General features: G+C 41.3%; 2 protein-coding genes and 1 non-coding gene across 7 annotated transcripts; 2 read left to right on the top strand and 1 right to left on the bottom strand.

Annotated features, from left to right (window-relative positions):
- The first annotated feature begins 4171 nt into the window (after positions 1 to 4171).
- On the top strand, positions 4172 to 54651 carry kif20a (kinesin family member 20A). 4 transcript variants are annotated; one of them, XM_072263606.1, is made up of 18 exons: positions 4172 to 4192; positions 20476 to 20734; positions 24652 to 24771; positions 27000 to 27138; positions 27431 to 27615; positions 35405 to 35516; positions 36029 to 36223; positions 37158 to 37269; positions 37781 to 37849; positions 39070 to 39213; positions 39963 to 40128; positions 42634 to 42807; positions 43700 to 43839; positions 44653 to 44806; positions 46795 to 46993; positions 49671 to 49762; positions 50155 to 50292; positions 53398 to 54651. In XM_072263606.1, the coding sequence occupies exons 2-18, from the start codon at positions 20486 to 20488 to the stop codon at positions 53716 to 53718; spliced, it is 2709 nt and encodes a 902-aa protein (XP_072119707.1). In that variant the 5' UTR covers positions 4172 to 4192; positions 20476 to 20485; the 3' UTR covers positions 53719 to 54651. The 4 variants fall into 4 exon arrangements, with proteins under 4 accessions (XP_072119707.1, XP_072119705.1, XP_072119706.1 ...); XM_072263604.1 differs by lacking the exon at positions 4172 to 4192 and adding an exon at positions 11007 to 11101; XM_072263605.1 differs by lacking the exon at positions 4172 to 4192 and adding an exon at positions 11494 to 11514.
- Positions 4354 to 4426, top strand: trnaa-agc (transfer RNA alanine (anticodon AGC)). Its single transcript has one exon. It is a non-coding gene; the product is annotated as a tRNA-Ala (tRNA).
- Positions 54267 to 89600, bottom strand: cdc23 (CDC23 (cell division cycle 23, yeast, homolog)). Of its 2 annotated transcripts, none has more exons than XM_072263609.1 (16): positions 89489 to 89600; positions 86394 to 86466; positions 84595 to 84732; positions 80719 to 80761; positions 78220 to 78325; positions 75443 to 75575; positions 74610 to 74787; positions 71122 to 71219; positions 69877 to 69958; positions 66400 to 66553; positions 58850 to 58969; positions 57444 to 57519; positions 56881 to 56942; positions 56585 to 56663; positions 55707 to 55826; positions 54267 to 55365 (listed from the first exon to the last, which is right to left on the bottom strand). In XM_072263609.1, exons 1-16 carry the CDS (start codon positions 89590 to 89592, stop codon positions 55198 to 55200), a joined length of 1734 nt encoding a protein of 577 aa, XP_072119710.1. In that variant the 5' UTR covers positions 89593 to 89600; the 3' UTR covers positions 54267 to 55197. The 2 variants fall into 2 exon arrangements, with proteins under 2 accessions (XP_072119710.1, XP_072119711.1); XM_072263610.1 differs by lacking the exon at positions 89489 to 89600 and adding an exon at positions 89145 to 89236 and having other exon boundaries at positions 84595 to 84728.
- Between the last annotated feature and the right edge of the window lie 32296 nt (positions 89601 to 121896).

Below are 121896 nucleotides of genomic sequence, written 5' to 3'. Positions count from 1 at the left end.
TACATTTTCAGACATCCCACCTCTCCCGGAAGTTCCGGGAGTCTCCCGCATAATGATAGTGGCTCCCTATCACCCACAAATTATATACAATATCCTGGAAATAGATTTTTTTGAGAGCGAGTAGGGGGGGTGGGGGAGAGAGAGAGAGAGAGAGAGAGAGAGAGAGAGAAAGAGGCAGAGACAGAGAGAGCGAGCGACAGACATAGCGAGAGATTGACAGAGAGAGCATCCTGATTGGTCTCTGTTTGTACTAAGTAGACCTATTAGTTTTCTCTGTGGGCGGGCTTTACAGTCGACCTCTCTCTCTCTTTCATTGTCCATCAGTTCCATTTAGTGTCCTGCAGCACCATGGCAGAGTGTCCCAAAAAAAGAAAATATAAAATGTACTTCACCCCAGACTACACTAAAGTGTACCCCTGCCTAATAGGGGTCAAAAAATAATGACAGTGTTGTTCGCTGCACTGTTTGCAACAGTGACTTTTCTATTGCCCGTGGTGAGTTAAGTGACTGTAAAAGACATGTTGAGGTGAGTTTAACAGGTGTCATTCGTTCATTTGCATAGCTAACGGTATATAAACTAGCTGGCTAGCTGCTAAGGAGCTACTCTGTTGATGTCCTATGTGATGAGGCCAAACTCCTGCTTTCTTAATTACTTCATCGTAACCCCTTTTCATGCTCTCTCTTTTCTATAATGTATTCCTAAACTCTGTATTTCCAAAATCTGGAAAAATCCAAAATCCGGAACATGTCTGGTCCCGAGCATTCCGGATAGAAGAATCTTGATTGTATAAGTACATATTTTAATGTCACATTTTCCACATATACCCAACTTGGTTTACAGATTAGACAAAATCACTAAACAAAGTATTACATAAGACAATATAATAAGGATACACCTTATGCTTTTAAACGCAAACAACAGGAATTCTGCAGATGCTGGAAATTCAAGCAACACACATCAAAGTTGCTGGTGAACGCAGCAGGCCAGGCAGCATCTGTAGGAAGAGGTACAGTCGACGTTTCAGGCCGAGGACGTTTCAGGACGAAGGGTCTCGGCCTGAAACGTCGACTGCACCTCTTCCTACAGATGCTGCTTGGCCTGCTGCGTTCACCAGCAACTTTGATGTGTGTCACCTTATGCTTTTACTTCTTTTAGGGACCACAACATATTAGGGAGGCTAAGTGCAGGGAAGGCTGCTCAAGTATTTCACAGTTCTTTTCAGCAGAAAACCAAAGTCTGACAGAGAAGGTCACTATTCACTAGAGTTGAGCTGTACATTACATCTTTCATCATTGAGCATAACCTGCCATTCCAGGTGTGTAAACACACAGGCAAGCTATTCAGGAAAATGTTTCCTGCTTCAGAAATAGCAAAAAACTATGCCTGCTCATCACCTAAGACAGCAGCAATTGTGAACATGGCACTGGAACCTGAATGTTCTGAGGATCTGTACAAGTTCATCCAGACAGAAAGAAGGCCATACAGTATTTTGGCTGATGAAAGCAACGGTATCGTGTGTGAGAAGGAATGTGCCATTTTAGCCAGGTACTATAATGAAACACAGGGTAAGTTAACAGTTGGATTTGTAGACATGCCAAAGCTGAAAACATATTCAACTGCATTGCATCATCCATGCATGACAAAGGCCTTGAATGGTCTAATTGTGTAGGATTTAGCAGTGACAACTGCAATGTGATGATTGGCAAAAACAACACTTGTCTTATCAAGATTAAAAGTACAGGCCCCTCATATTCACAGCGTTGGCTGTCCAAGTCACCTGGTCAACATTTGTGCCAAAACTGCTGCTAAGGAGCTCTGAATGTCACCTGAAGAACTGCTCATTGGCATCTGCTACTACTTTGAGAAAAGTCCCAAACGAAGAGAAGACCTAAAACAGTTTCAAGAGTTCTGCAATGTTGTCCAGCAGGGAGTACAAAAGCATTGTCCTACACGCTGGCTTTCTTTAGAAAAAGGTTTGGACCATCTGCTCCACCAATGGCCAGCCTTTATTTCATATTTTGAGTCAAAGAGTGAGAATCAGAAGTCATCTCAGAATCAGAATAGGCTGAAAGACCCCCAAATGAAAATATACACATGCTTTCTCCATAATGTCACACAATGTTTTGACAAATTCAATTTGATTTTTCAAAACAAGGCACCTATCCTCTTCAAGTTGGATCGGAGTGTGGAAGAGCTCCTGCCTCACATAGCAAGTAGACTTATTGAGCCACAGGTATTGAGAGTACAGAACATTCAGGAGATAGATGTGAGCAACCATGAAATTCACCGCGCAGATGAAGAGCTTTTTACTGGGTATCTGGCAAGGAGGCAGTGCTAAGCGAGGAAGCACAAGCGATCCCCCCCTTACAAGACAAAGCAGTTCTTCAAAGATGCCAGAGCATTCTTTGTCAGGAGTTTTCAAAAAATCTTGGAGAAGTTCCCAATGAGAGACCGAATCTTGAAAAATCTGTCAGTGGTCAATACAGAGAAACAAGATGAGGTGAATCCAGAGCAGATTTTGACTTTGGCAGAGCGATTTCCAAATGTGATCAAGGCAGATGCAAGAGAACAGCTCCACTTGGAAGTCCTGGATTATGTCTCAACTAACCTTGAAGGACTGGTGCCAAACTACAAAAGTTTGCCAGTTGATGAGTTCTGGGGGAAGCTATCCAAAGTAAAATCTGTGAGCACAGGGCAGTTGAGATTCAAAGAGCTCTGCCAGTTGATGAAGCCACTTTTGGTGCTGCCAAATTCTAATTGTGATGTAGAAAGGGCATTCAGCATGGTGCGTCACATTAAGACAGAATTCAGAGGTCAGCTGTCTCACAAAACACTTAGGAATCTGATGTCTTGCAAAATTAACACATTCATTGACACAGACGGCTATGAGGTTGAGACTTCCGGCAAAATGCTCAAATCTGCCAAGCAAGCCTCATCACAGTACTGTACAAGGAAAGTTTTCAAAAGGAATAAAAAAGCTATTTGCATTAGCATTTAGCTATTAGCATTGAGACTGCTAACAAAATACTCAACAAGGAGTATATGTGTGTGTGTGTGTGTGTGTGTACATAGTTTCAATATGTGATCAAATAAATTGTTGTGTTCTTTCATAATCAAATGTCCTGTATTCATACACCCTTGGAGGTCGACCGGAGAGGGGGGATATGGGGTTGCGGGGGGCGGGGGTGGTGGTGCTACCTCCCTGAAATGAATTTTTGCAGGGTGGGATGTCTGCATTTTCATGCCTGCCATTACATACACCGGCATTGTATTAATTCCGTGGTTTATTAACTCCCGAGCTGCCATAATAAAATTCAAAGCTGCTGCCACAAATCTCTGGCATTGCACAGATACTGAGGGAGGGAGAAAATGCAGGACCAGACAAAGAGATCTAGAGCATAGTATAGATTGCACGCTCCAACAGAGAGCCACATCGACGAGACAGCTGGTATCATGCTGTAATTCTAAAGGGAAACGCCGCGTGAAATCCGATTTTTGATACTGAAAGGCAGCGAGTTTACTCCAAACATCTAACCTCATAAGTTTCAATGGACAAAATATTTCTGGTTGTGACCAAAGATCCCAGGCAAAAAAAAACTTTCTTCGGATACTGCAGCATCTATGGAAAAAAATACAGTCGTCGGTACCTTTTTCCATAGATGCTGCCTGGCCTGCGGAGTTCCTCCAGCATTTTGTGTGTGTTGCTCGGATTTCCAGCATCTGGAAATTTTTCTCTTGTTTCTACGGGCACTACCTGACATTAAGAGATTCCAACATTTTATAGTTGTATTTCAGATTTGCAATATCTGCAGATTTAAAAAAATGTTCATTCATTATTCTGCGTTTCAATATACTTCGAACATAGAAAACCTACAGCACAATATGGGCCCTTCGGCCCACAATGCTGTGCTGAACATGTACTTACATTAGAAGTTACCTAGGTTCACCCATAGCCCTCTATTTTTCTCATTGCAGATTTATTGAGTGCCATTCTTCTGGGGCAGAGAGAAATGTACATCCTGTCCTACGTAAATATGGTTGTATTTTGAGTGAACGTTGGTGACTTGAGCAAGGGTTAGGAATAATATTTATTTATACATACACCAGAAAGGAAGTGGGCGTGCACACACACCGTGCGCCGGGAGTACGATACAGAATTTTATTATGGGAGATACAGTCTCCGTTCCTAGTGTAAGTGCCTCCACCTTCTGCATCCTAATGTACCGCTGCCCGACGACTGAATGACGATAAGATAAACCCATCAAAATGACCTTCAGGACACACCGTTCTCATTTGAATTGAAATTGGATGACGCTCTTCCAAAGGACGTGACGGAGATAACTATTCCGTGCGGGGAATTAGCTCAAATGGTAGAGCGCTCGCTTAGCATGCGAGAGGTAGCGGGATCGATGCCCGCATTCTCCAATGTTTTCTTTTACAGCGCTTTTCTTTTGTTATCGAAATATCATAGAAAGTGCTGCAGTCAACTTTTTTCCAAGTGTTCTTATACTATCGAAATAACATAAAAGTGCGTTTTTTAACTGAAACATATTTATACATGATTTTTTTTTTCTGTATATTAAATAGATTGCAGTTTTATTGTAGGCACTAGCATCTATGTGCAGTTTAAGGATTCACCTGACGTTTCAGATCATTTTGCAGCACCAACAGTATTTTGGTTGGTGGGAAAATACATAAGCAGTGTGCTTTTAAAATCTTCATGTGCCTTGCGCGTTACTCTCCACATCGAACGATCCTTCGCAGCGTCAATGATATCTCGCACACTTAGATCTGTTAGTTCTTTCACAGTGTCCATATATTTTCTTCTTTGCCTTCCTCTTCCGCGTTTCCCAGGCATACGGCCTTGTAATGTAAAGCATTCTATTTCTCCCTTTCCGATGACATGGCCCAGGAATTTAAGTTTCCTCTCATTTAATGTTCTCATTAAAGATCTTTTTGTATGGGCACGTTGGAGTACTGTCTCATTAGTTACCCTAGCTCTATATGATATTTCCAGCATTCTTCTAAGAAACCACATTTTTGTGGCTTCTAAGTTTCTTTGGAGTTCTGGTGTCATAGTACATGTTTCAGAAGCATATGGCAAGATTGACCAGATGTAACATTTTAGTAGCCTAAGCCTTGTCATAGAAATGTGTCTGTTGGTAAAAATGAGTTTCATATTTTGGAAATTGGTTTTGGCAATGGCAATTCTTCTTTTTATTTTTATTATTAGCATCTTGTGATATAAAACTTCCAAGGTAATTAAAGCTGGTCTTTTGTTCAATCTCAAACAACAGGAATTCTGTAGATGCTGGAAATCCAAGCAACACACATCAAAGTTGCTGGTGAACGCAGCAGGCCAGGCAGCATCTCTAGGAAGAGGTGCAGTCGACGTTTCAGGCCGAGACCAAGGGTCTCGGCCTGAAACGTCGACTGCACCTCTTCCTAGAGATGCTGCCTGGCCTGCTGCGTTCACCAGCAACTTTGATGTGTGTTGCTTTTGTTCAATCTCTTGGTTACCGATGTACAATTGGCAGTTGGGAGTATCCTGCTGTTTTGATATTACCATACACTTGGTTTTTTTACAGTTGATGGTTAGACCACAATCTGCACTTGTTTGTACTACTTTGTCTAGGAGGATTTGTAGGTCTTCTGCAGCACTTGCTGTTAGGGTGGTATCGTCTGCATATCTTATATTGTTGATGTTAACACCTCAAATTTTTATCCCATCTAGGTCTTCTATTTCTCTGAGAATCAGCTCACTAAAGATACTAAATAATTCCGGTGAGGCAACGCATCCCTGTCTAACTCCTCTTTGAATTTTAGTCCAACTGCTTATATTATCATCAATTTTTACCGCTGCCATTTGATTCCAATATAAATTTTGAAGCAGTTGTTGGTCCTTTCCGTCAATGTTTAGTTTAGTGAGAATTTGAAATAATGTTTCATGTTGCACTTTGTCGAATGCTTTAGTGAAATCAGTAAAACATAAAAAGACATCATTTTGATATTCAATTGCCCTTGGGCAATTGTCCTGGGTGGGAAAAGCTATATAATCGCTATTTGCATTTCCTGATATTTAGTCATGACCCAGTCACCCCATACACCCCACTTTTTAAATAATGGGAAAGGAAACTGTAAAGGTTTATCGGAGACCTGTTGCTTAGTTTATGTAAGACGAAGATGTACAGCTTTTTAGATATTAAAGGAATCAAATAATTTGGGATAAGTGCAGGTATAGAAGGTATTGCATCAGTGCAGACATGAGAAGCTGAATGGCCTACTGTTTCTAATTTTGAAGTCGTGATAATATTTATTGCAAACAAGAGAAAATCTGTAGGTGCTGGAAGAGCTGATTGTGGACTTCAGGAAGGGTAAGACGAAGGAACACATACCAATCCTCATAGAGGGTTCAGAAGTGGAGAGAATGACCAGTTTCAAGTTCTTGGGTGTCAAGATCTGAGGACCTAACCAGCTATAAAGAAGGCAAGTCAGTGACTATATTTCATTAGGAGTTTGAGGAGATTTGCTATGTCAACAAATACACTCAAAAAACTTCTATAGATGACCCGTGGAGAGCATTCTGACAGGCTGCATCACTGTCTGGTATGTGGGGTGGGTGGGGGGGTGCTACGGCACAAGACCGAAAGAAGCTGCAGAGGGTCAAAAAATTTAATCGGCTCCATCTTGGGTACTAAGTACCCAGGACATCTTCACGGAGCGGTGTCTCAGAAAGGCAGCATCCATGATTAAGGACCTCCAGCACCCAGGGAATGCCCTTTGCTCACTGTTACCATCAGGTAGGAGATACAGAAGCCTGAAGGCACACACTCATTGATTCAGGAACAACTTCTTTGCTTCTGCCATCTGATTCCTAAATGGACATTGAACCTGTGAACACCACCTCACTTTTTAAATATATACTATTTCTGTTTTTGCACGATTTTCAATCAATTCAATATACGTCTACTACAATTTATTTATTTATCTTCTATATTATGTATTGCATTGAACTGCTGCTGCTAAGTTAACAAATTTCACGACAAATGCTGGAGATAATAAATCTGATTCTGAAATCTGAGCAACACAAAAAATGCTGGAGGAACTCAGCGGGTCAGGCAGCATCTATGGAAAAGAGTACCCTCAGCGTTTTGGGCTGAGACCTTTTGGCAGGATTTTATTTATTGAGTACTTTTCTTCAGAAATGTATAGAGTTTGTTGGGGTAAGGTTTGATGAACGTATATATTTTACCATCTATAGTTACTTTGTGGCCTTTCAGTGATACAGACAGTGCATATTTATGATTGATCTATTTAAGTCAAGTGTTGGCAGATGAGAAACCAGAAAACAAAAAAAAACTGATCAAAACGTTTGAGCAGATGTGGTCTTCAAATACTTGACACCTCATAAACATACTGAAACGATGTGATTTGTGAAAACAAATGGTTTTGTGCTGTTCTAATTGTACTGACTTGAAACAATGGAAACACAAGACGCTGCAGGTGTTGGGATCTGAAACAATACACAGAAAGCTGGAGGAACAGTCTGAAATGTTCGTTTCCGCCACAGATGCTGCCTGACCCACTGAGATCCTAGAGTTTTTTATCTGTGTCTCAAAGCAATGTAAGAATGCGAAGAGTCATTAACCCTTCCTGTCTTCTCAGGGCTACCTGCCCAACTGAATATCTCTAGAATTTTCTGTTTCAATTTTAAGTGACCATCCATTAGTCAAGTCAAGTCAAGTCACTTCTTATTGTCATTTCGACCATAACTGCTGGTACAGTACACAGTAAAAATGAGACCACATTTTTCAGGACCATGGTGCTACATGAACAATACAAAAACTACACTGAACTACGTAAAACAACACAAAACTACACTAGACTACAGACCTACCCAGGACTGCATAAAGTGCACAAAACAGTGCAGGCATTACAATAAATAATAAACAAGACAATAGGCACAGCAGAGGGCAGTAGGTTGGTGTCAGTCCAGGCTCTGGGTATTGAGGAGTCTGATGGCTTGGGGGAAGAAACTGTTACATAGTCTGGTTGTGAGAGCCCGAATACTTCGGTGCCTTTTGCCAGATGGCAGGAGGGAGAAGAGTTTGTATGAGGGGTGTGTGGGGTCCTTCATAATGCTGTTTGCTTTACGGATGCAGCGTGTGGTGTAAATGTTTGTAATGGCGGGAAGAGAGACCCCAGTGATCTTCTCAGCTGACCTCACTATCCGCTGCAGGGTCTTATGATCCAAGATGGTGCAATTTCCAAACCAGGCAGTGATGCAACTGCTCAGGATGCTCTCAATACAACCTCTGTAGAATGTGGTGAGAATGAGGGGAGGGAGATGGACTTTTCTCAGCCTTCGCAGAAAGTAGAGACGCTGCTGGGCTTTCTTTGCTATGGAGCTGGTGTTGAGGGACCAGGTGAGATTCTCTGCCAGGTGAACACCAAGAAATTTGGTGCTCTTAACAATCTCTACGGAGGAGTCGATGTTCAGCGGAGAGTGGTTGCTCCGTGTCCTCCTGAAGTCAACAACCATCTCTTTTGTTTTGTTCACATTCAGAGACAGGTTGTTGACTCTGCACCAGTCCGTTAGCTGCTGCACCTCCTCTCTGTATGCTGACTCATCATTCTTGCTGATGAGACCCACTACGGTCGTGTCATTGGCGAACTTGACGATGTGGTTCGAGCTGTGTGTTGCAGCACAGTCGTGGGTCAGCAGAGTGAACTGAGCACACAGCCCTGGCGGGCCCCTGTGCTCAGTATGATGGTGTTGGAGATGCTGCTTCCGACCCGGACTGACTGAGGTCTCCCAGTCAGGAAGTCTAGGATCCATTTGCAGAGGGAGGTGTTCAGGCCCAGTAGGCTCAGCATTCCAATCTGTTTCTGAGGAATGAGTTATTCTCAACTACAGAAAAGCCCAAAGAGTTAAACATTCAAGAATCAGAATCCAGCTTATTATCATTGACATGTCATTGTTTTGTGGCAGCAGTACGGGGCAAGATGTAAAAAAATTACTATAAGTTACAATAAAACAGTGCAAAAGTGGAATAATGAAGTAGTTTCCATGGATCATTCAGATAATTAATGGCTGAAGGAACGAAGCTGTTCCTAAAACATTGAGTGTGGATTTTAAGGCTTTTGTATATCTTCCCCAACAGTAGTACTGTAATGAGAAGAAGGTCGTGTCCCAGATGGTAGTGGTTCTTAATGATGGATGCTGACACCTCGAGGCACTGCCTTTTGAAGGCGTTCTGATGGTGGTTGTAACTGTGATGGAACTGGCCGAGTTCGCAGCCTCTCTTGATCCAGTGCATTGGCATCTCCACGCTAGGTGGTGATGCAATCAGTCAGTATGCTCTCCACTGTACCTCTGCAGAAATTTGCTAGAGTATTCAGTGACGTACCAAATCTTCTGAAAGACCTATTGAAGTAGAACCTCTGGTGTGGCACCTTAGTGATTGCATCGGTTTGTTGGGCTCGGGATAAATCCTCTGAGACATTGATGCCCAGCAACCTGAAGCTGCTCACCCTTTGCACTGCTGACCCTCACAGAGGACTGGGGTGTGTCCTACAGACTTCCCCTTCCTGAAGTTCACAATCAATTCTTTGGTCTTGCTGACAATGAGTGCAATTTGTGGTTGTGACACCACTCACTAGCTGATCTAACTCACTCTTGTCATCATTTGCAATTCTGCCAACAATGGTGACATAACAGAGAAATTTATAGGAGAGCATTTAAGCTGTGCCTAGCCACAGATATGAGTGTAGAGTTTGAAGAGCAATGGGTTAAGCATGCATCCTTTAGGTGTGCCTGAGTTGAATGTCAGTGAAGAGGTGTTGTTACTGCTCAGAAAATCAAAGGGTCCAAAAATTTAAGGCACAAATATTTATTTTTGGAATAGAGTCTGTCATGAGCACAAATCTCTGAGGAATCTTTTTGTCTTTGTTTCAAAAGTATATATTTTTTTGTTCATTCTAAACTGTTTTAAAATTCTGAGTCAATAGATTTTATTACTAAATGATGGAAAAACAAACACAATTTCTCTATTTCCAGGCAGGATTGATAAAAACCTAATTCAAATCAGTTTAGAATTCTAACACTCTTTTAATTCTTTATACTGTCATCAAGATAGAAAATGCTAGAAAAACAATGGAGGACAGGTAGCATCTATATGGATGGCATGCCAGGCAAAGTCTTTCACTATCTTTCAGAGAAATACAGCGAGGATAGAAACAGTTAACATACCAGGCAGATGATCTTAATAAGTTAGAAATGATAGACGTTTTATATTTGGAGATAAGAGGAAAAGGCAGAGAGCTCAATTCTGGTTGTCAGACTATAGGAAAACTGTGATTACAGGGGAGAAGTTAAGGAGATTCCCCGGGTGTTGCCTGGATTGCAGCTTTTCAGATATGAAGAGAGACTGGAAACAAAAACTAAGAGGAACATAGATAGGGTAAGTACCTTTGCTACAGGGAAAAGTTTCTAATTATGATCAGAAAACATTGATTTGAGGTAAGAAGTAGGAGGAGATTCAGAGTCAGAGTGTTTGAAATTTAGAACATACTGTCTGAGGGGAGTGAAGGCAACCATACTCAAAGCATTAAAAATATTTAATTGTGCATTTGAAACACTAGGGCACAGAAGGCTACGGGCCCATTGCAGGAAAATTACATTATTATAGATCCGTCACGGACATAGTAAACCCAATGGTCTGTTCCGGCTCCATAACACTCTGAGTCGGTTTGACTGTAATATTTAACTGCCTGAATGATCCACTTCTACGAAGCATTTAGGATATTTAAATTGCGGCAGATAAATGCAAATTGTTGCTGAATCCACGTGCTGGCAAGCTTTTAAATGAGAGGAGCGACTTCCGGTCGCCGTCATGAAAAGCAGTGCCACTCACTTTCGAAAAGGCACATCGCGACAGTGCGCATGCCTTAGAGTGAGGTCACCGGAAGTGATCGCGATTGGACGGTTTCAGGAGCGGCGCGGTGTTTGAAAAAGGAGAGTCGTTAGAGAGTAGCTCGGGTCGGGTCTTGCGGGCTGGACGAGTGAGGCCTTGTGATCCGGAGAGACTGCGGCTTCAGGTGAGGCTCGGCTCGGGTCCTGAGGTGGTTTGGACGGTTTAACTGGTCGGATTGCATCCTCCGTCCTCCGCTGCCTTCCCTGAGTGCGCGGGGTATGTTATCCGAGTGGGATGGGTGGGGCCCCGGCAATGAAGCGAATGCCTATCGGTACCAGGGTTCAGTGTGTGTGGGGGTGATTGTCCGATCATCACTCCTATCGGTAAAGACGCAAGGAGTCATTGCTCAGAAGGCTGTGCAGTTTGCACTAACAATCTCCTTTCAAGAATCAGGTTTATTATCACAGGCGTGTATCGTCAAGTTTGTTGTTATGCGGCCAGCAGTATAATACAAAACATGAAATTACTTTAGTTACAGCATAAACAAGTAGTGCAAAAGGCGAGTGAGGAGGACCACTCATAAATCTGATGTCGGAGGTGAGCACGGCTGCTCATTGTGTGGGCTGCTCATCTCTCCGGGGTGTTGTATTCATCATTTGTCACTGGTTTTCTCGGCGCTCGGGGTTGGCGGCGATCCATTGGCTCACCTGGTCCATGGTAGCTCTCATAACAATTACTAATTGCTCTGTTATTTTCACATGTACGCAGATTGCGGGGGAAAAAAACACGTGTTTGCATACTATGCAGACGGATCATTCCGTATCTAGAGGTAGTAAAGAAAGGAGGGTGGACCAGCGGAATGCAGGGTGTAGAGTTACAGAGAAATGGCAGGTAGATGAATGAAGTGCAAGGTTCCTAACGAAATAGATTGACGAGTTCGTCTTTGTGCTATGAGTTTTATGCCAGCAATCCTATTCCCATGTAATCTGTTCTCTTGCTTTGCCATCGGTTCCACCCTGGTTCTCCTATCACTCAACTGTACTGGAGTAATTTACATCAACCGATTATCCTCGTACCTACTATGTCTTTAGGTTTGGGGGGTGGGGAAAGAAAGGATCGGGGCAACCTACATGGTCCTAGGGAGTTTGTCCAAACACCATGCAAACAACATTAATGTCGTATAACAGGCAGATGCAACCCAGTCGTATTACAGGGGTTTTTCAATGTTTTCTTCTGGGATGTATATTAGGGATGTGTATCGTAACATGTTTATAACATAATTATTTTTCTTTGGTGATCTGCCTCCTTGAACTTTATATTATCTTCTGAAGTGTTTGTTGGCTGTTTCACTTCTGAAAATTCTGTTTGCATGCTTGTTTCATTACTGGAGGGTTTCCTCGACCAGTAACCAGATGGCTTGTACAGCAGTTGATATGGAAGCAATTTGACAGAGGCCACCGCAAGGGAGGGAGGAAACAAGCTATAATAGAACCCACTAAATGTGCCATTCTGCCTGGAGGGAATGCTTTCATTCAGGGGAAAAATAAAAGTGTTGACTTTTTTGGAGCATGTTTATGAATAGATTTTAATTGAGTGGATGATTGTGCCTGCCTGAAATTTCCTGATGTGCATCTTAGCAGTGAGTTTTCTAATATTTTAAAATGACTCTTAAATGGAACAAGAAAAAAATCATTGTGCATGGCAACCTAATGGAATTTTGGAATCCAAAAGATGCTTTTACAAAAAAGCCTGTACTCTAATTGTTAGCTAGTTTACTAGATAGCTCTGTTCTGTTATGTTTTTACAGCATTTCTTGAATTTATGAGGCTCAATTTGTATGTGTGATTATTTTATTTATTTATTTTTTTTAAATTTTCAAATTCCTGAATCCATCCTGGTCCATGTATCAGGGATGGTTAGGCAATTTTTCTGTGTGGGTTTAAATGATGCTTAGCTAAAATTTAGCTTTGGCTTGTATGTGGTTCTGACTATCTGATTTTGTTTGGAGTTTGGCATTTTCATGCTGTTGTGTGGAGAAGTGGAATCTAACAGCAACTATTTAGATTAGATTAGATTCAACTTTATTGTCATTATGCTGAGTACGGATACAAAGCCAATGAAATGCAGTTAGCATCTAACCAGAAATGCAAAGAATAGTGTTATTTACAAATAACTATGAATAAAAATTGCTACAGCACCAATATAAAAGTACTGAGACAGTACAATATGGGTGCAATACTGCTTAGCGCTGTGATGTGAGGTTCAGCAGGGTCACAGCCTCAGGGAAGAAGCTCTTCCTGTGCCTGCTGGTGTGGGAGCAGAGGCTCCTGTAGTGCCTACTGGATGGGAGGAGAGTAAAAAGTCCATGGTTAAGGTGAGATGCATCCTTGATAATGCTTTTCGCCCTGCCCAGGCAGCATTTATAGTAGGTGTTCTCAATGGTGGGCAATTGGGTGCCGATAATTTGCTGGGCAGTTTTCACCACCCGCAGGAGTGCTCTGCGGTCTGATACAGGACAATTGCCATACCACACTGAGATGTAGTTGGTGAGTATGCTCTAAATGGTACAGCGGTAAAAGTCTGTCAGTATCCTGGGACAGAGGTGAACTTTCTGCATGCTCTGCAGGAAATAAAGGTGCTGTTGCACCACTTTGATCAGGATGGAGGAGTTCAGGGGCCAGGTGAGATCCTTGGAAATGTGGACACCAAGGAATTTGAAGCTTGATACACACTCCACTACAGCTCCGTTGATGTAGATGGGGAAGTGAGTGTGGCTCCTAGCATGCCTGAAGTCCACAATGATCTCCTTGGTCTTCTGGGTGTTAAGGGCCAGATTATTGTCGGCACACTATGCAGCCAGGTGCTGGACCTCGTCCCTGTAGGCCGTCTCGTCATCCCCTCTGATCAGGCCAACCACCGTGATGCCATCTGCGAACTTGATTATGGAGTTAGAACCATGTACAGGAACGCAGTCATAGATGAAAAGGGAGTACAGAAGAGGGCTGAGCCCACAGCCTTGAGGCACGAGAATTTGAAGCAAAATGCAGTTTTTTTTTGTTTTTTTTTTTGGAGTAAGTGATGTTCTCTTGTATCTCCAAAAATCCTTTGCTTTGATATAGAGGTCCCGTTCTCTATGAGCTGATGAGATTAATTTTGTTTCAGCTATTTTAAACAAATTCGCAAAGTAATTAAATGGATTACTTTTATGGGTTTATTCAGGCCCCAGATTTAGCTTCAGTGCTTCAAAGTATGGATGGGGGAAAATGGGGATCCTTTTATTCTTATTTCTTGGAATGAAGGTGTTTGATAAGCATGAAGAGCCACCCAATAAGATGCAATACTGTAAGTGTTTGTAAAATTGTACAGGCTACGTTGTGCCGAGAGCAGGATTATTCATCCACATCCACTTCTGGCACTATCCATCGTAACAGCAGATGCTAAGGGGAGGCCTAACTGAGTTGTTGGGTAGATCTATTCACCTTGGTGGAGAAGTCAGAGCCCAGTCACGTAGATATAAAGTAATGGTCCAAAGATTAGAGATGTTCTGGAAACAAATTCATCTGGAGGGGTTCTGGAATTTGCTGGTAAAGACAGCTCTTGAAAGAATTTGAATTGTTTGTATGCTTACGTTTTAATTGGGTAACACTGGCGAGACTAGTCCTGATTGTCCATCCCTAACTGCCTTTGTAATTTGGTGACTTGCACTTGAACATCTGGTGAAGGTACTCCCATGATACTCTGGGAGGTGGTTCTAAGATTTAGTCTCAGCAAAAAATGAAGATATTTCCAAGGCAGTTTGGTGTAAAGGAACCTGCAAGTGTTTTCATTCATGCCTACAGCCTTTGACCTTGGTGGTAAGCATATGAGTTTGGGTTACGTTAGAGGTGCCTGCATGGATAACTAGTGCATTTTACAGATGGTGGACATTCCTAGTACTGTGCTGTGACCATGTAAGGAATGAATGTTTCACATGCCAAGCAAGTGGGCTGCTTTGTTTGGGACAGTGCCGAGTTTTTGGAGCTGCATTAATTCAGGCAGCGAAGAGAATTCCATCAGGCTCCTGAGATGTGGTTGATGGGATAAATGGCTACTATAAATTGACTTTAATGTGTGATTGAGTGACGGAATTGTTTGGGGAGTGGAAAGGTTGTGGGTTGCATGATACTCGCCCTCTGACTTGCTTGGCTCATCCTGCGGATTTTCTGCTCAGTGTAAACTTCAGAAGCAGAGATGTGACCTGCAGGTTTACAGCTGAAGTGTTTGAAAGTGGAATAAGGCTGGAGACAAGGCACAGTGGGTCATTTGTATTACAAGATTTCTAACTCAATTATATTGTCATTTATATCTTGCCTCCAATTGCCACTCTATTGCCTATCAATCTCAAATGTTTCAGATTTCCAGTGCTTTTTTTAAAAAAAAAATTAATTGGAGTTTGTTTACCACATATACAGACTCTTTGGCCCATTATTTTCATATTATTAATCCATGATCCCATTTGCCTGCATTCAGACCACAGCCCTGTACTCCTAAATTTGGTTGAACTGATACCAGTTGCTCCTGTCAGGTTGTAGGTTCAAGAAACTTCTGTAATCCTGAAGGACTGCTGTCTGTTAGGTGTGCCACATTGTCCAATCTGATTAATTGGCAGAGCAGAAAGAACGCATATAAATGGAGCAGTTAATGAAGACATTGAGTTCTGTGTTCATTAGTTTTCTGCCGGAACCGATTTAATTCAAACTGTTTAGCTGAAGTCATGTTTCTGTCAAATATCTGGTCTTGTTTTGTCCCAGAAACATTATATCTACTTCCCCTGTGCTCACATCCTGCTTGACCTTGGGTTTGCTGAAAAATTTTGGAGCCTTTCAGTGCCCAGGTCTGAGTTTGAGTAATAGAGAGAGATTGCATGGAAATGGGTACTTTAACCATGCACAGACGCTAATCTTTCATTAATCCCTCTTTTCTCCATTTCCCTGCGCAATCTACTACTCGACTTCGTCTCAAAACAGGGGTTCTCAACCTTTTTTGTGCTGTGCACACCTACCATTAACTGAGGGGGGGATGTGTCCCCCAGGTTGGGAACCCCTACCCTAGAGGTAATTCACAATGGCCAACTAATTTGTTAATCCACTCGTGCTCCAGTTATTGGCTTTTTAACCCCAGTGTTTACATTCAAATGTTTCAACGCAATGCAAAGAGTAACTGGCACAAAGCTTTCTATATAAATGCTAAGACTTGGGGAAAATCAATAATAGCAAGCCTAAAATGAACAGAACTCAACACTTTAAGAGACAATGGTGATATAGCTAATTAAGAGATTCGTTTGGTTTTGAGTTTTCTGTAAGTTGCCATATTTTAATATTTTAATTTTATTTCACTTAGGTATTCTAACTTTATGTTAAAGATTGTCATTTGAGAATGTAATTTTTTTTTGTGGTAACATTCCCAAAATTCCAGTTGAAATAATTGTCTACCAGGATGCTTTCTTAGTGCTTGTGCAACTTTCACTGCTTTGGGTAGGTCACCAGCTAAAATTTAATGATAATCCTTTCCTGAGCTGGGGAAGGGGGAATTAAGGCAAAGATTTAAATGGTCAAAATGATTTGTGTAACCGCAGCAGCAGTGGTGTTTGAAGCCCTGGTGAATAGAATCCATTTATGCTCTCTGCATAGTAGCAAGTAACTGCTTCCTCTTGATTTTGAAGAACATAATCTGTGATAGGAGTGTTTACTCAAAATCATTATGTACCATCTTGAAGTTATTTAGAGCCCTCTGTTTACGTTTGGTTTGTAAGCTGATTGGGCTAGTTATAAAATGATCAGTGTCTGGCTTAACTCCAAAGCCTGTTTGGATGTGAAGTCCTGTATTCAGTGTTTGCTAACTAGGAGCATTTTTAGTATTTTGAAATTAATCATCAGTTAAAGAGGGAACTTCTGTGGCCCACTTAAACTCAATAAGTCAGTTAGAAAGCTGGCAAAGAATGCATACTCAGTTATAAGAGTTGTTATTTTTTTCATTCTTGCTGAGAATTATAAGTTTTGACTTTTTTTTACAGATATTGTGAATTATTCTGCTGACCTCAGTAATCCTCAGTAAAAGCAGTTTTTGTGTGATTTAATGACATGGGTTTCAACTGAGTTCAGTTTGAAATGATGAAGACCATATGTGACATTGAATAAATGGGTTTTGATATAAGTGCTGAAACCTTTAAGTTTACAGAATATTTTCAGTTCAGGGTGGAAGTCGAGAGCTAAATTTTGTTCTTTCATGTACACAAGGAAACCACTGATTATGTCTAGTAACACTGAGTGGTGTGCAACACTAACTTGACAGAACTTGCACAAATTTCTACTTTCATACAAGCCCTTCAAGAATACTGAAGTAATGTCGTGGCTGGAGAGTTGAGGCCTGCTTCTGTGATGGTTAACCCTGCCGAAGTCATGGCCAGGAAGTCTGAGCTAGCTGCTTTCTCCTTGCTGCTAGTATTTGCTCAAAAACTGCATGAATGCTGACATTAGGTGTGGCCAGAATTCCTCTTCTTTTTGTTGTTGGCAGTTGTTTTTGTGCCTTTTTTAGATGCACATTTAAATATGAAATCTTGAGCTCTGATTGGTTGCTTGTCCTGTTGAGCCACATGAGAAATTATTCAGCAACGTTTTCAGAGAGCCTCTAAAATTGCAGCAATTGAGGGAAATTATTTAGAATTATATACTTGCTATTGTTTTTTTTTATTCTGACCTTTTGATTCTATTCCTGAGTTTGTAATTTTCTATAATTGGAGTTTGAAAGTTGTTCTTCAATCCAACACGTTATACAAATGTTGGTGCCAGTAAACTGTAGTGGGTGTAATTTTGTGATCTATCTAAGAGCGAACTCTTGTGTTTACATGGCTTTATTTAAAGCAGGCACACTTTTGTCCTTTTTCTCAATTTCAATGCTTTTTTTTTGCCTGAAGGTAATCTCCACCTGTTCCACACAGACCTGAAGAGCTTGCGTTTTATTATAAATTCCCAGGTTCCTGATGCAGTTGGACTGAATCTGAGCTTCTAATGATGCTCAGTGATTTAAATGCCCATTTCTTTAGTTCCTCTCATCCCAAGCTGAAATATAGTCTCGTGACTGAGTTTGCACATTAACATTACTGAGAATAAAGGAGTTCTTTTAGTCTTACCCCTCAACAAGCAATGACAAGTACAGTAGCTTATGGTATTCATCTTCACAGCTAAGGGCAATGCTGTTCTGTTTCATGCCATGCTTGTCCATATATTGTATGTGCTCCATACTGTTTCCTTGCCTGGAATAAATAATGCATAACATGGATAATTCTAAAGCTTTATTCAAAAATCTTGTGCACAATGAATCAAACTTTTTTTTTTTTTTTTTTTTTTGAAAAATCCCAGTAGCTTTACCCATTTCAATGCATTGTAGACCCACTTGTCTTTTCACTGCTGAAGGGCCAGCTCTGACAAAGATACAGAATAGCAAAACTTTTGTACTGTATATTCAAAGTTAACAAACTCTGCTGGTGGTGTAGTGGCAGCTGCACCGGACTTCAGGTGGTCCCAGGTTCAAATTCAGCTGACTCCTTGCACAAGTACAGGTGTCCCCCGCTTTTTGAACGTTTGCTTTATGAAACCTCACTGTTATGAAAGACCTACAATAGTACCCTGTTTTTGCTTTCAGAAGGTGTTTTCACTGTTACGAAAAAAAAGTTCAGCGCATGATAAAAAAAATCAGTGTGCGATAAAAGGCAGCGCACGCGCCCTGAGCAGCCGCTCTCCCCTGGATTAGGAACAGCATTCTCGCCGGCATTGCTTAAAATGTGCCTGTGAGCAGTCCTTTGCAAGATGAGTTCTATGGTGTCGGAAAAGCCTAAAAGTAAGGGTGTTACACTTAGCGTAAAACTAGACATAATTAAGCGTTTCGATCTTGGTGAACGAAGCAAGGACAAAAGTGGAAGCTGAAGTCCAACTTGTGGAAGCTGATGAAGATGATGTTGAAGAGGTTTTGGCATCCCATGACCAGGAACTGATAGATGAAGAGCTGATGCAGTTGGAAGAGGAAAGGATAACAATCAAAACCGAATGAGTAATGATAAAGTATGACTTTAATTTTGAAAGGGTATGTAGGTTTAGGGGATATTTGCAAGATGGTTTGAGTCCTTACAAAGAACTGTATGATAGAAAAATGTGCGAGGCTCAGCGGTCAAGCAAGCTTTCCACATCAGCCACAGCAGACGACAAACCTTGACCTTCGACATCGAGGCGGGCAGTCATAGGAGAAGATGAGCTGTCTGCTCTAATGGAAACGGACGACGATGACACCCCATTGTCCCACCACACCAACACCCAGGTCGTGGACAGATACCGTACTGATTCGCAGAGAATGCAGCAGTAGCCGGGGAGGCACACAGTACATCTTTAAGAAAAAAGCCGAAATAAACATGTTAATTAATTAGGTGCCACCCCACACGTAAATGTCGGCCCAGATCAGAGATGACGCAGTTGGAAATCGGCACTGATCTGGGCCGACAATTATGTGTCGGGCGGCACCTAATTAATTAGCATATTTATTTTGGCTTTTTTCTTGAAGATGTGCTGTGTGCCTCCCGGCTACCGCTGCACCCCTGCGTGCTTCGCGGCAATGTATCAGTTGGTCGCCCGGAGGGTGGGGGCCACTGCACCACCCCAACCTGCGACGACTCGGTCTAACACACCATCATCAGAGTGCCTGGCGCTGAACCAATTCCGGTAAGTGATACTACGCTGTACATACATTATTTCTACTTTATATTGGCTGTGTATTTTTACGTGTTATTTGGTATGATTTGGCAGCTTCATAGCTTAAAGGTTACTGGAGAGCGCTTGCGCCGTGTTTTTGTCAACAGCGTTTGCGTGAGATTTTCTGCCGACAGCACTTGTATGAGATTTTCACTACAGAGAACAGTTCAGTAATGATTGGAAAAATATTTCTACTTTATATAGGCTGTGTATTTATCATATCATTCCTGCTTTTACTATATGTTACTGTTATTTTAGGTTTTATGTTATTTGGCATGATTTGGTAGGTTATTTTTGGGTCTGCGAACACACACACAATTTTCCCATATAAGTGGTAATTGCTGCTTCGCTTTATGACGTTTCGGTGTACGAACTGTTTCATAGGAACTCCATACCTTCGGATGGCGGGGGAAACCTGTATCACCATGCTGGGTTAAGTGTCGAGCTTGCAACTCGGCCTTGCAAAACAGGCAAATGCTAAAGTAATGGCAAAGTTGCTGCCAGATGTATCAAATGAGGTGCGGGAGGAACTTTATGCAAAGTTACTGCAAAAAGCTTGTAGTTTTTTTTGTATTTGAGACTAGTAGCTTTAAGATTTGGTTGGTTAAAGCTGTATGAATTGTTACCTACCCAAAGCATAAATCCTTTGTAACCCTTTTCTTCTTGGGTTCTGTTTGTCATGAGTGATGTAGAACTACTTGGCTTTGCACTCGTTGTGCTTTCTAAACTAGTAAGAAATGTATGAATCTTGGAATTTTTACTAAATGATTTGTATTTACAGGAGCAACTGAATGAAAATGGCAACAGGTATAATTTCTCCAAATGTGTACTCTGATGAAGAGGAGGCAGCCATTTGGGAATCAACTGCCCTGAACAGTGGTGATGTGAAAAAGCAGCTATTACCAGACTTCTCTGTCATCTCACCAACCAGCAATGTGCTAAGTTCTGATTCGGTACAGGCCTCTGCAGAAGACAGAATTAAGATCTGCCTCCGGGTTAGACCCTTCACAGAAGCTGAGCTTGAAAAAGGAGAGTCACAGGTCAGTAACAGATTACAAGATTTTTTTCAGTTTATATTTTTTCTTTTCAATTGGACATTGAATTTCATTTTATTGATTAGATGTTAAAATGATTATCCATCATTCTGTTGGGTTAGATGCAAGGGTTTTTATTTGTTTATTGAGATACAATGTGGAATGGGTCCCTCTGACCTTTCAATCCCTGTTCAATAGTTCCCTGATTTAATCCGAGCCTAATCATGGGTTAATTCACAATAACTAATTAGTCTACCAATTAACAGGAATTCTGCAGATGCTGGAAATTCAAGCAACACACATCAAAGTTGCTGGTGAACGCAGCAGGCCAGGCAGCATCTCCAGGAAGAGGTGCAGTCGACGTGAAGGGTCTCGGCCTGAAACGTCGACTGCATCTCTTCCTAGAGATGCTGCCTGGCCTGCTGCGTTCACCAGCAACTTTGTGTGTTACTAGTCTACCAATTAGTAGGTTTTTGGGCTGTGGGAAGAAACCAGAGCACCTGGAGGAAACCCATACTGTCACAGGGAATTAAACCCTGGTTGGTGGTACTATGAGCATAGTTTTAACCACTGCGCTACTGGGCCATCTGAAATCTGCTGGGTACTTTGAAGACGTCTTGCTTCGTTCTACTTGGTGCCCTCTCAACCACCATCATTTAAATCTGCTATGGTTGTTATAATTTGTTATTCTTCTCTTTGGACAGTTTTTTTTATCCACCACAGTGATGGTGAGCAAGAAAGCTTGACAGTACTAGTTGCATACTGAGGAACAGCAATTCAGTCTGGCTTATTGAAGAAACATTGCTTGGGAAGTCGGAGTACAGAGTATCTATATATGAAATACCTCACTAGTTCTGTTGAAGAAGAACAAAATTAAGTTGGACACTTTAGCAAGGAGGAGTTAGTTATGGGAGAAATTAACTGTTGGATCTCCAGGTGAGGCTAGAAGGATTCACTTGTCTATTATGGTCACAGGCCAGCAATCAGGATAGAAGATTCAGACTGAGGTCTTTCAAAATTGTAAATGTGCAGTGAGGTTGTTGAGACCCTCCTAGTCAGGAGGGTTTGGAATGTCTCAAGGAATCTCAGCTGGTAGGCAATGGCTGAGAGGAATCCATCTCTGAGAGGTGTGTGGTGATCATGATGTAGATTGTTGTGCATAGGAATAGTTTCAAGTAGGAATTTATTGACAGCCATCCCACAAAGAATGTGGTTTGCCTGTGGAGATTGTAGTTAAACAGGAGATTTGAGGGAAGAGTCAGCACCTTAACCTACGCATGCATGTTTCACGTAATCAGAAAACACAAGGAAATTTGCAGAAAAGCAATACATGGGAATAAGGTAGCTGCAGATGTGTGTTTGCAGTGAGAGTGAATGTTAACAAAAGAGAATGCCTTTGGCAATCCAATGCACATGAAGGGCATTCTTCAGAAATAGGAAATTTGCTGCACTAACTGTTTGGATTTGGAAAGTAATAGCTGGGAATATGACTTGTGCTGAGAGTCAACAGACAAAGTAGGAGATGTATCATTGTGAAACACCAGATGAAATATTAATTACAGGAGAATCTGCTGGAAGTCATTACAAGGTTGTGGATCAGATCTGCAAAAAAAAGCTCGTATGGCTTGTAGTGAAGAGTTTATCCTCAAAGTTCAAAGTAAAGTTAATTATTAGTACATGCATGTCACCACATACAACTGAGGTTCTTTTCCTGTGGGCATACTTGGCAAATCTATAGAACAGTAACTGTAAACGGGATCTGTAAACTAAATGTGCAAGTGACACCCAGGAATTTAAAGTTACTGACCCTCTCCACCTCTGATCCTCTGATTACTGGCTCATGGACTTCTAGTTTCTCTCTCCTGAAGTCTAGATAGATACTTCATCAATCCCAAAGGAAATTAGTGTCACAGTAGCAAAACGAGTGCGTTGCTTGAAATTCCAGCATCTGCAGATTTCCTCGTGTTGACGAGCAACTATAGGCCAGTTAGCTTAACATCTGTAGTTGGGAAAATGCTCGATGCTGTCGTTAGGGAAGAAATAGCGAAACATTTAGAAAGGAGTGGTTCCATTAGACAGACGCAGCAAGGATTCAGAATGGGCAGGTCCTGTTTGACAAACTTACTGGCGTTCTTTGAGGACATAGTGCAGTGGATAGAGGGGAACAGGTGAATGTCGTATACTTGGATTTCCAGAAGGTGTTCGATAAGGTGCTGCACAAGAGACTTACAAATAAGATACGGATGCATGGAGTCGGAGGAAGTGTATTGGCATGGATAGTGGATTGGTTAACCAATAGAAGGCAGAGAGTTGGTATAAATGGGTGTTTCTCCGGTTGGCAATCAGTGGTGAGTGGGGTGCCGCAGGGGTCAGTGCTGGGCCCACAGCTGTTTACCATTTACATTGATGATTTGGAAGAGGGGACTGAGTGTAGCGTAGCAAAAATTGCTGATGACACTAAACTGAGTGGAAACGCAAATTGTACGGAGGATGTGGAGAGTCTGCAGAGGGATATAGATAGGTTAAGTGAGTGGGCCAAGGTCTGGCAGATGGAATACAACATTGGTAAATGTGAGATCATCCACTTTGGAAGGAATAATAGAAGAGCAGATTATTATTTAAATAGTGAAAGATTGCAGCATGCAGAAGAGGGACTTGGGAGTACTTGTTCATGAATCACAAGAAGTTGGCTTGCAGGTACAACAGGTTATTGAGAAGGTGAATGGAATGTTAGCCTTCGTTGCTGGAGGGATTGGATTCAAGAGCAGGGAGGTCATGCTGCAACTATACAGGGTGCTGGTGAGGCTGCACCTGGAGTACTGTGTGCATTTCTGGTCTCCATACTTGAAGGATATACTGGCTTTGGAGGCAGTGCAGAGGAGGTTCACCAAGTTGATTCCAGGGATGAAGGGGTTAATCTATGAGGAGAGATTAAGTCATCTGGGACTTCTGGAGTTCAGAAGAATGAGAGGGGATCTTGTAGAAACATACAAAATTTTGAAAGGGATAGATAAGATAGAAGTAGGAAAGTTGTTTCCATTGGTAGGTAAGACTAGAACTAGGAGACATTACCTCAAGATTCAGGGGAGAAGATTTAGGGTGAAGATGAGGAGAAACTGTTTTTCCCAAAGAGTGGTGAATCTGTGGAATTCTCTGCCCAGGGAAGCAGTTCTTCACTAAATATATTTAAGATACAGTTAGACAGATTTTTACATAGTAGGGGAATTAAGGGTTATGGGGAAAAGGCAGGTAGATGGAGCTGAGTTTATGGACAGTTCAGCCATGATCTTATTGAATGGTGGGGCAGGCTTGATGGGCCAGATGGCCTATTCCTGCTCCTATTTCTTATGTTCTTATATGCAAGTATTAGAAGAGAAGTAAGATGCCTCCAACAGTCTGCTTTCAGTTCCTTGGTCTTATTGACATTGAGTAATTGACAGAATAATTAAGTGAATGTTGACAAAATGTATAACTGTAGAAAAGTAGGAATAGTGTTAAAGGAGATGCAACATAGTATATACAAGTGTATGTATATCTTTTACTGAGTGTGCCAGGTGATATTGTGATATGACCAAAGTTGTAGCAAACATTGGTGTTTAGTAGTTACTACCTTCAATAAGAGATTCTATAAGTCCCGTCTTTGACCATGCAAGGAACAACACAAGAACTTTCATGTGCTCTGCTTGTGAATGTATTGGCTACCTCTTTTTGCAAAAGTACTTAAAGGTATTTAAATTAAAATTTGTTTCATCTGTATGCACACTTGGCATTTTATAGAATCTAATGTCACCACAATGTTAAACCACATAAGCAAAGATTGTTATTTCAAAGGAGCCCATTTGGAACTGAGTTAATTTTTCCTTTCTATCTTGTTTTAATACTTGAACAGTTTGTCACTCGTAGGCTTTCTGAATTTTCCACAGGGCTGTGTTGTCATTGAGAATTCTGAAACGCTTGTACTACGTGCTCCAAAGGATTCGTTTGCTATGAGGAGCTGTGAGCGAGGAATTGGGCAGGCCGTGCACAAATTTACCTTCTCCCAGGTTTGAACTAAAATTAGCTTTATTTAATGGATCAGGTTAAACTGATCAGAAGTGAGATATCCGCTATCAGTGCTTTCATGACTTTACTGGAATTGATTTGTTTGGCTTTTTATTTCCTCATTCTTGCTGTCCTGTTTGGTGCACAGTCACCTCATTTAACTAGAAAGGACAATGAAAGGAAAAATAACAAACCTACCTGCTAGACTAGTAAGAAAATAGAATGACCTTGTACAGCATGTTAATTTGTTGCATATTATGGTTGTATGTTTTGGTTGGTATGCTGACCTTGTTAGAGAATCTCAAGTTCACAGAACATTTTGTATCTGCCTTACTATTGTTAAGGAACAGAATAGGGTCCTCTAATGCACCTCCTTTTGTTTCTGTCCACTACTATTGGAAAAATATGCTGCGGTTTCCTTCAGTGATTCCCACTGACTGCAGCTAATTTGTGAACTTTGAATGCCATGTTGTCTGTATTGTTCTGATTTCAAAACATTCAATTATAATTAATATTTTTTTCAATTTCCTGAGTAAGCACAAGAAGATATGAGCAGTAGCAGGCTACTTGTTCTGTCGGACCTGTCCTCTCACTCAATTTAATCCTGGCTCCTCTGCCCCTGTCCTCGACTCTTTTGTGTTACTGTCACATCGCCCAGCGTTTGCTGTGCTTTCAAAAATGAACCGTCCACTACCATGTCTTGCAGTTATGCTCCTGCATTTGAGACTCTGCTACCTTGTAATCTACTTCGTTGTTGCCATCTGACAATCTTACACATTGCAAAAGATTGCAAATGTTGTTTTTAAATTATGTGCTTGGTGTTATCTCAAGCATATAACTTTCACTCTTCCCAATTCACCATTATGTGCCTTGCCGTATTGATGTGGGCCATCATGGTCTTATCCATGACTGTGGTTGTTCATGGTAAATTTTTCTATAAAAGTGGTTTGTCATTGCTGCCTTCTGGGCAGTGGCTTTATAAGTTTGGTGACTCCAGCCATTACCAATATTCAGATATTGTCTGGCATTAGTGATTGTGTAACCAGGACTTGTGATATGCACCAGCTGTTCATACAATCAGCCACCACCTGCTCTCTTGGCTTTACATGACTCTAGTCGGGGGGCTAAGCAGGTGCTACACCTTGCCCAAGAGTAACCTGCATCCTAGCGGAAGGAAGGAGTGCCTTCTACCTCCTTTGGTAGAGAAGTATCTCCACTCTGCCACCCATCCTAACTGATATGATTGAACAAATTATTCATTTAGGAAGCATAAGGATTGTCAAATGGAAGTAGTCTGGCTCCTCCAAGTTTGTTTTCTGCTTTCCTGATAGCTATATTACAAGGATAGTAGAATTGATTTAACATAGCTGAGTCAATGTTATGAGTTGAGGTAAGACTTATTTCTCTCCTTCGGTTATGATGAGGATCTTGGATCTGAAATATTAACTGTTCTTTTCACAGATGTAGCCTGCTGCTGAATTTTTCCAGAATTTTTTGTTTTTATTTGATTTCCACCACCTACCATTTTGTTTTGATTTTGATTTATTGCTCAAGTTGCCTGGGACTTCTCTCTAAATTAGGTGTGAAATTGTGTTTTCAAGGTCGAGCAGGTAGGTGTACCTTTGTTATGTCAATGGCATGGTCTATGCTGAATGTTTGATCCAGCTTTATTCTTGTTTCGATGTAGCAGTTTGGTGCTATAGAGTAGCTTTCTAAGTTACCTTAGAATCTAAGAATCCACCATGCTGGAATCACACACAAGCTAAAGCTGATGAGCATCAGGTTCCCTTGCATTCTGAATGACATGTAGTAGCTTGCTATTGTTTTTAATGATAGCCTGAAAGCTTCATACTCATTGTTATTGATTCCTCTAGTTATATTTTTATTTCATGTTCTTAATTATATTGAAGTTCCTAACTGCTATGATGAAATTCAAATTTATTCTGATGTTTGATTGTTAGTTCAATGACTATTCAGTTGCTGTTCATAATCTAATCTAATATTGCTCATAACTTAAATACTTTGAAAATGCTTTTTACTTAGGGCAGGGTGGATAGAAATTGATGTTTTATGGACATATTAAATCAGATTGTTGCAGGATAGTCAAATAATAAAATAGCAACATATGGTATTAAGAAAAAAGGCAACCATTATCAATTCCTTGTAAGTAAAAGCTTGCAGTCCTAATTAACAGAAACAAAACGGATGCATTTTGGGTTTATCTCTTCAGATATTTGGTCCTGATACAAGCCAGAAGTTGTTCTTTGATGTTGTCATGAAGAATCTAGTAAAAGAATCCCTGGAGGGGCAGAATTGCTTAATTTATACCTATGGTGTATCAAACTCTGGAAAAACCTACACCATTCAAGGTAAAATAAGTAGTCTGTTTTGCTGTAAATGGAATTGCATTGAACTTGCATGCAAGGGTTCTGCATATTTTGCAAGAGTGAATGTCAGGAATACGGAGGTGATGGTAATGGCAGTTAATTCCAATGTTTAAAATTACTTTAGATACTTGAAATACGTAAAATGATGGGGGTTTAATGCAGGCAGCGGATTAGCATAGATGGGCACTGGTTGGTATGGACAGGCAGGGATGAACGGGCTTGTTTCTGTGCTGTATGTTTCTATAATTCTGTGATTTGGATCCTCTATTTGTAGGCACCAGGCAAGACAATGGGATCTTGCCACGGTCACTGGCAGTAATTTTCAACAGCATACAAGGTAAACTGTATCCTAGGATGGACCTAAAGCCTAGCCTCTGCAACGATGTAATCAAACTGGATGACAAGATGGTGAGGCAAGAGGAGTTGAAAAAACTTTCTTTACTGGGCATTGTTCGAGAGGTCAGTTTTGAATTTTTACTACATCTGTAGTTAGTGCTTAAGGCAATGTCTTTTAGTTGCTCCATTTGCTAGGCCATTCCTGAGTTCAATAAGCATTTTGTGCTGAAAATGCTTGGTCTTTCATGGTGCTTTTCAAAATATGATGCCATGATGCATGCTGGATTTGTACTTGCTGTGCATCTTATTTTTGTAATCCACCTCATTTCCTATCACTTATGCAATTTAGGGCAGGATACAGGTGTAAATTTGTGATTTTAAATTTGTTGACCTGCATTGAACATTATTTCTATCATGTATTTGAAGCTTCTCGTATAGAATAATAGATGCTATAAAAATTAAATGGTGGTTCTGTCTGACCAACAGGTGAACGGCAATTCCAATCCCACTCTGAACCCATATTCCTTTATTTCCTCCCTTTGAGTATTTATCTAAAATAATTAATGTTTGGAAAGTATTCAAAGAAACCGGATATGTAAGTACTTGGATAGGTGGGGATGGATTGGAGATGATCATCATGGCTTTGTGCATGGTAGAGCATGTCTAACTAATCTTGCAGTTTTTTTTTTTTGAGAAAGTTACCAGAAAGTTGATAAAGGTGAAGCAGTGGATATTGTCTACATGGACTCTAGCAAGGCATTTCTTCCACAAGGTCCCAGATGGGAGGCTGGTCAAGAAGGTTCAGTCAGTTGGCATTCAGAATGAGGTAGTAAATTGGATTCATTGGAGAAGCCAGAGAGTGGTAGTAGATGGTTGCCTCTCTGACTCGAGGCCTTTGAGTAGTGGTGTGCCACAGGGATTGGTTAAAGGCATCCATTAGTCTTACGAGACCATGGATCTGCACCTGGAAAGTCTTCACTCTCCAGAGCGCAGGCCTGGGCAAGGTTGTATGGAAGACCAGCAGTTGTGCATGTTGCAAGTCTCCCCTCTCCACAACGCCAATGTTGTCCAAGGGAAGGGCATTAGGACCCATACAGCTCAGCACCAGTGTCGTCGCAGAGCAAAGTGTGATTAAGTGCCTTGCTCAAGGACACAACACGTTGCCTCGGCTGGGGCTCGAACTCACGACTTTCAGGTCGTTAGTCCAATGCCTTAACCACTTGGCCATGTGCCCACACACTGGATTGGTTATTATTCATCATTTTCATCAACTACATAATGTACTGGGTGGGCACAGGAGTACATTCAGCCAGAGACTCATTTCACTGAGATGCAACACAGAGCGTCATTGGAAGTCATTCCTGCCTGTGGCCATCAAACTTTACAACCCCTCCCTTGGAGGGTCAGACACCCTGAGCCAATAGGCTGGTCCTGGACTTATTTCATAATTTACTGGCATAATTTACATATTACTATTTAACTATTTATGGTTTTATTACTATTTATTATTTATGGTGCAACTGTAACGAAAAGCAATTTCCCCCAGGATCAATAAAGTATGACTATGACTATTCAAACTGTTGATGTAAGAGTAAACCAGATCAGATTTGTGGATGACACTAAGATTGGGGGTGGAGTGGACAGTGAGATTGGCTATTAAAGCTTGAAGCAGGATCTGGACTAGCTGGGGGAAAATGAGCTTAAAAAGTGGCAGATGGAATTTAATACAGATAAGTGTGAGGTCCACTTTGGGAGGACAAACAAAGATTGGACTTAAACACTGAATAGTAGAGCACTAAAGAGTGGAGAATTGACAAAGCGATCTGGGAATACAGATCCATAATTCCTTGAAAATGGTGTCAAAGGTTGATGGGGTTGTAAGGAAAGTTTTTGTCATATTGGCCTTCATAAATCAAAGTACTGAGTACAGGAGATGGAATGTTGTGATGAAGTTGTATAAGATGTTGAGGTCTAATTTGGAGTATTGTGTGTAGTTCTGGTCGCCTCCCTACAGGAAGGATGTCAATAAAATTGAAAGAGTGCAGAGAAAATTTACAAGGACTTGAGGACCTGAGCTATAGGGAAAAGGATGAATAAGTTAGGACTGTATTCTCTAAAGTGTAAGAGAATGAGGGGAGATTTGACAGAAGAATACAAAATTATTAGGGGTAAAGGTAGGATAAATGCAAGCAGGCATTTTCCACTGAGTTTGGGTGAGATGAGAACTAGAGGTCGTGGGTGTTAAGGGTGATGGGTGAAATGTTTAAGGGGAACATGAGAGATTCTTCACTCAAGGTGGTGAGTGTGTGGGTCGAGCTGCCAGCGGTAGTGGTGGATGCAGGTTTGATATCAACATTTGAGAGATTTTGGTAGGTAAATGGACGGGAGGGGTATGTTGGGCTATGGTTCGCATGCATGTCAATGAGACTAGTTAGATTAATATTTTAGCATAGACAAGATGTGCTGATGGGTCTGTTTCTGTGTTGTAGTGTTCTATGATCTATGTTGAGGTTTCTATTGTAGCTAGAGGTCTATTGGAATAAATAAAACGTGAAATAAATTGCAAGAATAGATGTTACATTGGGATCTTATTAATTGTGATTATTTATAGATCTATAGACCAGTGAAGATTGATAGTGGGGGAATCTAAGAAATTGCAGGTGTAATTGCAGCATTTACTTTATTATTGCTATTACTGAAGGTTGGTGTTTGCCCTTTTGTGAAGGAAACCCTCTATATAAAATTAGCTTTTATAAAACACCCAGCATTCAGTATATTATTGCGCAAGTAAAATATATGGAATGGCGGCAATAATATTGTATGCCTTGAAGATGGTTTTGAACATTCTAAAGCACTGATTCCCAATCTTTTTTAGCCTTATGCCCTCCTAAAACACTTTCATACTTGTGCCTCTTGGGCACAATATGCTTTCTAGGGCCCCCATAGTGTAAAAAGTATCTACCATATGCTAACATGAGAAAAATGCGTTTAAATTTTTATTTGTCTTCTAAATCTACCTTGCACAGTAGTTATGCACTGTATAGCAGCTTAGATATCAATATGATTTTTAGCAAGAGTTGAAATATCTGGTTCTAGTTGTGACAGCAAAGGGTGTGTAACAAGGTCTAGCCCACTTCTGGTTTTTTTTTTTGTGTGTGTGTGGTTCATTGCATTAAAGCCTCTTTTAACAAGGTAGGAGGATGGAAATGCAATGAAAAGCAGTTTGGCACTTCTCCAAAGACCAGGAAAGTTCACTTGACAGTGTAATGACAAAAGCTGGCATTTTTGAAGAGTGGTTTTTTTTTTTTTTTTTTTTTTGCTTCATTCTGAATTTTGATAATTTCTTGCAAGCTCTGTTCCTGTTCTTCCACCTCGCAAAGAAATGGGTTAATTACACAGTCCGGAATTTCCAGATCGTTCAAATCCCTGAATCGATTCTGAAAATCCTTCTTGAGTGACTGCAGGTGTAAGCAGTACTCTTGCCAATCACTGTCAGTGATTTTTTTTTTTTTTTCTCCATGCAGGGAAGCTGGGAACCCAATGTTTTGCTTTGTTTCCAATTTTCTGATAAAAGTGCACTTTTTGCCTGGTTTAAACTGAAATTCTTGCCTTGGAGTTTCATATCTAAAAATGTTCAATCTGTCATACAGATTAGCTCATCTCCACGTATAAGTTCAGTCTTGTTTCCCAAGTTGTCAACTTTGAGCAAAAGTTCAACCAGTGTCAAACAGATCAAAGAAACGTTTTAAGCAGCAGCCATTTGATAGTCAACTCACTTCAGTGTAAAGAAGCAAGCATTCAAATTCCATCATTATCTTGGCATAACTGGTGAAATATTCTTACCAGAGTCATGTTTGAAAAAATTTGCTGTCTGAGGTTTCTGGCTGTGAGATGTTGACGATGAATTACACAATAGGTTGCAAACAGACTCGGAATTTCTTTTTTCATAAATGCCACTAAACCAGACCTGTTATATATGGACAACACACATCAAAGTTGCTGGTGAACGCAGCAGGCCAGGCAGCACCTGTAGGAAGAGGTGCAGTCGACGTTTCAGGCCGAGACCCTTTGTCAGGACTAACTGAAGGAAGAGTGAGTAAGGGATATGAAAGTTGGAGGGGGAGATCCAAAATGATAGGAGAAGACGGGATGGGAGGGATGGAGCCAAGAGCTGGACAGGTGATTGGCAAAAGGGGATACAAGAGGATCATGGGACAGGGGGTCTGGGAAGAAAGACAAGGGGGGGGGGTACCCAGAGGATGGGCAAGAGGTATATTCAGAGGGACAGAAGGAGAAAAAGGAGAGTGAGAGAAAGAATGTGTGCATAAAAATAAGTAACAGATGGGGTACGAGGGGGAGGTGGGGCCTAGCGGAAGTTAGAGAAGTCGATGTTCATGCCATCAGGTTGGAGGCTACCCAGACAGAATAGAAGGTGTTGTTCCTCCAACCTGAGTGTGGCTTCATCTTTACAGTAGAGGAGGCCGTGGATAGACATGTCAGAATGGGAATGGGATGTGGAATTAAAATGTGTGGCCACTGGGAGATCCTGCTTTCTCTGGCAGACAGAGCGTAGATGTTCAGCAAAGCGGTCTCCCAGTCTGCGTCGGGTCTCGCCAATGTATAAAAGGCCACATCGGGAGCACCGGACGCAGTATATCACCCCAGTCGACTCACAGGTGAAGTGTTGCCTCACCTGGAAGGACTGTTTGGGGCCCTGAATGGTGGTAAGGGAGGAAGTGTAAGGGCATGTGTAGCACTTGTTCTGTTTACACGGATAAGTGCCAGGAGGGAGATCAGTGGGGAGGGATGGGGGGGACGAATGGACAAGGGAGTTGTGTAGGGAGCGATCCCTGCGGAATGCAGAGGGGTGGGGGAGGGAAAGACGTGCTTAGTGGTGGGATCCCGTTGGAGGTGGTGGAAGTTACGGAGAATAATATGTTGGACCCGGAGGCTGGTGGGGTGGTAGGTGAGGACCAGGGGAACCGTATTCCTACTGGGGTGGCGGGAGGATGGAGTGAGAGCAGATGTACGTGAAATGGGGGAGATGCGTTTAAGAGCAGAGTTGATAGTGGAGGAAGGGGAGCCCCTTTCTTTAAAAAATGAAGACATCTCCCTCGTCCTAGAATGAAAAGCCTCATCCTGAGAGCAGATACGGCAGAGACGGAGGAATTGCGAGAAGGGGATGGCATTTTTGCAAGAGACAGGGTGAGAAGAGGAATAGTCCAGATAGCTGTGAGTGTCAGTAGGCTTATAGTAGACATCAGTGGATAAGCTGTCTCCAGAGATCCCACCACTAAGCACATCTTTCCCTCCCCCACCCCCCCTGCATTCCGCAGGGATCGCTCCCTACACAACTCCCTTGTCCATTCGTCCCCCCAATCCCTCCCCACTGATCTCCCTCCTGGCACTTATCCGTGTAAGCGGAACAAGTGCTGCACATGCCCTTACACTTCCTCCCTTACCACCATTCAGGGCCCCAAATAGTCCTTCCAGGTGAGGCAACACTTCACCTGTGAGTCGACTGGGGTGATATACTGCGTCCGGTGCTCCCGATGTGGCCTTTTATATATTGGCGAGACACGACGCAGACTGGGAGACCGCTTTGCTGAACATCTATGCTCTGTCCGCCAGAGAAAGCAGGATCTCCCAGTGGCCACACATTTTAATTCCACATCCCATTCCCATTCTGACATGTCTATCCACGGCCTCCTCTACTGTAAAAATGAAGCCACACTCAGGTTGGAGGAACAACACCTTATATTCCGTCTGGGTAGCCTCCAACCTGATGGCATGAACATCGACTTCTCTAACTTCTGCTAGGCCCCACCTCCCCCTCGTACCCCATCTGTTACTTATTTTTATGCACACATTCTTTCTCTCACTCTCCTCTTTCTCCCTCTGTCCCTCTGAATATACCTCTTGCCGATCCTCTGGGTTCCCCCCCCCCTTGTCTTTCTTCCCGGACCTCCTGTCCCATGATCCTCTCGTATCCCCTTTTGCCAATCACCTGTCCAGCTCTTGGCTCCATCCCTCCCCCTCCTGTCTTCTCCTATCATTTTGGATCTCCCCCTCCCCCTCCAACTTTCATATCCCTTACTCACTCTTCCTTCAGTTAGTCCTGACGAAGGGTCTCGGCCTGAAACGTCGACTGCACCTCTTCCTACAGATGCTGCTTGGCCTGCTGTGTTCACCAGCAACTTTGATGTGTGTTGCTTGAATTTCCAGCATCTGCAGAATTCCTGTTGTTTGCTGTTATATATGGATATTGTTGTACAAGAAATTGTGTTCCTAATCAGAATATTTTTATCCTCAATGTATATTTTGAACTTGTTGATTGATTCTCTGATATTTGTTCTTTTTTCAAAAGAGAATCTCTTAAACTTTTCAATTTTTGATGAACTACATATGCCATTAACAATGCCTTGTCTCACACAGTTGACTCATCCAGTTGTATCCCCAATTCTGTTTTTGGCTCTATGCATAGTTAATGTTCAATGTCTTCACTTATTTCATCAATACAATGAGCTGTAGAGTAGTTACTCAGCAATTGATTTTAAAATACTAGTATCTGTTTTGAGAACATTGAACACTTTTGATACAGCAGGCATTATTAATCTTTCACCAATTGTATGAGTTTTCCACACTGTTATTTTGGAAATGTTATAAGAAGCAATGAGACCACCATCAAGGCAGTTTTTGGCTTTCTTGGCAAATGACTCTAGTGTACAATGCTTTTCAAATGTTGCTTTCATCTTCTGGAATTGAGTAATACCATAAGTAACCTTTTCAGGGTGTCTTTATGGAAATATTCCTGCAATCTTGATGGTTTTGTGGCTTCTTTAGAGAGTACAATATTACAATTAAGACAGGTGTTGCTGAATAAAACCATACTCCAGGTAATACAATTGTATTGACGCATTTTCTGTAGTTTCTGTTTCTCAGCAGGATTAGAATCCAAGGCTTCACAGCCTTCAGACTCAGATTGTGCTGTACATATTTGTCCATTGTCAAAAGAGCTTAATTAAAGTTTAAAAAATAAACGCACCACCTGTAAATGTGTATCAGATGTTGATGGCAGTGAGTAGACATGGATGGAATGATGGTAGTGGCATGCAAAGGAATGAGGAGAAGGTGAAGACTATCACAACAGCCAAAAATTATGTTGACAAGGAATCAATTGGAATCTTAGTTGGAATAGAGCTGGTGTTTGGCGAGCTACCGTTATGTTTATACTATTCCAGTTAATGCGATTGACCAATCACGTAAGGTCTCATAATCCCCAAAGATGGGTTCTTGACTGCACATATGAAGCAGAGACCATTTAAAACCCTCCAATTCGAATCCTCTGGCTCGGCTGCTAATTTATACATCCCCAATAGTGTCTGTTTGGTAAGGTCTGATGAGATTGCCAAGTTTCAGACTTGTTGTGATGACGAGTGCTCACCACTTGCAGAGCTATGATTCTTCCTGTGCTTTGCTGTTGTGTGTTTTATTTTTATTTGAAGTGCTTGCTCTACTAGTGGTCAGTCAGGTCTCATTCGTCAAGTTAGGGTGTTGTTCTCTTTCCCACCCCCAAGAATCTCGAAAGCCCGACTTCTATTTCCCCCAAGGCACATAACAGCATCCATTGGGAATCACTGTTCTAAAGTATGATCAAATAGAAGTTGGATTACTTGCTCTTGCAGTAGGATAAATATGGTATTTATATAAAAATCACTATTGTTAGAGCTTTGTTCTGCTCCTTGATAAATGTAACACATTGCACTCTGATAGTTTAGAAAGTGAGTTTTCCTGAAATAAGGTAAAGTTCTGCTGTCTTTTCTACTCTTTAATATATTAAAGTTGGAAATTTCTTAATGCTTTGTGCTGAACACTTTGTTTCTGATCCTGGTCTACAATCATTTTTACTTAGGAGGATATACAGACTCCAATGAAAAAGAAATCAGAGTTTAGCCTAAGGGAAGGCCTCAGCTGTAATTCTGATAGTGGTATTGGGGGCATGTCATCTGTCAGTTCTTTAGAAGGTAAGAAGGTCACTCATTGAAGGTGATTTGTAAGAAGTGACCAGTGTTCACTTCTCTTGCATGTTGTGTGATTTGCCATATCATGCCAATAAGCTTTTGTAGTGCCGAATAAAAAGAATCTGCATATATCTGGTTAAATGTTCTTGGAAAGCATTTAACATTTAATGAATAATATTTTGAAATCAAATGCTGTTTTGATGACTGATTTCTTGGCAAGCAAGTTTTTTTGCTTTTGAGGAAGATCCCACAGATAATTGATATATGACCAGTTGTTAATTTTTGCTAGGAGGATGAATATCTGCTGAGATTGGGGGTGATGGGGTGGGATGGGGTGTTCCTTGGTTTCACAGGATGCTTGATGTACTTTTGGGGATTTTTTAACTGCTTGCTGTATGTATGTACACAGTTGAGATTGCATGCTCACTTCTATGAAGAATGCAGCCATCACTATACTTTGCTAGCTACTAAAAATCTTCACTCATTTTTCTTTCTTTTCACTTGCTCTCCCCCAGAGACTGCATCCCGTTGGGCTGATCATGATACAGTTGTTCTCCAGCAGGGGGAGCACATCCAGTATTCCATTTGGGTCTCCTTCTTTGAAATTTACAATGAACTTGCCTATGACTTGCTGGACACTGCTACTGCAAACCATAAACGACAAACCTTAAAACTATGTGAGGATAAAAATGGAAACACTTACATAAAAGGTGATTGCCCTATTCTGCATATGGCTTTTTACCTTTGTGTTTACATTTTTGGAAGAATATGGTTCATCCATGGTTTTTTTTGTCTTAAACCTGGTAAAAAGGGAGGTAATGTGCTTCTTATGGCTCATTACTTTTGTTTACATTTTTGGAAACGTATGTTCATCCTTTTTAAACACTCAAAGGAAGGTAATGTGCTTTTTAAAATCAGTTATGGATGTAGTAAATTGAGAATATGCTGACTAGTACTCATCTGAGAACTTCAAACTTTATTGTAGGATTGAAATGGGACAGCTCTTCACAGGGAATCATTTCATTGCATGATCTTTGTAATAATTCCTTGCATGTGACTACTTGGCCTGTTCTGATTATGTGCTACAGTGAGGGTCCTGCATGCAAAGTTGGGATTATTTCTGGACTTTATTTTAAAGTTCTTGAAAACGTCCAAAATGTAACCCATGAATATTTAGATTTGTATTTGTATGCCAAATATTAGCATGTGGGCTATTCAGTGTCTTGTGGGCAGCCTCAGGAGAGATGAAGGTTATGGGAGTGAACCCAGACGGCAAATCCGGAGTGGAGCCCCTATGGTGGCTGGATGTCATTGACTATCCTTCTGGCAGCTCCTGCGGTCAAGCTGGTGGCAAATATATTGCTTCATAAGCTTTCCTTTGGACTACACTGGTGAGGCCGAGAGGGGGATCTTGACGACTGGACATCTCAGGTTCTGTTCAGGCTTGTGGTGATCATCATCATCCATTGTCCTTCAAGACAGATGCTAACCAACATTCTCTGCTGATTGGATTTCAGGATGAAATTGACAAAAATAAGGCCCAACAGTTTAAAAATTGATTTGGAAACAAAACCAATTTCAGAAATCGTACATGTAATCACTCAGATTTTAAACTGTTCATTGATGAATTAATTTTTTTTCCAGATTTGACCTGGATCAATGTGGGTGATGCAGAAGAAGCTTGGAAAATTCTTAAAATAGGCCGTAAAAACCAAAGCATAGCGGCAACGCATGTGAACCAGAATTCCAGCAGGAGGTGAGTGCATTTGTTTAGGATTTTTACCCTTCACTGCTTTAGAAATGGCTACTGTGGCTTGACTTGAAAAGTCTGAGACTGCATTGGGAAGTACATAATCACCCCGATCTTGATTCCCAAAAAGTGTTCCCATTAATAAACATCCAGGGCTAATGGTTCTCTAAAGGTTTGTCTGTTACCTTGCTCTTGTGTGAGGTTTACTTCGTGTGATTTTTAAAATGTATTTGTGCAAGGTAATGTGCTTTTTAAAATCAGTTATGGATGTAGATTTTTGACTTGGTGGTTTAAAATTCCAAAGTTATCTACAGCTCAGACTTTAAACTTTGTGCATCAATCTTTTTAAACTTAATTCCTTTAAAAGCATGATTAGATTTAATTTTTTTTTATTGTGAGTGAAGATTGAGTAGAAGGATTTAAAGCACATTGGCTGTAACACCTGTATCTGATATACAAGTCCATGGATTTCACTAAGAAAATATGAGATCTTTATTCTCCTCATTCTTGTTTCCAGTCACAGTATTTTCTCTATTCGCATAATTCATGTGTCCGAAGATTGGAAATCTATACTACAAACAAGCGAGTGAGTATTAATCAATGCGATCATCTTTAATTCTCCTTTGACATGTCTGATCAATAAATACCTGTGGTATTCTGCACTGCCAGAAAGCAGTTTTGACTCTGTTAAAGCACAATTCAGTGGAGGGGGAAGAAGGGGAGATGATTTGTAAATTAGGCTGTGGTACATTATATAACTCTTTCTTCAATTTTTGAGTGTTCTCTAGTCTATTTTTATCATTATTTAAAAAGTAAAACAATTTGGAAATAACTGATTGGACCTTGAATTGGGAATCAAGTGTATATTTTACATTGTGTTAAATGGAGGTTCTACAGCAACATTTGTGTCTGTATTGCATTGTATTCAGATTACACATGTCAATGTAATGGAAGCACCAGACTCGGTAGGAAAGTATCATGTGAAATTAGATTCACAGCCAGAATTGCAGACAAACATAAGGGTTTTAAAAGAATGAATTCTATTGTATAATTTTTTTACCTTGAAGTTAATGTGGGCTATCTGCTCTCTGAGTGAAGAAGGTGCATTTGGTTTACTGTCTCATGAATGTAGATACTGCTGACAATATTAAAGTCGACAATGCAGAAGTGCTTCAGGTAAATTTTGACAAAGCGCTGTTGGAGCAATACCAAGATCCATCGGACAAGATCGGTTTACTGGACTCTGATCAACTACGCATTTTCACTCTTCAAAAATTAGACAACAGGCTTCATGCCCCTAGTTTCTAGTGAACACAAATTAGATATACAGTACATATCTGATAACGAGGCATTGTTTTCCAAATTCCCACTGCCCTTTTTTTTTCATTGATGAATTTGTTTGCCCTAATCTCCATGACCTCCCAAATGAAGCTTGAAACAAAAATTTGGCAGGTTAATGTGTTAGGAGAAATTTTTGTGATAAGTTAGAGACACAAGTCTGCTAAATAGTACAGTAATTGGTAATTATCTTGTGCGGCCACCTAGAGGAAGTAATAGCAGAGTGACGAGAAAAGTTTCCTGATGCTGGAAATCCAATCAATGCACACGCGAGCACACACACAACGGGCACACTTCACACCCTTCACAAGGGTCTCAGCACAAAACTTTTACTCTTTTCCGTAGATGCTGCCTTGCCTGCTGAGTTTGCACAGTATTTTGTGTGTGTTGCTTGTAGAGGAAGTAATGTTTACTTGCTGTAATCAGAAATACACCGGAACACAGCTTCATTCCATTTTTTTTTTCCAGATTAACCTTGTGTGACCTGGCTGGCTCTGAACGCTGTAAAGAACAGAAGTGTGGTAACAGGATGAAGGAGGCAACAAACATCAACACTTCCCTGCACACTCTCGGCAGGTGTATCAGTGCCTTGCGTCAGAATCAGCAGATCAAGTATGTGCAGCATTATCTACTTTAAAGCAGTTTTTTTTCATTGTCCCTGCCCTTAATTTGCTTGTTGTCTTGTAACGCAACCACTAATGGAGCATCTTTCAAACAATTGTTTGGGCTAATTGACTGAAAGAAGTAAAACTGTCACAAAGATACAAAACATTTTGAAAGCAAATGTTTTAAAATTTATAACAATGGTAGAACAAAATATCAGAAGTTAACAAGAAAATTGGCCTCTCGGATAATTATGGAAAAAATACCTTATTGTTTCTGATTTAGTTTGGTGATTTGGACACTACTTAAGCCCATCACCCCTACTGGGCCCTAGGCTGCTGATAGCAGCTTGCCAGAGTCATCTGTTCTGGGCCAATTTTTCAAGCTTTCCCAGGTGTAACCCATCTTGGTGCATCCTTCCTGTCCGAGGGATGAGGTCTTTGGAGCTTCTAGCTCTGTTTTTTTTTAAACAGGATGGGGTTGTTAGCTTCATGCCCAACCTTCCTCTTTTTTGCAGCTGGGCTTGGGACCATCTATGACAGAGTTAATTTTTTTGGACACTGGGCCCATGTTAATAAATATGATGTAGTTGGCATCTTCCACTCTGGAAGCGGGCTGATCTCAAACCCTGAGGGACTGCCTGAGGAGAAGGTGAAGACTGCCACCTTGCAAACAGCTGAAATGTCATCTTCTGGTATTTGACCTAGTAACTTGTTCAGAAATACCAGGTTCTTGAAGTTTGTTTACTGCATTTGCAGATCAAAGCCCAATGTGGTGCCTTTCCGGGACAGTAAATTGACTCGTGTATTCCAAGGGTTTTTCTCTAACCGTGGAAAATCCTGTATGATTGTGAACATTAATCAGTGTGCATCCACATATGATGAAACATTACAAGTCATGAAATTTTCAGCTATTGCCAGCCAGGTGAGTAGTCCACAGCTGTTGTTGATAAATGACAGCTCTTGTAGCTGATAAACATTAGTCTACTCGGAATCCTATCTATTATCTGCACATTAAGTTTTTTTTGCAGTTTGTGTGTAAACTGTAGTCTGTGGTTGTACAGTGGATTCCAGTTAATTGGGACCAATACATTTTGGCCCAATTGAGCATTTGCCCCAATTAGCTGCATTTTCATGGAAATGGTTAAAAAGGAATAAACACAGCAAGCTATCACTTAACTGGGTAACAAATTATGTATTTAAAATACAAAACAAATTAGAACATTACCAATACTACCACAGTACTATAAAAGTGTGTATTGGTTCCTGATAGTTATTGACGGAGAAATTTTTTTTTTTTGAAATTTTATTTTTATTTGGATAAGGAATTCACAAGTATCATGTACTTTTTTCCCATGTATAACCTTTTCCATTTTTTTATATGTATAAAACTATAATTATTTTTACATTCTTAAGTACACATTGAGATGATATAAAAAGAAATTAGACACTTAAATAATTATGTACAGTGGAAATTCTAATCTATTAGGCTAAGTAATGGTATTAATTGTTAAGAAAAATAGTAATAATAGTGGATTAGTAATAGTTTCCATACATCTCTTCTGGAACATTTCTTCTGGTCCAAAATGTTGTATGTAAACCTATGTAAAACCATTGTAGGTGTTTATATCCTAACTTGTTCATACTTGCTCCTGCCCCCAAACATAATTATCCAATCCCTATGTACCTATTTACTTAATTTTATCATTTTTTATCCCTTACCAAAATCTTTTCCTTGTATTAATTCTCTATTTTCCAAAAAAAAAAACAAAAACAGTAAACATTTAGACTAGGGGTGCTTACGTTAGCAATATTACTGTGTTGATGAGAAGAGCAGTATAAATCATTAGGAGAGTCATCTAAAGTCTGCTCGCATTGGGGTTATATATTCAATCCATTTATTCCAGATTTGATAAAATTTTTCTTTTTGAATTCTCAGGGAGTAAGTCAACTTTTCCATTTTAAATATTTCCAAGATAATTTCGTGCCAATCTTCTAATGTAGCTGGTTTTGGATTTAGCCACTTTCTAGCGATTGATTTCTTATTTGCCGCTAAAAGGGCCTGCAGCAACTTTATATCTTCCTTCTGTTCAAGAAACAGTACATGCCCCAAATAGAGCGTCTCAAAGTTCAGAGGTATCTGGGTCCTAAGTACCTTAACTAATGTTCTATGAATACCTTCCCAATATAGACTTAATTTAGGACAATCCCAGAAAACATGGAAATTATTTGCCTCCTTAGAGCCGCATCTTCTCCAACACGTCACATTTGTATCTTTATATTTTTCCTGATATGGGGTCTTGAAGTATCTTATAATATTTTTCCAACAATGTTCTCTCCAAGTCAAAGAATTATGACAGAGAAATTCATCCACTGTACTTTGCTGTGATATTCTCACTGTAAATGAACAAAATCAGTGCAGATAATGGACTGTCTTATAATATTTTTGACGGTTGCATCCTACAAATTTTCATTTTCATTGCAAATTAAAGATGGTTGTCGATACCTTCAAATTCTTTCTAGTTCCTAATTTGTTAAAGTAGTAAAATAGTTTCCTTTTCACTCACGGCCATTCCTGGCATCTCCAAACCTGAATGCTTGAAACTGCAGTGAGCAAAACAGCACTGAATTGTTTTGCTGCTTATTTCTTGCTATCAGTGTCAAAATGTGCTGCATTTTGAACGAACACATAACTGATGCTATTTTTTTTAAAAGAACTGTTCACTCGAAGCAGTGTAGTGTCTAACGGCCACGAAATGCATATGACTGACGCTATTTAGAGACTGTTTGGCAACAGTCTCTTGACCCAATTAAGTGGCTTAGTGTCCCAATAAATGAAGGGAATTCGTATTTTCTTGATTAGCTTTTGTTCTTTAAGAGTTGTTCCAAATAAAGCCGCTGCCCTGATTAACCGATGGCCCATTTAACCGTAATCCACTGTATTCCTCATTTAAGCCCGAAGGCTCTGGGTTTAAGATCATTTCATAGATACAAGCAGTAATGCTAGGCTGATTTCTAGTGCAAAACTGAAGCTGAGCTGCAATATTGAACATGTTATCCACTCGCACATATGTTAAACTAAAGCCGATTTATTGCTTTGTATGAATATAAAAGATACAATTGCATTCTTTGGATGAATAGTTGGTGTCCTGGTCAATATCTATCCCCCATTAATATGCCTGAAATGTATTAAATCGTCATAACATGTTGTTCTTGTAAATTAAAAGTCAGTCTGTTCATTTTAATTTTTCCTGACCTTCTATAATTTGAAAGGAAATCAAACCATTGAGTATTTAAAATTTTGTTCTGTCATTCACTTATTACTGGAAGGCAAAGCTTAGAAAATAGTGTGATATGCTTCAAACTACAGTTATCTACTGTGTAAACCCAGTTGAATTGGATATATTGATTGCTATTTCTATCACCATAGTTGATACAAGCGCCTTCTATGAAGCTATATCCTTCCATCCGATCACTACTCCGAGAACAGGATGGATGGAACAACTGCAATGCACAAGAACCAGTTGAAGAACAGGAGGAATATGATGATGAGGAAGAGAATGATAATGAAAGTGACCCTAATATCAGCACACTGGACAAGGAGGTGGGTTTACATTGCATACTGATGCAGAATCTCTGCTGTAACTGCTGTTTGCACTTGTCTTGGGTGACTCAAAACATCACCCGTCCTCTTCATTTGTCTTTACAGTTCTCATTTCTGCATTGGAATAAGTATAAATTAAACTGAATAATGTCACAATGGATGTTATGTTGTAGTAAAACTTCTAAAGGCAGCTGATATTAATAGACTTGCACAATTGTGTTTTACCTGATTTGTTAAAAGCATATTATATCATAAACAGAAGTAGGCTATTTGGCCCTTTAATCAAATTGACTAACCCTTTGCCTTAATGCCATTTTCCTGTACTCATCCAATGTTCTTCATAATCAAAAACCTATTGATTTTTCTTTGTTTTAAAAAATATGGTGACTGAAACTTTGCAGTTCCTTATAGAGAATTGCAAGGTATTACTATCCTCTGGGCAAGGAAAATCTTCTCCCATCTTTGTCCCACCAAGCCAGCTCCTATTCTGAGATCATGACTCCTAATTTAAAATATTCTGGCTGGGGATAACAAAACCCTAACCTGTCAAGCCCTTTTATTTAATAATAAAAAAAAGTAAATAACTTGTATGAATCAAGGGATCACCTCTCCTTTGGAACTGAATTCAGGAATACACAGCCCCAGGCTTCATTGGACAAAGTAACCAGTTCAGTGAGTGTGTGCTTTACTAGTTCAGTTGCTATGGATGCGTAAATCAAATTGTGAAAGTGTTGTTAAACTGCTAACCTTTAATTAACTTGATATCTTTATTATCTCTGTGTACGCGATGTAAATTGTCAACAATTCTGCCCTCCACTAACGATCCTGATTTTTTTTTTTTTTTTTTGTATTCAGTTTTTGTCATCTAATTAACCATGCAATTACTACTTAGTCATTGCAGAAAATTATTGAATGTCTACAGCAGCATTTGATTAAGGAAAAACAGGAGAAGCTGTTGATGGAGAGTGAGATCAGGCAAAGTGTTGTCAATGAAATGATGGAACAATATAATGCTATGGAGAAACACTGGAGGTACTTATTGCCAAGTATGGTGTAAAATTGTTGTCTGTGATTACTTTTGTCATTTTTACAATATTAGTGAAGATTGGTAATATGGTAAATATATATTTTAATTGGACAAATCCAAACCTGTCAATATCCCTTGAGATTTAGTAATTTGTCAATTGAGATCCATCATGTAGAAACAAAACAAATAACTTTCTGTGCTACATTCAAAATGCTGGAGGATCTCAGCAGGCCAGGCAGCATCTATGGGAAAGAGTCAATGTTTCAGGCCTGCTGAAGGGGTTTGTCCAGAAACGTTGACTGTACTCTTTCCCCTAGGTGCTGCCTGGCCTGCTGAGTTCCTCCAGCATTTTTATGTGTGTTGCTTGGATTTCCAACATCTGCAGATGTGCTTTTCTAAAAGAAACGTTTTGCATTGTTGCATAGTGCTTAACCACTAATGGGGTTTGAGTTGTGCCCAGTTTCAGCTTGTAAGCAACAGGAACAAGTTGCTACAATCAGAAGTCTGAGGTGACAGCTGCAGGGCGAATAACAACTATGCACGGTGATTTGTATGTAATTACTTGTGTTATTATTGTTCTCCATCTGTCCAACATCAATAGAAGCATATTGTACTATTAAACCTGCTTTCATAATATAAGCTACTTTTGTCATTATTTTAAAGTAGATCCTAAAAATAATAGCCTTGCATTAAAAATTTCTTATTTGGTCCCTGTTACATTGTGAACGATTCAGTTTGTTTTTTATTTTCCAGGGTAGTGAAAGTAGTATCCTTGTGAGATTGGGATGAATCTCACATTTCCCTTTTTATCCCCTCAGTGAACAACTTGAAGAACAAAAAGATCGTTTGGAAGATGCCTTTGAGGCAAAGATGAAAAATTACCAAGAATATGTGAAATTCTATTATCAGCAATCTTCTGCTGAAGAGGAAGGTTCTGAATCTGATGATGAAATGGGTGATGATAAAGCATTGGTAAGATACATTCATAATTTTAGAATTAATAATATTGAATTGTCTGCAGTAACCCAGGATCTTGGCTTTGAAGCAAAGATTAAAGTCAATATGAAACATCCCTCATTGGCCTTAAATAATCTACTGCCAGTTGGGGCTGTTACGTATGTCTGGAGTTGCATGTTGCCCAGAGGACCAAAGAAAGGCAGTCAACTAAGTGGAATTAAATGAAAATTCTTCAAGTCATAAGATTTGAACTCATCTTTAGTTCACGTCTGTAGATAACTATCCAATTACATAACCACTGTTATTGTTCAGTCTGTAGTGAATGGACCTGGCTACTGATTCCTCAATGATCCCATCTGGAAAGGAGTATGGATTAAGTTACAGTGCTTGGTTGCAGTTGCTCACTGGACAGAAAAGCCTGGTGACTTCTCTGGCAAGAGCAACTGTTTGCTGCCACTCCAGAAAGGGCAGCTTCTTAAATGGCCACATTTTAACAAGCCAACCTCACTTTGGCCTTGCCAGTGATGATTGTGATGCAATAAATGCCAAAATATGAAGAATCTAAGGGCGCAAACAACAGGAATTCTGCAGATGAAAAGAATCTAAGGAGTTGGATTATGAAGTTATTCGACTGGTCAAGCTGTTAGCTGAATGTAATGAACAAACTTTAATTAGAGTGCCCGGCTGGTGGGATCTCTAGACTTGTTCTTTGTCACATTGTCAGGATGCTAAGTGTACAACTATTATTTCTGTTCAGTTAGGCAGGCCATACTGAAACTTGTCTTCCAATTTCTGTAATGTTATTACCTTTCCTTTTGCATCTTTACAATACCCAGCATACTGTTCTCCAAGCTGACTGAATTGTTCATGAACAAAATTAAGTGCAATTTATATATATATTAAAAAAAAAAAAAAAAAAAAATCCTGCTTTTCTTTAATCAGAGATGAGATCCTCAAATGCTCCCCTTGTCATTGGGAGACTTGATTACTAGGGGAATTGCACATAAAAGTAAGGAATGTAATGCTGCCCTCTATGTGTAATATGGTTGTGCAAGCCAGGATTGTATCAAATCACCTCTGATGTTCTCTTTTCCCCCCCCCCCAGCTCCAAAAAGCCCTAGCTTGCTCGAACTCTTCTCATAAAGCATGCTCTCTAATCTTGGCAACATCCTGGTACATTTTCTCTGCGCCCTCTAAAGCTTCCACATCTTTTAATAAGGTGACCATAACTGAGCACATTACTTCCAAGTGTGGTCCAGCCAGTATTTTACCTTGTGACTTTTGAGCTCAATCCCCCGACTATGAAGACCAACACACCATACACCTTAACCACCTTCTTATGAATTTGCGTGACAACTTTGAGGGATCTGTGGGAGGTGGACCTCAAGATCCCTCTGTTCTCTACACTGCCAAGTATCCTGCCATTAACCCCATTCTGCCTTCAAATTTGAGTTTCAAAGTAAATCACTTTGCAATTTTCTGAATTAAACTCCCTCTGCCACTTCTGAGTCCAGCTTTGTGTCCTATCATTGTCCCATTGCAACTTAAGATAACCATCTACACTATCCACAACATGCCAACCTTCACATTCATCTGCAAACTTGCTAATCCACCCTTCTACTTCCTCACCTGAGTTAATTATAAAATTCAAGAACAGATCCCTGAAGAACACCACTTATCATTGACCTGCAGGCAGAATATGATTCATCTACAACTACCTGCTTTCTTTGGGCATGATAATTCTATATCCACACAACCAAAATGCCCTGGATCCCATGCCCATCTTCCTGGATGAGCTTACCCTGGGGAACCTTATCACATGCCTTACCAAAATACATATACAGTACATCCACTGCTCTGCCTTCATCGATGTACCACCTCAAAAAAAATTCAAACAGTCTCATGAGGCCATGCTGACTATAATTCTCCAAATGCTTGTGAATCTTTAATTTACCCATCACTGAAGTAAGCTTGGATTCTTCTTTTTTTCCTCCTCCCTCAAGTCAAAGAGAATACAGGAACTGGAAGCAACTATTCAGCAACTGAAGGCGGAACGAAAGTCCACTAGTCAGCCAAAGAGGCGGTCCTCTCGTTTGGCCAGTGTGAGCCTCAGAAATGAGCTGCATTCTGTTCAGCTGATGCTGGTGAATACAAAAGCAGAGCTGGAACAAAGCAAGGCTGAAGCAGCTTTCAATGCAGAGGGTGAGTGTATTTGGTCTGGTAATGTCCTTATATCTATAAAATAGCTAAAGAGGAGAGAAATGTTGCAAGGATTGTCTAATAGGTAACCACTTTGTGGTCAGCCCTACTCTATTTCAAAATGTAAGGTGAATACTTTTGGAGAAACTGGTTGATAGATCCAGTTTACTTTGGGACTTTGTTAACCATAAGCAGTAAATCTGGTCAGACTTTGGAATTTTACATCACTTACTGAAAAGTGAATAATTTACTCGATGTTTTTAAAAAGTGGTTTCAAATCATTTACAGAACTAAATAAACATTCCTTTATGAGGAGAGTTCAGTGCAGCGAGGCAGAAGCAGCAGCATCACTCAATTTGCAGCAACCCCTGGTTGCTGTCAGTCCATTTTGCATGATTAATGTCAGGTTGAATGGATATGTTGTGTTAGAGTAGAGGTTCTAAGTGTGTAGTCACAGTAAACCATTTTCTTACTAGTGGGATAGGAGCAGACAGTATGTAAAAGTATGATGCTCGTAGGTAGGAATTTGGGAAAGAGAAATTATAGAATGGAAATGTAGAGGTTGTTTAGGGTGCACTTGCATGGGATACCGATTTGTCCTAATTGAGGCAGGGAAAGGATAGTAGGGTGAAGGAACTCGGCTTGAATAGAGATCAAGAAGCAAGCCAGTCAACTTTTTGAGAGTTGTACGGTAGCCAGGAAGTGGCTTAAGAAAGGACTTGGGAGCATCTGGAGGGAACATGCAGGCACTGGTGAGTAACATTAAGGAAAACCCAAGGTGTTCTACATGTATCAACAGGAGGATGACTAGTGACCAATCATGGATAAAAGAGGAAATGTGCATGGAGGTAAGGGAGGACCTTAATGAATACTTTTGTTTCAGTTGTCACCAGTGTGAGGTACCTTGATGAATGTGAGGGCAGCGTAGAATGGGCTAGTATGTCAACATTAAGAAGGGATGTGCTGAGACTTTAAAAACATTGGAATAGATAAGTCCCGGGGCTGGATGGGATATACCCCAGGTCACGAAGGGAAGTGAAGGAAAGGAGTGCTGTGCCTTTGTCTATATCTTTGCATCCACGCCAGCTACAAGATTAGAGGGTAGCAAATGCTCTTCCTTCACTCAAGAAAGGTCATGGGGATAATCCTGGGGAATTACAGACGTGTGAGTCTTCTGTTATTGGTGGGAAAACTATTGAAGAGGATTCTTGGAGATGGGATTTGAGTATTAGGAGCTATGGACTGATATATGGATGTTCATTATGACTTTGTGAGGGGGCAGGTTGCACCTCATGAACCTGATTGAAATCTTCAAGGAAACGATGAGGCATTGTTGAAGGTCGAGCAGTGGATGTGGTATATTTTGGTAACCCATTTCGCAGTTCCCCATGGTAGACTCCTTCAAAAGTCTGGAGGTATGGCAATATAGATCTGGAGTTGGTTTTCCTCAGAAGGTAGAGGATGGTGGTAGAGTATTCCACCTGGAGGTTGGTGCCCAGTGGTAGTCTGCATGGAACTGTTCTGGGACCTCTGCTCTTAAGTGATTTTTATAAATGACTTGGATGAGGAAGTTGAAGGGTAGGTTAGTAAGTTTGCAGATGACACAGCTGGTGGTATTGTAGGATGGTGCAGAGGGTTGTCTTGGGCTACAATGAGACATTGATCTGCAGAGTTGGGCTGAGAAGTGGCAGATGAAGTTTAATCCAGAAAAGTGTTAAGTGATACACTTTGAAAGGTTGTACAGGATCAATGCAAGATTTTTAGCAGTTTGGAAAAACGGGGAATCATTGGGTCCACATCCATAGATCCCTCAAAATTGCCATGCAAATCAACAGGGTAGTTAAGAAGGCATATGGTGTGTTGGCCTAAAATAGTTGGGAGATAGTGATCAAGTACCACAAGGTGATGTTACAGCTCTATAAAACTAGTTAAACTACACTCTAGCCACCTCATTAGATGAAGGATGTGGAAGCATTAGAAAGTACAAAGGAAATTTACCAAGATACTGTCTGGATCGGAGGGCATGCCTAATAAGCAAAAGTTGAGCAAGCTAGGGCTTTCTCTTTAGACTGAAGGAGGATGAGAAACGACTTGATAGAAGTGCATATTATGATAAGAGGCATTGATAGTGGACAGCTATAGTCTTTTCCCAGAGCAGAAATGACTAATGCGAGAAGGCATAATTTTAAGGTGATTTATGGAAAGTATAGAGGGAATGTCAGATGTGGGTGTATTTCTTTAACATCATGGTGGGTGCATGAAATGTTCTGCCATGGGTGGTGGGAGTGGCAGATACATTAGGGACATTTAGGAGACTCTTAGATAAACACGTATGAGAGAAAAATATAGGCACCTGAGAGGGAAGCATTAGATTGATCTTGGAGTAGTTTAATAAATGATTAGCACAACATCGTGGGCCAAAGGGCCTGTAATGTGCTATAGTGTTTTAAGGAACAATGCTTCCAACTTGAAGAAATTCAGTATTAAAGCAGTCTGCCATTCTGTCTTCAATTAGTCAGGAAACAAAATAGAAAAGTACCTTTTTAAACATCTACCCCTTCCAGATGAGTATTTTGAAGGTGGATTTCACTAGCACCTTTTGTCATTTATCATTGCTATTTTGGACTAAAAGTTTGCCTGGTAGATTAATGAAGTACTTGCTTTTTGGCTACCTTAACAGAATTGAAGCGATACAAAGAAATGGTGGAGCCTCCTGCTGGAGTGAAACACCTTACAAATAACGCAGACCGAAAACTAGAAGAGGGACAGAAGGTAAGTTTTGGTTTTCCTCCTTGGTCTGCATTATCATATTTAACCTTCTAATTCTGTGGCTACAATACTGCATAATTATACTTTGAATTCCCACTAATAGCTGCTTCATGATACTAGTGAGGAACTAATATCTGATCTGCACCAATATAGAACAGAGCTCAATGAGAATGCTTGATTTGTATGATTAGTACAAGTAGATCAAGTTATTGGGTAACTGCTACATGTGAGCTGGTTTCTTGATGGTTTTGCACAGAATTGAAAACCTTGCCTCATTGCCCTGATGAAAAGTCATTGATCAGAAATGCTTGCTGTTTCTTTTAGGGTTATTTTACATAATTATTACAAATATGCATGATTCTACTCATTTGGTAATCTACGTATCTATTTTTCAGCATGCAAAAACGTTGCAGAAGGAGTTACAGAAAATAGAGCAGATATTGCAAACATCAGAGAGAGCATGTTGCCATAACACTGAAGCAGAGAAACTGCGACATACTCTAGCCAAATGCAAAGATCTAATGTTGAAACAGGTACGTTGGAAAACTGAGAATAGATCCCACCCACAGTGATCCTGGTTGTTCACACATGTTCAGAAATGTAGTTATGTGGAAAGCCTCGCAACCATGTCCGTATAATACTTCCGAACTATTTGCTCAGGTAAAAGTGTGAAGCCTGTGAAAGCTGCTTTTTTTTTTTGTATTGGGAGGGATCTGAATGCAGTTATCTCAAAAGGAAAAAAACTTATCAAATAAACCACAATAGCCTAAACAGATCTACTTGCAATCTTCTGCCTTTTATATTTGCAGTTGGTAGGTTCTGTTTTTAGCAATGTTTCTCTTCCAAAATAGAGAAAATACTTTGCATGATTTTTCCAGGTTCGAGGAGTGGTGGTGAGCTGTTGGGTTTGGGTTTGGCTTCGGCTTCGGCTTCTGAGCAACAAAGTAAACTAGCCGTGAGAAATAGACATGGGAGCAGAATTAGATCATTTGGCCCATTTCATCATGGCTGCTCCACCCCAATCTTCTGCCTTCTCCCCGTAACCTTTCATGCTCTGATTAGATCAAGAATCTATCAATCTCAGCAATATATACACAGACTTTGCCTCCACAGCCACCTGTGGCAACGAATTCCATTTTCACCATACTCTGGCTGAAGAAATCCTGCCTCATCTGTTCTAAATGGGTATTGAGGCTGTACCCTCTGGTCCTAGACTCACCAACTGTAGGAAACATCCTCTCCACATCCACTCTATCAAGGCCTTTCAATGCCTGATAGGTTTCAATGAGATCCTCCCCCACCCTTCTAAGTTCCAGTGACTAAAGGCCCAGAGCCATCAATCACTCAATATACAATCAGCCTTTCATTCTCAGAATCATTCTTGTGATTCCCCTCTGAACCCTCCCCAATGACAGTATGTCTTTTCTTAAACAAGGGTCTCAACTCTGCTCACAAATAGGAATAGGGCAACTCTGCATTGAATCTGCTCCGTCATTCAGTTTGACGTGAATAATGCTGTGCTCAGGTCCACTTTCTCTATTGGTTCCCAAATTGTTATTTTCTTAGTATCCAAAGCTGAATAACCTCAACCACTGAATATCCACAGCTCCAACAAAGGATTAAAGGTATTTGGAATTCTGAGCAGAGGTCATGGGTTAAGGGTGAAAGGTGGAATATTGAAGGAAAACTCGAGAGGGAAATAAACTCAGCAAGTGTAGAATGAGCTGCCAGTGGAAGTGGTCAATTTGGATTCAATTGTAAAATTTAAGAGAAGTTTGGATAAATACATGGAAGGTGTTTTGGAAAGCTGTGGTCCAAGTACAAATTCCTCTGGGTCTCTGCCTCCTGGTTCTGGACATTTCAGATGGAGAAAGCATCCTATTGGTATCTGCTTTGGCAAAATCTCACTGGAGGCTGAGATATATAGTGAATACATAGTAATTTTCTGGGTGGGGTAACATGTCGCATCCTTTTCAAGACGGTTAGTCCACCTTTGGTCCCCACCTGGCACTTAGCTCTCACCTGTGGCTCCCCGTAGCTGTTTGCATGTGACAGCGGCCACACCCCAGGCAACGGCTTCGACAAGCCGGCTAAACCAGGTGAGGGTAGCCGACAGGTCTCAAACCCTCGGTGAGATAGGGAGTTGTCTATCCCAGCATGTGAAGACAGACTCCAGCAGATTGAGCGGACGACACCAATGGAAGATCCAACGGTCAAGAAAGCAGTCTCTGCAAGCGTCGTGGAACGTGTAGAGCAGGACAAGACACAGAAGATGTCCTGGTCATCCACTGCGCCTAGTCCCATCTCCAGCCATATCGACTCTGTCTTGCCACTGGATCCAGATGGGAATTGGGAAGAGAGAGTGAGGCTGACGCTGCGCAACTCTCCCTCACTTAAATCCAAATCACGCGCTAGTCTCGACACCATCAATAAGGGTGTCGAGGTCCTCAATTGACGTACGATGGACAAACAACAATTTTCTTCTATCTCTTGTTTGGGCAATTTAGGCAACTGTAGCTTAATTGACATCAAGCCATATAAATCTTTCTTGGGTGCAGAAACCAAGCAGCACAATACACTGAAAGAGCTCTTGTGAATCTCCCTGAAAAAAAATTTAGTAACTTATTTTTTTCTACCACTCCAACTCTCTTCAAATTACCTGCACCACCAGTGTTTCCTTTCTGTACCTCACTAACAGGCCTAACACATTTAAAGTGTGTCTGCAGGAACCCAGTCACAGAGCAAACGAGCTTCTTACAAACCGCGGGTGTAAAATAAACCCAGGTCTTCTGTACTGTAAAGTGTTGTGCTAATTTTTTTTTTTTAAAAAACCTTTTTCCATTGCTCCCATTGTTTTTGGGAAAAGTGCATAACCTTTCATTTTGAGTTCTGGTGATTTCATCTCGTGTTTGAATTTCCCCACTTCAAAACACCAGCTAAAGCTAGCATTTTTGTTGATTTGAGAATAAAGCTGAATATTGAGTTGTAGGATCACTCTGTACATTGCTGTGGCAAGTCACTAAGTGTGAAACGGTGACTTGTAATAAAAATTGAAAGATTTGAGTAAAACCCTTGTTTAACTCTGGGTGTTGTTAAGAAACCTGTGGTCCTAGAGATGTAATTTAGCCTCAACATGCCAAGTCTTGCATTCCTATAAAAGTAACAGACATTGATTATGTTGAAGTGATCGTTTTTCCTCTTGGGTCATTTGACAGTTCAAAGCAATCATAATATGACTAAGTTATTAACATGTTAGTGGAAGAATTTCTGTTTAATTTCAATGCTAATTCTCATAGATATGCTATCTATAATTGAATTAAATCAAAACAGATCAGAAATATGAACTGGGTTTTGATAGTCTGCATTGATTAGTATCAAATCTAACATGCTTTTTATCAACTAGACTTTCTATTGAGTTCAGTCACTGCTCTGGGAAGGTGTGCAGCATCATATAGGCTGAAGGAGCTTGATGCTTTGTTTTTAGTGATTTGGGTCAAATAAGTAAATTCCCTTAATTTGTGTCTGGCTGGGAATTTCTATGCAAGAAAAGCAAAACAAAATTCCCATATTAATGTAATGTCACTGTCCCTGGTAATTACTTTTGCTAGGAAACTTAATATTGAATGTCTTTCTGGCAGGATCACACATTGGCAGAGCTACAGAAACTTATGATTTTGCTGAAGATGGACATGAAACGCAAAAACACCTGCATTGCAGAGCAGTATCACACAGTCCGCCACCTCCAGGAGGTTCCTGGCTGCAACAAGCGTCGGTGTGCTGGCAACATTGAAAATCAACCACCCCTTGAAAAGAAGCCCTTCCTAGCTGGTTTCCTGACCCCACTGAGGCGTGCCAACCTGCAATGTGCTGCCACTCCTTCCACTTATATTCTGCGTTCACGGGCAAAGCTGGACAAGCCACTACATCGTGTGGAAGCAAAATATCAAGTGAATTATTAGTGGGTCACAGTTGGCTTATGGACTATATTCCATTTGAAAATTAGGTTCAATGAACTATTTATAGTAAGGATTTTCTCCATGGTTATCTGACAGTTAAGATGGTAATGGTGCTTTTTATTTTTAGAATGAGTGGATATGGTGTTGGAAGACTGTGTACCAGAAAGTGTTTGTTTAAATGGTTTATAGGGAATTAAGTGTGAATGGGCAAGAATGATCACTTTTGGAAAAAGTAGAATTAAGAATTTCAATGAAGTTGATCCACTTGTTTTGTAGAGACATGGGATGATCTTTTGTATTTTAAACATCTGCATATACATTAAGTATTAACCTTGAACTTTTGAGCTAGTTATATGTAAAGCTCTTCTATTTTAAATAATTTGAATTAACCTTGTGCTTCCTATATATTCCAAAGAACTTCAGATTATTCAGTTGAAGGGAAACATTTTGCACCAAAAAATTGTAAACTATCATGAGTTTCCACTTTCTGAGAATGTGAAGAGTTTTCTGTGCCTTACAATGTTGAACAAATTGGTTTTTAATAATCCATGTTCTTGTGGTATTTACATTAAATCATTTAATACAAATGCAATGGATAATGGTTACATATCACATCCCAAGCACTATTACTATTTTTATTAAGACATGTGTTTACATACTATGTAATGAATGCCTTGTGCCTAACAACCAAAATCAAAGCAGTTAAATGAAAAATTTAACTGTTCAATGAGACTTTGGACAGGTAACCACTGCATTACATAAAGTGTGCTTTGGTTAGCTGAGATTTTAAAAAGAAAAGCATTTGTAAAATAAGACCCCCAGTCTTGTACTTCACACACTACTGTTGGTATAACTTTGTAATGCTTGCATCTTGATGTGCATAGATATGAAATGAGGGAAATTAAAATTGTTTAACACTATAGTCTGTTCTGAAGTATATTAGCATGCATATCCAGCAACATCAGATAATTGCAATGAAATTTTAACAAACTTATTTAGCCTACAGTATATCCAAGTGAAGTTGTTCAAGTAGCTTTGGGTTTATTTTAACATAACAGTAGGAATGGAACTCTAGGCTCTTTTGAATCTAATGGAAGATTGGCTACATTTTACAGTTAATAGAAGCAGCCTTTTTAGATGGTTCACCCATTTTTTTACATAACCCAAACTTAAGTGAATTGTTACAGTAATGCCCTCCTCTAACCAGTTAACTAATGTAACAGCTTGAACCTTGTATTTTGATTTGATCTGTTCCAGGGATTGAATTCAGGTCATGAGTCTCAAATCTGGAGGTCCAGCTGAAATTCTTTCATTTCCCATCAACATTCATGAAGTCAATTAAGATGCTTAAAAGTAGATTTTAAGTGTGAAAGTATTATATTTACTGAGCAGAAATGGATGAATGAAAGTAAATTAAACTGCAGATTCAATTGCCAGTAGTAGTCTTCATTCCAAACAGCTAGAGTCTGTTTTACTGTAGTTTCACGGTGTAATGGAGGAAAGGTTGAGTGGAGGTAATTTTGTAGAGGGAGTGTTAACTCCAGGGCCAAATGTCCTTGATACATCAGCAGGCACAGTTGTTGGTGATGCATCAGCATGGTTTCGCAGTTGTGAAATCTGTCTGAGCAGAGCTTTTCCTTCTTCTCTAGTCTGAAAAAAAAAATCACTTAAAATCCAAAACTGTTCTTTTAATTCTTGTTTAAAAACAGAAAATAGGTCAATCTTTGAATATGCTGATCAGCTACTTGCTGTTTTGGTGTTCTCAATGGCTTGTTAATCTAACCAACTGTACAGAAGTCATATCCCTTCATTCCCCTATCCCAAACCATCAAATGCATACTGAAAACCCAAATCTGGGAAGGCATATATGTTAATTCAGTTTTCACTGATTAGGTAGTTATATCAACCTGCACACTTCCTGATTCTATACCCACCAAATAATAAGTTTCCTTCTACTCTAGCTTCTAAAAAGATACATGATTGAGACTTACATCATTGTAATCGCAACACTTCTGTGCACAGACTGATGACTCATCCCACCGGTTACATTTGAAATAATATTGAGCCAAGGCCCGAAATGCAGTGCTCATTTCATGATGCTCCAGAATTTCCTAAAGATTTGAACAAAATTAAATTAGAATAACTTGGAGAATAAAATGGAGCCAAAAGACATCTGAATTGTTCTGTACATATACTGAATTTACTCAACTGTAAATTACAAGACTAATATTAGAGGATGTGTAATTTGTTGCAGCAGAGCAAGTCCTTCACTCATGCAGAGCTGCATTTCTGCAACCAAAATAAAGTTACAATATAATGTTACTTCTTTCCTAACTTAATTTTCCACAACCTTCAAGTGATGCAAGAATATTCACTACATTGCACAGGAAGATGTTATGGGTGGATCAGCATTGTGCATTCTCATACAGCTTGTAACCTGGCTGAATCATAATGAAAATACTTTCTACACTCAGGAATGTACCTCAATTAGGATTACCATCCTGATCTTTACCAGTGCTCACTGGCTCTGACATCATCTGTATCTATTTCCATTGAGTGACTGTATTATCAAAATTGACCCTGGCCTCAGAATTAGCTGCTATGGTTAAGAGGTGGTGAGGGGGGAGAACTTCCTTTCACTCAAAAACACCATCACGAACTAACAAGTCTTTAGATAGCTGGAATTGATTACTTGTTTTAAGAGTTGAATTCTGAAAGCTGGTAGCTCTATTTGTCATCAAATGTTACAAGAAAGCTTTTAAGTGATGTAGATGGAGTGCCAGTATGATAAAGCCCATCATGAATTCAAGGCATCAGATACTATATAATCAGTGCTGCTTTGCCTGTGAACCATGCAGAAGAAACTTACCCCACAATCACAGATGTCTTGGACATATTTGATGTAGCACTGAGCTGCTTGATCAGATTCACCCATCTGCTCATGAATTCTGCAAAATGATGAAAGAAAATGTTAACATTTGGTCACAGCAACACAGATCACTAAGTGAAACCCTGAATGACTGAAGACTGCAGTGAGCTGCTTGGTTTGCATTGTCTGGGCATTTCACATCTTGGCAGTTGAAAAGAATATTGAAAAACACCTTTCACAATACATTCTCTTAACCGTGAAGGATAACACTACACTACCCACTCACTGGTACTTACTTTGCTAGTTTCACCAAAGCCATTTTCTCTACATCACCAACAGAAAAAGCCCTCCAGTAACACTGGCAATTAGAAAGGAAAACAAATAATTAATTTTCAGATGACATTCAAAAGTAGGTTGAACATAATGCTATGCAGTTGTATACCAAAATAACAATCTTAATATTCTCAAGGCTAATCAGGCTGCTAAACAGTGTTACAAGGTTGTTTTCAGTATTGAACAGAGCATACAGAATGCTTAATCAGTTTCAATGTTCTTAAAAATGAGTGACCATTAGTTGTAAATAATTAATTTGGTCACAAATAATTTTCAGTTAAGAGAATAATAAAACATTTCTAATTACAATAAAATTTAAATGAAGTCAGCATTAAAAAAATGAGACTATGTCAGAATACGAAAGTACACTTGTAAGGTCTTAAAATGTTCTGGCTTTTTATTATAAACAATTAAGTGAATTATGAGATTAAAGCCCTGTCTAAACAGGTCTCACAGTTCTCATACGGCATCATCACTTGTAGTTGCACTTAAAAGTTTAAGTTCTGAATAAAAACCTGGAAGTTACCTTTTTGGCTTCAGCTAGCTGGCTCAACTTTTCATAACATTCACCCAATGCAATGAGCATTCTAGAGTCATTGGGTCTGTGGAGAAAAGTCAATAATTGAGATGGTGATAACTTGGAGAACGAGGCAAAGTATTGGGATGATATTCATCCTTAATTGTAAGGGTGTAAATTAGTAAGTTAGTTAGTCATTGTAAATTGTCCTCTGATTAGGGTGATGTTAAATAGACCATAAGACAGGAGCAAAATTAGGCAATTTGGTCCACTGAATTTGCAATGCCATTCCATCATTGCTGATCTATTATCCCCATTCTCCTGCCTTCTCCCCATAACCTTTGACGCCCTGATTAAATATATCCAATGACTTGGCCTCCACAGTTGCTCTGTGGCAATTAATTCCACCGATTCACCACCCTCTGGCTAAAGAAATTCCTCATCTCTAGTCTAAATGAACATCCCTCTATTCTGAGGCTGCGGCCTCTGATCCTAGACTCACTATAGGAAGCATCCTTCCACATCTACTCCATCTTAGCCTTTCAATATTTAATAGGTTTCAATGAGACGCCCTGCATTCTTCTAAACTTCAGTGAGTACAGAACCAGGACCATCAAACATTCCTCATACTTAACCCTTTTATTCCTGAAATTCTCGTGAATGTCCTTTGGACTCTCTCCAATGCCAGCACATCCCATCTTAGATAAGGGGACCAAAACTGCTCACAATACTTCAAGGGCGGTCTGACCAATGCCTTATAAAGCCTCAGCATTACATCCTTGCTTTTATACTCTAGTCCTCTCGAAATGAATGCGAACATTGCACTTGCCCCTTTAACACCCACTCAACCTGCAAGTTAACCTTTAGAGAATCCTGCACAAGGACTCCCTAAATTGGGGGGGTTGCAGGGCAGTGTGGCTTGTTAGGCCAGAAGGGCCTTTCCCATTCTGTACCTCTAAATAAATAAATATTGAGTACTCCTCAATCAGCTTAATATAGTATACACCAAGCTTTATGCTGTGAATACATTATATAAATTATGTAAATAAGAAATTTCACAAATCATTAGGCTACAGTTTGTTTTAGTTTAAAGTCATCAAGCTCTTGATCAGAATATACATATACAATTCTAATAAAATTGTTCGATGGCAAGTACCCTTTAAAAGTAATGTCCGACAAAGTAAGGATATTTAACAAAATTAGAACCAATACAAAATTCTCAAAAAAGGCTGAAATGTAAAAAATAATTTCCCCCATTTCAATTATTCTTGCAAAGGCCTAGTTCAAAAAATCAGTCAAAAAATCCTATTGTGAAAACAAATCTATAACTGAATATCATCTTGGGCAAACTATGCAAAAGATATATTAATTTAAGTTTTCACTGAGTTGCAGTCTTGACATCTGCACTCCCTTACCTCAACTGATGAGCTCGTCTGTAATAATACAAACAATAAAATGGCATCTTGAGGATTTCATATGTCTGCCCAAGTCCATACCAAGCTCTGTAATCTCTTTTGTTCACCTCAATAGCATGTCTGCAATAAGACAAAGAATAATTAGTGCAAGCTAATGACACTTAAACTAATGACATTTTTTTTGACTTCCCACCTCAAGAAGAATATATGTGCCTCGAAGGGGCAAACAGTGACATTGCATCAAAATCAAAACAGTGCTAAAAAGTGAATATGCTATCATCACTTGTAGTCACACTTAAAAATCCAAGTCTTTTATACACTAAGATAAGAGAACAAAAGCACAAATGAACAAATACTTTGTGCTCAACTTCAAAGAAGATGACACCAAAAATACCTCTTGAAAAGTGTGGAGAACAACAGGATAGGCAGAATGAAAAGCTGGAAGAAATTCGTATTGACTCCAAAAAACAAATTACTGAAGAAATGAATGGCACTGAAAGCCAATAAATCCCCAGGACTGATTATGTATCCCAAGGTTTTTAAAAGAGGTGTCTTTGGAGAATCTGTCATCTTCCAAAATACTAGGAATTGCAAATGGCAACTGGCCCTGTGTAAAAGAGAGGCTTTGCTTCAATTATATTGAGCATCAATGAGCCCACATTTGGAATACTGAGAACAGATGAGGTCTAGGAACCATGTTAAATGGAGAGCAGTGAACATTCATTAGATTGATTTATAGTTCGACAGGTTGATCATAAGAGGAGAGATTATGCAGACAGACCTAGCCTATAATTCAAATTTAAAGGAGAAATTATCTGATTGAAACATAAAAATTCCTTATAGGAACTGACAGGATAGATATGAGGTTGTGACTTTTGGTTCTAAGGATGGAGAAACAGCTCAAGGTGTAGACCACTCTGCACTGAGCACCAAAGAAACTTATTCACCTAGTGGATAGGAGAATTTGCTTCCCATGGCATCTGTGGAGGCTAGGGTATATTCAACATAGAAATCAATTGAATTTTGGATGCTGAAGGAATCAAGGGCTTAGAACAGAAAAATGGTACTGACTAGCAGAGTTGAAGGGATTGAATAGCTCACTAACAGCTTCTACTTCTAGTTCTTAGCTTCTTATTGGCTTTTCAGAAGCAAAAAAATACTTTTTCCCAACCAAGTTAATGGAAACATAGTATTCAGATCCACCCTCCAAACAGCGGTATCAATCTAAGTACGTCTTAAAACCAACATCATTAGTTTACTTATTTAGAGTTGTACAGATTAGGCATGATTCAACGAAATGGTGGACAGCTCAAAAAGCTGAATAAGCCACATGCGGAAATTCTGCATTTACTTTAGTACTTCAGTAAGTTTAAATTGCTGGATCCGACTTAATAACACAAACTATTTGTTGAGTTTGTAGAAGGCAAATAGGGGAAGGATGACAGAGAAGTTAGGTGAGAGGGCAGGGAGCAGGAGAAAGGTAGAACAGGGTCTGCAGGTGAGTGACAGGTAATGGACCAACCCTTGGTAAAAGAGCTGAGAGCACAGCAGCTGAGCCATATGATCAACTGAGCTGTAACTATTAACTTCCATTTGCTCTTTACACAAGGGTAGAGAATAAGTTTATGGTAGATGAGCTAAAGAATAAGGAGAGGCTAAAAGGGAATCACGTTAAAAACAGGCACAAGAAATTAATGGATACAAGTATCAGTGGCAAAGATAACAATTTCTACCCATCCCAATTATTCTTGAGAAGGTATTAGTGCGGCATCTTTCTGTATCGTAGGAATCGTGAGGATGCTCCCAGAGTACTTTTGGGTAGGATTTTGTAATTCAGACTCAACGACAATAAAGCAAGAACTTAATATTTCCAAACCAAAAACATTGTGGCACTTGGAAGGGAACCCAAGCTCCCTTGCATCCACTATTCTTGTCCTTCAGGGTTAATAGGGTCACCAGTTTGGAAATTACTGCAGAAGAAGCCTCCAAGCTGCTGCAGTGCATTTTGTAGATACTGCAGCACCATGAAGTAGAATTGACTGCTGAACAAGTGGCCGCTTTGTTCTAAGTAGCATTCACTTTCCTGCATGCTGGTGCAGTTACGCTCACCTGGGTATTTGAATCTTTTCTCAAACACATACTGACTTGGATTCTGCAAATGATGGTCCATGGTTTGGGGAGATTTAAGAAATAAATTACACTACAAGATATTTGCCATTTAACCTATTCTTGTAGCCACAGTATTTGTGGGCTTGATTAATTTAGTTTCTGGAAGAGAAACTATGTTGTTCAATTTCAATAATTTTGTTGTAGAATGTCACTGCCAAATGTCAATTATCGCTTTTATGTCTGATTTATTTTCTTGGTATTGCAGCAGCAAGCAAGGATTTAATTATTTGAGAGTTCTGAATAGAATGGATAGCTTTACAAGTTAGTATTATTCTATGAATATTTGCAGACATTGTTGAATTGATTTAGTTTATTATTTTCATATGTACCAAGATAGTGAAAAACCATCCACGCAGATCAATTCATCACAATAGTGCATTGATATGATATGATACAAGGAAGAACAACAAGCGTGCAGAATTAAGTGTTGGTTACAGAGATAGTGTGGTGTAGGTAGACAATAAGGCACAAGGTCATAATGAGGTTGAGAGTCCACTTTATACTTGGGAACTGTTGAATGGTTTTGCAATAGTGGGATTGAAACTGTCCTTGGACCTGATGGTACATACAGTACTTTCAGGTTTCTGTATCTTCTGCTCGGTGGGAGAGGGGAGAAGAAAGGACGTTTAGGGTGGGTCAGCTCTTTGATTACGCTGACTGGTTTAACTGGGGCAGCGAGAAGTGTACAGAGTCACGGAGGGGAAGGTTGGTTTCCTTGATGAGCTGAGTCCACAACTCCCTGCAGTTTCTTGAGGTTATGGGTAGAGCTGTTACCATACCAAACTGTGATGCATCCAGAAAGAATACTTTCTAATGGTTCATCAATAAAAATTGGTAAGGGTCAATGGGAATATGCCAAATTTCTTTAGCCTCCTGAGGAAGTCGAGGTTATGGGGTTGATATGGTTGGGCCAGGACAAGATACGGATGTTCACTCCTAGGAACTTAAAGCTCTCAACCTTCTCTATTCCAGCACTGCTGATGTGCACCGTCCCACCCTGCCTGAAATCAATAATCAGCACTTCCATTTTGCTGGTATTGAGGGAAAGGTTGTTGCTCTGATACTATGTTACTGTAGGCTCTCCATCTCCTTCTTGTATTCCAAATTTGGCCACAGAGTTGGGATGTATAGAGAGTAAGTAGGGGGCTGTGGCCACAATCTTGTGGGGCACCATTATTGAGAATAATTATGAAAAATGTGTTGTTGCCTATCATTACTTATTGCAGTCTGTTAGTCAGAAAGTCAAGGATCCAGCTTCAAAGGAGGGTGTTGAGACCCAGATCTAGGAGTTTGGAGATACATTTACTTGGAACTATAGTATTGAAAGTGACTGTAGAGAATAAACAGTAGTCTAAATTTCATTCGGTGCATTTACAGTCCAGGGGCTGCAGAGACGAGTCTCGGCCTAGAAAGATGGTGTCTGGTAACCTCTCTCTATTCCTTTCTGAGGTTCTTAACTGCTTTAAGATGACCACTATCAGTCTGGTGTGAAAAAAAAAGATGCTTTAATGGCTACCACCTGGTAGCTCTAACATCCACCATCGTGAGGTGCTTTGAGAGGCTGGTCAGGACACACCAACTCCAGCCTCCTAGACAACCATGGCCCACTGTAATTCATCTACCACTAAGAAAGCTCCATGATGGATGCCATCTCCCTGGCGTACACTCATCTATGCAACATGCTGATAACAAAGACACCTACATGAAATTTCTATTTATGATCTACAGCTTTGCCTTTCAATAACATAATTCCCAGCAAACTCATCTCCATACTCTAAGATGTAGAATCCTGCACCCACTCCTGCAACTATATTTTTGACTTCCTGTGCAACAGACCACAATCAAAACAGTTGCCCTGTGAGGCTGTGTCCTCAATCTTAAAGTACTTCCCATGCATTCAGGATTGTGTTGCCAAATTCTTCTCTAACTTCACTTCCAAGTTTGGAGGTGTCCGGATCTTAAGTGATGACTAGACTATAAGAAATTGCCAAGTGGTGAATGCAGCCCAGTCCATTACGCAAAACCAGCTTCTCCTCCATTAAATCTTCTTGCTGCCACAGGTAAGCAGCCAACATAATCAATGACCACCCCCACCCTGGTCATTCTCTCTTTACTTCCTTCCTGTTGGGCAGAAGATACAACAAAACTTGAGAGCAAGTAACACCAGGCACAGGGACAGCTTCTTTCCTCCTGTTATTAGATCTTCAAAGGATCTCTCATGCGAAGACTGGAACTCGATCTCCCAATCTACCTCATCAGGCCCTTTACACTTCATGTTTACCTGCACTGCACTTTCTCTGCAACTGTAACACGACATTCTGCATGGATTTCCATTTTATCACCTTGGTGTACTTGTCTATGGAATAATCTCTCTGGAAGGTATTCAAACAAAAGCTTTTCACTGTAACTTGGTACACGTGACAATAATGAAACAATATAATCAAATACAGGAAAGTGAAGATAGTGTGAGGGAACAAATAGGAAGGATTAATTTAGGTTCCTGTGGTCTGCAGGTATGATTCTGGTGGAGATGGAACCTAATCAATCCTGGGGAGTGCACAGCCACAGAACTGGGATCAATATCACCCTGAGGTGTGCTCACTCATTTTGGAGGGGTTTAGTTTGCCAGGGCATGAGAAACAGTGTGCAGATTCAGAAGTAAGAATGGAAACAGAAGGTAAAGAATCAGTAAACAGGGCAGGAAGGCAGGCAAATAAAAAGGCTGGAAGGCAGACAGCAATAGCAGGCATGGTTTAAATACAAGCAAGTTGATGAATAAGGTGGAGAAGCCAAAGCCATAAAGTACCATAGCTTTAAGTAAAACATCAACAAAGAAAAAAGGTATAAAATGTAGCTCTTTGTCTTTACTTACAGGAATTTCTGATAAGATGGTGATAATTAATTTTAAAAATTTACTACCAGATAAAGAAATGTCTGCTTAAGGCAGATGGATGATATATTGGAAGCTTCAACAAGGACATAAGAAAAACACGAAAAGAAACAAAGGACCAAATCATTCAACCCACCACCATAGAGTAGTAATATGCAGATCCCTTCACCAAAAAAAATAGCCTATTTTACTCAACTGTAGATTACTTTAGCAAAAGTGGACCAAATATGTTTACTGGAAAGGAAATCTCCATTGAAGCAAATAAGCTGACACTGAGAAAATGGGTGAGACCTTGTGTTTAAGAGCCTTACAGAGTAAGAAAAACAATTTTGAAAATCAGATTTAGTACTCAATAATGCAATGAAGTCTCAAGGCATATAAAAATGCACAAAGCATTAAAATATTTGCATGTAGATACACTGAGCAAGACAGTAACAGAAGGCAGGAGATTCCAACTGTTCAATTACTTTAACTATAAGCTCAAAATGTTAGGTTAACAAACTGACAATTCCCCAGTTTCAAATACCAGTACCACTGAAGAAGAAAGTTATAGCCTCCAGGGAGATATGAATGGACAAGTCAGGTGGACAGAAAAGCAGAGAATAAACTTCAATTTAATGAAGTGTGAGGCAACAGATTTTGGAGAGAACAAACCAAGGAAGGGATTCACAAACACAAGTCATTCTGCAGATGTGGGAAAGCCAGAACAGCACTCAAAATTTTGGAGGAACTCAGGTCAGGTAGCATCTAAGGAAATGAATAAACAGTTGACATTTTTGGTCCAAGACCCTTCACCGGTGTTGTAAAGAATTCATAATATGAATTGTAAACTTCTTTCACAATGAAGTTTATAGGAACCGAAGTCAAGGCAATAAATAGTATTTGAAATGCATAGAATGTTGTTCTATGCTAAGCCTAGATTAAGAGAGATGATGTCAAGACTTTGAAACAATAAAACAGCTGCAGCTCGGTGCTCCTTACATTTCAGTTCAGTTCACAAAAGTACGATTGGACAAGGTGGGGATATAGAAAATTTTCAATGGTATTGACCGTATGGCAGAATTTTAACTGAAGAAAGACTAACTGTGTTGAGGTTATTTCTGTGGGACAGAGGAGATCGAATTTGATCTGATTTGAGATATCTGAAATTATGTGAAGCCTAGACAGAGAAAATAGAACGGAGCTATCTGCCCAAGTAAAGAGGCAAAAGCCAGACCTCAGACAAGTGGGCAAAAAAAATCCTCAAAGTGGTGGGGTTCTAGAACTCAGTGCCTGAACATGAGTTAACGCAAAAATGCTCAACACATTAAAAAAAAGTGAAAGCACCAAAACTTTCAGTACTTGGAAGGGGGCAGGTAAGGGGAAGCACCAGAGATACATTGTGCAATGATCAATAAACCAGTTGTTTGGAATCAACTGATCTTGCCTGGTGTCTCAGGGCTGGGTGTGTCTGCACCTGCAGCACCCCCCATCCCGGCACTCTTTCCCTGCCACCTGTCCCACACCTCTCCAGAGGTACTCCACCCTTGGCATTCCCAACATCTTTTGCTCATGCCTGATTTACAAACTCGCTCCCTTAGGTGTATATATATCTATGCTAAAAAGGAGAATCAAGATGGCAAATTGAATGCTGGCCTTCAATTCTGGTGGCTATGCTGCAACTGTGTTAGGTAATGAAGAGGCTGCACCTAGTGTACTGCACGCAATTTTCGTCTCCTTATTTGAGGAAAGATATACTAGTTTTGAAGGCGGTGTAGAGGAAGTTTCAGAGATGGAGGGGTCAGGTTAGTTTACGAGAAGAGACTTGAGTCACCTAGGACTACACTTGTTGGAATTTAGAAAAATGAAAAGGCTTCTTATAGAAACATATACAATTAAGAAAGGGATAGATAAGATAGAGACAGTAAAGTTGGTTCCACTTGTAAGTGAGACTAGAATTAGAGGACATAGTCTCAAGATTCAGTGGAATAGATTTAGGACCGAGAAGAGGAGAAACTGCTTTTCCCAGAAAGTAGCAAATCTGGGAATTCTCTGCCTAGAGAAGCAGTAGAGGCCACCTCATTAAATATAGTTAAGACACAGTTAGATAGATTTTTACATAGCAGGGCAATTAAGGATTATGGGGAAAAGGCAAGTAGATGGAGTTGAGTCGGTTAGATCAGCCATGATCTTATTGAATGCTGAAGCAGGCTCAAAGGGTCAAATGGTCTACTCCAGCTCCCATTTCTTATGTTATTACCTTTGAAACCTGAGAACAAGATCTACTAATGACACAGCTAAAATGATGCTTCTAGTAGTACATTTGCAATTTGTCATCAACTACAGATAACATGGGTTGGATAAACAGAGGGCTCTGGTGGTCAAATATATCCCAGAGTGTGAGGATGAGTGCGCTTATTTCCACAATGAGTGAATGTAAAAAGCACACAAGGACTGGATGTATACAGGTTTTAAAAGAGCAAGATTCCTAATGCAATCAACTGGAAAGTACCTGTAGGCTTGAATTGCTGCTGATATGTTCTTCATCTCCATATACTCATGGCCCATTAACGTCCAGGCACCAAGATAACGAGGATTTAACTTTAGTGCTCGTTGGAAGTACAGGGCTGCTTTCTCATGTTGAGATCTTAAACTGTAGTAATTGCCTTGAATAGAAGAGAGAGAACGTTCCATTAAAATTTAGATTCATTGCAGCAACTCCAAGCAGTAGAGACCCAAAGGCCTTTGGATGAATCCTAACCCACACTTAGTGAGGTAACTCATGCTAGGTAATAGTCTGAGTACTGTTTTTCTGGGAGGTGAGATTACCACATTTCCTTTTACTGATGCCATCAATTGAGAATGGCTAGAAAGTGACAACACAATAGAATAAGATTAGGCTGGGACAATGGTTTCTATATTGATAAAAATTTCATTCTTTATACATGGGAAATGCTCAAATAATGGAAGATATAAACATAAATGGAAACAGTACCAAAACTTTTAATACAAATGAAGGCCACTGATTCGATATACCCTACTTCTGTATTGCAAATTGACACAGGAATGTACCCAAAAATTACTAAAGATTAGATTAACCAAACAATTTGCCTTTTAATTCAAACCAAGATTAAATGCGCACCTTCCAAATCTTTTTAAGTCTTCCAAATCCTTTTCCCTCATTCCCGTTTGAACACTCCTGCTGCAGCCAACCATAGTTTTGACAAGAAACTACAAAGCCCCCATAAAGGAATTACCAGAGATTACCTGTTACTTTGTATAAAGAGTAATCATCTAAAACACAAGAAAGTCTGCAGATGCTGGAAATCCAAAGCAACACACACAAAATGCTGGAGGTTACGCAGCATCTATGGAGAAGAGTAAAAGTCGAAGTTTCGGGCCAAGACACTTCTTTCTTCTATTTCCGGCAGTTTAGATGTATCTAGGTGTATTACTGCCCTCCGCAGGATGTATAATTAATTATAGAAATTCAAGGAACTCAAATTCTCGAATATAACTTAGTCTCACGTATAAACTGAATAATAGACTCTTCAATCAGATGTTGATTCTCTTGATGGCCAGACAAACATTTAATAGAAAACCAAAATACGTTTAAGCCAGATGGCCTCTTGAACAACATGCTTCTTTCAATTTTGTATCGATTACAGCTCAGCAAAACATGCTGGACTGTCTCTGGACTACCACAGTCACATAATCCAGTAGGATGTTTTCCTATTATCTTTAAATAATAGTTTAGCCCACAATGCCCCAACCTAAGTCTTGTAAATTTCACCATATCTCTACGACTTAAAAGGTAACAGTCTGAGACCTTTTCAACTAATGGGTGACTAGAAAAATAATGCCTGCCGTTTAATTCATTTTCCCAATCCTCCTCCCACTTCTTCTCTATACCTTTTTTAATCCTACTTCTCAATTCTGCTCTGCCTAGGGGAACTCTAATTTCTACTTGCCTGCTCTGTAAGGAAGACTTTGCAATGCCATCCACAATTTCATTTCCCTCCACCCCAGCATGCCCAGGTATCCATGAAAATCTAACTGCACAACCCATCTTCCCTACTCTAAACAACACTAAGAGAATCTCAACAACTATGTCAGGACGAGCTTTTGATTTATTCCTTTTTATAGCCTCTCAGGCAGCAGCAGAATCCGAACAGATGATAACCCTACATGGTCGAGAATCTTCTACCCACCATAAGGCCCAGAGGATTGCTAATAATTCTGCTACAAAGACAGAAACACCATCTGAAACCCGGTGACCAATCCTAACTCCAAGTTGAGACACATACATCCCAAATCCTGCCCTACTGCTCTCTGGGTCCACTGAGCCATCAGTAAAAATCTTCAGATAAGATCCCCATTTATTCTCGGGAGGCGGGAGGAGAAGATGGCAATGCGACGCAGTTCGCGCAGCTCTCTGGTGAAATGATATCGTATTTGTAAGTAGGATGCCGTGCACAATTCTAATTCGATCGGGACAGACGTGAGAAGCACAAAGGAACATCTGGAGAAATTTTTGAAGTGCCCGGTTCGCTGCCGCTGCTACTGTGTGATCAAGAATCTCCGGAGGGAAGGCCCCAAAATCCCCGGCTTTGCCTGCTGCTGGCGACCGAGGCTGGGGTCGAAGCGTTCGGCAGAGATGGTGCTCGGTACTCAGTGTCGGAGGGCTGATCGGAGCTTGAAGTTTTCGGACGACTCAGAGTCGGACTGTGGTCAGGCATGGCAGGGAGAGTTTTCTTCCTTCTCCCGTCTGCGTGAGATGTGGGATTTTCCAAAGACCTTGAACTTTTTTACTGTGCCCATGGCCTGTTCTTCATCAAGTTATGGTATTCTTGCACTGTTGTAACTGTATGTTATAATTATGTGGTTTTTGTTAGTTTTTCAGTCTTGGTCTGTCCTGTGTTTTGTGATATCACACCGGAGGAATATTGTATCATTTCTTAATGCATGCATTACTAAATGACAATAAAAGAGGACTGCATGTCCTCATGATCTAATCTATATTCATTTGTGATCAACGCTGATGATGACACTTCTTTAGTAATTATCTAAGCTCCTATAATGCACAGCCTTGCTCCAAAGATTTGGAAAATGTTGAATTCAATGGGCAAGTTGAAATATCTTTAATATCAGTGCAGGATTCCAGACCATCAAGAAGACTTAAGATAACAGTTTTAAATTCCCCAAAGAGAATCACTGTTCTCTTGTACATCTAAATCCTGTTGGTCTTAAATATAGAGAAACTTCAACTCTATTCAATAAGGTACGAGTGTGCTGGTCAATCTTTTGCTTGGTGTTTCAATATTCTCATTAAAAGTGGGATAAAGAGAAAATAATAATGAACATGCTTATTTCACTGTGGATCTAAAATGCTGCTTAAATTCTTCAAAAAAGAACTGAATGGCACGTTTGGAGTCCAAATACTCTGTGCCACTGGCTGGCGACACAGACTGTAAGCATGAACCTTTATATCTGATTTTAATTCTCAAGCACGACGACAGTCATTTTTCATGGGAAGAAACGGGAGGAGTGTCAATCAATATCAAAGTGTGCCATGTTCTTATATGACTTACTGGCTGCAGGTGGGCACTGCAAAGTAGCAGACGCAAAATAATGTAGAAACTCAACAAACAGCAGATAAAACTTCCTTCACAAGTCTCAACTAAATAAGAGGGTTAAATGGTCATTAACAGATCAAATTAGTATTTTGGTTTGTTTATCAAATTATTAAGCAACAATGCCCTGAAAAAGGATCTAGTGTTTTCCCAGCGTATATGACAAACGAACTCTTCTCGGGCTTTGACCCAGGTACAGGTATCGATTATAACCGACACTTCGATAACAGACTCTGCCATCTTCTTCAGGGACGTTCATCATCTAAACGTCGGTTATAATCAATACCTGCACCTGGCTTGAGCCCAGGAAAAGTTTATTTGCCAATAATAACCTGCCTGAAACAAACAACACTTACCTATCACACAACATGTTTCCACTCGATACTTGTCGATTTCACAGAGATTATGTGCCAGGTAACTCAGCTCAGGCTTCATGTTCTAATTGAAATATAAAAACAGGAACAAACATAATTATTTACTATCATTTGGGACTAAAGTCAACTTTTATTTACTTTATTTTGCTTTAATCAAATTTATGTAAGAAAATTCTTTTGGCACAAATACAATCTGAGATGACACTAACAGTCTTCACACTTTCACATCAAAGATAATTTAAATATGATGCTCTGGGAAAATAATTGACTTGGTACTTCTACTCAGAAAAGGAAAAGTACCCCCAGAATTACTAAAGGTTAGACAGATTGCACAATTTGCCTCTCCTGTGAAAACAAGATTAAATATGTGCATTTCCAGGTTTCTTTTCAGTCCTCCAAATCCTTCTCCCTCATTCTCCTGTTTTGATGAGAAACTGCACAGTCTTCCAAAAGGAATCACCAGAGGTTGCCATCTAGCATTTTGTATGTTTCCTCAGTATTTTGCTCTTCCTGCACAATTTATTTAAAAATTTTTCTTATTGTAACTTATAGTAATTTTAATGTATTGCACTGTAATGCTGCCAGAAAACAAATTTCACGATATACATCAGTGATAATAAACCCGAACTGATTGTATAAAGAGTATTTATCACAACCTTGCTTCGAAGACTTGAAATATGTTGATTTCAACAGGCAAGATGAAATTTCTTTAATGTTAACGCAGGATTTCAGTGAAAATACGAGCATGCTAGAGTAGTCATTAGCTGCCTGGATGAATGGAGTTCCGACGCCACCAAGCGTAATGTCATCAAGACACAGATTACTAATCAGGCATCCTATTCTTCACACTGAATCAGAGCACTCACTCTGATCATTAACGTATCAAGGCTGAATTTTAGTGCTTAATAGTTATTTGTGAAACTTGTATGGTCTTTATCCAATAAGGGACAGGAGAGAAGAGCAAAGCAAATAACTAAATTTTGTAAGAATTTAGATTTTGTCACACAAAATATCGTTACATTAGAAAAATTATTATTATTTGACAACATTGCTATCAGAATATGGCACTAGTTTAAGCATTATGCAATAAAGTTTTGTATCACTTCTAGGAAAAAGCAGAAACCATTAAGTAAATTATGTTAGATTTCTTCAACTACACAAGATGGAAATTAGTTGCTTACATTCTTAGACTTTTGAATACTTTTGAACATGTCTATTATGTCTTACCCGAACATACAGGAGATTGGATAGAGTGTCCATATTCTCTATTCTATATGGATCTTGATTCCGTAACTCATTAAAAAGGGTTAAAGCTCTATCAATGTCTAAGGATTGCAAAGAAATGAAAAACAAAATCAGCATTTCCTGAACTTATGATGCTCAAACATATCCAGATTGGAACATAATGAATCAAAAGAACCCTTCATCCAGCAAACATTTGTTCAGCAAAGCACACTGATAATTAAGAAATCTTTATAAATCATAAAACTAAAACGAGAAATGTTTATATCATCCCAACTTCAAAACAAATATAGAAGTGCTCAATTTTTTTAAAAAAAGCAAAAATTAATCTTGGGTACACCTTGTCTAAATTAGTTGAGCCAATAAGTGGTCATCATCCGCAGTTGCTTTCACACACCCAGTAACATACAAAACGTTCAATGAATTGGAGGGACATCAGACTGTGGTAGCACATAACTTCTTCAGCAAAGGCAGATGTCAATGATAAGATGTTAATTCAATTTTAGCCAGAAAAAACAAGAGATAGATTTTAATTTGAGTTTTGAATATTTATTTGGCAAGGACTAGTTTCTTGTTAAATAAACAAATTATCAGGACAGTTTAACAGGAACACAAATTCTGGAAGAACCCAGCCAGTAAAGCAGCATCTGCCGAAACATAAATCAGTTTTGGGTCAGGGACTCTCCTCAGAATTGAAATGTTAATTGATTCCTCATCCCACAGATGCTACCTGACTGGCAGAGATTTTCCAGCTTTTCAGTTTTTTGTTTCCGATTTCAGCATCTTCAATTTTTTTTTTTGTTTTCCACATTGGGAAACTCGAGCCAGAGCTTTAGCTTTCAATTTTAGCTCTTAGCTTATACACATAACTGTCTAAAAAGAAGGCACAATTCGTTAAAACTGTCATAGAATATCAAGCACAATTTTATTCAAATCAACCTGAGTTTCCATGATCATCTAAACTTTTATTTTTAAATAGTGCTGGAAGCACACATCCCTGGTCTAAGTTAATCAGCGCTGGAAATTGCTGCTAATTGCATGTATCTGACAGCCTCTTGCAAGCAAAGGAACTAATAAATATGTTTGAAAAGGTCTGTGTGTAGTCAAGTTTATTTAGAACATGACTACTCCTTTCTTCAACAATGGAAAATGTGTATTTTAGGTTTTTAAAAAAATAATTTAAAAGCAAGTTGTTCACGAATTAAAGATATTTTTTGAGATAAACTAATTTTGTCTGCAACTAATCAAATTTTAATGAGACACTGTTCTAAGTAAATCAGAAGCATTTTAAAGAAAAATCTGCATTGGTATTACTAAATAGACAAACTGTAAATCATATATTTCTTCTTTAGACAAATGGTACATCTGTGCCAAAGCCTCTTTTCCAGCAGATCAGATCAATGTGATCAGGTTCGATCAGGTAGATAGAGGGAAGCTGTTTCATTAGCATTTGGTTTTAGGACCAGTCACAGATACAAAATATAGGCCATAACATATAAAGGAGAGGATACAGATAATGCAAAGCAGTTATCGTCTGGAACTCAGAATGTTGGACTGTAGGTTTCATCCAGGTTTTAAAAACAGAAATAGATAGGCACTTGGAAGTGCATAATTTGTAGAACAGTGGAGAAAGAGTAAGTTTCAAGCTTTAGAGATGCTGCTACGGATAAGTAATGGATGAGATGGTGGAGAAGCTGCCTGTGCCATATCACAAAATAACATACAGCGATGGTTGGTGGTGGTGGTGGGAGACTTGGAGTTGATAGTTGGAAAGCACTTTATTATCTCCTTAGAGGCTACCAGGAACATAACTGCTGTCATGCCACAGAAGTGGTGTAGGCCTCACATTTAAAAAAAAATTTCCTGGCATCCTGCATGAGTAAGCTGATGTGCTTATCTAAAACTAGGTTAATAGGACTCCCAGTTATGAAATACCCCAAACTTGTCTTTGTTCTTTTCATGTAAAAGATGAGCTGTTAGAAAGAGTGAAGCATTTCTGGAGTAACTGGGTTAGTTCAAAATAAGTTACCAAAGTCCAAAGTAAATTTATTATTAATGTATATACATGACACCATATACAACCCTGGGCATACTTAATAAATCCAGTAGTCATAATAGAATCAATGAAAGACCACACCAACAGGGCTGACAACCAGTGTGCAAAAGACAACAAAAAGAAAGAAGAAAATAATAAATATTGAGAACATGAGATGAAGGATCCCTGAAAATGAGTCCATAGGTTGTGGGAATAGTTCAGTGACGGGGCGAGTGAAGTTGAGTGAAATTATCCCCTCTGGTTCAGGGGCCTGATGGTTGAGAGGTAAACATGAGAAAATCTGCAGATGCTGGAAATTCAAGCAACACACATCAAAGTTGCTGGTGGAATGCAGCAGGTCAGGCAGCATCTATAGGAGGAAGTACAGTCGACGTTTCAGGCCTAGACTCTTCATCAGGAGTAACAGAAAAGAGAGATAGTAAGAGAGTTGAAAGTGGGAGGGGGAGGGGGAGACCCGAAATGATAGAAGACAGGAGGGGGAGGGGATGAAGCCAAGAGCTGGGAAGTTGATTGGCAAAAGGGATACAAGGCTGGAGAAGGGGGGTATCATAGGATGGAAGGCCTTGGAAGAAAGAAAGGGGCAGGGGAACACCAGAGGAAGATGGCGAACAGGCAAGGAGTTACTGTGAGAGGGAAAGAGAGGGAAAAAAAATTAGGGATGGGGTAAGAAGGGAAGGAGGGGCATTAACAGAAGTTAGAGAAATCAATGTTCATCCCATCAGGTTGGAGGCTACCCAGACGGAATATAAGGTGTTGTTCCTCCAACCTGAGTGTGGCTTCATTACGACAGTAGGGGAGGCCATGGATTGACATATCAGAATGGGAATGGGATGTGGAATTAAAATGTGCGGCCACTGGGAGATCCTACTTCCTCTGGTGGACAGAGCATGAGTGTTCAGCGAAATAGTCTCCCAATCTGCGCCAGGTCTGACCAATATATAGAAGGCCACACTGGGAGCACCGGACACAGTATATCACACCAGCAGACTTACAGGTGAAGTATTGCCTCACCTGGAAGGACTGTCTGGGGCTCTGAACAGTGGTGAGGGAGGAAGTGTAAGGGCAGGTGTAGCACTTGTTCCAATTACAAGGGTAAGTGCCAGGAGGGAGGTCGGTGGGAAGAGATGGGGGGACAAATGGACAAGAGAACCTTGTAGGGAGCAATCCCTGCGGAAAGCAAAAAGTGGGGGGGGGGCGGCGGGGGGAGGGAAAGATGTGCTTGGTGGTGGGATCCCACTGAGAGGTACTTTAGAATCTTAATGTGAACTTTTATAAAGTATTAACTTTTATAAAGTATTAACTTCTAGAAATGGAAGTTGAAAAATGATAGGTTTTATAAATATAAATCCAAAATGAAGGCCGTCTCAACTGGATCAATGCAAAAATGAAGCAACTGCAATCCACTCCTAATACTGACCTCTAACATTGTGATAAGCCACAGCAATTTGAGAGATGATATAAGTGCTTTTGGAAAAGCCAGCGTCAATCAGGTTTTGATATTTCTGAAGAGCCTCTTCAATTAACTGCAGCTCTGTGTAAATGTGAGCCAGGAAGAATTCTTTCATCCATGTACTGGGCAGAACCATGGGCTTGAGCTGCAAGAGAAAAAGCAAAGGGTACTCGGTAACAGCAATGTGTACAAGTGAACACTAAAATCATTGCAATCAGAACTTTAACAAGTATTTTACAGAAAAATAAATTTCTCTGCCTTTTTTCACGATAGAGAAAATCATCAGAAACAGTACACTGTTGTAGGTAATCTTTTCAAAGGCAGAGATGCCAACTCCAGATCAACAGTTCAACGAGAGGTCTGTCTTTCCTTTCAAATACAGATCAGAACTGAATAAGGGCACTTCTATGCAATGCAATGGTTTAATTTAGCTTTTATTCATTTTTAAATCAGCAACACTTCAGAAATATTTAATTTAATTAAGCCCAAATCCCAATATTCTAAAAGCTTACATATTCTATGCTGATTTTTCCACTGTAGAGAAAAATGATATATAGCACAGAACAATACAAATATATATAGAATACAGAACATTACAGCACAACATGGGCCCTTTGGCCCACAATGTCATGCCAACCAATTAACCTACTTCACGAGTAATCTAACCCTTCCCACTTACATAGCACAGACCCTCCATTTTTCTCATGCACAGGCATAACTTAGTCTCTATAGATAAATTAAAGTTATGTAAATATATTTGTCAAGATAGATTCTCCGCAGAAAGGAAAAAAATTACCTACCATCTCCTTGTCAGTAATGAGGTTACAGAGTTCAAGCCAAGCTCCCCAATGCAGCGGCAAACTATGTGTAGCTTCCACAAACACATCAATGGCTTCTTTAATCAAGTCAAGCTTTCGTAGGACTACTCCATACCTAACATATAAATTCTAACTTAATGTCATTGTGTATAACAGTATCAACCAATCTACGCTTGTGTCTAAGTTTAAATTAACAACTTATTACAAATAGCATATATCCCTGATTACAACTAAAACTCATTTATTGTTATTTAATGAGATGATATTGTGCAATTTTAAACAGTCAAATTTATACATTTCAATTACCATGCTAAAGTGAATGTCTTCTTCAAATTTTCTCTACCCCATCTCCACAAAAGGTACCGACTCTTACTTGCACAAGTCATTAAACTTTGGAGCTCTAAGAGTGCGCCCAATGCTCACTAGTTAGTTAATTAATATTCATTTTATATTAAGGAAAAGCTATTGATCAGCAAGAAGATATTAATAGAAATACAGTTTTAATAAACTAACAAACTTGGTAATCGCTGAAGGAAGATATCATCTTTCATTTGACACTAAAAGTTCGATTCTGAAGGGGTTGTGCTTTGAGTTCAAGTAATTCATGCAAATACACAAGGTCAAAGGAAGTATAAAATAAGGAAGAATATCAGACAGTATCATTCCAAAAGAACTGCTCAGTCATCCAACAGAATTATCTCCTACATGAATTCCACACTTCTGCCTTACTCCCATACTCTGTTAACAATGTTCTCTCATAATTCCAGACTTTTCTCATCACTACTCTGACCAGGAATCACCCTCATACAGATTATTTTTAGTCTGAAGAGGATCTATTTGACACTATTGCCAGGTTTATTATCCAGCCATCTACACTTGGGCCTCCTTCTTCAATCGTATGACTTGCTGTTTAGAATAATCCATTACTTTCAAAGATGAAAAGAACAATTCCCTCTAAACTTTCCCAATACCTTAGCACCAGCTACCAGTCCTACAGTTACTCAAAGGTCCTGAATACCTTTGTTTCCAGAATTGAGCACAGAATTAAAAATATGATCAAAGCAATGGCAACTGAAAGCAAAACTTCAGAAAACTTGTTACCATGGTTTTGGTTCAGTCCTATAGTAAGGAATTTATAGACCAGTTAGCCTGACCTCAGTGGTTGGGAAGTGAATTGTTAAGGATGAGGTGATGGAGTACTTGGTGACACAGGACAAGGCAGGACAAAGTCAGCATGGTTTCCTTAAGGAAAAATCCTGCCTGACAACCCTATTGGAATTCTTTGAGGAGATCACAAGTAGGATAGATAAAGGGAATGCAGTGCATGTTGTATATTTGGACTTTCAGAAGGCAAGTTAAGAGCCCATGGTATTACAGGAAAGTTACTAACATGGTTAGAGCATTGGCTGATTGGTAGGAAGCAGTGAGTGGGAATAAAGGGATCCTTTTCTGGTTGGCTGCCAGTGACTAGTGGTGTTCCACAAGGGTTGGTGTTGGGACCACATGTCTTTATGCTGTACATAAATGATTCAGATGATGAAATAGATGGCTTTGTTGTGAAGTTTGCAGATAATATGAAGATAGGTGGAGGGGCAGGTAGTGTTGAGGAAACAGGTAGGATGCAGAAAGGCTTAGACAGATTAGGAGAACGGGCAAGAAAATGACAAATGAAATACAATGTTGGAAAATGCATGGTTATGTACTTTGGTAGTAGAAATAAATGTGCAGACTATTTTCTAAACGGGGAGAAAATCCAGGAATCTGCGATGCAGAGGGACTTGGAAGTTCTTGTGCAGAAAACCTTGAAGGTTAACTTGCAGGTTGGTCGGTGGTGAGGAAAGCAAATGCCATGTTAGCATTCATTTCAAGAGGTCTAGAATACAACAGCAAGGATGTGATGTTGAGGCTTTAAAAGGCACTGGTTAGGCCTCACTTTGAGTACTGTGAACAGTTTTGGGCCCCTCATCTTAGAAAAGATGTGCTGGTATTGGAGAGGGTCCAGAGGAGGTTTACAAGGATGACTCCAGGAATGAAAAGGTTATCACACAAGGAACATTTGATGGCTCTGGGTCTGTACTCGCTGGAATTCAGAAGGATGAGGGGGGATCTCACTGAAACCTTTCGAATCTTGAAAAGCCTATACAGAGTAGATGTGTAAAGGATGTTTCCCATTTTGTGAGAGTCTAGGACAAGAGGGCACAGCCTCAGGATAGAGGGGCGCCCTTTCAAAACAGAGATGCAAAGAAATTACTTTAGCCAAAGAGTGGTGAATTTGTGGAATTTGTTGCTACATGCAGCTGTGGAGGCCGGGTCATTGGGTGTATTTAAGACAGAGATTGGTAGGCTCTTGATTGGACATGGCATCAAAGGTTACAGGAGAAGGCCGGGAACTGGAGTCCAGGAGAAGAAAAAAAAAGGATCAGCCATGATCGAATGGTGGAGCAGACCCGATGGGCTAGATGGCTTAATTCTGCTCCTATGTCTTATGATCTTATGGCTTATACTTTAAAAGCCACCTCCAAAGTTTTGGAAATTTCCCACTGAGAAGTCAAATACAAAAAACTCCAATGGTGTATTTCACATCTTAAATTAATATAAATGAAAAATGGCTTTACACTGGCATGATTTAGACCCAAACTGTTAGCTTCCACTTAGTAACCAATTTCAAAGTACAACATGTGGAGTAATACATGATTATTAAGAGAGGGACAGCCCATACAGAATAACCTAGTAGTAGAGATACATAAACTGGTACATACAAATAGAGTCCAAATCCATCGAGTTCCCTGGCTTTGTGCTTTTTGCTCAACTCCACTCGCAATTCCCTCAAAGACTCATTCTTCACTTGTCCTTTCTCCAGAGGGCCTGCCAAGCAGCCAGAAAATAAGTATTCAGTCCCGGGATTTCAAATACAACTTTTATTCAGAGACCAAAGCTTAACAGACCAATAATGCTGTCACCTAGTGTTTCCCAGGCAATTACATAAACACACAATCACAATGATTTTCCAATATTGTAATTAATGTTAAAACACCAGCATTGGTTATTTCCATGTAGCAAGAAGGTGAATGGAATCAGCACTAATCACAGTATTATAATGAGCAATTACAGTATTGAATGTGTTGCCACGTTGGGAACTAGAAGTGAACCCCTGCACTCTCCAGAGACACTCACTGCAATGAATCATTCCATGTCTCAAGTGCGGAGAAGCTGTCTGTGAGGAGCAGAACGAACAGTGTCGCTGCTCAGTGCTGACACTTGAGGCTCACGGCTGTACCCTGTAGGGCACTGAGTGTGTGCCATTGCAGAGCTGCTTTGATTTCTTTATGACAAGCTCAATGACCTGCAACTGGCATTCATCTAATTACCACGGGAAAACCTCTGGGCTGGGAACATTGGTGCAGCCGAAGAGAGGGCAAGACAGCAGCTTCAACCCCATCCGACATTAAAGAGTCTAAAGGAGCCGTGCAATCCTTGAGCAGGCGCTGCCTGTCCCTTGCAGTGATCTGTGTTCACTGGGTCAGAAAGCGTGTAGCCCTGAGCTCCACATCACGGTGTTGAGAGACTGCACTGCTGCCTCACCCTCCCATCACTAGCCCTCCAGGGCAGCCTTGCCACGTGATTCTTTGCTGAGGGAGAGCGAACACAGGGCAGGGGTTCACACCAGGTACCAGGCACCCAGATCCCTGGCACAACAACTTGCAAGGCTACAGGATACATCCATTTGATTGTTCAGAATGCAACACCAAGAGCACTAAGGCAAATGAGTGCTGTGCAGAGCAGGGGCACCTATGTACAAGCCTTCACAACTATCATTAAATGAACCAGTGAGAAATATTAAAGTTTATTAAGTATTTAAGTTTAATCACTGTTCTCTGAACAGGTTAGTACCAATCCTGAAAATTAGTGAGATCAGTTTAGTTATATTTTAAACATACAAAAAGGAATAGTAATATACAATTAGATTCATTATCTGCATGGTGAGATAACCAACCTATAATGCTGCAGTTAAGTTACAGAGAAAGAGGTTCATTTTCAACTAAACTCCATGTTTAGTATCTTAACTTTTAAGATTAATTTTTCCTAGCAACTGCAATGATGATTTCAGCAATTTGTTTATGGAGGCGGCAATGGATATTATTATCCAAATGGTGAAAGTCTGCACCATGCTGTTGTGCAGAGGAACTTGGGAGTGCCTGTGCACGAATTGCAAACGTTTGGCTTTCAGATGCAAGAGGTCATCAAGAAGTTAAATGGAATGCTGACCTTCATTGCTAAAGGGATTGAATTTAAGAGCAGAGAAATATGTTGCAACTCTACAGGGTACTGCTGGGGCAGCACCTAGAGTAGTGAATGCAGTCCTCGTCTCTTTACTTGAGGAAAGACATACTAGCTTTTGAAGTGGCGCAGCTGGACGCTTGTATGGTTGATTCTAGTGATGAGGGGGTTAACCTCTGAGGAACACTTGAGTCACCCGGGACTATACTTGCTGGAATTCAGAAGAATGAGAGAGTATCTTATAGAAATGTATAAAATTATGAAAGAGATAGATAAGATAGAGACAGGAATGTTGTTTCCACTGGTAGGTGAGACTAGCACTAGGAAATGTAGCCTCAAGATTCAGGGAATAGTCTTAGGATGGAGATGAGGAGAAACTGCTTTTCCCAGAGGGTAGTGAATTCTATGAAATTCTCTGCTTAGGGAAGCAGTAAAGGCTATCGCATTAAATATATTTAAGACACAAATAGATTTTTGCATATCGGAAGAATTAAGGGCTCTGGGAAAAGGTAGGTAGGTGGAGCTGAGTCCATGGCTTGATCAGCCATGGTCTTATTGAATGGCACAGCAAGCTCAACCAGCCAGGTGGCTACTTCTGCTTTAATTTCTTAAGTTCTTATAGATACTGAATAGAAATCTCCTGGCTTCTTTCTTGATCTGTGTGGAATTGATAGGAGAGAGCAGTTGCCATTGCACAGCAGAATTTCAAGGGAATGGGACACATGAAGAAAATATCCCAATATCCCAGCTGACAGACAGCCCAAGACTATAATCAGAAAAAGGATCACATTCAATAGCTTGAGTGCTATATATGTTAAATAGCTCATTTCCATCCCAGCATTAAAGATGAATAATGAACAGATACAGAAAGAAACTAAACAGAAAATATTGCAAAAGTATACTTTACTACTGGTTAACAGGAAAAGCTGGGGCATTACATTGTTTATACAATCATTTATTCATGTTAGGTTTTTTTTTACCTAAACTGTCAACCGTTTCATCGTCCTTCTTCTTTTCTCCAGACTAGAATAAAAAAAATATACCTTTATAATCAGAGCTACAATATTACAGAGACAAGAATTGGGATAATCTTTGCAACACACATTCTGTTTTAACCATTTAACTGTTGTTTTGTGCTAAAACTGAAAGGCTAGATAAGCCACTTCAAACGGCTATTCATAGGCACTTTGGTGTGGGTTTCGGGCGCTGTACGGGAGAAGCAGATCTCAGGTTGTCTGCTTTCCTTCTTGGCAATTCAAGGAGGAAATAAAGAACAAGCTTGCATTAAAAAGTACCTTGGTATGGAAACACCAATGCCCTTGAAATGGAAAATCCTACAAAAAGTAGTGGATACAACCCATCCATCATGGGTATAGCCCTTTCCATCACTGAGCACATCTACACGGAGTACCATCACAGGAAAGCTGCATCGATCATCAAGGACCCCCACCATCCAGGGCACATTCTCTTTTCGCTGCTGTCATCAGGAAGGTGGTACAGGAGACTTAGGACCCTCACCACCAGGTTCAGGAACAGTTATTACCTCTCAACCATCAGGCTCTTAGAATCAAAGGAGGTAACTTCATTTAACTTCACTTGATGGCTGAACTGTTCCCACTAACTATGCCCTCACTTTTAAGGACTCTTCATCTCATATTCTGGATATTTATTGTTTATTTATTTTTTTTCTTTGTTTATTTGCAGTTTGCTGTTTTTTGCATATCAGTTATTTGTCCTGTTGAGTGCGGTCTTTCACTGATTTCATCACGTTTCTTGGATTGACTGAGTATGCCAGTAAGAAAGTGAATCTCAGGATTGTATATGGTGACATATATGTACCTTGATAATAAATGTACTTATCCTCATGTCATATCAATGCACATCATTAATACAGGTAGTTCTGCTGCAATGCGTGTTTCCATAATGCAGATTGGATATAACGAGATGGATGAACTGTAATGCAGTTGGGACTAGAGAACCACTCAGGAATGACTTTGAAAACTGTTCGTGGCTGGATTCCTGAACTGCGAACTACTCATAAATCAAGCAAGTAACAAAGTTCCCACATGAAAGAAGATGCTTACAGCCCCACAACAGCCTGCAAATCCATACCACCAATCTCCCAAACATATATGGGCTGTACGTAAGTCAAGCATTTATCAGCTAGGGAGAACCTCAAGTCACTGCCGTGATATCAGCAGAATATTATAAAGCTGAGATTTGAGTGTAGGATAAAGAAATTTGAAAATCTGTGTAACTAAATGAACAAAAGAAAAAATCTCAGAGATCTAAAAGATGGAAATTAAGTAGGGGTTCATTGTGATTACTGTCACATTAAAACACACCTTCTCAAAATGGGGTTCTCCCTTTTTAGAATGTCTATGGAACAGGGTAACTATTCAAGTAGAAATAACAGGAGATAACCTTCATTCTTGGCAGTGGAATGCTCCTCCTGAGAGATGTGGAATTCCAGGCTTCTCAATGATCTCCCTAATGACATCTGCTTCAGCTCTTGACAAGGTCAAGGAAACAGAGTTGGAGCTGGATGCACTCAAGACCATCTGGGAGACTGAAACCTTCATCGACGAGTCTTTTACTGAGGTGGTCACACCTAGCACGCAGGCTTCAGATAGTAGATGGGTGACCACTAAGAGAAGTGAGGGGAGTAAGCAGTTGGTAAAGGGGACCCTTGTGCCCATACCTCTCAGCAATATCTGCTGGAGAGGGGGGAGGAGAAAGAGGTGCAACAGGAGCCAGGCCAGTGGCACTATGGCTGGCTCTGAGGCTCTGCAGGGAAGGATAGAGTCAGGCAGCGTGGCACTGACAGGGCAGGAATAGGATGACGGTACAGATGAATGAGTGGCCGAGGAAGTGGAGTAGAGGGCAGGCTTTCAGATTTCTGGATCATTGGGATCTCTTCTGGGGAAAAGTGGTGCAAAGGGACTTCAGAGGTACAAAAAGGACAGGTTACACCTGAATCTGAAGGGGAACCAATATCCCTATGGCCAGGCTTGATAAGCTGTTGAGGAAGGTTTCAACTGAGTTAGGAGAGAGATGAGAACCAGAGTGATAAGGCTGAGAATGGGGATGTTGATATGCAAGTTGATGCAGTGTGCAGTGAGACTGTGAGGATAGATAAGCAGGTGATAGGGGAAAATTGCAGTCAGTGGGATGCAGTAAAGTGTAACATGGAGCAAAATCGAAAATGGTTATGAATACAGGAAGAAAGGTGTTATATTTGAATGCACGCAGTACATGGATAAGTTAGAGATTGGCAGGTATGAGGTTGCAGGCATCGCTAGAAGATCATAGCTGGGAGGTTAACATCCAAGGATACACCTTGTATGGGTTGGGCAGCTCTGTTTGTCAAAATGAAATCAAATCCTTAGAAAGAGGTGACATAGTATCAAAAGACGTGGAACCCTTCTGTGTAGAGTTAAGAAACTGCAAGAATAAAAAGACCCTGATGGGAGTTATGTACAGGCCCCAAACAGTAGCCCGGATGTGGAATACACATTTCAACAGGAAATAGAGAAGGCATGTAAAAGGAATTGGATAGATTGGGAGAAGGGGCAAAGAAGTGGCAAATGGAATATAGTGTAGGGAATTATATGGTCATGCACATTAGTAGAAAGAAGAAAGGCATAGACTATTTTTTAAACAGGGAGAAAATTAAAAAATCAGTGGTGCAAAGGGACTTCAGAGGCCTTGTGCAGGATTCCCTACAGATTATCTTGCAGGCTAAGTTGGTGGAAAGGAAGGCAAATGTAATGTTAGCATTTATTTTGAGAGAACTAGAGTATAAAAGCAAGGTTGTAATGCTGAGGCTTTATAAGGCATTGGCCAGACCGCAACTGGAGTATTGTGAGCAGTTTTGGGCCTGTTATCTAGGAAGTAAGGCGCCGATATTGGAGATGGTCTAGAGCAGGTTAAGGAGAATGATAACGGCATGAAAGGGTTAACATAAGAGGAGCACTTGATGGCTCTGGGCCTATACTCACTGAGTTTAGAAGAATGGGGAGGGGAGAATGTCATTCCATAATTGAATATCGGAAGGCCAAGACAGCAGAGGATGTTTCCTTTCGTCGGTGTCTAAGACCAGAGGTTGCAGTCTCAGAATAGAGGGATGTCCATTTAGAACAGAGAGGAGAATGGATTTCTTTAGCCAGAAGGTGGTGGCAATGTGGAATTCATTGCCATGGATGGCCGTGGAGCCAAGTCACTGAGTATATTTAAAGCAGAGGGTGACAGGTTCTTGGTTGGTCAGGGTGTCAAAGGTTACAGGGAGAAGGTAAGAAAATGGGGTTGAGAGGAATAATAAATCAGACATGGATGCTGCCTGACCTGCTGAGTTCCTCCCGCATTTTGTGTATGTTGGTTTGATTTCCACCATTTGCACAGCTTCTTAAGTTTATAAGTCAGCCATGATGGAATAGCAGAGCTGCCTTGATGGGTCAAGTGGCCTAATTCTGCCCCAATTGAATTTACTACCTTCACAGATAGAAGTATTCCTCAAGATATTAATTCACTGTTGATATCCTCAGTAAGGCAACACATGCATAGCAAGCATATTATTGCTTACAAACTTATTGACCCTAATGGGAGTGGAGAGGAGAGGAGAGATAAGGATCCCTTTTATTACAATGAAATTTCCACAGACTTTTGGAAAATGATATACATAAGGAAAGAACACAAGCTGTGAAATTTTTCCCATGAATCTGGAGAACTAATAGGAGAGAAGCCCCAGAAAAAGAAAGACAACAACTAACCCACCAAACCACCCGGTCACACTGAAAGGTTCTCACAGGGTCAATGCAGGCTTGCAGCAATCTCATCATTAGTGAATGTATCCTTACCAGATATCTGGAATACATATACAGGAAGTAAGCCTTCTGACTCTGACAGCCTTTGAGAAAATATGCCGCTCGGTCATACTCCTTCAAATCAAAATATGATTTGGCCAAAGTGTAGGCATCTAAATCTGCCAGATCTTCCTAAGTACAAACAAGATTTTATGAAAGGTATATCAGACAGAAACATGAAATCTATTATAAAATGCAGACATAGCTCCCGTCCTTCATAGTGAATCTATTCAACAGATTTTCATCCTCAGGGTTTTGTTAATGAAAAGAATAAATTGAACTGGAATTTTAATACCACCCTTTCTCCAAAGCAGACAAGTTAAAAGTACAAATATATTATTAAGACCTCTGTTCCATGTAAAATATGCTTCTTCTTTCTAAATAACCTAGTGTACCTAGTGTTAAGAGTCTTACAGCATGGTAACAGCTCTTCAGGCTACCACATCCATGCCAACCATTGCACCCATCTCTACTTATCCTGTTTACCCATTTTAGGTCCACAGCCTTCTATAGGTAGGTGATTCAAGTACTCATCGAGATGCTTCTTAAATGTTGAGACTCTGAGGGGTATATATGGAGTAAATGCAGGCACTGAGGTTGCATGGGACCACAACAGAGGTTATGGATTAAGGGTGAAAGGTGAAAAGTTTAAGGGGAACCTGAGGGGAAACTTCTTCACTCAGAGGGTCAGGAGAGTGTGAGATGAGCTGCCAGCACAAGTAGTGTATGTGAGTAGCTTGGATAGGTACATGGATAGCAGGGGCATGGAAGGCTATGGTCCTGGTGCAGTTTGATGAGAATAGGCAGTTTAAATAGTTCTGCACAGTCTAGATGGGCCAAATGGCCTATTCCTTTGCTGTACTTCTTTATGATTCTATATGCTTCCACAACCTTTTCAGGCATATTCCAGATTTCAACTACTCAAGATGAGAGAAGATCCCTTCAGATCCGCATCTCCCATCTCTCACCTCAAGCCTATGCCCTCTTACCTTAAACACCCCCAACATGAGAGAGAAAGATCTTGCTCTTGACCATACTGGAATCCTTCATAATTTTTATCCCACCATCAAGTCACTACTTAGCCTCTCCTGCTCAAAGTAAACCAAACCTAGTCAGTGCAATCACCTTCTATAAATGAAATGCTGCAATTTAGCAACATCCTGCCACTACACAAGAGACTGCAGATGCTGGGATCTGGAGCCATAGAGTCATGGAGCAATGCAGCATAGACACAGACCCTTCAGCCCAACTAGCCCATGCTGATCGCAGTGCCCACTCAGCTAGGTGATGCAGTCTTTACTCAAAACACTGACTACCCCCCTGGGTCCACAGCGTTGCCTAACCCACCATGCTTCTCCAGCAATTTACTTTGTGCTTGATCTCTTAGTGAATCTTCTCTGCACCTTGTAAAGTAGCCGCCAGAAGTGCACATAATACTCTGTGTGGCTTCATCACTGTTTTATAAACTATAACATGACATCCCAACTCGATGTAAACAGGTATTCACTGGACTTCTTCAGCATTTTCTCTACCTACACTGGGTCTGTGTATGTCCTATGGTTTGCCCTCCCGAAATACATCAACTCACACCTCTAAGGATTAAATTTCACCTGTCCACTCACTTTTACAGCTAATTTACACCATGCTGTAGCCTTTAATGCCCCATTTCCCCCAAGCAAATTCTAAAACACACAGATGTAATTTCTGGTCAACTGCATTATTACACTCTTTGTTCTGTGTCTGCCTAAATCAATTCAATCTTTATTAATCTTTTAAACAAAAAATTGTCATACCTCTGATAATGGAGGGACAGGAGGCAGCTCATCCTTAGGAAGAGGATCCAATGAGAAAGCCAACTCTGAAGCCCTGGACAAATGACATCAGAATGTATCAAATCCAACACCATGTAACACACACATACTAACACAACTTTTGCATGTAGACAACTTAAATGTTCAAAGTACAGTATTCATTTTGAGTAGCACACACAAAATGCCAGAGAAACTCAGCAGTCTGAGTGTGTTACTCTGGATCTTCAGCATCACCTCTTGGTTACTATTCATTTTGAGAAATATTCCTTTTCTTCATCTAGGACTGCAGATACCCTTTAACTACTTGTATTAGAAATATTTATATATTCTCTGGATTGAAGCACCACTGCCTGGTTAATTACCTATAGTCCAACAAGCCACACCACCCAGCAATTTAACATTTGCAAAGGTGGTTGACACCATTAGAAAGAGATGCCAGAGTAGACTGTTTGACCCCATCAGTCTGCTCAACTATTCAACTAGATCTTTGATGTCAACACCACTTTCCTGTCCTTTCTCGCATTCCTTGATTCCTGTCATCCAGAAATATACTAGTGTCAGAATCAGGTTTAGTATCACTGCCATGTCGTAAAATTTGTCGTCTTTGTCGCAGCAGTACAATGTAATACATAGTAGAAAAATGTGAATTATATATTAAATGGTTAAATTTAGCAGAAAAATTAGAATAAGAAAGTAGTGAGTTAGTGTTCAAGGGATAGTCATAGTCATACTTTATTGATCCCGAGGGAAATTGGTTTTCATTACAGTTCCACCATAATTAAATAGTAATAAAACCACAAATAATTAAATAGTAATATGTAAATTATGCCAGGAAATAAGTCCAGGACCAGCCTATTGGCTCAGGGTGTCTGACCCTCCAAGGGAGGGGTTATAAAGTTTGATGGCCAAAGGCAGGAATGACTTCCTAGGACGCTCTGTGCTGCATCTCGATGGAATGAGTCTCTGGCTGAATGTACTCCTGTGCCCAACCAGTCCATTATGTAGTGGATGGGAGACATTGTCCAAGATGGCATGCAACTTGGACAGCATCCTCTTTTCAGACACCACCGTGAGAGAGTCCAGTTCCATCCCCACAACATCACTGGCCTTACGAATGAGTTTGTTGATTCTGTTGGTGTCTGCTACCCTCAGCCTGCTGCCCCAGCACACAACAGCAAACATGATCACACTGGCCACTACAGACTCATAGAACATCCTCAGCATCGTCCAGCAATGTTAAAGGACCTCAGTCTCCTCAGGAAATAGAGACGGCTCTGACCCTTCTTGTAGACAGCCTCAGTGTTCTTTGACCAGTCCAGTTTATTGTCAATTCGTATCCCTAGGTATTTGTAATCCTCCATAGCTGAGGGGAAGAAGCTGCTCCTGAATTGTGAGTCTGTTCTGTCAGTCTTCTGTACCTCCTCCCTGATGGTAGCAATGAGAAGAGGTTCCTTAATGATAGATGCTGCCTTTCTGAGGCATCACTCCTTAAAGATGTCCTGGATACTGTGGAGGTTAGTGCATGTGATGGAGCTGACTAAGTTTACAACTCTCTGCAGTTTACTTCAATGTTTTCAATTTTCAATGCAATCTATGATTTATTCTTGCAACACAAGAGATTGCAGATGCTGGAATCTGAAGCAAAGAAACAAACAGCTAGAGGAACACTGTGCAGAACACTACTGGAAGGAACAATATGTAGGGGGTTAAAGCATTGTTAATGTTCTGCGTTGAGACCCTCCATGGTCTTTCACTGATTTTTCATGGTACTGTATCTGGTAAACGCCAAAAATTCATGAAGTCTCCACAATTATGAATTCCCATTTATGTTGAGACTGCAATCCCTACTTGTAGATTTTCAGCCAGAGAACAAATCCAGCAATATCCACCATATCAACTCCTTTAAGAATCTGTCACTAGCTAATATATAAATGTTCACCCACAACAAACATAAATGTTTGAAATGAAGGAATATTCCATAAGCACACAACTTCATAAATTTATGAATTGATAATTTATACCTATATCTGGTAGAGGAATCTACTGCATAGCCTTCTCCATTACACAAACAACAATCAGAAGGCTTGTACTTACACTTTGCATCAGTAGCTTGTAAGCAGTTAATGTAGAATAGATTAGACTCAGACAAATTGAAAACACTTTTTACATGATTTTTCTGTTAACATAATAGGTAAGTGGAGCATTGGAGAAAACCCAGAGTTGAATCCAATAGAGATCGGCGGATCAAACTTTGTCATCTGAAGCACATCACTTCAGACAAAGTAACTTTCTGGATAACCCTGGACCAAGATGCATTATGTTTCTCAAGGGAAAAGATTTATTCCCACCCAGCAGATACAGTCTCCAATCACCTTGGGATCCCCTCTGCCATTGGATCAGAAACTGACTTTATGCCTAGATCAGGGTTCTTACTCATCAGATTCAGCATCTGCAGTCTGTTTCCTTTCATCACCAACGAGCCTGTCTCTAATTCTTTGCTCCCCCCCCCCCCCCCCGCAACCTGGTTGCATCTGCACCCTTGTTGCCCTTTTTCTTTATCTTTTTCTACCTATCACCCACCATCTACTGTCATCCAACTCCAGTCTGGCTATCTCTGCTCACCAACTCCCTCCTTACCTGGTTTCACCTATCACCTACTAATCCCTGACTCACCTCTTTACACTGACAATCTTCTGTCTACATGCTCGATGCAGGGTCCTGACCTTCACCCACCTCACAAATGCGGATCCACTGAATTCCTTCAGCAGCTTCTGTTGTTATTCCTGGTTCTCTGTTTAGTCAGTTGTGCAGCAACTCGCCGTCTTCTGCAAGGTGTCAGCCCTGCTCCATCTCCCCTTGAGGACCCAGGAGTTCCAGCCTCCCACTCCCACCGCCCCTTCCCCCAAACCCGGAGCGTTCCGGCTCCCCACCGCCCCTGTCCCAGATGCCTGCCCCACACGTCGCCTCTCTCCCGGGAGCAGCAGAACATCAGGTCCGGGCACCGGAAAGGAGAGGCCAATGGGAGCCGCAGGGCGCAGGCCGTTAGCGCTCCCTACCGCTGAGACTCCGAGACTCACCACTTGGCGCTTTGCAACAGCCCTCGTTCCCGGCACAAACCGCTCACCGCCATCAAACCGCGCTTCACCTCCTTCAGCTCTGGAAACTCGACCGCCGCCGCCATTTTTCCCTGCAGCCAATCGCAACGCCTCTTGCTTCGCACCGGCTGATCCACTCCTCACCGACCAGCATCCGCTTCCTTGATTGGCCCCAGCACTTTCGGCTATGGAGCGCCTCAGAGGATAATTGACAGCTGTCCATCACTGCTCCAAGTTCGATCACTGGCACTACAGATTGTTCATAATATTGATTAAGCATTAGCAAATATGCTAAAATACTAACAAATAAATGAGTTATCAATTAATATCCTCAATTCATCGTTGTCTTATCATGTTGAAAGACATGGGTTTAAAATACACAGTACAACTGGGGTAATGGACTGCGGAGATATCCAGCGGGTGGAGGTAAAGAGCTGGTCAAAGTTTCGGGTTGAGATCCTGCATTAGGACTCATCCCTTTGCCACTACAGCTGCAGCCTCACCTGCTGAGTTCCGGCAGGGCTCGGTATTTCTTTGCTCCAGACTGTAACGCCTGAAGACTCTCGGGTCTGAGGTTATCGACTAATCTTCAATCTGAGCCTGCTGTAATATCATGCAAACATTTTGCTACAATTACAACAGTTATTGCAAGTCTCCAGTCTTTTATTTAGAAGCAAACGTTCAGTTTGTAAATATTTTTATTATTTCTGTTTTGCACTATTTTTAATGTAACTATTTAATATAATATATACTTACTGTAATTGATTTACTTACTTTTTTATATTATCATGTATTGCATTGTACTCCTCCCGGTAAGTCAACAAATTTCACGACGTATGCCACTGATATTAAACTTGATTCTGAGGTGCTTGAAGTATCTCTATTTAATCAACTGTCTAGTCAACCTTTTCCTGTTGTCGTAAATTGCACTTGAGGGTGAGAGATCTATGAGCTTATTTAACAGTGTTGGTATAGTCCAAAATTAAAAGTAATGGAGTTATTAACATTTAATTAGATTTTCAATATAAACTAATAATATGGATAGCGAATACAGGGGACTAAGAGGGAGAATGGCTTTGGGACAGAAAGCAAAGAGTGGGGGGGTGGTAAAGTAACAATTTGCAACAAAAGAAAATGGGTAATGATGATTCACAAGAATTAATGTGCTGTCCATAATTTACATCAATAATCTATAAACTGCAATGAAAATGCTATTTCTAAATTTGCAAAAGGTGCCAATGGTGAGAAGGTGATGCTTAGGATATATACAATACATAGGAATTGAGGTACAGGGGGCTCTGGAGAGAGGTAGTACCTTTGATGTCTGGCATGCTGCTCCCTACCAGACAGGGTGGACGGGCATCACTGCTCCTCATCCATCTTCTAAATCTCTCACGTGCTGGCTCCAAGCGCCATACCCTGGTAAGCTGCTTCAGCTGGCGGGCTAAACCACGTGAGGAGGTGGTGTTAACGCGGCACCACTGGGCGAAAGACTTCCATGATGAAGTCATCGGCCAGGGCAGAAAGGTTCTCAGATGAACTATAATGGCTACGTGTTCGCGACCAAGGCGAGCCACCTAGTTGGAGGAAATTGGCTGTGTTCAAACCTGAAGAGGGGCTCCGCCAGCTTTCAGATGCCCAAGACACACCGCATGATGAGCACTTCATACCAGATCGGTCGCAGCCCGGGTTACCAATGACGGCACTATCCGTCTCACACCAGGGCGGTCGCGATAAATGTGCTACTGGTGATCCAACACAGAAGATCCGTGGCAGAGAGAACATCACAATCACGACATGGAATGTAAGAACGCTGAATCAAGCAGGGAAACTCAAGGAACTCACAAATGAGATGGAAAGATACAACTGGCACCTCCTCGGGCTCTGTGAAGCCAGATGGAAGAACGCTGGAGAAGTGTGTACTGAGGAAGGACACATACTCTATTACAGCGGAGAAGAGAACAGACATGAAAATGGCGAAGGGTTCCTAGTCAACAAATCCATCAAGAACGCTGTCCTAGGATGCCAAACCGTGTCAAGCAGGCTCATGACCATCCGCCTGCAAGTAAAGCTGTTCAATATCACAGTGGCACAAGTCTACACCAACAACAGACTATGACGATGAACACATCGAAGAATTCTATAAGAAACTACAAGATGTCATCAACAAGGTGGACAGAAAAGATATTCTGATCATTCAGGGTGACTGGAGTGCCAAGGTGGACAGAGACGCGCAAGATGAGTGGAGGGATCTCATCGGCCCCTCATGCAATGACACCTCCAATGAGAGGGGACTACGCCTGCTGGAATTTGCCAGTGATAACAACATGGTGCTGTTGAACACACTTGGAGAGCACAAACCATCCCAAAGATGGACTTGGCATGCCCCCAGTGATCAACGTCACCAGATTGACTACATCCTGGTGCAAAGACAGCACAAATCTGGTGTGAACAGACTGAAGACCAGAACATTCCCAGGAGCAGACGTGGGCAGTGACCATGACCTTGTCATGATGAACATCAGAGTGCGCTTGAGGAGAATCAACAAGCCAAGAAACAACCGGCTGAGATTTGACCTTGAAAAACTGAAAGACCCCACCATCTCTGAAGAATTTCAGGCAGTTGAGGGGAAGTTTGCACCAATACTCCCCTTTGATGAGGACCTGGAGACCACCACAAATAACTTTAACACAGTGATAATGGAAACAGCAAGCAAGATTCTGGGGAAGAGCTGCCGCATGTCTAAACCATGGGTCACTAACAAGATACTGGATATGTGTGACACAAGAAGGAAATTAAAGAAAGATAAAAACACAGCAGAGGGAAGAACAGAATGCTGGAATATCAACAAGGAAATCAGGAGGGAAATGAAGGAAGCAAAGCAAAGATGGATAGCTGAACAATATGCAGACATTGAAGACAGCCTCTCGAACAACAACACAAGGAAGGCATTCCAACTGGTGAAAGATCTTACCAAAGAAAAGCAAGCCAAAATGAACACCATCTAAGACGAAAATAGCAAAAGTCTCACAGAAGGAAAGGAAATAATGGAAAGGTGGACAGAGTACTGTTCAGAACTGTACAACTACCAGAGTAAAGGGGATCCAAGCGTGCTGAATGTGCAGGAATTTTCCAATGAGGATAACTATCCAATCTTGTGTGAGGAAGTTGAAGCTGCAATACGATCACCGAAGTGCGGGAAGTCAGCAGAAGTTGACAATATCCCTGCTGAACTGCTGAAGCATGGAGGAGTGGCCACGATAGACATGCTTATCGCCATCTGCAATAAGATCTGGTAGACAGGAGAATGGCCGATACCTTGGACTCAGTCGCTGATCATTGTGCTTCCCAAAAAAGGCAATCTCCAACTTTGCCAGAATTACTGTACCATCAGTTTGAGCAGCCATGTTAGCAAGTTTGTTCAAAATCATCTTGAACAGACTGAGATGTCAGGCAGAAGACATCATTGCTGAGGAACAAGCAGGTTTCCGTAAGGGCAGAACCACAACTGAGCAAATTTTCAACCTCCTCAGCCTTTGTTAGAAACACCTTTAGCACCAGAGAGAGTTCTACCATGTCTTCATAGACTCCAAGAAGGCATTTGACAGAGTCTGGCATGATGCCTTATGGGTCACCATGAAGAAATTCAACATGGGGCAGAAGATGATTCATACAATCCATCAGCTTTATGCCAAGGCAACCAGTGCAGTACTCGCTCAGGGCACCATCAGGGAGTGGTTCCTTACCTCTGTAGGAGTCCGTCAGGGCTGCCTCCCCTCCCCCACTCTCTTCAACATCTCCCTGGAATGAATCATGAGTGTTGCCCTTGAAGATCATGTGGGCAGAGTCTGCATCGGAGGGAGAAACATCACAAACCTAAGATTTGCTGTCGACATTGATGGACTTGCAGGAAAAGAGGACGAACTGGCCAACCTGGTCAGCCATCTTGACAGAGCCTCCACAAAGTTTGGAATGGAAATAAGTGCCGAGAAAAGCAAGCTCATGGCAAATGCCAACGGTGCCATCACAAAAGTCCATGGTCAGAAACTTGAGACAGCGCAGCAGTTCAAATACCTGGGGGCAATGATCAGTGATGAAGGATCGAGACCAGAAGTCCTGGCAAGAACCGCACAGACAATGACTGCACTATCCAAACTCAAGACAATATGGAGGGACAGCAACATCACCATGAAGTACAAGATCAGACTCCTGCGTGCATTGGTATTCTCCATCTTCCTGTACACATGTGAGACATGGACCCTCACAGCAGAGCTACAGAGGAAGGTACAGGCATTGGAAATGAGATGCTATCGCCACATCTTGGGCATCTCATACTTGGACCACATCACAAACGAGCAGGTCCACAAGACCATCCGGCACCACATTGGCCCCCATGAAGACCTTCTCACAACGGTGAAGAAAAGAAAGCTGAGATGGTACGGCCATGTAACAAGATCCAGTAGCCTTCCAAAGACTGTTCTACAAGGAACTTTGGAGGGGACAAGAAGGAGAGGTAGACAGAGGAAAAGATGGACGGACAACATTAAAGATTGGACAGGGAAAACATTAGTGGTGACCCAGGCTCTGGCACACAACCGCGACAGATGGAACAGGCTGGTGCAAAGCTTGTCATGATGGCGCCTTGACGACTCTACCAGGAGTTAAGGGTGCAATGAAGGAAGGAGGGAAGGAGGAATGATCAGAATCAGAGTCAGGTTTAATATGTCATGAAATTTGTTGTTATGCAGCGGCAATTCATAATAATAATAATAATAATAATAACTGCATCAAGTTACAGGAGGATGGTAAGAGTGGAAAGGTGCTTAAATTCAATGCCGATAATTGAGAGGGAGTGCATGTTGGGAGTAATGCTATGGAAAGATACAGACTTTTTGGCAAAGCTGTAACGAATTAATATTAATGCAAAGGGATTCATATTCACTTGCTGCAGTCTGGATGGATAAACAGATTGGAGCAAATTTATTGGAAGGCTACCGCTGCTCTTGAGAGACGGTTGGCAGCCATGTCCTGCAACAGATGTCATGCCTTGCTCCCGATCATTACTGTCTGTAGCTCAGCTCTGAGAGCGAGCAGTTTGACTGCCTTCCAGTGGCTGGTGGCGTCCCAGCCAGTAACCCTGGACAATGAGCTCAGCTAGATGATCCACCAGAACTGATAGCAAACTGGACAGAAACATTAAAGCTTCTGCAGATGCTGGAAACCGAGCAATACACACAAATGCTGGAGGAGCTCAGCACGCCAGGCAGTATCCACGAAGGGGGATACAGAGTCCCGGAGCCCCGAATGAAAAGGTGACGACTGCGCGGCATCCTCTGCAACCCCGCAGGAGCCTCCGAGGTAACGAGGGCATGGATGAGGGTTTCAGCAGCAGAAGAGCAGAGGGTGGTCTGTGTCAGATGAAGCATGGCTGGAAACAGGTTGTCTAAGCGATAGAGGGGTTATCTAGTGTGATGCACAAATTGAGATCTAACTTGATGATAAATAAGCAGGCTCGATGGTTTTTATTTCATGTGCTCCGGTTGCTCAGTGTTCATTGGTTCATATCGACCTGTCCCCATGCCACAAGTAGTGATACTCTGCAAGCAAGATACAAAACGAATCTCAGGGTTGTATATGATGATGTATATGTACTTTGATAATAAACTTATCTTGAACTTTTTTTTGTCACAAGAGCTTTCTGGGGAATTTAGGTGCAAAACTATTTCTGTCCTCTGGGTGGCAGAGCGAGTTTGCTACAATGGTGCCAGAGCTGAGAGTTGGGGGCCACTTCGCCAGTTGCAAAACTGGAGCCTTTGCTGTGGGTTATCCTGGACAGATCAGCGGGAAGATCTTTTAGGGCACCGTTATACGGCCACCTTCGTGGTATTACGCCGTAAATTGCAAATTATTCCAAGACCCGGCAGAACTGCTTCCGCTCCTTAATAGCGCATGTTCCTAACCCAGCTGTCTGACATAATAACTCGAGGCCTACTGCTACTGACCTTAAGGCCTGCAGGTGGCTTTCGAACCTCCTGGGTACTTCCTAGACTCAATGGTTTTTCCCATTAATAATGGGAACTCTCTCCATCCTGCCCCATGTGGAAAGGGAACTAGACAGACTTTCTCAAAAAGGAGCGAGGGAAACATGGGGAATTATAGAGTTGTTGGCCTGATATTGATGGTGCAGAAATTGCTGGAGTTCATTCTGAAAGATGTAATAGCAAAGCATTTGGAAAACAATGACAGATCAGCAAGGATTTATGAAAGGGAAATTATGTTTGGCAAATTTTAAGGAATATTTTGAGGAAGTAGCTAGTAAGTGAGGATGGGGACGCAAAGTTCATGAACTTCCTGTTAAAATGGCGCTACTGAACATGTGCAACAGCTTTCTGGTAGACAAAAAGCTAAGAAATCTGACTAAAACCTCACTAAAGATACCTTTTCTGAGGTAAATTATCATTGCAAATAGTGAAGGGGCGAGTGATGGCGAGGCGAATTCGGGGGATGAGCTGAACTGGTGTGCTACAGAATCATTGCAGATGGAGTTCCAATGTCCATACAACTAGCCTGGGAGTGAAAGAAGTGGGAGCTGGGGTGGAGGAGATTCTGTGCCTGTACAACTGGCCCAGGTGTGAGGTTGGAACACTGGGCGCTGAGCTGATTTGAAGAGAGTGGCTTCAGGCTGAGTGATGAAATCTGGGCCCGGAGCGAGTTGCTGGGCAGCATGGTCTAGGCCCAGATGCCTTTTGCTGCACCCAGGTCCTAATGCGAGGTATGATCCGCTGTTTAGACAATTTACAGGAAGGCCCAGATCGGTCTGAAGAGCCGATTTCTTTCGCTGGAGCCTTTAACTGTCTCATTGTTTGGTCAATTTAAACACCGGCCCAGGTAGACTGAAAAGACAGGGTGTCGGTCAGGACAAGAATCAATTCTGCAAGTTCTCTGCGATGGTCATCTCCATGGCACTGAGGCTATGAAGACTGCCTGGCTGCTGTGCTCCATTTTATGTTTGTTCTTGATAAAAGACAAACTTGTGTGGATAAAAATGCTAGAACTATTTTATTTATAGAATGACTTCAGCCTGACCACATTTTACTCAAGTACCTCAACCTGCCTGAGAGAGCAGACATCCCATCTTGCAAAAATTCATTTCAGGGAGGTAGCACCCCCACCCCCCGCAACCCCATATCCCCCCTCTCCAGGTCAACCTCCAAGGGTGTAAGTAATACTTTGTTTAGTGATTTTGTCTAATCTGTAAACCAAGTTGTGTATATGCAGAAAATGTGACATTAAAATATGAACTTATATTATCATGGAGTCGTTTTTTTATTCTATTACAACTTTAAGCAAGTCTGCAGGGAGTTTGGCCTCATCATGTAGGACATCAATAGAGTAGCTCTTTAGCAGTTAGCCAGCTAGTTTAAATAACATTAGCTACGCTAATGAACGAATGACACCTGTTAAACTCACTTCACCATGTCCTTTACATTTTAACCCACCATGGGCAATAGAAAAGTCATTGTTGCAAACAGTGCAGCCAGCAACACCGTCATTATTTTTGAGGTCGACTGTAAAGCCCACCCACAGAGAAAACTGATAGGTCTACTTAGCACGAAGAGAGACCAGTCAGGATGCTTGCTCTCACTCTCCCTCTCAAAAAACAATCGATTTCGGGGATATTGTATATAATTTGCGGGCGTCAGGGAGCCGCTATCAATATGCGGGAGACTCCCGGAACTTCCGGGAGAGGTGGGATGAGAGTGAGAGAGTGAGACACACACACACACACACACACACACACACACACGCACACACGCACACACACACACACACACACACACACACACACACACACACACACACACACCCGGGTGAACCACCCACACTGCACACTGGGAACTGAAGTTCTTTATTATGCACCCACATTATAACACACTCTGTACCTGCTAATATGATGAACAGATAAACAAGGCTTTGGGCCTACTCCTGGGTTTGGATTTGAGGACTCATTTCTGGTTCGGGTTGTTGTTGTTCGCTTCAATTGTTTGCATGATTTGTACCTTTTTTCTTTTGCACACTAAGTGTTGGTCTTTTATTTGTATTTCTATTCTTTTATTTTCTTTAAATTGGGTTCTTTTGGGTTCCTTGCTTTGTGGTACTTGTGAGCAAGCGAATCTCAAGGTTGTATAAATATACATTCTTTGATAATAAATATACTTGAATCTTGAATTGGTGGATGTGGCATATTTTAGTTTTCATAGGCTTCCAACAAGGTCCACAAAATATATTGTTTGTAAAGTTAAAGCTTGTGGGATTGAGAGTAATGTGCTAACATGGGCAGGGAACTAGTTGGCTGGCAGAAAACCAACAACAGGACTTGTCAGGTCCTTTTCCGAGAGACAGGAATGACTAGTGGGGTACCGCAGGGGTTAGTATTTTTTTCACAGCTATTCAAGATATGCACTCCGTGGCCATTTTATTAGGTACTGGAGTGGAACTTGGTGTAAACTTCTGCTGCTGTAGCCTGTCCACTTCAAGGTTTGATGTGTTGTGGATTCAGACATGCTCTTCTGCACACCACTGTTGTAAAGCATGTTTATTTGCATTACTGTTGCCCTCCTGTCAGCTTGAACCAGTCTGGCCATTCTCCTCTGACCTTTCTCATTAACAAAGCATTTTCACTCACACAACTGCCACCCACTGGATTTTTTTTGTTTCTTTAAACTCTAGAGACAGTTGTGCATGAAAATTCCAAAAGATCAGCAGCGTCTGAGATACTCAAACCTCCCTGCCTGGCACCAACAATCACTTAGATCACATTTCTTCCCCATGATGTTTGGTCTGAACAACAACTGAACCTCTTGACCATGTCTGCATGTTTTTATGCATTGAGTTGCTGCCACATGATTGGCAGATTGTATATTTACATCATGGGAGGCTAATCTGGAAGATTAATATGCATGGGATCTGCTGTTTGGATCCAGAATTGGCTTGCGCATAAAAGACAGAGGGTAGAGGCTGAAGGGACGTTGGAGCTGGAGGTCTGTAATTAGTGGTGTTCCACAGAGATCTGTGCTGGGACCTTTGCTGTTTGTGATGTATATAAATGACTTGGATGAAAACGTAGATGGGTATGTTAGTAGGTTTATGGATGACACCAAGATTAGTGGAAAGTGTAGAAGACTGGCAAAGAATACAGCACAATATAGATCAATTGCAGATATGGGCAGAGAAATAGCAGATGGAGCTTAACCCAGATAAATATGAGGTGTTGCACCTTGGTTGGGTAAATGAAAGGAGACAGTACACTGTTAAGGGGAAGATCAGTGTTGCTGAGCAGAGAGATCTTGAGATCCAAGTTCATAGCTCCTTAGAAGTGGCTACACAGGTCGATAAGGTGGTTGAGAAGACTCAAGGAATGTTTGCTTTTATTAGTTGAGGCACTGAGCCAAAAGTTAAGAGATTATGTAGCAACTTTACAAAACTCTGGTTAGGCCACATCTGAGTATTGTATACAGTTCTGGTCACCCCACTATAGGAAGGATGTTGCGGCTTTGGAGAGGGTGCAGAATAGGTTCACCAGGGTGCTGCCTGGATTAGGGGGCATACGCTTATCATGCGAGGTTGGATAAACTTGGGTTGTTTTGTCTGGAGCAGCAGAGGCTTAGAGGAGATCTGATAGAGGTTTACAAGATTACGAGTGGCATAGACAGAGTCAACAGAGAGTATCTGTTCCCCAGGGTTGAAATGTCTAATACCAGAGGACATGCATTGAAGGTGAGGGGGGTGGGTTCAAAGGGGATGTGAGGGGTAAGTTTTTTACTCAGAGAGTGGTGGATGCCTGGAATGCGCTGCCTGGTATGGTGGTAGACACAAATACATTGGAGGCTTTTAAGAGATGTTTAGATAGGCACATGAATGTAAGGAAGATTGAGGGATATGGACATGGTGTAGGTGGGTGGGATTAGTATTAGGGTGTTTTTGATTTCCATTTTAGCTGGTTCAGTACAACATTGTGGGCCAAATGGCCTGTTCCTCTGTACAGTTCTTTGTTTGTTCTATTAATTAGCAGGTGTACAGGTATACTTGATAAAGAGACCACTAAATGTATATTAATGACGTGGGTGAACGATTTGACACGGAACTTGTTACAGTGTGAGCAATGAGGAGGATTCAGGGAGGCTGAGGTTTGATTTGTACAGATCAAATGAGTGAACAAGTGCAAGGCAGATGCAGTATCACATGGATAAATGCGAGATTATCCATTTTGGTGGTGAGAACAGGAAGGTAAATTATTACTGGAATGGTATTAGGTTCGGAAGGGGAAACTGCAATGGAACCTGGATGTCCTTGTACACCAGGATGTGGGCTATAAATTGCAACAGGAGAGAGAAAAGACTTGTCAAAAAGGCAATGTTGTGATAATCATGGGGGACTTCAATACCTGAGCAGATTGGAAAATCCAGATGGTTCTGGATCACAAGAGAGGGAATTTGTAGAATGCCTACAAGGTGGCAAGATGGCATATTGTGTGCAGTTTCCGTCCCCTAATCTGAGGAAAGACATTCTTGCCATAGAGGGAGTACAAAGATGGTTCACCAGATTGATTCCTGGGATGGCAGGACTTTCATATGATGAAAGACTGGATCGACTAAGCTTATACTTGCTGGAATTTAGAAGATTGAGGGGGGATCTTATTGAAACATATAAAATCCTAAAGGGATTGGACAGGCTAGATGCAGGAAGATTGTTCCCAATGTTGGAGAAGTCCAGAACGAGGGGTCACAGTTTAAGGATAAAGGGGAAGTCTTTTAGGACCGAGAGAAGGAAAAACTTCTTCACACAGAGAGTGCTGAATCTGTGGAATTCTCTGCCACAGGAAACAGTTGAGGCCGGTTCATTGGCTATATTTAAGAGGGAGTTAGATATGGCCTCCGTGGCTAAAGGGATCGGGGGTATGGAGAGAAGGCAGGTACAGGGTTCTGAGTTGGATGATCAGTCATGATCATACCGAATGGTGGTGCAGGCTTGAAGGGCCAAGTGACCTACCCCTGCACCTATTTTCTATGTTTCTATGGCTTTTTAGAGCAGCTTGTGTTGAGCACTCTAGGGGTACAGCAATTCTGGACTGGGTGTTATGTAATGATCCAGATTTGATTAAGAAGCTTAAGGCAAAGCAGGGGTTCCCAACAGTTTTTATGCCATGAACCAATACCATTAAGCAAGGGATCTGTGGAGCTCAGGTCAGGAGTCCCTGAGGCAGAGGAACCCTTAGAGTGCTGTGATCATAATATGATAGAACTCATCCTGCAGTTTGAGAAAGACAAGCTAAAATCAAGTGTTTCAGTATTACAGTGGAGTAAAGGGAATTATAGATGCATGAGGGAGGAGCTGGCCAAAGTTGATTGGAAGGGGACACGAGCAGGGATGATGACAGAACAGCAATGGCTGGAGTTTCTGGGGGAAATTCATAAGGCATAGGAAAGGTACATTCCAAGGATGAAGAAATATTCCACAGGGAGGGTGAGACAACAGTCGCTGGCAAGGGAAGTCAAAGACAGCATAAAAGCAAAAGAGAGAGCATATAATGTAGCAACAATTACTGGGAAGGTGGAGGTTGGGTAGCTTTTAAAATCCAACAGAAGGCAACTAAAAAAGCGAAAAGGAGAGAAGAGTTGAAATATGAAGGTAAGCTAGCCAATAATATAGAAGAGGATACAAAAAGAATTTTCAGATATATAAAGAGTAAAAGAGAGATGAGAGTGGATATCGGATAGAGAGATGAGAGTAGATATCGGACCGCTGGAAAATGATGCTGGAGAGGTAGTAATTGGGACAAAGAAATGGCAGAGAAACTTAAAAAGACTTTGCGCCTGTCTTCACTGTGCAAGACACTAGCAGAATGCCAGAAATGCAAAAGTGTGAGGTGGCAGACATGAGTGTCTTTGTTATTACGAAGGAGAAGGTGTCTGAGAAGCTAAAAAATCTGAAGGTAGGTAATTCACCTGGAACCAGATGGACTGCACCCCAGGGTTCTGAAAGAGGTGGTTGAAGAGATTGTGGAGGCATTAGTACTGATCTTCTAAGAATCACAATCTTATGAAGATTGGAAAATTGCAAATGTCTCTCCACTCTTTAAGAAGGGGGGAAGGAAGGAAATTGTAGACCAGTTAGCCTGATTTCCCTCCAAGAGGACCACAAACTTGTCATGGGGTTTGGAGGCTTGTGTACGTCAATGACCCAGAGAGCTATGTTGGCTAGAGTCAAAGCCTTGTACTTTGGCTCTTAGTAGGGTTTGCCATGCCAAACAGGTCATGCGCTTTGGCAGAAGAAGTAAAGGCACAGACTATTTTGTAAATGGGAGAAAATTCAAAAATCAGAAGTGTAGAGGGACTTGGGAGTCCTCATGCAGGATTCCCAAAAGGCTAACTTGCAGAATGCATCAGTGGTAAGGAAGGCAATTGCAAAGCTACCATTCATTTCGAAAGGACTAGAATACAAAAGCAAGGATGTAATGCTGAGGATTTATAAGGCATTGGTCAGACCACACTTGGAGTATTGTGAGCAGTTGTGGGCCCCTTATCTAAGAAGGGGTATGCTGGCATTGCAGAGGGTCCAGAGGACATTCATGAGAATGATCCAGGAATGAAATAGTTAACATATGTATGAGAAGCATTTGATGGCTCTGGACCTGTACTTGCTGGGGTTTAGAAGAATGGGGGGGGGGGAGGATCTCATTGAAGTCTATTAATTATTGAAAAGTCTGGATAGAGTAGGTATAGAGACGATGTTTCATATAGTGAGGGAGTCTAGGACTAGAGGGTACAGCCTCAGAATTGAGGCACATCTATTTAGAACAGAGATGACAAAAAATTATTTAGATAGAGGGTAGTGAATCTGTTGAATTCTTTGCCACAGATGGTTGCACAGGCCAAATCATTGGGTATATTTAAAGCAGAGGTTGATAGGTTCTTGATTAATCAGGGTGTTAAAAGTATGGGGTTGAGAGGGATAATAAGTTAGTCGTGATGGAATGATGGAGCAGATGCAATGAGCCAGATGGCCTAGTTCTGACCCTAGGTCTTAGGGTCTTATGTAAGAATATCCTAACTCTTCTCCTGTTTTTTATTTGGTATATTTCTATGTTGCTGGTATAAACAAGGCCCAAGGAATTTGTGTGCTGGTTATGCCACACAAGATGCCCAGATTCCAAAAAAATGTGCAATATTTGTGTAAAATAGTATAATTTTACCCAGGGCACATGGACGGAAAATCCTGGTTGGAAAGTTGCTTAAAAAAGCATTGTGGTTGTATTAGGATATGGAGTACAGAATCAATGTACAGTAACTATGAGAAAGCCTGGTTAAACCTTATCTCTGGTTTAATATGTACTTCTGGGCAGGATATCAAGACCATTGAAATAGTGCAGAGTATTGAGAAGTTGCAGAACTCCGAAGGAACTTAAATTTTTTCACCTGGAAATGGAAAAAAATATGGGAATATAGAAGGGTTTTGGAAAAAACGTAGTCAAAAGGGAGAAAACTGTGCTTTTGGTTGGAGGATCGGTGCTCAGAAGAACAGATTTAAGTTAGTAGTCAAAAGATGTTTAGAAAATATTTTTTACTCAGCAATTTGTAATCAGGCGTATGTTGCCTGTAGGGTTGTGGAGGCTGAGTCATCGGCTACTTTGAAAAGCAAAGTAGATGAGAGGCCAGAAAGATAAAACAAAATGCAAGGACTAACCATAGTTTCTTCAAAAGGCCTGTGATGGTCTGAGAAAAGCCTCTGCAAACTGCAAGATTTCACAATTTAACAAAACAATTAAAAACAGTGAAAATTAAAATCGTTCCTGTACCAGCTAGCCACGTGAGTTTGATGCTCTCACTGAGATGATACCACAGGGTGACAGGGGTAATATCGATAATCTTTGTCCTTGCATTGTGTATTACTTCTCTCTCCAGCTGTGATGAGAGGCCTCGGCGAGGATGGTAGGGACACAAGTGCTAGAGTATCTGAGACTAAGATGGGAACAAGGTTCCTGACTAGATGCTAGACAAGCATCTGATGAGACTAGATGAGAATCCAAATGAGACAGAAATCCACAACGCAATCGCAGGCTGAAGCAAAGTTGGGCTGACGATTGAGCCCCAAACCTGAGATCAAGTTGTCTTTAAATATCCAAAATCTTGGTGAGAAAACATGCCCGCCAATTAGTGGAGTGGGCCAGAACCTTTAAAGGGTCTATACCAGTAAACCGTACTCTGGAGAACTGGAGCGTCTAAAGCTCAGAGGCTGGCATGATCTGGTGCCAGCCACATCTCCCACAATTCCCTCCCTCCCCACTCTCAGACTGGTCTCTCTGTTGTCTGCTTTTTCACTGCTACAGAGATGCCAAACGCAAACAAGAAAAACAAAATCTCATATTCTGCTTGTGTAGCTGACAACTTAGTTGTATAAATATTGAATATTCCAATTTCAGGTAATCCACACCCCCTGATGTTCTCCTCCAAAACATTCTCACCTAGCTTTCTTCTCCCTTTGCTTACCTTTCCCCGCTCCCCACCCACCACCACCACCAGGTCCCATCTGCCCATCATCCTTTTCCCATTAAGTTCTCCCTATCACATACAAGTCTCTAATCTTTTCCACTCTCCCATCACCACTCCCACATACACTGACAATTTTATCTTCACTTTTAGTCATGATACAGGGTCTTGGCATGAAACGTGGAATTACACCTCTTGCGTGCGGGGATGCTGCTTGACCTCTGAGTTCTTCCAGCATTTTGCTGTCCAGGTTCCAGCACTGGCTTTCTCTTTTGTCTTCTCCCAAAATGCTCATAATTCCTGTAGCTCTGCACAAATACCAACAGAGGGCGCCACCTGCTAGCTTTTGGCTGCTGCAAACTCGCTCACTAAGCAGCAGCTACAGTGATTGCCTTCACAACCAACTAAATGCTCTAGATCAATTAATTGACTAAAATGTTTTTTATATAACCAGATGCATTTTTTTTATTTTTGCAAATTGTACTCATAGCTTCATAGAGAAGCAGTACAGAATCAGGGCCTTTGAACCATTAAGTCCACGCCAAAAGCATTTCAACTGCCAAGTCCCAACGACCTTCACTGGGACCATAGCCCTCCATGTTATCTCTACCATCCATGTACCTATCCAAACTTCTGTTAAACGCTGAAATCGAGCTCGTATGCACCACTTATGCTGGCAGCTCATTCCACACTCTCACTACCCTCTGAGGTAAGAAGTCTCCCCTCATGTTCCCCTTAAACTTCTCACCTTTACACACTTAACCCATGACCTCTGGTTGTAGTCCCACCCAACCTCAGTGGAAAAAGCCTGCTTGCATTTCTGGTTGATGTTCTTGTTGCCGTTAGTGTGATTTGTTTTTTTTGTGTGCGTGTGGGGGGGTTGATGTTTTTCTTTTGAATAGCTTCCATAGTTTTCTTTGTTTCATGGCTGTCTGAAGAAGATGAATCGCGGAGTTGTATACAGCATATATACTTGGATAATAAATGCACCTTGAACTTTGGTAAACAGAACTAGCACTGATCTATAGTGAGCTCTTTATTAACCTATCTGAAAAACATACTAAACTTGTTTATATAGTGAAGTATGTCCATACAAGTATTATTTTATTGCATGTCTAATTCATGTTCCCTCTCAGTTATAAACTCACTAGCTTCTCTCCCTCAGGAATCATTCATTCTAATGGCCTTGTGTTTTCTTCACCTACGTAATCCACATTTTACTTATTTGCACACTGTTTCACACACTATTTCCACCTTGCACTATCACTTTTACACTCATTCCCACTATAGGAAGGATTTTGAGGCTTTGGAGAGAGGGTGCAGAAGGGGTTTACCAGGATGCTGCCTGGTTTAGAGGGTATGTGTTATTTTGAGATGCTGGACAAACATGGGCTGTTTTCTCTGGAGTTCCAGAGGCTGAGGGGAGATCTGACAGAGGTTTATAAAATTATAAGAGGCAGAGATAGATGGAAGGAGCTTAGGAGGGTTAATGGCGCCTAACGGTGACTCCTTTGTTTGCATCTTTGGAAACAGCTCTGTTTCCATCTTTAATATCTCTATTTTTCCCTTTCAGGGTTCTTTTGAAGACGCTGACCTGGAGTTACACGCTGACTTCGGTTCTTTGTGGGAATGGGACCTGCTCTTGGTGTCTCACGACTGGCCGTTGTTTGATATACCAAGGACGCGGCCTAGAAGATGAGCTCGCTTCGGAGTTTCTGGATTTCGTGGCTCTGGAGGCGGTTGGACTCGAGGTCGGTGCCTCTGCAGGAAAAGGGAGATGGAAGATCTCTGGCTGTGTGCCCAGAGACCCGAGTCCTTTGGACAGAGAGCTTGGAAAAGGTGACGCAACGGATTTTTAATATTGTAAATCAGCAAGTTGTTTGTTATGTCTCCCCTCTCACTGTGAAATGGGGACACCCTTTTCTCCCTTATTAGGGAGAGAGAGAGAGGGAGAGAGAGAGAGAGAGAGAGAGAGAGAGAGAGAGAGAGAGAGAGAGAGCCTGTGTATGTCGAATTACCAGGTGGAGTGATGGAGTGAGTAGTCTTTGGGGTACTGCAAGTCTGTGTCTTTATTGATGCTTTGCTACACGCTTGAGTGCTCGGTGGGGGTGATGATGCTTTTTTTCTGGTGGGGGAGGGGGGTTCGTTGCTTTGCTGCTGCTTATGCGTGGGGGTGAAACTGGGGGGACTTTGGGATTCTAACATTTAATTATCATTTATTCTTTGGGGCTGTTTTTGTGGATGGTTGCAAAGAAAAAATATTTCAAAATGCATATTGTATACATTTCTCTGACATTAAATGTACCTTTGAAACCTTGGACAGGGAGTACCTTTCTCTCAGGGTAGAACTGTCTGAAACTAGAGGGCATGCATTGAAGGTGAGAAGTGGTAGGTTCAAAGGAGATGTGAGGGTAAAAGTTTTTCACTCATAGAATGGTGGATGTCCGGAATGCACTGCCTGGTATGGTGGGAGAGGCAAATACATTAGGGGCTTTTAAGAGACGTTTAGATGGGCATATGAATATGAGGAAGATGGAGGGTATGGACATTGTGTAGGTAGGAGGGATTTGTTTTTGGAGGTTTTCTGATTTACTTTCTAGCTGGTACAGCACAACATTGTGGGCCGAGTGGCCTGTCACTGTGCTGTACTGTTCTATGTTTACATGTTGCACTCGGTTGTTGACTTCAATTTATCCAATCAATTCCCCTACCCCGTGCAATACCGGAAGCCGTCTCAAAGCCTTGCACAGGTTTAGTTGAAATAACATCAACAAGGATTGTGCAAGTTTAATTGAAATAATACTGAGGAGGATTTCACATAAACTATATATAATGTGGGATCACTTGTGCTTTTACCATCCTGGGAGCTAATGGGATTCTGATTTTGAGAAATATCCACCAGCGCGTAATCTGAGCAAGAACGGTCCGGGTGAATTTCAGTCTTAACCCCAAGGGCTCAATCATTGATGAAGTTACTTTGTTATTTTATTGCACTATGTCTTCAGGCCTCTTCCTGACATTATTAGTGAACTGATTTTTCTTTTAACACAGAATCAATTCTGATAGAGTGAAAATTGATGTTCTTTCTGTACCTTAATTACTGTGGTGATCCTGTTGGTCTCAGTCTTAGTGACATATGACGGCAATAACACGGCTGAGGATCTCGTCTGTTGTGTTTGTGGTGGTGCTGTTGCACAGCCTTTTTATCCCTTTACTAAACATGGATAAATGCAGAAAGAAAGATCAATAGAATGCCAGCCTTCTTTGCAAGGAACTTGAAGTATAAAGAGAAGCAAATTTTTCTGCAATAAAATAGCACTTTGTGGAGATTATACTGGGGTGGTGGCTGTCCATCGTGTCCGACGATGACAGGAAACCCGCGCGGGAGAGTTTTAATGTGGAAAAGCCATCACACTGGGGCAGTTCCACTCTCTCGGCTTCAGAAGTTCCGGTTCATCCCAAACTGGGGTTTTCCTTGGTTGCAGTGGATGACCATGACGTCTTCTGTGCCTTGTCATGCCCTTTGCTCTCAATGGAGCGTTGCAGCGCTGCCTCCCTGGCCGTTGGATCTCAGTGTAGATCTCATCCGCCCAGTCCGCCAGAGCTGACTTCACAAGCTAGGACAGGCACGTCGCTACCTCACTGGGGTATGAGGCCATCAGCCATCTTCACCTGGTTTAGCCTGCCTGTCGAAGTGGTGAACCGGGGTGTGGCTGCTGTCACATGTAAACAGCTGCTTGGATCCACAGGTGAGAGCCAGGTGTCTGGTGGGAACCAAAGGTGATTGAGCTGTCCCAGAATGGACACAAGCCCCTTCACCAAAGGTGCTCCCCCTTCCTAGGCTCCCGATACACCCTCATACCTGTCTAAGCATTTCTTAATATCCCTAATGTATCCCTCCCCCCATCACCTGCCCAGTGGTGTGTTTCACACTCAATGTAAAAAAAAACTGCCCTGACATCCCCACCCTTGTACTTTACTCCAATCACCTTAAAAATTAGCCATTTAGCCCTGGGGAGAAAGGCCCTGGTTATCCACTCGATCTATGCCACATCAACTGTACACGTCTATCAAATCTCCTCTCATTCTCCTTTACTCCAATGTAAAAAACCCTAGCTTAATCAATGTATTCTCTTAAGGCATGCTCTCTAATCCAGAAAGCATCCTGGTAAATCTCCTCCACAACCTCTCTAAGGCTTCCACATCCTTCCTATAGCGAGGGGACCAGAACTGAACACAATACTCCAAGTGTGGTCTAACCAAGGGTTATGGAGCTGTTTATGTTACCTCACGACTCTTGAACTCAACCCCCTTATTGATGAAGGCGAAGACACCATACACCCCCTCAACCACACTATCAACCTGCACAGCAACTTTGAGGGATCTGTGGATGTGAACCCCAAGATCCCACTATTTCTTCACACTGCTAAAAATCCTACCATTAACCATTTACTCTGTCTTTAAGTTCGACCTTCCAGTGTGAATCACTTCAGACTTTTCCAGCTTCTGCCACTTCACAGCCCAGCTTTGCATCTTATCAGTGCCCCAATGTAACTTATGGCACCATCTGCACCATTCACAGCACCACCAACCTTCATGCCTTCTGCTAACTAACCCACCCTTCCTCTTCTCCATCCAAGTCATTTATAATAATAAAAAAAACGTCCGGGGTCCTAGAACAGATCCCTGTGGAATACCAGTGGTCACCAACCTCCGGGCAGGATGCCCTCCATCTACTACCTGCTTTTCTCACAACACGCTGGAGGAACTCAGCAGGTCGGGCAGCATCCGTGGAAAAGATCGGTCGGCGTTTCCGGCCGGAACCCTTCGTCAGGACTGTAGAGGGAAGGGATAGAGGCCCTATAGAGAAGGTGGGGGGAGGGTGGGAAGGAGAAGACTGGTAGGTTCCAGGTGAAAAACCAGTAAGGGGAAAGATAAAGAGGTGGGGGAAGGGGAAGCAGGGAGGGGATAGGCAGGAAAGGTGAAGAAAGAATAAGGGAAAACACAATGGGTAGTAGAAGGAGGGGGAACCATGAGGGAGGTGATAGGCAGCTGGGGGAGGGGGCAGAGTGACAAAGGGACTCATGGTTCTGCCTCCTTCTACTACCCATTATGTTTTCCCTTATTCTTTCTTCACCTTTCCTGCCTATTACCTCCCTGCCTCCCCTCCCCCACCTCTTTATCTTTCCCCTTACTGGTTTTTCACCTAGAACCTACCAGCCTTCTCCTTCCCACCCTCCCCCAACCTTCTTTATAGGGCCTCTGTCCCTTCCCTCTACAGTCCTGACGAAGGGTTCCGGCCCGAAACGTCGACCGATCTTTTCCACGGATGCTGCCCGACCTGCTGAGTTCCTCCAGCGTGTTGTAGGTGTTGCTTTGACCCCAGCATCCGCAGATTATTTTGTGTTTACTACCTGCTTTTGTTTTCTGGTGGGCAAGTCAATTCTGAACTCACACTTTCAATTGTTTTTCTAACCATTGAACCCCCAATCACATGCTCTCCTCTTCACTTCCGAGCCACAGAGTGAGACTCAATGCCAGAGACCTGTTTGCTGTAGCTTTTTCCTTGTAGGTTGTTGCCCTGCCTCTCCCAACAGTATCCAAAACAGTATACTTGCATTGAGTGGAATGGTTTTTGCACTATCTGCCTATCCCCTTTCTTCCTCTTGACAGTCACTCAGCCACCTGCCTCCTGTAACCTAGGTGTGAGTACCTCCCTGTAGCTCCTGTCTGTCACCTCCTCATTTTCCTGAATGAGCCAAAGGCCAGCCAGCTCCATCTCCAGTTCCCTAACCTGGTCTGTAAGCTGGGCCCAGAAGCATTTCTTGCTGATGTAGCAATCAGGGAGTCCGGAGATCTCCCAGATATCCCACATCTTTCATGAGGAACATACCACTGACCTGTGATCACTCTTCCACTCTTTCTCACTCCTCCAGCTCAGCACTAATAAAGAAACAAAGAGAAACTTGACAGAAACCGAAACCTCTACCTAGCCTTTGCCTCTCCTTACCCAAATATCTCCATTTTAAACTCCCCTCTCCAGCTGGTCAAATCCTTTGGAGGGGGTAATTGAATAAAGTGAGGGCCATGGAGTTAAAAAAGATAATTTAATGGAAACTTTTTGAATTTTTCAGGGCTGTATCACCCGGCTGAAGGTTTGGAGGGGGATGGAACAAACAGACCTGGATTGTGTATCCTCTGAGCAGGCCAAGGAATGGTCGACATTTCGGGTCACGACCCTGCATCAATTCCCGTTGCAGGGTCTGAACCTGGGACGTTGATCATCTCTCTGCCTCCACAGATGCTGATCGGCTCAGAATCAGAACCAGGTTTAATATCACTGGCATACGTCATGAAATTTGTTAACTTTGCGGCAGCTGTGCAATGCAATATAGAAAAGAACTGCGAATTACAGTAAGTATATTTATGTATTTCAAGTAATTGAATTAAATAAGTAGTGCAAAAATAGAATGAAAAAATAGAGGGGTAGTGTTCATGGTTTCAATATCCATTCAGAAAATGGAATGCAGAGGGGAAGAAGCTGTGCCTTCAGGCTTCTGTATCTCCTTCCAGATGGAACCAATGAGAAGAGGGCATGTCCTGAGTGGTGGGGGTCCTTAATGATGGACACCGCCTTCGTAAGGTGCTGCTCCTTGAAGGTGTCTTGGATACGACAGAGGCTAGTACCCATGCTGGGGCTGACTAATTTTACAGCTCTCTGCAGCTTATAACAAATGGTGCAGTAGTTTCCCCCCTCACCCCTCTATACCAGACAGTGATGCAGCCAGTCAGAATGCTCCCTATGGTACATCTGTAGAAATTTTCGAGTGTTTTAGGTGACATTACAAATCCCCTCAAACTCCAAAAAAAAATATAGCCATTAGTTTGCCTTCTTTATAGCTGCATCAAGAAGGTTAGGTCCTTGGAGATGTTAGCACCCAGGAACTTGAAATTGCTCACCGCTTCTGGTCCCTCTATAGGGATTGGTACATGTTCCCTCGTCTTTAAGTCCACAATTAGCTCTTTGGTCTTACTGATGTTGAGTGCAAGTTTGCTGCTACAACACCACTCAACTAGCTGGTATATCTCACTCCTGTACGCCCTCTTGTCACCATCTGAGGTACTGCCCACAATGGTTGTGTCATCAGCAAATTTATAGATGACATTCTAGCTATGCCTAGCCACACAATCAGAAGTGTAGAGAGAGTAGAACAGTGAGCTAAGTACACACATCCCTGAGGTGCGCCAGTGTTGATTGCCAGCGAGGTGGAAATGTTATTACCAATCCTCACAGAAGTGGTCTTCCAGTTAGGAAATTGAGGATCTTTTCTTTTCGCGAGTAGTTTGCATTTTTAATGATACCCAATCAGATGAGATGACAAAGTACCTTCAAACCACTTGCACAGATGAAAAGGAACAAAGACAGTTCCTCTGAAGAACAGAAGATTTCTTCCCATTATCATCGAAAAGATCTTGTAACACATATTACTGCAAGTAGATAGCAGCTGTGGAACATTGCAATGTGCACTAATTATAACAGTGACAAATTTCAGAAATTATTAATTGGCTATCAAGTAGCCAGAGAAAGTGAGTGGTACAATGTTAAACCAGAACACATTGAACTGTGTTCCACAAAGGAAGGCAAATGTAATGTTAACTTTTATCTTGAGAGGACTGGACTATAAATGCAAGGATATAATGCTGAGGCTTTGCAAGGCATTTGGTCAGACCACATTTGGAGAATTGTGAGCAGTTTTTGGTCCTATGTCTAGGAAAGAATATGCTGGCATTGGAGAGGTCTAGAGGAGATTTATGAGAATGATCCTGGGAATGGAAGGGTTAACTTATGAGGAGCGTTTGATGGCTCTGGGCCTGTACTTGCTGGAGTTTAGAAGAATGGGGGTGGGGGGGGAATCTCATTGAGACCAATTGAATATTGAAGAGTCTGGATAGAGTAGATGTGGAGAGGATGTTTCCTCTGGTGGGAGAGTCTAGGATCAGAAGGTGCAGCTTCAGAATAGAAGGGCGTCCTGTTAGAACAGAGTTGTGGAGGAAGTTCTTTCCTAGAGGGTAGTAAATCTGTGGAATTCATTGTCACCAATAGCTGTGGAGGCCAAGTCACTGGGTATATTTAGAGCAGAGGTTTATAGGTTCTTGATTAGTAATGGCGTAAAGGTTATGGGGAGAAGGCCAAAAAATGCCGCTAAGAGGGATAAAGAATGCGGCTCGATGGCCTGAATGGCCTAACTCTGCACCTATGTCTTATGGTCTTATGATTCAATGGTTCAATTTAATGTCAGCGAATGTATACAGTATACAACCTGTAATACCTACTCTGCAGACATGCACGAAACAGAATGAAAAAGATCCCAAAGAATGAATGACAGAAAACATTAGAATCCCAAAGCCCCCTCCCCCTCCCACGCACAAGCAGCAGCAAAGCATCAACCGACCCCTCCCTCTTCCCCCACTTGTTCCAGCAAAAAGCATCAGCACCCCCCCTCCCCACCACCCACCATCCAAGCCCCCAAAGACCATGAAAATTGAAAACTACCACGACATCTCAACAGGCCCGCTCCCTAGTGAGGGAGAGAGAGGTATCGCTCCTGCAACAGCTTGCTGCTACAGTCTGCGGCATCACTTAATTCAAATTCTCCTAACCAGAGAATCAAGAGAGGATGGGGATCGCCCGGGTGCAGAGGCCTCCGACAGCCATGATGCCTCAATCTCCTGCGATGCTTCGTCAGCCGCATTGGTGAGGTATCAGGTCACCCACAGGGCCGGACAAGGCCACACCCTGAAGGCGCAAGTCTTCCAAGCCGCTTCTGGAGATCCCAAAGAGCAAGAACCCACTGTCCATGAAGAATGTAGCTTGAGCATCTGTAGATCGTGGTCCCCTACAGGACCCCAGCCACTTTGTAAAGGAAGACAACTGACATGAGAACAGGAAATTTAAACTGTTTCACGGATGAACTGGAAGAAGTTGCCCAGGTCCACAAAAACCGCTGACGCCACCTTTAGCTCCTCACACCCCTTCACCCCATTATGGAAATATATCTACGGTCGTGATGTCATCATTCCTGCTCCTGACTTGTGCACCTCCTCAATCAATCTACTGCTTCAGAAAAATATCAAATGGGTGTAGTTCGACGGTGGATATTACCCATGAATCATAAAAACAGAACATTTATTGCTGCTGTGGTTTCTCAATACAAAAAGAGTGGGATTATATGTAGTAGAGGATTCCTTTCTCCTGTGAAGTGTGTATTCAAAAAGCACATATGAATGTTTTATGAACTTGAATTGTTTATTGAACAGATACAAAATTAGAGGATAAATATGCCAAAATGGGTTATTTTAACACAGCTCTCACACAAACAAGTTTTTGTTACATTGCTCCAGTCTCTATCATTCTAATGTCTTTGATGTGCTCACGTATCAGTGTAGTGGTAATCACTGTGTAATCTCATCACCGCCTCTGATATTGCCTTGTGTCGGTGGGACACCCGATGTCAGACCTTACAGTTGTGCAAAACACTTCTCCGTACAAGGGGAGGATCTACCTGCGTCTCCACTAAAATGGTGTGGTATATTGCGTGAGGTCAAGGAAATGACTGTGGACATGCACATCAGTGGAAGAGGAGGTTGTGACTGAGTGCGTGCAGGACACTGGTCATCTGAATCAAAGGCATTTATGCGACTGCATCCACTTGTGTCCCATTCCTCCCTTCAAACTTACCCCATGGTTCGAGCTTTTATAGCCTCAGGCTATTGACCAGGCTCAGTCAGTCACTGGTGGATAGAGTTGCCACATCTCCCGTTAGCTGATGAAAAGCCTGTTTAAAAAGGACGCTGTTTAATATTATGCTCAGTCAGTCTCAGCAGCAGTTATCAAGTTCCATCAGACAAAGCCAATTACTGCCAGCATATCAATGTGGAAAGGCGAGCCAATATATTAAAGGGAAATGACTCCATGTTCAGTGGAGTGATCATATCATTTCGGAACAAGCCAAAAGAAAACATCACTTCATGCTAGGCTGAGCCTCATCTTGTTGCCAGGATTAGAGCTTACTTTCCATACTTACGTAGGACATCGAGTAGTCACTTATACACCATGGGCATTAGAGCTTACGTTCTGTATTTACATAGGACACCGAGTGGTCAATTATACACCATTGACACAGGAACTACATTGTCTCAGAGTCAGAATCTGAATTAGGTTTAATAACACTGATACATTTCATGAAATATAGCCACTGTTGTGCCTTGTTTGTAATCATATCAGGAACCTGAACCTGCTCACCCATTCTACTGTTGATCCCTCAATGTAGACTGCTCAGTGTGTGCTCTCTTGAGTTCCCCTTCTTGAAGTCCAGAGTCAATTCCTTAGTCTTACTGACATTGAGTTCAATGTTCATGTTGTGACTCCACTCAGCCAGCTGATCTACCTTACTCCAGTTCTCCTCGTCACCATCTGAAATTCTGGCAACACAAGTTGTGTTAACGGCAAATTTATAGGTGGTGTTTGAGCTGTACCTAACCACATGAGCATGGGTGTAGTGAGTAGAGCAGTGGGCAAAGCATGTACCCTTGAGGTGTACCAGTGTTGATTGTCAGCGAGGTGGAGGTATTATTTCTGATGTTAATAATGACCAAATCATTTGTATAAAAGTTTTAATTGATGGATAAATATTCATCTGAACATTGGGGCAACTTAAACCTCTTCTATGAATAAAGTTGTTGTCAAAGTACTTATACAGTAAGTCGCTCTATACAACCTTGAGATTTATTTTCTTGCAGGCTTATGCAGTAAATCCAAGAAACGCAATAGAATGAATGGAAGACTGTACCCGACATGATGGTCCAACAGCCAGTGTGCAAAAATCAACAAACTGTGCAAATGCAAAAAAGGAAAATAACAACAATAAATAAATAATCAATAAATATTGAGAACTTGAAAGTAAGTCCGTAGCTTGAGAGAACAGTTCAGTAAAGGGCAAGTGAAGTTGAGTAAAGTTATCCCCTCTGTTCCAAGAGCTGAATGGTTGAAGGGTATTAACTGCACCTGAACCTGGTGGTGTGAGTCCTGAGGCTCTTGTACCTTCTTCCTGATGGCAGCACTGAGAAGAAAGAGAGGATGGGAACCTAATGGCAACTGATCAACTCCCGTCCAAGGGCACCGATAGGGTCAACCATAGTCACTTGTTGGATAGAGAACTCTATGCACAAAGGGTGTAATATTTATGAAAACAGCTTGTCAGACCCAATCCCAGAAATACTCACAAGGGCATCAATTTATCTAGTTTATTTCTGCATGTTTTATTGATCCCATACCCAGATTCAGCCCCCATACCAACGTAAATGTGTACAACACAATTCATTCAATGCATCACGTGTATTTTTATTTGTTCATGGGATGTAGATACCACTGGCAATGGGAGTATTTATCAGCCATCCCTAATTACCCCCGAACTGAGGAAGCAACTAACAGTGACATTGCTGGGGCTGGAGTCACGTATTGCTCAGAGTGGGTGATGATACCAGATTTCCTCCCCGGAAAGATATTAGTGAACCAGAAAGGGTTTTTCCAGCAGTTTGTTAATTTCATGGTTACTGCACTGAGATTGGTTTATTTCTGCTTCTGTTTAAAAAAGAAGTAATTATTTGAACTTAATTTCCACAACTTCCATGCTTTGAACTTATGTCACTGGGTCAACAATCCAATAACTTAATCAATATATTATTCTGACCCCATGCCTACTTAGGAATGACCCAAAGGACCCCAATAATAAGTTGATGGCAGTAGCTATTATAACAGGTGGCTAAAGAAAAAAGAATTTCTCTTAACTTTAAACTTTTGCATCACATTTTGTATCTCATTGACATTTCCCACTTCAATAACATACGAATAAAACTACAGAGCCTGGGGGAAAGTGATACGTGGCACCCTTCAGTCTTACACAGATTTAAAACTAAATCATTTCCTGTCAGCATCAGCTGTTGTAAAAGGCAGCTTTCCTGTTTGTGGAAAGGGCAGCTTGTTGGATCTCAGACCAGGGGAAAACAAAGTGTTCATTTCTGTCACACCTCAGTAAATCAGCCACCCAAAATGTATTTTAAACCAACGATTTGAGTTCTTATTGAAAACTGCAGGGAGTGGGGCCCACATTGTGATCTCCATTCAGCTGAACAACTCTAAATCCTAGAGGCCAATTGAGACTATAAGACCACAAGGTATAGGAACAGAATTAGGCCATTTGGCCCATCGAGTCTGCTCCTCCATTTCATCATGGCTGAACCAATTTTTCTCTCAGCTCCAATCTCCTGCCTTCTCTCCATATCCCTTCATGCCCCGACCAATCAAGAATCTGTACCTTAAATATACATAAAGACTTGGCAGCTGCCTATGGTAAAGAATTCCACAGATTCAACACTCTCTGACTAAAGAAATTCCTCCTCATCTCTGTTCTAAAAGGATGCCCCTCTATTCTCAGGCTGTGTCCTCTGGCCTTAGACTCTCCCACCATAGGAAACATCCTCTCCACATACTCTCTATCAAGGCCTTTCACCATTCGATAGGTTTGAATGAGGTCACCCCTCGTACTTCTGAATACAGGCCCAAAACCATTAAATGCTCTTCATACGACAAGCCATTCAATTCTGGAATAATTTTCGTGAACCACCTTTGAGCTCTCTCTGGTTTCAGCACATCCTTTCCATCCCAAATCCCTTTGCACTTCAGATTTTTGTATTTTCTCTCCTTTTAGAAAATAGTCAACCCTTTAATTTCTTCTACCAAAGTGCATGAGCATACACTTCCCGACACTGTATTCCATCTGCCACCTTTTTTGCCCATTCCCTTAATCTCTCTAAGTCCTTCTATAGCCTCTCTACTTCCTCAAAACAACCTCCCCCTCCACCTATCTTCATATTGTCTGTACACTTTGCAACAAGGCCATCAATTCCATCATCCAAATCATTAAAATACAATGCAAAAAACTCGGTCCCAAAACAGACCCCTGTGGAATACATTAGTCACCAACAGCCAGTCAGAAAAGGCTCCCTTTATTCCTACTCTTTGCCTCCTGCTAATCAGTCACTATTTTATCCATGCTAGAATCTTTCCTAATACCATGGTCTCATACTTCTTTAAGCAGCGTCATGTGTGGCACCATGTCAAAGGCCTTCTGTGCATCCAAGTACACATCATCAACCGCTTATCCTTTGTCTATCCTGCTTGTTATTTCTTTGAAGAACTCCAACAGATTTTCCCTTGAGGAAACCATGCTGACTATGACCTATCTTATCACGCACCTCCAAGTATCCTGAGACCTCATCCTTAATAATTGACTCCAACGTCTTCCCAACCACTGAGGTCTGACTAACTGGCCTGTAGTTTCCTTTCCTCTGCCTCTCTCCCTTCTTGAAGAGTGGAGTGACATTTGCAATTTTCCATTCTTCCAGAACCTAGTGATTCTTGAAAGGTCATTACTAATGCCTCCATGATTTCTTCAGCCACTTCTTTCAGAACTCCGTGGTGTAAACCATCTGGTCCAGGTGACTTATCTACCTTCAGATCATTCAGTTTCCCAAGAACCTTCTCTCTAATTATGGTAACTTCACACACTCCTGACCCCTGACATGTGGAACTTCCATCATACTGTTAGTGTCTTCACAGTGCAGACTGATGCAAAATACTTATTCAGTTTACCCACCATTTCATTGTGCCTCATTACTACCTCTCCAGCATCATCTTCCAGTGGTCTGATATCCATTCTCGCCTTTCTTTTACACTTTATGTATCTAAAGAAACTTTTGGTATCCTCTTTAATATTATTGGCTAGCTTACTTTTGTATTCCATCTTTACCTTCTTAATGACTTTTTAGTTGCCACCTGTTGGTTTTTAAAAGCTTCCCAATCCCCTAACTTTGCACTATTTTTTGTTCTATTATATGTCCTCTCTTTGGCTTTTATATTGGCTTTGACTTCTCTTGTTAGCCATGATTATGTCATCTTTCCTTTAGAATATTTCTTCCTCTTTGGAAAATATATATCCTGTGTCTTCCAAATTGCTTCCAGAAATTCCAGCCATTGCTGCTTTGCCGTCATCCCTACTAGTGGTCTTTTCCAAGCAATTCTGGCCAACTCCTTTCTCATGCCTCTGTTCTTTCATTTACTCCACTGTCATACTGATACATCCGACATTAGCCTCTCCTTTTCAAATCTCAGGAATTGATCATATGAATTATGAATTTGATCATATTATGGTCACTTGCCCCTAAGGGTTCTTTTATCTTAAGCCCTCTAATCAATTCTGGTTCATTACACAACATCCAATCCAGAATAGCTCTAGTGGGTTCAACCACGAGCTGCTCTAAAAAGCCACCTCATAAGCATTCTAGAAATTCCTCCTCCTGTAACCCAACACCCACCTGATTTTCCCAATCTACCTGCATTTTGAAGTCCCCCGTGACTATTGTGACATTGCCCTCTGGCACGCATTCTCTATCTCCATTTGTAATTTGTGAGCCACAGCCGTACTACTGTTTGGGGGTCTGTATACAATTTCCATCAGGGTCTCTTTCCCCTTGCAGTTCCCTAGCTCTGTTCACAATGATTCAACACCTTCCGACCCTGTGTCACCTCTTTCTAATGATTTGATTTCATTTTTTTTACCAACAGTGCAACGCAGCCCCTTTGCCTTCCTGCCTGTCCTCTGATACAATGTATATCCTTGGACGTTCTTCTTTCAGTCATGATTCAGTGATGTCTGCAATATCATGCTTGACAATCTGCAATGGTGCTGCTGTTTCAGCTACCTTATTCCATAAACTGTGTGCATTCAAATACAACACCTTCAGTACTGTATTCACTCTTTTTCATTTTGTTTGCTTTTACTTTGCAACTCATTCTGTTGACTGTAATTTTGCCCTATCAACAGCCTTTCCCCACTGCATCTTCTGCACTATTACCTGCTTTTCCTACAATACTCCTGGCATTGAAATGCTGTATATGCAGCTTAGGACTCTAGTTGCACCATGCTCAACCTTTTGATTCCTAACTTTGCCTGAGTTCTTACTGACATCTGCCACCACAACCTCTCCACTAACTGTTCTGGCACTCTGGTTCCCATCCCCTTGCAACTTTAGTTTGACCCCACTGTGCAGCATTAGAAACCTTCCCGCTAAGTTATTACTCCCCCTCCAGTTCAGATGCAGGCCGTCCCTTCTGTACAGATTCCACCTTCCCTAGAAGAGAGCCCGATGATCCAAAAATCTTATGCCCTCCCACCTACACAAACTCCTTAGTTACCTATTAAACTGCACCATCTTCCTAGCATGTGGCAAGAGTAGCAATACTGAGATCACAACCCTGGAGATCCTGCCCTTTAACTTAGCACCTAACTCCCTGAACTCCCTATGCAGAACCTCTTCACTCTTCCTATCCAGTCATTGGTACGTACATGGACCATGATTTTGGGCTGTTCACCCTCCCACTTAAGAATACTGAGGATGATTCGAGATATCCTGGACCCTGGCATCCAGGAGGCAACATACCATCTGGGAATCTCAGTCTCACCCACAGAACCTCCTGTCCGTTCCCCTGACTAACGAATATCCTATCACCCCAGTGGGCCTCTTCCCCCTTCTCTTCTGAGTCACAGAGGCAGACTCAGTACCAATGTCCACAGGGGTACTCTGCACTGGTTTCTTAACCTTCTTCCCCTTCCTGACGGTCACCCAGTTTCCTGTATCCTGCACCTTGAATGTAACTATCTCTCTATATGTCCTATCTATCACCCCCTCAGCCTCCCAAATGATCTGGAGTTCATCCAGTTTCAAGTCCAACTCCTCAACACAGTTGTTAGAAGCTGCAGCTGGATACACTTCTTGCAGTTGTAGTTGCCAACAACACTGGAGGTCTCCCTGCCTTCCCACATCCCGCACGAGGAGCATTTCACGATCCTGCCTGGCATCTGTACTGTCCTAGCTGAGCAAATGTAAAGAAGAGAATGAAAGAAAAAGAGCTTTTCTTTCCTTTGCTTTCTCTGAGTGAAGCTTCTCTTCGTGAAAGCCTTGAAGAGACAAAGGCTTAAAATCACCACTCAGACTATATCCCCTTGGGCGACGGCTGCTGTGACAGTGGCCGCTGCACTTGCCCCTGCCTTCCTTTAATTTGTTCTTACTAATCAATCCCAAACGCCAAATGGTTGCTGATCAAAGCTCTATTCATTAAATGCCCTGGCAATCTTAAATTGAAGAAATAATATTTGTACTTGCAGTAAGTGGAGTAATCATTAATATTCTTTTGATTAAACTCAGATTGCCGTCGGCTGCTGCAGAGATAATTACTTAACTTCTCAATGCCCCCGGCTCTTAGTGGCATTTCAGATTTTAAATCGCTTCCAATTTAGATTTTTGTTTGGTTGGTTTTAACCCTCAAGGGCAAGAAGAGGCCACCACTATCTATCTCTCTCTTCTTCTTGAGCTGAAACACATCATGGTATTGGAAGAAGGAAGAAAGCCCTTAACTGCGAGCGGAGTCATCGGGACGCCATCATGACGGTGTATTTTTTAAGCGGGTCTTCTTATTGTTACAGGGCCGAGTTGCTAGCTCGACACTCAACCCAGCACGGATGGAAAGTGTGCAAGGGAGCCAGTTGGATTCCAGCTCAGGAGCCTTCACTCCGAAGTCCGGCGTTGATGCCACTGCGCCACCAGCCAGCTATTGTGAATACTGCATGGGTATTAAATATTTCTCTTTGTGCAAACTGCCAGAACTTCCTAAGGTAATTCACAACCAACTGATAAAGTTTTATGCACCTGCAACTTTGTAGTGTGTGACTGCTGAGAGTACAATTTTTGGGGATGCAGTGAACATTTGGCAACCAGTCAGTACGTATCTGAACAAAGGACCCATTCCCATTTCTCACACAGGTGGCAGTCCTCTGGATGAAATATCTGATGTCCATATTTCTGATGGAAATGAAAAAATGCTCAATTCAGAAAAGTAAGGAAAATGCATACAGCTTAGTGAGAAGTATTCCTGCAGAGGTCTCAGGGTTCAAGGTTCAAGGTACATTTATTATCAAAGTATGAATGCAGTATACAACTCTGAGATTCGTCTTCTCCAGCCAGCCACGAAACAAAGAAAACCATGAAAGCTGTTCAAAGAAAAACATCAACCCCTCCCTCACCACAAGAAAAAAAACAAATCATGCAAATGATTTCGTAGGCTCATGATAGCAGGCATTAAAGATATTTGTTGTCTTTTCCCAAATGTTAATAGTGTCATTGAAAGTAAATTTTTAAAAATAGCTAGATTTTTGATTATATGAATTTCTCAATTTTGCTATCATGACTAATGAGGTGTTGTAGCTGAGTTATAGTTTCTGAGAAAGCAAGAGTGCAAAGTGGGATTGACACTGCAACGCAGCATGAAGGGGTGGCTGCACTGTCAAATGTGTAACCCCCTCACTGGGCTCATAAGCAAACTTGGCTTGTTAGCCAGCTCTGCCAACAGCCATTTATGTGTCTCAGTGGTGAAAAGGCCACCTTTCATAAACAATATATGTCTAGGGTTGGTATGATTTGGGGTTCAACCAAACAGGAAAGTTAGGATGTTCTGATTAATGGAACCCCGATTTGAACAAATGCTGTGTAAATACTGCCCATACACAATTATCAAATAGTACAGCGGTCCCCAACCACATGCAAAGCATGTGCTACCGGGCTGCGAGGAAACGATACGAGTCAGCTGCACCTTTCCTCATTCCCTGTCATGCACCGTTGAACTTGAACATAGGGTTGCCAACTGTCCCGTATTTGTCAGGACATCCCGTA

The sequence above is a fragment of the Mobula birostris genome, chromosome 7 (assembly GCF_030028105.1).
Source record: "Mobula birostris isolate sMobBir1 chromosome 7, sMobBir1.hap1, whole genome shotgun sequence".
NCBI lineage: Eukaryota > Metazoa > Chordata > Chondrichthyes > Myliobatiformes > Myliobatidae > Mobula > Mobula birostris.
Note: the sequence above shows the minus strand (reverse complement) of the source record. Positions and strands in the feature narration are given on the sequence as shown.

What these genes read in the sequence shown, in the direction of transcription:
- cdc23 (XM_072263609.1), bottom strand. Translation starts at nt 89,592, where the DNA reads ATGGCGGCGGCGGTCGAGTTTCCAGAGCTGAAGGAGGTGAAGCGCGGT. An exon ending in CTGTTGCAAAGCGCCAAGTG is followed by an intron (nt 86,467 to 89,488) that starts GTGAGTCTCGGA and finishes TCATTTGTCCAG; the next exon opens with GGCTTCAGAGTTGGCTTTCT. An exon ending in GATGGATTTGGACTCTATTT is followed by an intron (nt 75,576 to 78,219) that starts GTATGTACCAGT and finishes TTTATATGTTAG; the next exon opens with GTATGGAGTAGTCCTACGAA.
- kif20a (XM_072263606.1), top strand. Translation starts at nt 20,486, where the DNA reads ATGAAAATGGCAACAGGTATAATTTCTCCAAATGTGTACTCTGATGAA. An exon ending in AAAAACCTACACCATTCAAG is followed by an intron (nt 27,139 to 27,430) that starts GTAAAATAAGTA and finishes CTCTATTTGTAG; the next exon opens with GCACCAGGCAAGACAATGGG. An exon ending in AACCAGAATTCCAGCAGGAG is followed by an intron (nt 37,270 to 37,780) that starts GTGAGTGCATTT and finishes TCTTGTTTCCAG; the next exon opens with TCACAGTATTTTCTCTATTC.